Here is a 139,062-nt window from a genome sequence, read left to right as displayed (position 1 = left end):
TGGTGGCAGGCTTGTGCAAGGATTTGGTTTTGTTGTGTGGGGAAGACCAGGCTGGAGTGGAAAGTGTCCCCTCCATCCCAAGCACTCCGGGACTCTGTGGTTGTAGGAGGGGAGCTCCGGGATGAACCGACCCTTCGTGCAAGCATGTTGTCCAACTGGCCTCAATCCACCCCTGTTTCCTTTGGATCCCTGCTGTAGCCTTGCCACAGCTCCTCTTTCTCACCTTGTCACCTTTTGTTCATGAATATTTAAAAAATCATGTTAATCATAGAAAAAAGGAGCAAAAAAAAAGCAATTTGTATGTGGAAAACTGGTGTAGATACCTCTAAAATCCTTCCAGAGATCAAAAAAAAAAAGTTTTCAGAAACAGAGATTGAGATTCCTGGGTTTATCCAGGCCTGTTGCTCTCCCTGTTCCTGAATAAACACATCTTTGATGCCACGAGCTGCATTTCATGACACTCCCTTAAAAAAGAAGTGACTAAAGAGAGGACAATGTGGAAGACAGCCAATTACTCCACAGATGTAAACGACATTAAAAGTGGTGTGCAACATTACGTATTTATGGCTACAGTTTTGTTCTGCTGTCACATAACACTATGAATAATGCATCAGTCCAAGAACTCGCCATTAAGTGAATTTCTTTGTTGCCTCACTATTAAAATATAAAAATCCTTTTTGTGTGTATATGTGTGACATTAACCCCTTCTGGGAGAAAAATGTAGGGTGGGTGAAGGCACTCTTAGAGTGGCAAACTGAAGTAGATTTTATTCTTTTACAGGCGAGATGATGTTAAGGATTTGAAGACATTCAGGAAGGTTTTTTTTCTGTGGACGAGAGGTGATAAATGCACTTCACTTCTGAAAAACAAACTCCTCAGTACGTGAAGGACAGGGATGCACTGAATCCAGGGGAGAGCCATGGAAATGGTTCAAAATCCAGCTGGAAGTGGCCTTGATGGTCACTGGAGGCACCTTCCAGTCTCAACCCCACTCTAAGGGATGGGACACTGAATAATTACAAAGAGGAGGCTCTTACTCCGGTGGTTAAAGTTAAGCTGAAGAATTTGCTGAGCTGAGATCTGGAACTTCCTGACAACATCTCTGAAGTTCATGGTGTCCACCCCCAGCTCCCGTGGGTTCCAGTCTCTTTTCCATGTTGTCTTCCTTTAATCCTTGTCCTGCCGAGGAGAGAGGGGAGCATCTATTTACAGCCTGACAAGGGAGACCAGAGGGCCAATCTAACTGCTGATTAGGAGAAAATTGCCTTTATGGTTGCAGTCAGTTAAACTGGATATGGAATTTCAGGCCCCAGCTGAAATCCTCGTCCTGTCCTGAGAGTCCTGCTGAGGGAAAAAAAGGAAACCCTAATTCAGTTGAATGAGGGTGAAACAATTTTGGTGTTGTGCCTCCCAGGCTCCTCCATGTAGATGCACGTGATGAGTTTGCACCTCTCAAAAGTAAGATTAAACTTATCTGAAATACCATTTATCTCAGAATGCATTAATCTGATTTTTTTTCTATTTTCTCCTATTTCTCCCTAACGTAATTGACAGCAAAATTGAATTGGTTTCCTACCGAGTTGGACTTGAAAGGTGAACACTGAATTTTCTATTACTTGGTTAAAATGCAATGTGTACACCTCACGATTTGATAAATTCAGACCTGCTGGGGAAAAGCTGGGAACCACATTTTGGACACAAAGGATCAGATCTTGTTTTATTTCGCAGGATCTATTGGTTTAAATTTTGAAGTTATGAGAGGAAAATGGTTTCTCTGCAAAATGTGTTGAAAATTCAGGGAGTTGGTTTCTGGAGCAGGAAGTTCTCAGGTCAGGGAGGATGTTGGAGGAAAAACAAAACAGATACCACCCAAAAAATCCCAAAACAACCACCCCATAAACAAACCCAAACTAACAGAACCCCCAAAACACAGAGAAACTGAGGAAATGAAAATTTAGTGAGGACTGCTCAGGAACAGGACGGGACAACGTGAGCAGAGCGAGAGAGATAAAGTAAAGAGATGTTTCCTTCAAAAGGAGACATTTGAGAGAGCAAAGAATCATTAATTCAGGCACCGGAACAAACCAGCGACTTGCTGTCCTCTGCTCCTAATGGAGTGGGGAAAAGTCTCTGGCTAATGAGTAATTTCCTAATTGTGGAGTGCTGAAAAGCTTTGCTTAGGGAAGCAACATCAGGACAAACATCAGGTGAGCCTAGACCCGACAGCTCTTGCCTCAACAGGTTTGGTAAGCTCGAGGATTTTCCAATCCATCATTCTACAGTTTCAAGTTTATTTACGCGAAGAATTCTGCAAGTCTAGCAAACAAAGCTTTGCCTGCCAAGCCACTTGCACATCAGTGCTGGTATTAATGAATTGAAATAACGTTTCCTGTGAGGTGCTGCCTCTCTGCTGTTTTCCCCTGCCTGGTTTCCTTTCGCTCCCAAGTGACTGCTGCTGCTTCGCTCTGCTGGCGATGTGGAAGGAGGTGCTGCTGGAAGCGTGCTCCCCTTCAAAGCCCTGTGCTCCTCTGAGGTGCAGCGTTAACGATGGAAAGCTTATTCAGCAGATGTTTTAGGGTTTTTAGTGCCTTACTGAGGCATCTCTCCGTAGCCAGGAGGAGAACCTGTGCTCGAGGAAGGTGTGAGCACTTCGTAGAGCAGGTAGTGCTTCTCTCCCGTGTAACTCAGCACAAATCCCTGTGTTCATTTGCACTGCTATGGATTAGCTGGTTTCATTAGCAGCTTCAGAGGCTGGGTGATTAATATTAATAACCCCTGTTAGCCTATAGACTTAATGAGGGCGAGAAACAGCTGGATGCTGTGCGGAACCAGCCCTGGCTCCAGACGCGGTGTCTCTGCCCTGATTGCTGAGCTCTTAACTCGGCAGCTGGGACCGCCAGGTCCTCACGGTTACCTATCAATACCGCTCCTCCTTCCTGCTTCCAGGACCCTTTTAAAGGCTCCTGGCTCCTACCCCGGATCTGGCAGCCTGCTTGGAGCAGCCCTCGGAGTCGGAGGGGTTTTTTTCTGTGTGGGATAGCCGCTTTTGCTCTCCTGGGTGAGTTTTCCTCCCTGCTGCTCTCAGGGACAGAGGGTTCGTTCCTTGGGCTGTCAGCAGCAGCTTCCTCCGTTTGTCCTGGCTCTCCTTAAAAAAAGACTTGTGCGAGCCGAATGCAGCTTCTGAGCCCTTGGGGTGTTGCAAAGTGGGAAAAGCCTACAGGAATGTGAAAGGGCTCCTTAACGCGCGGAGCTGCAGCTCCGGTGGCACCCACCCAGCAGTCGATGCTGGGTCGGGTTCAGGGTCTGAAACCCCGGCAGCAGCGGAGTTATGCGGCTCAATTAGCACAGTTCATAAACTATGCAGCTCAATTAAGGAAGCCCTGTCTGTGGAAAGCCAAGCCAGTGGAAGGAGATGCCTGAAGTAATAAAATATGCGTTCAGTGGGGAAATGATGCAGGTGGTTAATGAAAATGTTACCTGAGATGTGAATGTGTGTGGGGATGTAAAAACAGGGCTGGGTGTGTTTGAGTTTGTCCAAAGGGAGGCTGAGGTGACTTTTTTGTTGCTTGTGAGTATTTTGGCGACCTCGCTGAACCAGCAGTGCTTATAAAGAAATGAGTATGCAAAGTTTCCCTATTTGTGATAAACTTCATCACCGCGGTGGCAGCAGCAGATGTTGGGTTTGTGATGCAAATGAGCCTTTGGAGCAGGGCGGCTGTTAATGAGCTCTGAGCAGTGCACCAGGCAATACCCACCTGCAAGCCCAAACAGCAGTGCCAGGGCTTGGCTCCTCCAAGACCTGGGTCACAATCCCAGAGTTTTATTCAGGAAAAACCTTTTCATTTCAGCAGGGGCTGTGACTGTGGCTGGTACATGGTACCTGGAGAATAAGGGATGTTATCCCTTATAAATAAGGAGAATAAGCAAGATGTGGGATGGAACAAGGGGAACCTCTACATGGTCCTCAAGGCTGATTCCACCAGAATCAGGGGAGCGTTGCCTGATTTTAAGAATTTGAATGGGTTAGTGGAATGTTTGTGGGTGTCCTGCTTGGAGTGCACATATTTAAAGGCCATTAGTAAGGGGTGCCCTGTCCTGGACCTGTCCCCTGCCGAGGCCACCCCAACACAGAGCAGGCTTTGAAACTCGTTATTTATCCCATTCCAGATTTCAGCCTTGAGCCCAGACAATTATTAGCCAAACTGAAACCCCCTGGAGGTGTGATCTGTGAGTCCTGCACAATTCTCCTTGGTTTTCCATGGCTGATTCCTGGCATACAACAGGATTTTGGTGTAGGGACAGGCTGCAGGGACATAAACCTGATTTTGCCATTAGCCTTTTATGTTGGGAGGGGAGTGGGTTCTTATGAATACCCAAAATTAAAGAGACTCCAGCCTGACTGTGAAATTAATAGAGCTATCAACCCCCCTCTGTCATTATACAACAATTGTTAATTATTTACAAGCAAAGTTCTGCAAGAACAGTATTGTAGCTGTCGGCATTGTCGTTATTAAAATTAAAACACTTTGTCTGGGTGGAAGATAACATGAGTCATTTTGGTGAAATGTAATTGAAATGTAATGAATATGGAATATTCTGTTGCTTTTCCCCAATTAGTCGGAGGGAGAACAATAGCCTGTCTCTTCCCTAACAAGATGTTTGTTTTTAAAAGTCTAACAAAATAAATATTTCCAGGGCTTTGCTGAAAAAGGGCGTCATTCATTGTAGCTGTTGCACTAAAAATTAAAACCAAATTTTTTTTTTCCAGGATGGCGGAAAACCCATTTTCATAAAGTAAATTCTCTTCTTTCAGCTGGTGAAAGATGGGTGTGAACCTTTTTGCTTTATTACCGCAATATCTTGGTTTGTCTTATTATTGCAGCAAAGACTTTAAAGCTCATCTTGTTCCACCCTCTGCCATGATCACCTTCCACTATCCCAGGATGCTCCCAGGCCAGTCTGGCTTTGGGCACTTCCAGGGATGGGGAATCCACAATTTCTGGGTGATCTGGGCTGCTATTAGAAGTCAAAATTAGTTCATGGTGAGCAAAGGAAGTTCTGAATTCCTGCTGTACAAGGAATAAAGCTGTTATCAGATGCAGAAATAAAATCCAACCCCTTGCCTGTGCTCTTCTAGTCAGACCACCCTGCCCTGTGAAATTTATTATGTTAAAATCTCTTATTTAGAAAATGAATTTCAGAGTGAGAATATTTCTGTCCTGCCATCATCTCACAAGCTTTTTTACACCCTCATGGAAGTGGGAGAGAAGCCAGCTGTGTTCCTGTTTTTCCTGAGCTAAAAGGAGGATGTAGAGAACACACAATTGGATTTCCCTTAAAGAACAACAATAACAATATCTTTAACATTGGTAAAAGAATGTGTTAACCCCCCATTAATTTTGTATTTGATTGCCCAGGCTGTGGTGCAGTGAACAGGAGCAAAAAAGCCATTAGGAGGAATTGCCATCAAAACTGAGGACCTGTGTGACTGAATGTGTGTTCTAGGGAGCAGATTTTTAAAAGAACTATAATTTATATACTCCTTCAGTAATACAAAAAGCCCTAACAAGAGCAGTACAAACGTTTCCCCTCATTATCTTTGGGCAAACAGGCTTTCCTTTCTCCCAGCAGCTGCCCAAGGGTGCTTGACCTTACACTTGGCTGTTCCCAGTTGATTCCTTTGATATTTCTTTGGCTGTTGTTAGAAAAATGTCCTTGCTGGGACACTCCCAGTGGGGGTTTGCTCCTGTGCTCTCCCAGGAGAGGAGGACACAGCCAGGCTCAGATCCCTAGGGTGAGTTTTAGTTAAGCTTGACTCGGTGGGAATCTGGAATTCATTTGTCAGAGGGAAGTTAAGGGGGAAAGTATGGGCATGCTTGGTGGGGAAGGATCAGGTGTGTGCCTCTGGAATGCTTTGGAGATCGTTTCTGTTGCAGCTGCCAGGCTCTGGAGGTGCTCAGGTAGGTCCTGGGCGCGGGTCCCACCTGGGCAGGTCCCTTTGGAAGGGCTGGCTGAGGTTCAGGAGCTGGTGAGATGCCACAAGTGTCAGCTGAAAGGTGCATTTCCTCAGTGTCCTGCTCTCCCCTGGCTCCTCTTTGGGCTAAAGCTCCTCCAGAGGCACTGACAGGCTCTAGCCTTCGAGAAGAGGCCCCAAAAGTAATATTAACTTCTGCAATTTCCTTGTTACTCTTAAGCAGGTTATTAATTAACTGAATGTAACCACTGGCTGTTGATAAATCCTTTTAACTAATTCAAATTCCATATCGAGCTGGGAGCACTTTCACTCGATCTGCTGCCCAAGTTAAGCTGGGTGAGGAATTATTCCTGATGTGTTTTCCAGCACCGGGGTTGGGGCAGAGGGAGAGAAGATATTTGTTTGCTTGATTCCACATGACAACTCCGGGGTAACTGAATAGACTGTACGGTCGGCTTGACAGGGCTGAGCACCCGCCAGCAGCCTGGCTCACATACCAGAGCCAGGGGGATGGAAGGGGCACTGGCAGCTGGGATGGAGCCCATCCCAGTTTCTCTAAAGAGCACCGATTTGCCATCAATTATTCACGTTCTTCCCAGGTCTTGCTTCTGAGAGGTATGAATAACTTCAGTATGTGTTCGTGTAACAGCTAGAATAGCGAATAAATTGCTGTGAGGAGGGGAGTTGAGGAGCAGGGCTGAGTGTTAAATAATGGAGGGAGTTTGGAGGGAATGTGGTCGTTAGCAGCGTGGCTGTGCCTGGCTTTCTCTGGCTGCAGGAGCTGTGGGATGTGGAAATGAATCCCAGTGATGCCCGTGGGAAATGCTGTGAGTCGGCTGGGGGTGCCAGGGAAGGAAGAAGCGGTGTCTGTGTGTGGGACGTGAACCTGCAGCACCCCTGGGCCCTCCTGGGGCTCAGCTGTCTCCTTCCCCTCGCTGTGCTTGGGGACGCTTTGTCCCTGGGCTCCAGAATTAAAGCCTTGCTTTGGGGGAACCCTGGCACGCTGGGGAGCTGCTGGTCCTATTAAATCACCTGCTGGAGAGACACTGGGGTGGATTGCCAGGTACCTGAGAGGAACTTCAGGACATTCAGTGCTTGTCTGGTGACTGCTGCTTTAGGAGACTTCGAGGTTCAGTGATTTTTGCATTTATTTACTGCTCTAGTCCAATTCTCCTGCCAGAGTGGCATTCCTCATGACAGGGTCCCTGTATTCTGACCCTGTAGTCCCTCATGGTCTGCTCCATTTCCTCCTTCACCCTCTTTAGACAGAAATACACATTATTCCCTTTGTAAAAATTTAAACCAAATTCTTTTTCTGTAACATCACTGTGGTCTTGAAAACGAGTCACAGATCTGAAAGCTCGTTAAGGAGCCTTGAAAATGAGCAGCTTTTGATGGCATCCTTGTGACAGTGATGGAATTGGTGTTTGTTGTGAAGCAATTTATTCCATTTTAGCACAGTGTTGTTCAGTTTAGCCTAATATTTTAATATCAGAGACATTTAAACATGGAATACTTACAAATCTGCCTTACTGATGTTAAAAATGCTATGTCTTATGAAGTGTTATATAAAGCATCAGTGTGTGCTGAACCAGCAGCCAAATATGATTTCTTATAGATTGAAAATCAGAGAAAACTGTCTTGACAGCACCCAGATTATCAAGTAATTTATGTATATAAAAAATTGATCAAGTTGTCTGTTTGCAGCAGTAGAAGCTGCCAAGTTCCTGAGTACATTCCTGCCCTCTGCAGCAGTGCCTCCTGCACGGGTTGTGCAGCCAAAATTGCCTCAGAACTCGGTGAGAGCTCGGGCAGACTCTGACCCATAAACCTGCTGATTAAACCAGTTCGTCACAAGGGAGAATATTCCCACATCTGGAAGGACCCTGAACTGCCTTCAGGCTGTGGTGGTGGCCCAGCCCTGGAATTCTGGTAGGAGAGATCTCTCCAAGGCTCTGGAATTGCTGGTTGTCCTGCAGGGGCCTCCACAGGGACACAGGGTCCTCGTGTTCAAGGGCTGGATGCTGAGAGCAAGCCAGCTCCCGGCACTGCAGCGAGGTGTTCCATCAGTAAAAACCACCTTTAACCCCTAAAATTAATTTTAGAGGTTAAAATTAATTAATAGACCTCATAATTTATCATTTCATTATCTGGTCCAGCTCAGCATCCATGGGGTTTCAGGGGATGTGAAGTGTGGAAACCTGTCCTGACAGAAAAAAAAGAGAGGCTCATAGAAAACAATGATTGTCTTGTGGGACGATTTTAAATATATGCAGCTGATCCCATGGGAACTGCTGAAGACTATGCACCCTGTGTGAAAATTATGCTCCCTCAATATAATCTTTAATCCTTGTCTTTCACTGAAAAATGTGAGAACTTTATTTCCAAGTTTTGAAAGAATGTTCTGTTTTAGGGAGTAAATGCTTTCCAAGCATAAAAATAAAATAAATTTTGATTGGTGCAACACAGAGGGGAAAGATTCTCTGAAATATCTTGTAATATTCTGTCCATGAATTACATATGTGGATTTCTTGGGAAATGTACCCAGGCTTTCTTTTTTTTCCCTGGGTTGGTGCAGGGGGGAAAGGAAGCATCCATCAGTCTTGGCAATATTACAAACTTCTGTAACTCTTTGAGACAGCAATTCCACAAAATTCTTTCTTGTAAGATGGGGAAGAAGACTTTCAACCAAAGGGAATTCTACCTGAAATTCAGATTTTTCTTTGAGGATGATTCTAATCTTCCTGCCATTCATGCAAAAGGAACCAACAAATAAATACGCAGTTGTTTGCAAACGTTTGTCCCCGGAGCACAGAAATCCAAACCTGCTCCGTTCACTCCATGCTCGTGTGAATAACCAGCCCAGGGCTCAGCAGAGCTGCTCCCCTGGCCTTGAAGGGCCCAGGTGCTGAGGGTTAAACCCTGTTTGGTGCGAACCAATCACTCCTGGAGCAGTCCTGGGGGCTTTTACAGTCTGGAAAGGCAGGGTCACTGACACTCTTTTCCTTCTCTTTTCCTCCAGTGCCTTTCATGCACAGCACTCTGGAATCCATGAGTTAAGCATGGCAACATGGCTGCGAGGTAAGGAAAGAGTTTTTGTTTCCTTTTTAAGGTTACTCAGTGCTCTGGGCTGTGTTGTGCCCACAATAAGACAGCTCCCAGTTCCCCAAGACGAGTCTCTCCAGGTCGAGGGAATTCCCAGATCACTTTCCTCTCCCATGGAATTTACTGGATGCTGCAAGTTACATTTTTGAACCAGATGCTCGTTCTGTACCTTTTAGATTTTGAAGACTTCAGAAAATGAGTGTGGCCTTGTGGTTAGCAAAGAGCTATGGCACCTGTAGTGGCTCAGCCCTTCCGTGGGGAGTAAGAAATTCCATTTGGGAGTTGTGCTGCAGCATCTGGGGACAACCATGGTGTGGTGCCTGTGGCAGACTGGGTTAACAGAGGATGTTCTGGTAATTAACTGGAATTCCTTGGGAGCCCTTTGGGAGCATCCCTGTCCTCACTGCAGCTCCAGCAAGGGAGAAACCAGAAAATCCTGTAAAGGTTCACTTATCATGAACTCCAGTGGCCTGAGTTCCTTAAAATTCCTTAAACACAGTGAAGGCTTTCCTGATGGTTGTTGTGTAGCACAGAACTAGACAAAAAATGTCATTGCACAATTGCTTGAAGGTTGTGGTTCTGTTTTCAGTGGGATAACACCCAGAAAATGAAGCAGCCAGATTTACATTTCAAGTCTTTTGGATGTTAAGGAAATTATTTTCTTGTAGAATTTCCTTCATTGTAAATATAAAAATTTTTATCTTCTCCCTTCCTCTTTGGTTTAAAAGATTATATATTTTTTTCTTGTCCTTCTAATGTCATTCTGCAGAAGCTGAGCTCCTGAAAAACTGTAAGGCTCAGCCTTTCAGCTCAAGTTCAAATGGCTTTTGGATGCCTGTAGGTCCAACTGCCCTTTTACATGGGATTTTTATTGTTCATCTACTATTGGGGGAATTATTTTGCAAACAGACCAATTCAGTAGCTTCAAGCTCTGAAACCTGTCAGGCTGGCTTTTATTCCGATAGCTTCTGATAAGGAGCTTTGGTAAGAATGCTGTGCCTGCAGCAAGTGGAGAGACTCACCTTGGAGGGGAGCAGCTTCAAGGTCCCAGGGAAAGGGTGGCTCTTTCAGCCTGGCATGAAAAGGGAAAGGAGGAGTTGAAAATCAGATCAAACCTTGGAATTAATGTGGGACTGCACCAGAACCAGTGCAAGTGGTTTGTGTTAGAAGCTGAGGGTTTTTTCCTGCATAACGATGACTTGAAGCTTGTTCTGAGTGCTGGAGTTCCTGCTTTGTTCCCCGTGTTTTGGCCTTGGAAAGGTGCGAATTCCTGCTGTGAATCTCCTCTGCAGTGCCAGGGGGATCCAGGCAGGATGGGCAAACTTTGGCCAAACCCTTTGCCTTTTCCGTTCCTTCTGTGCATGGGACAAACAGAGCTAGTGAGGAAACTCTGATGGGTGGTGTGGAGTCAAGCTGATGGAGACTGGAGGTGCTGAGACGCCTCAGGAGCCACACCCTGCAGGAATATTATTGCCCAACTTGACCCTTTAAAAAAAGAAAATTTAAAACCGGCATTTTATAAGACACATGATTTGTTTTCCCTCTTGCTCAGTGGCTGCTGCCTATTAATAGCAAACCTTGTAGTGAGCAAGGGAATGCTTAAGGAACAATTCTCTTTCATGCTGATGGAAGGAAAGGATTTCCAGCACTGTTACACAATGTAAGCATTAAGGGGATTTGCTGTAATTCCACTTCCAAGAGCTCACAATAAATAAATGTTTTCCTGCATTATCTGGAGTGTTGTCTATAAAACTCACATAAAATTCTCTGTTTAGGTAGAGCTCAGGAGCTCTCTGAGAAACTCCTGTGCAGGAGCACACCCAGGGGAGGATCACGTGCAAAAGGCCAGTGATATTCCCAAGGATCAGGGAATATCCTCAGCTGGAAGGGGCCCAGGAGGATGATGAAGCCCTGCAGAAAGGGCTGCTGTGTTTCAGAGCAGCTGATCCAAGGGAGGGCTCGGCAGACCTTCCTTCCTGGAGCACTTTTCTGCATTATGTGGGCACATTTTGTTGTGCTACTCCTGAGGCTCATGTTAAAAGCCAAAGCAAACCTCAGACTCTTTTGTGCTCATGTAAAGGCTGCAGAACGAGGGCATTTATTCCTTTGGCCAGGAAATCTCCTCTCCAGCTAGGCTGTTCACTTGTTGTCTTTCTTTCAAACAGTGTGAGTTTACTGAGGGCTGTTTCCCCTCCTTCCCAGGGAAGGATAGCTTTCCACTAACACAGAGAGTTCTGTTTCCTCTATTAAAAACAACTGCCCTCGAGTGGAGCAGGCTTTGTATTTTGCCCTGGAAACAGAGCAGCTCATTCAGAGATAAGGCCTCGCTGCATTTGGGTTTCTTGGTCACCTGATGGAGCCCAGGGTAACTTTTAGGCTGCTTTAGTCTGCATTCCTGGGATGCCTTCCCCGTGGCACCGCAATTCACAGCTCCGGGATGCCTGCCTGCCAGCCTGCCCCTGGGTGCTGCCAGGGGGGACAGGAGCAAAGGGGCAGGCTTTGTCTCCAGAGCACCTGTCCCCATCCCTGAGGATGGCCTGGGGGCATCCCGAGCAGGTAAAAAAAAAAAAAAAAATCTGTGTCTGTTTTATTTTTGGACTTGGGAATGGCTGAGTGTGAGCAGGTGAGTATCTGAGCTCCCACCCTCCCTGTGGTTCAGGTGGGTGACTTGTGCCTCGGGATTTGCAGCCTCAGCTCCTTTCTGCTCCTTTCTGCTTCTGCTCGCTGGGGTTGGGAGTCCTGTGGAGCAGCATTGGTAGAGCTGGGGAAATGAAATCAGCCCTGCCTTGTGGCATCAGCAAGTGCAGCGTGCTGCCTGATAAAACAGGGATTGGTCCAGGGAGCTGCTTCCAGAAGGTTCTCAGTGTTTTGCCTTGGTTTTGCCCCTTCTGTGGGTGCCCCAACCCTGGCAGTGTTCAAAGCCAGGCTGGGTAAGGCCTTGGGCAACCTGGGCTAGTGGGAGGTGGCCCTGCCCATGGCAGGGGGGTTGGGACTGGATGGGCTTTAAGGTCCCTCCCAATTCTTTAACAATCTGTGATTATATTTGACTCTTTTCTTTCCCTGAAAAAGAGACTAAAATAGGGATTAAGGGCGCTCCGTATCTCAGATAATAATTATAAGGGATGTATCTTGTGGCTTTGTCAACTCCAGAGAATCCAGAGGAATTGGCACCAGAGTGAATCCAAGTGGGACCTAAGCAGAGCTTTGGGATTGGAGTGCAGGAGTTCCCAAAGTGTGAGCCTGGCTCAGCCTCTTCCTCAGCCAAGGAGAAGAGCAGAGTTTCACCTCGGCCAAGGCTTTGTTTTACAGGAGCTTAAAAGACCCTAGGGATCATTTTGGCAACAAAAGTGACAGTTTCTTCTAAACAAAGCTCGCTATCTTCTCAGTCTTGCTAGAGATGTTTTTCTGGAGTCAAGCCACAACAAGCCAGGAAACAAAGGAAGAGGCTGCACCCTCCTCCTCCTCCTGGAGCTCTGCTGCTCAGGGAAAGGGGTGTGGAGTCCTCCGCAGCTGGTTCAGGGGCCAGCCTGCTCAGGTTCCTTTCTTCAGGAAAGGAAGAAAACTTTGGCTTCACTCAATATGTATTTTTTAATAATTTTAAGCTACTTCGTGTTTGAAGGTAAAAATTCCTGCAGTTCATGAATGTGCTTAAGGCTGTCCCCGTCTCTGGGGGTTCTGCGTGGCACTTTCACACACATTTAAAAATCTCTGCTAAACTGGAATATGCCGACCAATGCATTTGCTAACTTTCTTGTTTTGTTTTAATTGTTTTCTTTAAGACTGGGGCCAAGGGAGCCTTGAAATACAGTCCATATTTATCCTTCCTATGAAGCCGACTGCTCCTGGCCGGGATTGCTCCGGTTTCGTCCCCAGCTGAGTGCCCATGGTGCCTGCAGAGCGCTGAGCAGGGCCATGCATCACCTCTTCGGGCTGGTTTTGGCACAGAAGGACCTGTCCCGGGCAGGGGATCTCTTCTCCCTGGAGGATGCTGAGATCGAAGGAAGCCTCTCTGAAGCTCTTGAACAGATCAGAATCATTAGTTCAGCTGCAGTGAGTGAGACATTGTCCTTAATACAAATTTTAATGAGATTATGTTGTGTAAATAAGGGGGGGGGGTAAATAAAAAATTTAAATCTCTGATAAGACTTGAAGAGCAAATATTTTAAATATATTTACAAATTTAAATAAATCTATTTTATTTATATTTATGTGTATGTATAAATAAATATATATTATTTTAATAAATATTATATATTTATCTTTTATGTATATCTACTTATATAAAGATTTATGTTTTAAATGTTTAAAAATATTTTAAAACGTGCTGACAAAATCCAGTTCCCACCCAATTCGAAGATAATTCCAGTTCATCTTCATAATAATTTTTATCAAATATTTATTTAAAGCACACTAAAGATTACATGAAATTACAGGGGTCCATACCTTCCCAGTAATGAGAATTGAGACCCGTGGGATGACAAATTCCGGAGTTCTATCACGCTGAAGGTTTGTTGTAAAGGTGGGCAAGGAAAAATGGACACTGGAATGCTGCAAAATCTTAATTTGGTGGGGTCCTGGCAGGCCGGTTCATTGGCAGATGTTTTGTGCTGTGCCCCAGGACTACCAGACCAATGACAACGACCAGGCTGTGGTGGAGATCTGCATCACCCGCATCACCTCGGCCATCAGGGAGACTGCCTCCATCGAGAAGCACGGCAAGGCCCTGGTGGCTCTCTGGGAGTCCTGTCTGGAGCACAACCTGAAGCCCTCTGGCAAAGACGAGGATGCCCCCCATGCCAAAATTGCCTCTGACATCATGAGCTGCATCCTGCAGGTAGAGCTGGGCTGAGAGCAGCAGCGCTGTGCTCTCGGGGCCAATGGTTTTGGTTTTGTTGTTTAAAATGCTTTTGTAACTCTGTTTTTGGGTGCTTGTGAGTGGTGATGTTTAAAACTCGGAGCTTGGGGAATTGCATCATGGTGATTCCTCCTCTCTTGGAATCGTTGAGGTAACTCGTAGAACCATGGGATGGTTTGGGTTGGAAGGACGTCGGAGCCCATCCAGTGCCACCCCTGCCATGGCAGGGACACCCTGCACTGTCCCAGGTGCTCCCAGCCCTGTCCAGCCTGGCCTTGGGCACTGCCAGGGATCCAGGGGCAGCCACAGCTGATTTATAAAAGTACATTTGCTGCTCCCTAGAACAGAGCTTTTATTGGCAAGCTCCTTTGCATTAAAACAAAGAGGTATAAACAGAGGTTTTCCAGCAGATGTGGGGGACAATTGGAACAATAATGAATATCTGCCAGCTGGTCTGGATCTCAGGCAAGTCTCTGATATCAGCAGCAGGGAGGTCCCCAAGGTTTGCAAACATCACTGTATCACTTTATTGAAATCTGCTCTTCATTGTCACCTCCACATCTTCTAAGCGTGCCTTCCTGCCCTGATGTTTATCATGGAACAAATGAAACCTTTCTCCTTCCCTCTGAATTCAAACTTTTTCTTAACTAAGGATTTTATCTCTATTGTAAGGGGTGGGGGAAAAAAAAGAATTGTTCTTTGGAATTTTCTTAGATCTTTTAAATCCTGGTCAGAGAGCCAAGCCTTATCTTCCCATTCTTTGTGTGGAGTAGCAGAGCAATAACTTGGAGCAGCATTTGGCTCCTGCTCCGTGGTGCCTCAGCCAAACATAACAAGGCATTATGTTGATTTAAACATGCTGCTGCAGAAAGCTCCATTTATTTGAAGGGCTTTTCTCATTAAAGATGCAGCTTTTGGTCATATGGCAGCTGCCAGAATTATCTGTCTTGACACCAAGGGGTGGCTGCAGTCCCTTCTTCCTCAGGGGTCTCTGGAAGGGAGTGTCCACTGCTTGGCAAGTCTCTGCTCCAAGGGAAAATCCTCAGAGCTGCTCAAGCTCTTTGGAATAACAGATTTGGGGTTTCTCAGTCTAAATTTATTCTATTCAGAGCTGCTCCAGAATGAAAGTCCAGAAAATCTGCTTTGCCTTCCTTAGCACTGTTCTGTTGCTGTCTCAAACATCTGGGTTCCAGGTTTGCCTGGGATTTCAGCTGCTAATTAGACATAATCGCACTGCAGGATTACTTTCAGAAACAGGGGTGTGCTCCAGTTTGAAAGATCTGAGTGGAGAGGAGAGCACAGCACTGGTTAAGGAGGCTCCAGAGGGAATGTGGGTGCTCAGTGACACACTGTGTCCTGCTGCTGGGGGAATTCAGCAGGCAATGGATGTGTGTGCTTTGTACACACAATTTTCTGTATAAGTAATAGCAGACAACCTTTCCTGACCTTAATTCAAAACCCCAGTGTACACTCAGGGCCCCTAAGGTTCCAGAAGCTTGGAGCCATTTTAGGAAGAGGAGTTTGCACTCCTGAAAAATCTCAGTGTTCAGAGGCATTGGCTGGAGGTGCCCAGAGCAGCTGGGGCTGCCCCTGGATCCCTGGAATGCCCCAGGCCAGGCTGGACAGGGCTGGGAGCACCTGGGACAGTGGGAGGTGTCCCTGCCATGGCAGGGGTGGCACTGCGTGGGATTTAAGGACCTTTCCAGCCCAAACCATGCTGGAATTCTGTGAGTTTAAATAAAAAAACGAAGTCTTAATGATTACAGAATAATTAATGATCAATACTAGAGCTGTCATACTGTGAGCAAGTTTCCAGGGAGCTCCAAGGTGTTTCCTGTGCTTGGGATGATGGACGCAGCCTCTTCTTCCCAGGGAGCACCAAATACAAAATGTCTCATTAGAAATGTTAGCATGTAGTTACTGCACTTCATAGCTTCTATATTTTATTTATGCACCAGATATTTTGTTACTGTCCTTCTGCTTCCTCTAGCAGAAGACAAAGATGGGGCTGTTCTAAACTTTTCCTGCTGCAGTAGTTTTAAATTTCTGTATTTGCTCTTTCTTTGACTCCTGCCTTCAGTGGTGGTACCAAAACATGACCTTTCTTGACAAGTTTTTTTCTCTTTTCCCCTTGTTGCTTTCACTTTGGTTTCCCTAGTCTGCCCAGCACTAGGCTATTCTATAAATATTTTTTTTTTTTGCATTTTTGCAGAATTACAACCGGCCTCCAGTGATGGCCTTGGCTGTGCCAGTGGCAGTGAAATTCCTGCAGAGGGGCAACAAGGAGCTGTGCAGGAACATGTCCAGTTACCTGTCCTTGGCTGCCATTGCCAAGGCTGAGCTGCTGGCTGAGCACACAGAAACCATCGTCAGGAGTGTCCTGCAAGGTAGGCCCAGCCCAGAGTTGGGGTTTAACCCAGTGTGTGACCAGATCAGGCTGTGCTAGGCCTGTACAGAAACATTACCTTATGGAATCAATCAGTCACTGGGGTGGGAAGGACTCCAGGATCAATCCAACCATTCAAACAAATCATATGAGCAGTGTAAAGCAGACCTATGGAAATATCTATGAATGTGATCAAAGGTATTAATCACACTCTCACAACGGGCTTTCTCAAGGAACATGTGAATTTACTGTACCTCTGGAGGTTTTGGTATGGATTGGCTGACCCACAGGGCAGGAAATACATCTGTACTCGTTAATATTCCCTGCTAATGGACTCCAAATTATCGGCCCTGATATGAGGCACCAGCCATGGAGCTCTTATCCTTCCTCTTAGTGTCACTGGCAAGGCTCCAAAAGAGAAATGGGGATGAAATTAATCCCATTCTGTGGTGGAATAGTCAGATGGAAGATATAAAAGCTTTGTAGTGGTTCTTTCATTTTGCCTACGTTATTAGCTTTATATAGAACAATGTTGCTAATCTCTTTACATTTTATTTTTTGTGGTTTAAAAAGCCAAAAATATTCATTCCTCTATAAAAGGAACTCCAGTGGAAATGGAGTAATAAAGTTCACAGTGTTTGTTGCAACACAGTGCTACTTCAGTGGTAAAACCAGTGTTCTCCTTCAAGTAGGGGCAATAGCAGTAAGTAGCAATAACTATTTATTAAAAGAACATTATTATGAGGCTGTTAAGCCCTCAAATTAAACGTGCGCATCCTGTATTTATTAATTTCCAAATTAATTTATAAAATACTTTATAAATTTATTCTTTTAAGTCTTACTAATGCGCTAACATTATGCGTTGCCCCTTGTAAGTGTGGGGCAGTAGAACAGAAAGAAACAGTGACTATATCCATGGTTTTGGGAAAAGTGGTGCACAGGCACAGCGGAAGGTTTCAGCACGGCTGAGCTGTGCATTTGTGTTCTTCCACCAGCAGATGTTGCTGTGGATATCAGGTTTGGGCACTGCAGCCTGGAAGGGGCCCTCGGAACAGGCAAAACGATTTGTTTTGCGTAGTGACTTAATTACACTGCACGTAATTGGCGTTTGAGGCAGGAGAGGCTGGGAGCTGAGCTGCCCTGAGAGTGTTTGCTGAAGGGAGCAGGAGGCGAAGCTGCTGAGGATGGATTTCCAAGGCAGGTTTTGGAGACAAAGCCGTGTTGTGGGGCTGCACAGACGGGGCTCAGCCTCGTGGCACCAGCCTGAGCAAACTTTGGCCCCTTGCCTGCGAGTGTTGGAGAGGAACTGGAGCTTTTCATTACTTGGGGCAACTCTCTGGCTGCATGAGCAGGTTCTTATCTCATGAGCTAAAAAAGAGCTCTTCAGAAAGGGTTTGACTGCCCTGCCCCGGTGAGCGTGGGCTCTGAACGTGCTGTGGCTGGCACTGGCCCTCAGCACCGGGGTCACACGGATTTATTCCCATTTATTCCTAGGGACAGCAACAGCTCTGCCCTGTCACACAGATTTATTCCCATTTATTCCCCAGGGACAGCAACAGCTCTGCCCTGTCACACAGATTTATTCCCATTTGTTCCCCAGGGACAGCAACAGCTCTGCCCTGGCATCCGAGCATCCCGTGGCTGCTCCACCTGCCAGGGCAGCTCAGGCATCCTGTGGTGCTGGGCTCTGGCTCAGCCTCGCTCCTCCCTCTGTGCTGGCAGTGCAGGATTGCAGAGGCTTTTTCATAACTGGAGCCCAAAATGCTATTTCCTCCACACTGCTGACAAAGGAAAGCGCGGTCGGGCGAGGAAGGAAGGAGGGAAGTGTGCTGGTGGAGGTGGGTTGTGGGGCTGGTGCTGGGGGTGATGAAGGAAGAGCAGAGCGCTCTGGAAAAGGGAAGTGTTCCAGCTGAGTCAGTGAGGATGGAAGGCCTGGCTCTGCACTTGGTCCTCTGCCAGACCTGAGCTGAGACAGGAGAAGGCTCCTTCCAAGACAAAGCATTTCAGGTATGAGCTGCAGTGAGAGGAGCAGCCAGGAAGGATTTCTGGAGGTCTTTCTGAGGATTTTCCTTTTCCTGCTGCATTTTGTGGGCATTTGTTTTCACTTAATGGAGGGCACTGAACAGAGGGAGGATTTGAGAGTGGTTTTGCACAATGGTGGGACCCTGAGTGTTTCTGTAACTCTGAGGATCTGGGTTTGGGCTGCCAGAGATGAACAGAGCTAAGGTTATTTGCAGATATTACTTAGTGAGGGATTTTTGTCAGGTTTACTGCCAAGCATTTATAACGTAGATACATTTTTATTGCAGGGTAACAGGAAAAATTCCAGCAATCAGAGCAATTCTTTTCCCTTAAATAAGCAGAGCTGCCAGAACTTTGAAGCAGGTCATGTAACTTTAGGTATGAAGCACAACCCTCTTGAATGGCACAGGGAAGTGGAATTTACCTTTTTTTACTACTTTTGTATCCGGGCAGCAAGGATCTGTCACGGTCAGGAGGAAGTGTAGCAGCAACACGTCAAGAAATTGTCAAAGCGTGTTCTTAGGACATCTGTAGAGAATGAGAGAGACAGGGAAACATGGGAATAGAGAAGAAGGATGGGCTGCTTCCAGGGGAAGTAGGAATTGTTTGAATAAGACATTCCTCATGATGACTTCTTCAGAGGCTTCAACAGGTAGCAAGTAATGGTTCTTGTAAATGGTTACATGCCCACTGAGCAGGGTATTCATCATTCTCTGCTTGTGCTCTGTCTTCTACATGAAAATCATCAGCAGTTCCTTGGCTCTCTGCAGCTGCTGCTGTGCCTGGGTTTTTAGGGGATTTGGGATAAGTTTGTGTGAGAGAAGAGAATCACTGGCACTGAGCAGCAATTCTATCTTGTACAGCCCCCCCTGAGGACAGCAAACAAGTCCAAATGTACCTTAAAACCTGGCCCCAGAGGGCCAGGATTGTGCATGGGGTCCCTGCTCCTGTGAGATGTTGCTATTGACGTTTTCTCTATCAGCAGCTAAAACTGCAAATGTGGAAAAAGCTCCACTGGGGACATGGTTCAGAAATTTAGATCATGAGAAGAGTAGAGAGTTTTAGTCTAGTAAAGTATCTTTATTTACAAAACAACTTTACAAAAATAATTTCAATAAAATTATCACAAAGTCAATGTACAATATAATACAGCTGCATTTCCTCCCAATGTCACGTCAGATTATGATGGGGAATATTATTTTTATATCAATCCATGGCATAAATAATGCTTTAAACATGGAACTAGCTTTCTTAAGAGTCTACACATTACTAACAACGATTAATAGACAACACATTTCTTGATTTGGGTGGTTCCTCTGTAAAATTCACATTAACACTATAGAACCCAAGGATTGGAGGAGCCTGGAATGGTTTGGGTTGGAATGGACCTTCAAGCTCATCCAGTCCCAACCCCTGCCCTGGGCAGGGACACTTTTCACTGTCCCAGGTTGTTCCAAGCCCCAGTGTCCAGACTGGCCTTGGGCACTGCCAGGGATCCAGGGGCAGCCACAGCTGCTCTGTTTTGCAGAGCCAGGTCAGATTTTCCTCAGCAGGGATGTCGGGAGCTCCATTTGGCTCCTGAATGTCCATGGTGACCCTGACTTCATACATCAGAGAGCCCTGCACTGGAGAGACAGAGCTGCCTGACCCAGGAGCAGCTTGCCCAGTGCCACGCCTTGCTCTGTGGCTGTGCTTTCAGGGTTTCTCCAGGACAGCAGGCAGAGATCGATCCCATCCCCACAGTGCCTCCTTCTGTGAACTTGCAGCGCTGATGTTCCTTGGGAATTCCAGAGGCAGGGGCTCCTGCAGCTCCGGCTGTCCGACGTCGGCGTTCAGCTCCGTGCAGCCCCCGGGCTTTAGGACACGTACTGGGCCCCTCCGTAGGGCAGCACCTCGGTGACCCCCCAGCCCACCACGTTGCCCCGGGTGCCACAGGAGTCCCCTGCGCTCTGAGCCGTCACCTCGGCGGCGCTGAGCACCCGGTCCCACAGGTTAAAGCCGGTCAGCTTCCCCGAGAAGGCCAGAGCTTCGTCGAAGCCCCCTCCCACGCAGCAGCCGTTCTTCTCCTGGCCGAGCTGCAGGATGCCCCCGTCGGGGATGGTGTGAGCCCCGGCCACGTCCCAGGCGCTGGCCGCCAGCTCCCCCTGTGCCCACAGGGATGCAGATCCGTTCTCCGAGCTCCAGGTGCCGCACAGGTGGAGCCACTTCCCGGGAACAACCACGTTTGTGGCAGCCAGCTTGTGCTGGGCACTGCCCACAGCGAGCACGGCCGAGGCCCGGCTCAGGTACAGCTGGATTTCGTAGGGGTTGAACTTGGTTCCGTAGGAGAAGACGATGGTTTTGTCCAAGGCCTCGGTCACCTTGAGCCAGATGCAGGCAGTGAAGGAGCTCAGGGTCATTCCAGAGGTGGGGTGGACGCTCCCAAAGATCTTCCTCGAGCGCATGGGGAACAGAATTGCCGTTTCACAGCCTGGAAAGGTTCAGAAGATTGTCAGGTAAATCAGAGCTGGTTTATTTGTATGTTCACAGCTGGGGCCATTGTCAGGTAAATCAGAACCGGTTTATTTGTATGTGCACAGCTGGGGCCATTGTCAGGTAAATCAGAACTGGTTTATTTGGTGCACAGCTGGGGCCATTGTCAGGTAAATCAGAACTGGTTTATTTGTACGTGCACAGCTGGGGCCATTGTCAGGTAAATCAGAACTGGTTTATTTGTACGTGCACAGCTGGGGCCATTGTCAGGTAAATCAGAGCTGGTTTATTTGTATGTGCACAGCTGGGGCCATTGTCAGGTAAATCAGAACTAGTTTATTTTTACGTGCACATCTGGGGCCATTGTCAGGTAAATCAGAGCTGGTTTATTTGTATGTGCACAGCTGGGGCCATTGTCAGGTAAATCAGAACTGGTTTATTTGTATGTGCACAGCTGGGGCCATTGTCAGGTAAATCAGAGCTGGTTTATTTGTACGTGCACAGCTGGGACCTTTGGCATTGCACGGCATCATTAAGATTGGAAAAGACCCCTGTGATCACCAAGTTGTGGCTGCCCCATCTTGGCAGTGTCCAAGGCCAGGCTGGACACTGAGGCTTGGAGCAACCTGGGATAGGGAAAGGTGTCCCTGCCGTGGCAGGTGGGATTGGAACAAGATGATCTTTAAGATCCCTTCACCCCACACCATTCCATGATTCTGTGGAGTCCACTGCCAGCCCAGCACCACTGTGCTCACCACTAAACCAGGCCCTCAAGTGCCACATCCACCCATTTCCATTTTTGAGCACTTCCAGGGATGGGGACTCCACCTTTCCTCTGGACAGCCTGTCCCAATGCCTGGTCCAATGCTCACTTCCAGGCTTCCCAAAGGGAGCTGAGAGCTCAGCCCATCCAGTGGGATGCAGGAACCTACCCCAGGATGATTGGCAGGAGCTGTCAGAGCTGGTGGAGGAATTGCTGGACACTATGGCAAGGGATAATCCAGCTGCAGGAACCTCTTGGCTCTTCCCTGCCAGCACAGGGGGCACTGCACAGTCCTGGGACACCCAAAGGGTGAATGCAGCCTGTCTGCCCTGCTGCCTCCTTTGGGAAGATGGGCTTCCCAGCTCTGAATGGAGCACCACCCCTGGGAGAGGGGACTCTGTCAGCCCCTGGAATTGGGTAATTCTGCCAGGTAACTGGGTAACCCCCCCTCGTGATGTTTTATCCTCTGTTCTAAGTGAGGAGTAGTGAAAATACCAACATTGTGCTGAGGGAAGGCGTCAGGGATCCCCTCAAAGAGCAGGTTTGGACACTGTGGCATTCCCAGGACCAGGACAAGGCGGGAGGCTGTGCCTGGAGAAGGGAACTGCTGGGAGGCTGTGCCATGGAAAACAGGCATCAGGGCACAGGAGCTGCTGAAAAGCAGAAAATGTTGGCAGGCATATGCTGAGATGGGCTTGCTTCCTTAATTTACATGACTCCCTTTCCTTTAGGATTTTTGGGTCAGGAGCTTTCATGGGCACCGGTTAAATGGGGGAAATGATGAGACATCTGATACTTTTTAACCAGCTCTTCTCTCATGTCCAATTAATCAAAGTGCTGATGGTAGAAATTAGATTAGCTAAAACCACTAACAGAAATTTATGCAACTTGGGAAAGCAACTGGTGATCAGTAAAGCCAAGACATTTCTGGTGGTTTCTGTGCTGTTCCCTGGTTGCACCTAAGTTAATATCCAAGGTGACAGGAGGGAACAAGCAGCCCCTTCTCCAATTAAGCTGCTTCATTTCCTGTTTAAAGAAGCTGGAGGATCTGAAATGTCTAAAACGTGTGTGGAAATTTCTGCTCCAGGGAATGAAGGACTCTTTGTGCCCTCCAGGACTGAGCTGCTGTGGTATTTCATGGGCTGCTTCCCTCCAGCTTTGAGCAGATTTTACATATTCCGTTGACCCTTTTGAGGAGGGGCAGGGTCAGTGAGCCACTGCTGGGGATTCTCCTTAAAATGCTACTTAGGAGCACTATTGTGAAAAAGCTTTTAATTGGCAGGCTTTCAGGCTCTATTATCAAAGCCTCAACAAAATTAAAACCAGCCTCAGTGAAGAACAAAAAAGTGTGATTAGAAAATCCCTCAAGAATATGGCTGGCAGTAAGTCAAGATGTGAGAAATTAAAGTCAGTTGCTAAAAATTCCCTTGGAAAAAAAAAATCCAGAGACATACTCTGGAAGTACTTAAAATGTAGCCTTTAAATTTACAAGTATGGTTGTTTTATGTAAAATCATAAAGCTGGTGGGAACCAGTGGAAATAAACTGAATTTCCACTGATGATCCTGAATGCAGGTCGAGTTTGTTGCTCTCACCTAGTGCAGAGTAGCTGCTGAGGCTGGCTGGCGTTCAGGGAGATACGGAATGAGATCATGCTCTCCGCAAGGTTTGTGTTTGGGGAAAAGAGGAATATGCTCAGAGACCTCATCCCAAGGCACAAAGATTTCTGAGGTGTTGTTATTAAGCAGTGGAAACAATTTGCTTCTAAAGCTGAGTCTGCCCTGCATGAAGGGATGGGCTCAGGTTGGGCTGTAAAAGCTTTGATGTGAACAATTTTGTGGCTTTTGTTGCCTTTGCTGAAGCAATTACTGCTCCTCTCGGCTCCCTGGTGGGAGAGTTCCCTCTGGAGACGCTGCACCCCCTCCTTCCTACGCACCCACCCTGCGGGGGTAGATTTTGGGGGGGTTTAGGTGGCAATAATTTATATTTGTGGAAAGCGGAGCCATTAAGCAGCAGTGAGAGCTCGCTGGTGGGCAGGGTGATTTCAGTGCAGTTTATCTTGCACGTGGTGATTCCTCAACAAACTGAGGGGCTGCTCTGCCACACCCAAGCTGCTGCTGCTGCTTTTTTGGGTGTCTCCTTGCCCTGCACAGAAAACCTGAGTTGGGATTTGAGGTATGAGCCCACCTTCCTACAGCCACCCCACTGGCCAGTGCAAATGTTTTGGAAAGGGAAAAATCCCCCGAACTGCAGCAGCACGGGTTACTGATTTCTCTGTGCCATTGGGAATATTCAGGGCAGAATATTCCCCCTGGCATGCAGGGAATGTGCCCTCCCTGCCCTGGAAGTGTGCTTGGCTGGCTGGCAGCAGCGTGTCCAGCTCTTGGACACCGGAGCTGGTGAGATGTTTGTGGAGGAAGAGGAACGAGTGGGAACGTGCAGGAGAACAGGAGAGCTCCGTGACTGCTGCAAACGCACAGGAGCCACCAGCTGGGAAGGCAAAAGGTGAGAGAACACAATCTGGATGTCTAAAATACATTTGCTGCTCTCTGACAATGCCTTTGATCTGGGACAGCCTGGAGGAGGTGGGATCCTGGCTGGCTCTGCCCTGCACGAGGACTTTGATGAAACCTTTCTTTGATCCCACGTTTGAAAAGCTCAGTGCCTCTTTTTCCACGAGTTCTGGGGTTCCCCCCTTCACACACAGCCTGTTCAAAGCTGCCCTGCTGCTCCTGGGGCTGCTTTGGAGGTGCCCAGGAGGGGGTTTGTGGTTCCCTGTTAGTTTGAGTGGCCTCCCCGGAGCTCCCACCCTGCCTTACCTGCTGGCAGCAGGTGCTGAGCTGCCCATTGCTGCGACGCCCTCAGCTCAGCCCGGGTCTGCTGCAGCTCCTTCCACACCGAGCTCAGGATGAGGTTGTCCCCTCTGGCGTCCAGTTTGTCCTGCTGCAGAGCTGTTTCCTGTGCCTGCTCCTGGGCCCTGCTGCGCCAGGCGCTCTCCAGCCAGCCCAGCCTCACCGACAGGTTGTGGCTCAGCTGCAGGACGTGCTCCAGAACCTTCCCTTGCTCCGACTCCTGCAGCCTCCTGGCTTCCTCAGCCTGGTCCCTGCTCCTCACCAGCACCTGCTCCACCTGGGACACCACGTGGGAGGTGACAGTGGCAAAGGTGCCCGCCAGGGTGGTGGCCAGCTGGCTCAGCTCTGCCTTCAGGGTCTGCAGCTCCGCCCTGGGGAGCTCATCCAGAGCCTGCAGCATCATGTTCTCCTTCATCTGTGAGTTCTCCAGCATGATGAACAGCTTGTCCCACTTGCTGTGCTCCCGCTGGCAGTCGCACGAAGCAGCTGGAAGGGAAGGTACAGATGTTGCTGTTCCTTTGTACCGAGTTCTAAACGGCAGCGTTTGGCAAAATCTGGCTCTATGCAAGGCTTGTGTCCTCCAGACTGTCACAGAGCCGTGGACTCGGACTGGTTTGGGTTGGAAGGGACCTTACAGACAATCTGGTTCCAACCCCCTGCCGTGCTGGGGCCAGTGCCTTTCCCTCTGTGTCGGGACAGAACAGTGCAGGGGTGTGATTACAGAGATCCTAAACCCCTGGCACAGCAAGAGCCTTTTGCAGCAGAACTGAGAAATCGAGAGCCTAAAGCACAGCCCAAGGCACCCCATCCGAGGGCTTTACCTTTACACCCATAGTAATCCACTGCTACAAGCAGGAGCTTCTCCCTCTGGAGAACGTAAATCATGTTTGCAGTAGTAACTCTTACAAGAGCTAGGCAGCACCGAAGGCAGTTCTGCACTTAAATTCAGTTTTTTACTCACCCTCCTCAGCCGCAGGGGCCGGACCTTCGATTTCGTTGTCCAGGTTCACGTACATGAGCTCGTAGTCATCGTCCTCATCCACGGCAGAGCCAGAAGCCCTGAGAGCGCAGAGCAGCGTGAGCAGGGACAGGAGCTCTCGGGGCAGCATTCTCCCCCCGCTGCGGGCTCCGAGGAGCTGCGGCAGAGCCGGGGCTGTGCGCGGAGGCGCCGAGCCCGAATGAATGAGCGGCCGCGCTGCGAGCCCGGCGCTCCTGCTCTGCCTTTTGGCCGGCAGGGGAAGAAGGCAAGGGAAGGAAGGGGGCGGGCAGCTCGCTCAATCCCAGCCCTCCAGGTTGGCCCGGGGGATGCTCTGACTGGCCAAGGGGAGAGCCGTGCTCGCCCCGGCGAGGGTTGGGACGTGCGGCAGCGCCGGGGGCCGGGAGCGCTCGGGCTGCGCGGGCGGAGTCGTTTGGGTTGTTTTGTGTCGTTTGTGGAAAAGAAAAGTGTTCCCTGCAAGTTCGGTGTGTGCCAGGACTCTGGAGGGTAGAAAAATAAACATACCTGGAGTTGGTTTGGATACTCGTGTCTGGTTTAGCTAAATAGTGCAGCTTTTTTGGAGAGTTAGGCACTGCTGTATAATAAATTCTATTAGATACCAACAGTTTATTGCTTTAAGCAATAAAGGAGAGCTCTTAAGGAGTTCTAACAGCTTGTTAGGGTCCTGCTTTTCCAGCCCTAATTAGCACTTACACCACCATTACTCCGTGGATAATCTGTTAATGCTGTGTCCTGTTTTGGGAGCTGCAGCTGCACAATCAGAGTTGTGTCTGTTATCTTTGAAAAAGCAAAAGGTGCTTTTGGATGAAAGATAAATTTAGTCTAAGTCTTATTGGTATTAATCTGGTTTAAAATCTGTAATCTTACTGGTTCAACAGGCCATTAATCATGTCAGAGATGCTTTGCTTGGGTGAGATTAGGGGTGATCTCATACAAATTGTGTATTGCTATGAAATATCCAGAGAATAGCAAAAAAAAAAAAAAAACCAAAAAAACCCTCCTGTAATTACATCTGACTTGGAATCTGTGTTCCCTTTCCATTTGTGCCTCTGGTTTTCCTTATACAAACCTGCACTACCTGTGCCTTGGATACTGGGGAGGAATTCCTCCCTGTGGGAGGGTGGTGGGGATCGGGCACAGGTTGGACTCTGGTCCTGGAGGTCCTTTCCAACCCAAATGATTCCATGATTTCCCAGTAGGTATGTGCCAAACCCGAGTCAGGTTTCCCGAGGGAAATATTAGTCATGGTGCTTGAGTTTTGTCTTTGGAAACTCCCTTTGGAGTGAGAATCCATCTGCCCGTGGGACACTGCAGTGTGCTCCAGGTGCCTCGTTGTCCCCGAGCTCTCTGTGCTGCTGCGATGGGCAGAGCTGGAGCTCGGGGCAGCCTTTGCCAGGAACGGGTGCAGGGCTGGCACCACCCCACCACGCCCCTGGGGTCCCTCCCTGCCTCTTGTGCAGCCATGGAGTGTCCCCAGCTGTGGGACACTGTGCTGCAGTTGTGTCATTCCCAGCATGTGGTCTGCTTGGGAAGGGTGAGACAACCTAATCTGGAAAGTATTGGGGGTCAGGGTGGCAGGGAAGGAAGGCATTTAGGGAGTTGAGTGGGATGTTTTTCCCATTCTCACACAACAAACATTTGTAGGCTCTTAGTTTAGACTGAGGCAGATGAAGCAAGATTGGGAACAAGTGAATTATTCAGAATTCCCGATATCACCTCTGGCTGCCCGAGCTCTGGGAATCAGGGGGTTGGGGAGCTGGGTGTGCATAAATCCCCTCAGAGCCCATAAGGATGTGACAAACAAACAGCTCTGAGTATCCCTTGCTACCTCAAACATGAAAAGACCAGAAAGTGGCACAACTGGGTTGTGCCTGCTGACCTTTCTTGAGGTCTCTGAAGGACAGACCCAAACTGGGATATCTGGGATTATTTACATGTGTGCACACAGGTTCTTCACATAAAAGCAATTCCGTGTCAGTGAGGTCACTCTAATCTCGCTGCAGAGGGAGGGGATTGCTCTGATTGCCTTTGCTTTCCATTTATCTTGGTTAGGGAATATCAGCCCAGCAGTGTTTGCTGCAGGAAGCTGCCCAAAGCTGCTCTAGCACAAAGTATTTTTTGTTAGAGAGGTTTGGTGGCTGCAGTCCATCATCTGTGATTGCATCACTCCTCTGATACACCCCACACTCCAAACGCTCCTTTGCCAGACTAAATAATCAGTCCTTCCTTCCAGATCCCTTCCTATCCCTGACATCCCAGCTTAGGCAATAGCATGGCTCAGGTTGGTGTCTTTCCTTGCTTAAAGCTGTTATTTTTGTTACTGCCTCTTGGATTCCTTCCCATCACGCTTCTATAGCTGGGAGGAAATTTGCCTGTCCAGGAATACGGGAATTTCATCTTTTGCAATCGTTGCTGAAATTTGACTGGGGTTTTAGGGCTCTGCTCCATGTGGGCAGAAAACTCCCAGTGCAAAGAGAGACTTAGTGCTGGAAGCACGACGTCATCCAGAGAGAAAATAATTTTTGGTGCATTCAGTACAAAATGTTTCCATTTCAAACCATGTCATGAGTCTAGAAAAGTTCCTGTGAATCCACCCTCTCACCTTTTTATCTTTGAGTATCCTGAGCTGGAAGGGACCCCCAAGGGTCCTCCAGTCCAACCCCTGGCCCTGCACAGACCCCCTAGCAATCCCACCCTGGGCACCCCTGGCAGCGCTGTCCAAAGGCTGCTGGAGCTCTGGCAGCCTCGGGGCCATGCCCATTCCCTGGGGAGCCTGGGCAGTGCCAGCACCCTCTGGGGGAAGAACCTTTCCTGATCCCCAGCTTCTGCCTCTGGGGGAATTGGTGCGTGGCATCAATCCCATGGAATGTTAGTGGTGACATTTTATCCCAATCCACTGGGAACATCAGGAAGAGCCCAGGGAACGTGGTTAGAAAATGGCCAGAGTGGAGCAGTTTGCTCATCTTTTCAGGGTGATTCATCAGCAGATCTCTTTCCTTTGCCCCTGGCCTTTGTGATTGTGTAGAACAGAACAAGATAAATTTGCTGTGTCTGTGGGGTGGGAGTGGGTCTGACCTGGCCCTTGGCACTGCTGGGGCTGCACGGGGGGGGGGGGGGCTCAGAGCAGCGTCCTGGAAGCAGCCAGGGATTCTCCAAGCAGGACAAGGTGCAGAAGTGTGGCTGGCTGGAGTGGAGAGCCACTCCTGTGAAGGAGAAGGACCCTCAGGGATCATTACGAGCTGCTGGGCTCAGAGCTGTCTGAACCTGCCCTGAGTTATGTGCTCGTTTCTTGGCTCAGGGGGAGGTTGTGAGACCCAGCCGTGTCCTGGGGTCCATTTTCTCTATCTGGCAAGAGCCCCACGTGCTCCAGTCTGAACCCAAATATCCTTTTCCTACCATCCATGATCAGATCTGCTTATCTTCCAAAGTTATCCGGCTCAGATGTAAAAGGGAGGAAAAGCAGCAGGCTGTGAGGACTTCCAAGGTTTACAAAAGGGAGCCATGCTAGGTTGCAATAGGCAGATGTTTTCCATATGTTGCTCAAGTGAAACTTAAATCCATTGAGGCAGGCATGTACTGCGACGTGAAGTTATATATTTTGGTTTGAGCCTGGGCTTCAAATTGAATTATGCACAGACATCTTAAGAAAACGTGTGAGAGAGGGTTTAGCATATCTCTGTCTGTCTGCAGTTGGCTCTCTCTGGCTCCTTTCTATTCCTGGAAATGGCATCCTTAACTATTTCTGTTCAAAGGCATGTTTAGTTCTCTGTTCACCAACTATTCCTTCCATATGATGCTTATTTAATTTGAAAATCTGAATCTCAGCAAAGGAGAATTGTAGTTTTTGCCTTTTGTTGTTTCTGTTGTTTCTTTGTCATTTTTCTCCTTCTTTCTTCTCTTCTTTCTTCGTTAATTGAAATCACACGTAGTTTGGCCCAGGACTCAACGGAGCATCATCCAAAACTGAAAGCTCATTAAGCATCATTCTTATGATATTCAGAAATAAAATTATAATTAATAGGAATTAGTGTTTTTTTTTACACAGTGTTGTTATGCCTGCAATGATTTGCTCTATTTTGATAATTTATTTGGTTTCTTGGCCCAATATATAATTTTCTACAGTTCTTTGCCTCCCTGGTTTTGTACTGATGATCCTTGAAGGCCAGGTTGGAGCAGCCTGGTGGAAGGAGCCCAGGGGAGGGGTGGACTGCGATGAGCATTAATATCTCCCCAACCCAAACCGTCCTGTGGTGGTTAACCTGCTCTCTCCAGAGCTGGGCACTGACAGCTGGTCCCTGCCCGCCTGTCCAGGTTTGAACAGCCAGGTGTCTGCTAAGGAAGGCAGGAGCCTCCCCTGAAATGGAAAATGTAAACCCCCTCCCTCTGAATTATTATAAATTTGAAGTTAAGGGGCTCTCAGGCAGATATGGGGGTAGGAATAACAGTTCTTTGTTAGGAAAAATAAAAATATAAATGCAATAGTACAAAAAAAAGAAAACAAACCAGTGCCAGGGTCAGAGCAGGCCCTGGCAGCCTGTGGGTCAGGGTGGTGGCAGCAGTCCCATCCCATGGTGGCTCAGCCCTCCTGCAGTGCCAGCTGTGCTTCTGCTGGAGCAGGGATCCTGCACAAGGCTGGAGTTTTCCTCTGAAGCTCCAGGGCTGGTGGGGATGGGCCTGGGCTTCCTCTGGGAATGCAGTGGGGAAGAAAGCTGCTCCTCTGGGAATGCAGTGGGGAAGAAAGCTGCTCCTCTGGGAATGCAGTGGGGAAGAAAGCTGCTCCTCTGGGAATGCAGTGGGCAAAGGCTGCTGTGGTGTTGCAGGAGTCAGATTGTATCCAGGTAGGAATGCTTGGCTCCTCCCCTGGGCAGAGCATCATCCCATGGGTGATGGAATTTTCTCAGCCATGCAGGGACACTCACTGGCCATGAACAGAAGATAATTAATAATTAATAGCCCATTAGCAGGAGAGATCTCCTGGAGGGAGGATTGGCTGTGGGAGAGATAAAGAAAAGTGCCCCATGAACAGCAGAGAACTGCCCCAGCTCTGACAGATGGTGACAGAACACACCCCCAGGTAAATCTTCAGCCTGAGCCGCTGTCCCTGCTGTGTCCCCAGGGAACTCGATGCTGCTGCGCGTGCTGCCCGCGCTCTACGAGAAGCAGCCGCAGCCGATCCACACCCGCCTGCGGGAGCTGGTGGCACCCATGGCCCAGCTGGACCCGCCCGAGCAGCTCCACCTCCTCAGGCTCCTGCACACCGTGGCCAGGAAGAGAGAACTGGGGGTAAACCACACCGGGCACATCTCCCTGCCCCTCCTCTTGGGGGGTTTGTGTCTCACAGGCTGGGCAAGGGAGGAATCGCACCACGCAGGGTTCCTGTGCTAATTCCCTGTAGATTCTCTAATTCCATCCCAAGTTCTCCACCTAGACATAAGGAGAACAGAGCAAAGACTCTGCTGGACCAACAGGTTTGGGTTAAACCATTTGTCTGCAATGTTTTTGGCTCTTCCTCGGTCAGCTGAGCGTGAATTCCCATAACTGTGTTTCTGTCAGTGTACATGAACTGTATTAAAATCCATGTCAAGGACAATTAAAATTATTTAGGAACTGATGAGAACTGATAATTCCCAAACAAACAAACAAAAAGAACAGAAGAAGGGTATTATGGATTTTATGCCCTATGTCTGTCTGAATGTCTTTTCCACAGCTGCAGCAGTTTCCCTGAATCCAAGGTGCATTCATGAGCCTGTGTACACTGAATTAATCCCTCAGTAGGAACTTGTACACAACTGCATCCTGTTTGGCAGATGGCTCCGAGGATTGCACCCTCAGTCTCCCGAAAACTGGGTCCTTAGAGGAAATGACAACTTACCTATAGCACATTTATTATGCAGTGAAGGTCTTGCCCCCCTTTTTTCCCTCTATTCCAGCTCCTGACCTTGTCACATTGTTTAGTTTCTGGTGGAACCCAAACATTTCTACAAGTATTATTGAGGAAGGCTGAGTCTTATGTTGTTTTAATCAATAAAATATAGACTGGCCTGGAGCAGGGAAAATATTTGGTAAAATTGTGTTTTTGGTCTTTTTTAATTGGGCATTTCCTTACTTATTTATGCATAACTGCCATATTTTAAAGTAGAGGTTACCCTTATTCCATATGTTCAGTTGAACTTGGATTGACCTCAGTGATAGCTCCATGCAAAGGTTGCCAAGGGTGGAAAACTTCTATTAACTCAAAGTCTGGTGGCTTATTTTTATCACTCTGGTGGTTGTATCTCCTCTGGTTATTGGTGTTCACAATTCAAAACAGAGATCCAATTTGTTTCTGATTTTTTAACAGGTGCTGAGAGAGTGTTTGCCATTTTTATTTGGACACCTGAGGGACCCCAACCACAGCGAGGTGATTCTAAACATCCTTCTGGAAATATCCAGCTACGAACCTGCAGCCTTGGCCCCTTTCCTTCCCACGCTGAGGGAAATTGGAGACAGTTTTCCCAGTTTGATTGGGCAGACAGCAAAGATCTTCGGAGCTGTTGGACATCTCGATGAGGTAAGGTGGGAAACAAAAGATTTGCTTGGGTTTGGGCTTGGGGTTGCTTTTGTTCTTGTATAAAGTAATGCATGCGTGTATTTCTTATCTAGTACCCAACTGCCCTGCCATGGAATCATGGAATGGTTTGGGTTAGGAGGGACCTTAAAGATTATCTTATTCCAGTCCTTCCCCCTTTGGCAATTAATTTGGGTGTGTATTGGCTGGGCCTCGTGTGTCTGAGCAGCACAGGAAGACACCGTCCTTGCTGTTTCTACTGATCCGGAGTTTTATATTCATGTAAAATTAAATTTATCTCAGAAGAATCAAAACCAGATTTGGTTTGGCTTCATAAATCTTATTTCTGTTGTGTGGAAAGAGGAGCCAAAATCCCATTGATGCCTGGGAGCCAAATGAAGTTTTTTGTTCTCTCCTTGTTTACTTCCATCCCCCAGCAAGTTTTACTTTTATAAGATCTGCAGGTGACCACATTTAATTCTGTGTTTAGCATTTGAGTGTCAGCATTTTCTAGAAACTTTACGGCTGCTAACCAGCCAATCCTCAGCTGAGCACAGCTGGGCTCAGAACTGAAGGATTTCATTTGGATTCTGTGTTTTGGGGTGTTGAACCAGCTCTCCCCATCTGGGTGTCTCTGAGGCTCCATTTCCGCTGAGTTCTGCTACTTCAAAGGGGCTGAATTTATTTATTTTGCCTTTTGTTGCTGTGATTGTTTTATACCAAACCAAGAAGAAGCGAGGAACCAAGTGGCCCTGTTGGATTCCATGTAGTGCTGGAAATTACACACCAGAGTAAAGCTCACAAAGACACGATTCAAAGAATATTTTCCCCTCGTGTTTTTAACCTGTTGGTTTATGTGGCTACACCAATCTACTGAGTGGAGCACACACAGCCTGCACTGAGTAACTAATGTCCAGTCTCCCTGGAGTAAATGTTGAGAAAGCTCTCACCATGTCCCGTGCCATGGGTCTGATTTTTTAGGAAGCTGCTGACTCAGCAGCATCCCAGCCCGTGGGGAGGACACGTTTGTCATTTGTTTGCTCTGTTTGTCACTGACGTCCAGGGACCCTGTGCTCCAGACTCAAAAACAGGGATAAAGACAACACACAAAGGGTGGCAGAGGTGAATGTTCCACCAGGAGATCAACGGCTCCTCTCTTGTTTTGCTCTCCAAAAGGTTAGGAAGTGTGAAGAATTCTGAATTATGGAAGATCTTAAAATGACAGAGTAGTTTGGGTTGGAAGGGATCTCGAAGCTCATCCCATTCCCCTGCCATGGGCAGGGACACTTCCACTACCCCAGGTTGCTCCAAAGCCTGTCTAAGCTGGTCTTACAAAAAGAATCACCTCACCTAAGAGGGGAAGGAAATACCTCCATGGCTGATTCCTGAGCATAGGTGAGATCATGGACTCATAAAATCTGCCAGGCTGGAGAAGACCTCCAGGACCATTGAATCCAACCACCAGCCCACGTGTGCCTCGGATGGTCTCATCTCACAGCCCCTGTGTCAGGGCCTTCCCAAACCCTCCCTCATCCCTTGTCCCCCTCTTCCCTGTCCTGACACGAGCTGTGCCATGGGTATTCTGTCACTTCTCAGACAGGAATCGGCATCCCCTGCCCGGCCAAGCAAAACAAGCGGGCAAGGAGACATCAATGGCAGTGCTGGAACTTTATTTGTTGATGTTTTATTTCACTGGAAGGCTTGCCTGGGGAAAAGAGGTGGCAAGGATTGATGCTTGGCCCTCGATGGTCGAGACCGTGGATCTGAGCAGCCAATCCTTGCTGGCTCCTAGAAAAAGCCTCTTGTGCTTCCAGGGACCCCAGGAGAGAGGAGAGCTCTGGATTTGAAAGGTTGCCCCTTGTTTACACACACCACTTCTGCTGGTGTCAGCGACACTCTCGGGGGGCAAGCTGAAGTCAGAACTTCTCCCTTAACCATAAACTTGTGCAAATGAAAAATCATCTTGGGGCTCAGGGCAGTCGGACTTTTATTTTTTTTCCCCTATGGTTTAAACCACCTGGGAGTTGGAGTTATTTCTGAAAGCCTTGTGATCTTTTTGTAGTCTCCTGAACCTGTTTTGAAGAAAAAAGCACAACACTTTGCCACACCTCATTGCTTGTGCTGTAGCTCTTCACCTTCTGGCAGATGTAATGCCACAAATTGCAAGGGCTGCTGATGAGAAAATACACAAGTACATCAAACAGGCATTGCTGAAATAACAAGGGGTTATGTGCATCCAAATAGGCTTTGTGAAACATTTTGGATAAGAACTGTGGCAGGGATAAGGGCTGCTTTCATGTTGAGCTATTTTGCTGTAATTTTGTTTTGTATAACAGTTACATATTATATTACTCAGGCGAGTTTATTGTTCTTTTACCTCACTCCAGGCGAGTAGCAGCATTTCAGCATGGCTGGAGACTCTCCAGCTGGATCAAAGTGACAGGAAAATGGTCAAAACTGCTCCTCCATTTAGTCTGCTGCACAGTTTGTTTAGAAAACAAAAATGTGTTTTAAATGTTAATTGAGCCTCTGTTTATCTCTTGGAGGAAGGATCGGCTTTCAAATAAATGAGTAACTGTGCACCAAAAAGTCAGCCTCGTTCAAGCCATTGAGGAAAAAGCTCCTTGGTCACATCAGCCCAGCCCAGGGTGTAGCTGGAGCTTTCCCCCATATGGCTGAAGGGGTGCAATTTGTCTGACCCACTCTTCCCATTTATCTCTGTCATGGCACGACGCAGCAGAGCTGCTTTGCCTTGAATTACATTGGTTTGCTCTTCAAAAAAAGTCTCACCCGTGATGCAGGGCCATGTCCTGCCAAAGTCGCCCGGGTATTTTTATTGCCCAGCTGGATCTGGAATCAAACTTTCAGCAGATTTTGCTCTCTGGTTATGAGGTCCCAGAAGAGAGGAGGAAACGGGGCTGGGACCCTGCAGAGCCCAGAGCACGTGCATGGCACATGAGCTCCCTGCCAGCCCTTGGGAAGAAGAAAGCTGTTTGTTTTTTTGCCTTTGTTTGTGTTTCAGCACAGGCTGAAATCCAAACGTCTCCCAGTTTCTCCATCAATCTGCTGAGGACCAAGTGGGCTTCCCTGAGTAAAAGGATTCCCCCAGTGAAGGAACCGAGGGAAGTTCCCGAGTTAATTGCTGGTTTTCCACTGCTTTTCCCACTTGGGTGTTTTTAGGACCGTGGAACCCAATCTAATTAGGAGAACTCTAACAGAGGAGCCCTAAACTGGAGATGTTCAGATCCAGGCTGGATGCTCCCCATTCCTGGAGGTGTTGGTGGAGATTGGAGCAACCTGTGGAAGGTGTTCCTGCCCATGGCAGGGGTGGGACTGGGTGGTCTCTAAGGTCCCTTCCAAGCCATTCTCTGGTTTTATGAAGTAGCTGAGCCAGACTCATCAGAGGTAAAAGGGGAGCTTGGTGCTGCTTGGGGCCCTGATCGCTGAGCCAGGCTGATCTACCAACTCAGAAGGATGTAGGGCCCTTAAAGAGCCTTCAGGGATCTGGCTCTGGGTCCGAGGAGGAGACAGGATGTCCTGAGTTAGGCCGGGTTAGGTAACACCAAGAGGAACAAAAGTCACTTGAGTGTAACCACAAATAAACTGTGTTTGAGGCAGCTGCCTGTGTCACCGTGGGGCAGCCACTCTTCCCCAGGGCCGGTGACTCAGTGCCAGCACACCCAGCCCCTGACACAGCGAACAATGAATTCATGTGTTCAGCCCTGTTCTTATCTCCCCACGCTGCCCAGGAGCGAGCCAGAACCTGCCTGCTGTATCTGGTGAACCAGCTGGCCAACATGGAGCACTCCTTTCACCACCTGCTGCTGCTGGAGATCAAGAGCCTCACCGACGCCTTCTCGAGCATCCTGGGCGCCCAGAGCAGGGACATTTATCGCATGAGCAACAGCTTCTCTGCCATCGCCAAGCTGCTGGCGCGGCAGCTCGGCACCGACGGCGCGGCGGCAGCCAGGTACTGCTGCTCTGACACAGCCCCTGCCCTCCCCAGGGCTCTGCTCATGCCTTCAGTTCAGCTTTTGTGTTTTCCAGACTCTGCACTGCCTTAGTGTGTGACTCTGAACTCCACACACAGTGCCAGCAGCTCTCCTCACAGCTCAGGCACACACAACAATCCTTCTCCAGCCCCAGAACCAAGGACACCGCTGCAGCTTCAGCCCAAAAAGTGCAAACAGCAGGGAATGGAGGAGAGCAACCTGGGAGGGTGGGACTGCACAGCCTGGAGTGGGAATTGGGCAATGAACCCAAAATGGAAATGGACCAAAACTCATTAAAGTGTGAAAACTCGTGACTCAGGGTCCATCTGGGGCAGAGCCACGGCCGGGCTCCTGTACTGCCCAAGTTCTTTTGAAGGCCTTTTAACAGATCCCTACCTTATTCCTGTAACTCTGTCCAGCCTCTGTTCCAGGTAGCCTCTTTAGGCATCACTGTGAGGCACCAAAATTCCCATTAAATATACTCCCATTGCCATGCAGAAAGCCATGCCCCAGATAAGTAGACTTAAGCAAGCTAAAAAAGCCTTGATTAAAAATAAATCAGTGAAGTCAGGCCTCACAATTATCAGTGAGTTTATTCTAGAAAATGCCCACTGAGGGTGATGAGAACAATGGCTGGCGTAGCTCCCTGATGAAGATTTGACCAAAAAAAAGTCTGAAAAGAATTTCTGAAGCATCCACAGCGAGATGTTCTGCTCGCTCAGCTGCTTCTGGCTGTGCATCCTAAGGCTGAAGTGTTGTGGTGTTCATCATGCTGAGGATAGGAATGTTATTTAAATACAGGGTGGCAGTCACTTCTAATTAGTGAGACTTAGAATTAGAGTTGTGTATCCTGCAGGAGGTCAGGGGGGCACACAGGGATAGTGATTCTTTGGAAAAATGGAACACAGGTGTCAGAAAGCTCCTGACAGTGAAGGCCAGCCCTGGAGCCAGACTGGGAGCAGTGGAGCCAAAACACTGAGGTCAGTGGAGAAACAAATAATTGGTGTCCTGGAGAGAGGTGAAAACGAGAAAGGAGAGGAAGCCAGATAGAGCCCCTCATCTGACTACAGGGCTGTGAGAAATGCCCAAGCCTCACCTGGTGGCAGAACCTCAGCAGAAAGCAGCCCTTGGCATTCACAACCCATTGTGTTTCCTCCATTTAGGATTGAAAAATTACTTTGTTGTTTAAAATACCGTGATATTCCTATTCCTTATTGTATTCTGTGCTTAACATTTATCTCTAGAGCTGCTAAGAAACCCCAGTTAAAAACAAGGTTTTCATCAAAATCTGGTTGTTTCTTGCTAAAATTCTCTCTGTTAAGGACTGTCTGAAGAGTAGAAGCTTCATTGTCTGTGTGAGTGTGGTTACAGATTATTTTCTCTCTCTTCTCCTTGGTTTTATTTATTTCTTTATTTATTTTAAATTTCATTCCCTCCCCATCCCTCTGTGCCCTCATTATCTCAACATGGCTGTGAGGGACCACAGAAAAATGCTGTTTTTTCAGGTTGTAGCTATTTAGTTTTACATTTCAGGTCTGTGTCAAGCAAAGTATCAGCTAAATCAGACAAGGCTGAATGAGAGCTCTCTGCTGATTTAAGCAGAGCTGGTTTTGACTTGTGCTTGGGAAATTGGACCAGTCCAGATGGGAAGGTGGAAGTGCCCTCCTAGCTCTGGAGTGCTGCTCCTAGCTGAGCTGAGGAGCAGCAATCCAGAGTGTTTGTGCTGTGAAGGGAAAGCAGGATTTTAAACTGTGGGCCTGGATTTTAGCCATTCCCTCCAAAACTCCTGTGTTTACACAAGGAGAAGCTGAATTCTTCAGAGCCATGGCTAGCCCGGTGTTGTTTGACACAGGGAGTTTTACATGCAGGGACTGGGGAGCATAATTAGAACCAGGCCATGCCCTGCTGCTCCTTACTGTCCCAAAATTGCAAGTTATTCAGTCCCAGGGGGCTTTTAAAGAACATATGCAGGGTTTTAATGGACTGATCCAACCTAGAGGGGCAGTGTAGTCAATTAAAGGGGAAGAAATCTTCACAGCCCTCGTTCTGGGTAAGAACTGAGCTTAAGGGGCTGCACCAATGCTGCTCCTCCCAGTGCCGTGGCTGCTTGGAATTGTTTTACACTGGGACGGGAGAGATTTAGGTTGAATATGAGGAAGGTCTTTACAGGGTGCCCAGAGCAGCTGTGGCTGCCCCTGGATCTCTGGAAGTGTCCAAGGCACTGGGGCTTGGAGCAGCCTGGGACAGTGGAGAGGTCCCAGTGGAAGGGGATGGAATGGAATGATCTCTAAGGTCCCTCCAACCCAAACCAGTCTGGGATTCTGCTGACAGTTCCATGATCTTTTCTCCACCACTTGCCTTCTTCAAACTTTCTTGTCCATCCTGTTCGAGGAGGTGATTTTCTCTCCCTTAACAAACCACGAACACCTTGTGGCCTCCATGAGCACAGAGGTGAAGCCCTGGCCACAGCTCCAGGAGTATTTTCATTATCTCCCTTTGGGATGCTCTTTTCCCCACCACGAGCACCCCACTGGAGCTGTGGTAGCGGTGCTGCTGCTCTGGAGAAATGTCCTTTGTGCTAATGCATCACCTGGACACGGAGGTGCATTTGTGCAGAGGAGTCAGAGCATGAAGCCATCAGCAGCCTGGCACTGCACTATTTTTGGCATGATGGTTTCTCCATGAGCTCGTGCACCCTCCTCCTCCTCCTCCTCCTGCAAACAGCTTCGGTGTAAGCTGATCCTGCTCCAGCAGCCTCAGCAGTGCCCCTTGCCGAGGCTGCAGACAATGGCTGGTTGCTGGAAGGGGAGCCCAGCAGGAAGGGCTGCCAGGGGTCCCCGTGGGGTGGGATGGAGCCCTCACTGAGGGTTTCCTGGGGGTTTGTGCTTTTGGCCTCCCAAGGCACTGATGTGAGCACAGGGCTGGTGCACAGGAGAGCTCCTGAGCACTCGGAGCCCCTCTGCTTCCCACTTGGGAATCCTGGCACCAGCAGGGGCAACAATGGGAGGGCGGCTTGAGGAGCCCACCCTCCACACCCTAGGAGTGACTTTTTTCTGCTCTACATATGGAAAATAGGATTCATCCACGTTTCTTTTCCAACCATAACGATTTTGTGGCTCTTTGGGAGAAGCACTTCCTTGCATTCCCTTCACAAAGCCATGGGAGCTCAGCAGGAGAGTGCTGGACAAAGAGGTGCTGTTTGAAACACCATTTTTAATCCCGAACATCACCAAGGCTCCCTGGTTGGGGTCTGTCGCTCCCAAAGCCCATCAGTCCATCAATCCCCTCTCTGTGCCCCGAGGCTTTGCCCATATTTACACAGGGAACAGGAGTTTTCCTTAGAGCTCAGCTCCCACAATGGGAGCAGTGTTGGGAGCTGTGGTGGAGTGACTGCTTTCCAATAAATTAAATCTTGTCCTACATCCCCAGAAAGATTTGTTAGGAAAGGTCGCATCAAGGGTCTTTATTACAGAAGAATATTTTTTCAAGGGCTCCTCAGTGTTAATATATTATGAGATCTTGCTTGAATTAAAAACAAAGCAAGACAAAACTTGCCAGCTCCCCTGAGAAATATCCTGAGCTGCCTTTATCAAAACAAGTGAAAAAGTGCATTTTGTGATGCCACATTTCTGGCTGCTTTGTAAAAACCTGGCTTTTTACAATTGGTAATGTGCAGTTTGGGGAGTTTTTAATGGGCTCCCCCACTGTGAGTGTGACTTGTGAGACTCTGCTGCTTTGGAAGGGCTGTGTTAAACCCCTCATTTGTGGTTTTATATATCCATGTTTTACAGATTTAGCTATTCAGATGTTTGTTCATCGGGGGAAAAAAAGAAAATCAAACAAAGAAATAGAAGCATAGCAAACTTATTTTAGAGCTGTGGGTGGAGTTTAAAAAGTAAATACTGTCCAATCCCCCTTGATTCTCCAAGAGATTCCTGTTTGCTTTGTGCTGCTCCATGATTTTTGGTGGCAGCTCCTCCCTGCTTGCAGGAGTGAGAGGGGAAACCTGCACGTCATCCCAGCAGGACAGGGAGAGGGGAAGGAGCAGTGATGCTCTTGCCGTTGGTCCCTGGGAGATCCAGCCCTGCTGCTGCTGCAGTGTCTCCAAGGCAGAGTAAGGATACTCAAAATTCAGATTTCCAGCAAATGGCCAAATATTCAGAGGAGCTGAGTCTCTGTGCAGGCTCTGGGTGATGAGGGAACTCACAGAAGCCATTTTCAAAGCTGTTTGAGGGAACCCAGAATGTTTTTACCAACAGTGTCTTTTCCAGCAGATTCCTTTTTGTCCTGTAAGATCAACAGCTTCCCTTCAATTTATTTGCAAGTTACCTTTGAATTTTTGCATTAAAATGTTCCATATTGCGGCTGCCCATCCCTGGCAGTGCCCAAGGCCAGGCTGGACAGGGCTGGAGCAGCCTGGGGAAGGGGAAGGTGTCCCTGCCATGGCAGGGGTGGCACTGGGTGGGCTTTAAGGGCCCTTCCAACCCAAACCATTCCATGATTCTCTGATTCTGTAATTTTAAGACAAACACAACAAATCCAAACCAAAACTACTTGCCCTGCAGTCCTACAAGTTCATTTTAACTCTTCATTTTCTCTTTGTTAAGCTGGAGTCACATTGCTCAGAACTGTTCCTGAGTTTTAAAAGGTATTTTTCTTTCTTGAGTGCAATAATTCAGTAAGAACTGCATGTACTCTGGTCATAGCTTTAAAACCACAGACTTCTATAAAATCTGCAAATAGCTTGACTTTTGCCTTGTGAAAATAATGCAATAAGTCAGTGTTTAGCAATTTTGAGAGAATGGTTTGAGTTCAGATGAAAAACTTCTGACTATCAGGGACAGAGTTGTGATTTGCTGGTGCTTGGCAGTTTCCAGTCCAGGCTTGTCAGAGATATTCAATGCTTCTGATCCATCAGAGATGTTGATCTAGAAGATGTTCCTGAAAACAACCTCAGGGAATCGCTGTTTAAACCTAATTATTTTACCAGATCCAAACCACAAGTCCCAGGCAGAGACACAGCATCAGCACAATGAACACAGTGTGCCAGAGTTAATGCTCTGCTTTCTGCTTCCTCAGGATGGAAAACGACCCTGAGGCAGAATGTCCTGCACCGCTGGATGATTTAAAATCTGTCGTGAATGGCAGTGAAGAAGATGAAAAGCTGCAAGTTAAAATCCAGGCTTTTGAAGAGAAAATAAATGTGGACAACAGCACCCCTGGCTCAGTGAGGAGATACAGCCTGGGCCAGGTTTCTAAAGAAGAAAGGAAGGATATGAGGTTTAACAGGTATGGCTCTGGACAATGTGTGAGGGGTTCAGGAAGATCAGTTCTGTCATTAAACTTTATCCAAACGTGGAGGGTTTGGTCTGCTCATGGAATACCACAGGCAGCATAAACCTACATTTAACCAATTTTTGCATCCATGAACTTAAGGGCTGGATGAAATCTTTCGAAATCCCAGAATCCCAGAATGGTTGGGGTTGGAAGGGACCTCAGAACCCATCCAGTGTCACCATGGGCAGGGACACCTCCCACTGTCCCAGGCTGCTCCCAGCCCCAATATCCAACCTGGCCTTGGGCACTGCCAGGGATCCAGGGGCAGCCACAGCTCCCCTGGGGAACCCATTTAGTCTTTTCTGTGCCCTAAAGCAGCAGAAAGGGCAGGAAAAAAAAAACCTGCATTGAGATATCACAGACAGGAGAGTCCTGAGAGCTTTTCTGGGGTGTTATCACCAACAATATTTATCAGTGACAGCAATGTGACCCACAGGTTCCTCAGGCTGTCCCTGCCCCACAGCCCCACACAGAGCTCTGCTCTTCCAGCTCCAGGATTTGCCCTTTCGGCCACTTCTGCCCTCTTTGCTCCCCTCCTTCCCCAGCAGGGATCCGGGGCAGAGCTGGAGGCAGCTGGCTCAGTGGAACGCTGCCGTTGCCATTTTTATGGTGGGATTGGTGCAGCAGCCACGCCACCCTGGGCTCCAGGATCCTTGCAGAGGGGCTGCCTCGCTCCCCCCGCGGCAGATGCTGGGACGTTTGGACATTGTTCCATTTCATTTGCTTACTAAAGCTGAGGCTTGAGCTTGGCTTTGGAAATTCAGATTTCCCAAAGGTTCTCGGTGAGCCCTGCACTGGGCTCTCTGAGGCGGCTGCACAGGGCACGTTTTGGGGAGGGTTTTGTGCCCTGCCTCTATTCCAAACCCTTTTTCCCATCCTTCCTCCCTGCAGGTCCAAGAGCCTGGCCCTGCACGCGCTCAGGGTGAAGGGGCTGGGTTCGGAGGCAGGGCCGGACGAGGAGAGCGGGGACATCCCTGCTGGCATGTCCTTCTCCGAGCTCTGCCTCAGCCAGGAGCACCAGGAGGTGCCTTTTGGGGTGCAGCCCGAAGCAGGGAGCCGCCTGCTTTCACAGCAGAGTGCCGGGCTGCCAGACGTGACCCCGGAAAAGGGCGCGGAGGGAAGGGCGGAGGCCAGCACGGGCCCTGTGGAGCGCCAGGACAAGCTGTACCTGCACCTGAAGGAGAACCTGGGCAGAGTGAAGGCGTATGTGCTGGAGATGGGCAGGAGGATTCCCATCCCCGAGCAGTGTGTGATCGAAGGTGAGCAGGATGAGCCTCCCAAGGACTCCAGCACCCACCCAGACCCCCCTGGGGGCCCAGAGGGGAGCAAAGACCCCAGCACAGGCAGCGAGGGGCATCAGCTGTAGAAAACAACACTTCCCAAATGGAATCTTTACGAACTTTCCAGGATTCATTTCCTTAGGGACGCAGCCCATGCCACGGAGGCTCAAGTGAACTTTTCCTCCTGGATGTCACGGGCAATGAACCCTGAGGGGTGGCAGAGCCTCTGGGCACGAGGACAGGGCAGGAAGGGACATTCCCAGCTCCAGGCCGGAGCTGTGGAGCCGGCAGGGATCGATGTGTGCTGGACAGCCCACGTGCCAAGGGCCCTGTGCTGGTCCGTGAGGCTCCTGGGGCTCCTTCCTCATTCCCAAGTTATTAAATCAGCTGGATTGGGCCAACAAAGGTCAGGACCCTCAGGGCAGCACATTCCAACGCAAACCTCCCTGAGGGCACAGGGGGTGAGATCCCCACGGCTGGCATGGCTGGGATCCCATCTCACCAATCCCCGGGCTGCTTTAATGTTTGCTGCTTTCATCCCTGCCGGGTCTGTGATCTGCTCCTCTTTGAAGTGAATGCTTTGGGCTGGGCTGGGTTGGGTTTTGGTGGGAGCCTCCTGCTTTATTCCCTTGGAGGTGAATTTGGGTGCATCCAACCCCTCACTGGTGGCCATGAGCTGTTCACAGCCCAACCCTTCCATGGGCCACGTTGATCCCAAAGAGCAGCTGCCTCGATCAATTAAATTAAATTTAATAAATTAAATTTCCAGTCACTTCAAACATCACCTTCTAATACAGCATCACTTCAGCTCCAACAAGCATCAACTGAAGTTGATAAAAGATTTATTTCTTTCCTTTCTCAGTGGTGAAGAAGTGGAAAAGCAGTTTCCACTCATAAAAGGGATATAATTCTCTCTACATATATATTTTAAAAGCTTATGCTTCTGACGAATTTCCTAAATACCTTAAATTCCAGGTTTAGTATTTGAAATAGTTATTTGGTAGAATTAAGGATAAAACTTGTGTTGCATAAAATTCCAGTGAAAACATGAGAGTGAACAACGTGGCTTTTGAAGTGCTGAGTGCTCTGACCCCACATTCATGAAATCCCATATATTGAATCTTTTTTAATGTATTGCTCAGTTTCCTTTCTGCAATACCTCTTATGATACATCCTAGGCATGTGACTATTTCTAAATTCATTCAAACTAGTGTAATTTCCTGAAAATCCTCAACTAGCATTCCTAGGGAAATTCCTTGAGCAGGGACACATGTGCAGAGCGGAGATTTATGGGACTCATTCTAAATCTGTTGAAGAAATGCAGCCCTGCTCATTCCACAGGGGACAGCTCTGTTAATATTCCAGATATTGCATAAAGCTCTCCAAAAACCTGCAGTTATTGCACTTCAGAGATCCCCAAACTCTAGCAGGGCCCACTCAAAGGCGTGTTTTACATTTCACCAATGTATTTAGCAGAAAAAAAACCAACAAGATTTGAAAGCATTAATAAATATAGTTGGCTGATTTTATGTTGGCTGTGTGGGAGTCTGAACTGGAAATTTAATGTGTAAGACATGGAAGATATGAAAAGATAAGAATTCCAGAGCAGCCCCTCACGACAGAGTATTTGAAGGAGATCGTGGTAAAATGTGATGCAAGAGTGCACATTTCCCAACCTTTCCTTTCCCTGCTCAGGCCTTTCCTGGCATTTCCAGTGGCAGCTCTGGGGGGTCAGCAGGGTGTTAATAAAGAACAATTTAGAAGAATTTCCAAGGGGTGATGGGCCAAATTCTGCTCTCTTGACCAGAGTTCCACCCCTGCTGGCATTTCTGCTGCTGCTGGTGTCTGACCTGGGGCAGCCTGTCTGGGAATGGGGTGAATTCCTCATTCTTAACCCCAGACTGGGGGCTCCTCCAGAAGGGGGTGTGCTGGTGAGGACAGAACCTTGGGAATGTCCCAGTTTTCCTGCAGGACCCTCAGATCTGGGCACTACTGACACAGGGGAAGGTGTCCCTGCCCAGGAGCCGGAGGGGCTCTAAGGTCCCTTCCAGCCCAAACCATTCTGGCACTGCCTGAATTAATTGGAGCCTCAGTTTGGAGGATAAAGGATGAGAGTGGCTGCAGGAGTGTGAGGAAAATCAGAGACCTCCATGTGGAGAGAAATGGCCTCTGCAGCCTGGAAAAGAGATTTGCAGTATCACGAGTGCCTGGGAGGATTAACTGAGTGTCTGCCCCGATCCAGGTGCTGGAGAACACGCCATGAAGTTGTCAGAGGCAAGTTCAAAACACACAAAATAGGCACCTCTGCTCTGCTAAATTGTCTGTGATTTGCAAATTGGCTTTTTTGCTCTTGAGTCAGATGTTTGCTGTGTAGGTCTTACCCCTCACGGAGTATTTTTGCTTTACAGGGTGTGATTTGCAGGATCCTTGTTGCCTTCTAAGCTCATTCAATTTATATTCCGTGTCCAAATGGGTGCAATATTAACTGGAGTGTCAGATTTTACAGCTGCGAAGGGCTGCAGGTTGAGAAGTGTCAGGGTGGATCCATGAGCTGTCTGTGGCAGTTTGAAGATGCCTCATACAGACCTTGAAGAATTGCCATGTCAGCCCTGTTGTTTCATATTTACTATTTTTGGCTGGCTGTGCCTTGGGCAGGGGAGAGCTGTGAATTGGGTGATGATCCTACAGCAGGAGCAGTGCTGGCACTGGGCTCTTGGCCAGAAGGTTTTATCCTAAAGAAAAGGGCTAAGCTGGGGGTGTTTCACAGAGCAGACTAGCTGCAACACCAGACTCATGTGCATAAGGGATTTTTTTTTTGGAATTACACTGCAGTCAGAGGGGGGATTTGAGCTGAGGCAGAAAGAAGAAACCCAAACCCACAAAAATCCATTTATTGGTTCAGTTCCTGCTTAGCTTGAAGCCTTGTGCCCTGACCCACATCTCTGACATACCTGATGCAATTTGAGGCATTTTTTTTATCATGTTTATCACTTAAAGCCTCTTAATCCTGGGGATCTTTTCCTCAAAAGAAGAGAAAAACAACAAGCCACCATATTTGTCAGGCTCTTCAGCTTTCACAGAGTTCAGCAGCGTTTTCCTCAGCCCGTATTTTTTGGGATGGGTTGGGATCTTGTATTCTCCTGGTGGGGATTTCTGATCAGGATTTCTGATCTGCTCTCCTTGTTTCCCACCCCTGGCAGGGCAGTGATTCCCAGACAGGAGCCTGCACAGCTGCTGGGATTGGTTACAACAAGGACAGGCCCTTGTGTTCTGCTCGATTTTTAGGTGATTTGGATTTTAAAAGCCACCATTGATGCTCAGAGCTTTGAATGTTGAGTGAGCTGCTGGAAGGAAAGCATCTGACAATATCTGCGTGTCAAGGAGGCTGGAGGATTTGCCATCTCCAGCCTCCTTTTGCAAGGACAGAGCCCTGGGAGACCACGGAACCGTTTCCCCCTCGCTCACTGAGGCCAGTTCAGCGACACCCAAGGAAAAAACATTAGAACCACTTTCCAGCAGTCCCTGCTGGCTGCTGGTGCCATGCAGGAGGAAATCCATCCAGGAGCATTCCCTGGCATTCCTGGCAGAGGAGGAGGCAGCAGGGGGAGCAGGTTGCAGCGTGCTGGGCCCCCAGTGTGGTTGTTATTGTGTTTTATGTGGTGCTGAGGGGTAATGGGGACCAGATGACGGCGTGGATGGAAAAGCTCATTGCTCCCCTGCAGTGCTCAGCCCTGCTCCGGCCTGATGGATTCCAGCATTCCATCAGGCAGGCCCTGATTGGGAACAGATGGGTCCTGCAGGGGGATCTCGGAGCTGGGCAGGCTCAGGAGAGCATTCCCCGGGAGCAGCGCTGCCCTGCAAGCATGAGCTGGCATTCCAGCCGGCAGGACTGGCATTCCAAACACGCCGGGGGTCAGGGAGGCAGGGGGGATGGCAGTGCCACCGCTCAGGATGGCAGTACCACTGCTGGGCATGGTGGTGCCACCAGTCAGGATGGCAGTGCCAGAGCTCAGGATGGCCATCGTGCTCCTGGTGATCCACGTTGTCAGACCGAGGAGAAATTCCCGGCGCCATGGGCAGTGTTGGCAATGCCACCAGCTCTCCCCTGGCTGCCCTCACACACGTGTGGCACACCCTGGGGGTCTCACACCTGCCCTGGGAGCAGGCTGCTCTCCAGGTGGGCTTCACCTGGCAGCTGGGACACTCCTCTGGGTGGTGGCATCAACCAGAGGACTTGGACCTGGATGGGGCTTGGAGCAACCTGGTCTAGGGGAAGGAAGCAGGAGTTGAACAGGATGAGCTTTAAGGCCCTTCCAAGGCAGTCTGTGATTCTGGGATGATTTTATGGCTTCTGAGCTCCTGGATTTGCCCCTTGGATGTGGGGCCTGCGCTGAGTGCCTCGTTGTTGGTGTCCATCCCCATTACAGCCCTGCCTTCTCCAATAGTGCTGGTGTAACTCACACCTTGGGACTGAGTTATGCCCTGCACACAAAGTTAGTGGTGTTTAAAGCAATATAAAACATCACTTCTTGATGCTGCTTGCTTTAAAAATTGCCCTCTCCTCCTATAAACGTATTTATTGTTTGCATACTTTTTGTAACCCAAACTGAAGAGCTCAGGCAAAGGAAACTGAGGAAGCTGAAAAAGCTTAGACCCAAAATTTAAAATGTTGCATCCATTCCTTATTGGTTCCATGTTTCTGCATGGGTTTGATTCTATTTAAGAAATTTATGAGCATACTTTTACTCCTATTAACAGATTTCATTTAATAGTAAAGGATCACAATGTAAATCAAATAACACATTAATTGTTCCCAGAGCCAGTGACTCTGTGCCCTCCTGGTTCAGCCCAGCATGTGAAGCTGGAATAGGTAACAATGAACAGCTCTGCTGACATTCTCCTGGTTATATTCTGTTTCTTTTCCCCAGGCACAACCACTCGGTTGTGAACTTTAAAACTGCAGCACATATTCCCTTGTTTCCTGTAGGAGAAAGGAGTTGTTGCTTATTCCCTTGCTGGAAGGCAGAGATGGGCCAAGAGTTGGGCTCAGAAATGTTCCTTGGCTGAGGAACGTTTCCTTGGGGTCTTGATGAGCCTCCTGGGGCATTTGGTGACTCGGTGGGGTGGGTTTGTGTCTTGTGGTGCTCTTCACGTGTTCTTGTGTTTTCAAATCCTTTTCTTGTGGTACTTGGACTCTCCTGCCAAGGCTGAGGAAGGAGGAGAACCTGGCAGATAATGAAAGGATAGGAGAAAATGGTCTTAAACTGCCAGAGGGCAGGGTCAGGGGGGAGATTGGGAAGGAATTCCTGGCAGAGAGGGTGGGCAGGCCCTGGCACAGGTGCCCAGAGCAGCTGTGGCTGCCCCTGGATCCCTGGCAGTGCCCAAGGCCAGGCTGGATGGGGCTTGGAGCACCTGAGCCAGTGGGAGGTGTCCCTGCCATGGCAGGAGGTGGAATGAGATGATATTTCAAGTCCCTTCCAACCCAAGCCACTCCATGGTTCCATGACTCTGCTGACACTGGAATAACTGATATTCCCTGTCCGAGGTGGAACCTGCTGGTTCATCAGGAGCTGCTGAAAGCTGCACGTAGCAAACGTGGGCTGCTGCTCAGCCAGTGCCAAACCCAGCACATCAAACAGAGCAGAGCAGCCCTGAGGAGCTGCTCAGCTCGTTCCCAAGCCTGGGAGATTGTCTGGGAAGGAGCTTTCTGCAGTGCTAGTGACAAATGAGTGCTGCAGTTTTCCAGGAGCTCTGTGCTCAGCCAGCCAGGTCTCTTCTCTGGAGCTGCCGTTGATTTTGGCACGTGTCCTCAGCCCCCGTGAGCTCCTCAGTGTCACCAGCAAAACCTTGCTAAGCACTTTCTCAAGAGCTTCTCCACAGATCCTTTGCCGTTTTTTATCTGCAGGAGTCAGGAATGTCCTTCCCAGCCCATCAAACAGACCCCACCTGGGTGCCTTTTCTCACCAGGGGCTGCAGCCCTGCCCCTTCTGCTCCCAGGTCTTTTGACAGTCCTTGTGTGTGTAACTGGGAGAGTGATGGCTGTGTTCCAGGGAAGAGGAAGGACAAGCTGCCTGCTCCTCTTCACCGTGCTTTGGGGTCATTTTTAGCTAAGAGTCATTTCCCATCTTGAAACATCCAGTTTTCACACACATGGCCCAAGGCCAAGCCTGGTTTCTGCTTGAGTGCATGAGTGAAGGTTATTTTAGCATCTGTGAGGGGTCTGCAGTTTGGAATAGCATCTGTCAGCAGCCTCCTTGGAAATGTCACTGTGTGCTTTCATGTGCCCCAGGATCCAGGATGGCTCTAATTAACCCCTTTGGCTTCCCAAACTCCTCTGTTACAGTGAACACGAGCACTGGCAGCTTTGGGTGAGAACTGGCAGGTTTGGGTAATGAAACTCAAGTTTTCCCCATAGCCAGTATTCCACGTGTGTGCGTTTTATGCCATAATCCAAGAGAGGTGGATCTATGCCCCGTTTTTCCCTGCTGGGGTGTGTTACTCATGGGCCAGCCATGCAGGGATGTGACTCAGCCTCTTGCTGTCCTGGTGAGTCACCCTGGGGAGAAGGGGGAAGGAAGAAAATGCTCAAAGAAAATCTCCTAAATGGAATAATGAGCTGTGACTTTGGAGAAAACGTGAGTAAGCAGAAATGGTTTCTGCATCTCCTGACAAGGACAGGCTGAGAGCAGAGGCAGCCTGTGTGTCCAGCAACAGACAGGCTTGAAATGCTTGGTTTTAACATTTTCCAGCTAATCAAGTTGTGAAAGCATAGCAGGGAAATGTAATAAGTTCAGTATTTCATGTAAAGGTGTGACATGTGAGGAATGAGTTTACCAGAGGTACAAAAGAATGCGTTGCCAGAACAAAGTGTCAGTGACCAGATTGTCACTGAAAATGCAGAAAGTCTAGAAGTGGGATCTTGGAACCTGCCAGAAATGCTACAGAGAGGCCAGGAGGCTGTGAGGCTGGGAGCAAACCTCCAGAAGCTGGCAAGGGGAAACCGTTTTATCGTCCTTGGACAAAGATGTTTGGGTTTGCTGAGGAAATGGCTTCCCACTGCCAGAGGGCAGGGATGGATGGGATTTTGGGAAGGAATTTCTGGCTGGGAGGGTAGGGAGGGGCTGGGCTGGAATTCCCAGAGCAGCTGTGGCTGCCCCTGGATCCCTGGCAGTGCCCAAGGCCAGGTTGGACACTGGGGAGCAGCCTGGGACAGTGGGAGGTGTCCCTGCCCTGGCAGGGTGGCACTGCATGGGCTTTGAGGTCCTTCCAACCCAAACCATTCCACGATCTATAGTATTTAGCAAAAGCAGAATTGTGCATCTCAAGGGCTCCATTTCCAGTTCAAACCATCACCTCAGCAGGGATCCCACAAGTGGCAGCCCCACCTGGCTGGGGCCTGCTAGGGCAGGGGTTTTCCAAGAAACTTTTTTAATAGGATAAGGGACACACAGTTTGGATGGACCTGATGGTCTGATATCACAAATGCATCAGAAAGCACAAGGACTATGAGCAGCCTGGCTGGGCTGTGCTGCCCCTCCTGCATTTGGCAGGAAAGGGTTACTGGGTAAGATCTGAAGCACTGAACACTGGATTTCTCTCCTTCTTTAAGGATGCAGACACATCAGTGCCCTGTTGTCTGCAGGAGTGCCCCAAATCCTCAGTGGAACGTTTTCCCATGTGGCTCTGGCACCCCAGCATGGGCACTGAGTTTCCTCTCTGCTTTGTAGCTGATTTTAACATGCCATGTATGTCTTTGCAGATACTGTTCAAAGCTGTGTGGCAAAGCTGTTCTTCAGCTGTCCCCTGAAGGGCCACTACTGCCTGTACAGCAAATCCAGTTTCACCCTGGTGAGCCAGCAGCCTCCTCTCTGGATCCACATCATGTTCCTGTTCCAGCAGGTGAGGGCCACACCAGCCAGGGCCACCTCAGGGCTGCTCACGTGCCACTTGGACAAGAATGTTTCGTGGTTAAACTCATTACATGCACCTCTAACTCCCTGTGGCCGTTTGTGACCCTTGTGATCCCTCAGGAACTCCTTGCACTGGGCTGAAGTTATCCTGTGCTTTATAAGTTTTTATATTTCTGTTAAATACCCCAAATTCAAACTGGTTGGGGAGATTACATAGTCTGAGATTGAAAAAGTGGGACCAAAGCATATTGTTCTTATTCAGGCAAAACTTCCAGCAAGGCCCAGGTGCCTTGGAAGCAGCCAGGAGCTGGCAGTGGATTTTAGGGGAGCAGCACCAACCCCAAGGCTGCAGGAGGAGGTTGGAGGGGCAGAACCCACTGGGGTTTTACTGCAGAGGTTTGGACTGAGCAGAATTTGTAAATCTGCTCAGTGCTGTTCTACCAGCCTTCAAGTGATTTTCCTGTGTTTAATTTTGTTTCCAAGAACAGCCCAGTACTTGGACATGTGTGGAATTTCCTGACAGGTTACAAATAGTGTGAAACTAAGAGAGAACCCTACATTCACACTTCAAGATGAAACAGGTGGGGTTTGAGCTGAAATACAATGTTCAGTTTCTTAACACACACAGAGCCTTTCACTGCAGTTCATCCCATCCTAAGGCAGCCTTGGGAACACCCAGGATTTATCCAAAATTAACACAGTGAGGGATGCTGTGGATGGAACAGCTTGAATTGCTCTGCCCTGTGTGTTTTCCTAGAAATAAATACTTTTCAAGAACACTGGTCAATAATTTAAAAAATAATAATGGAGAGTTCTACTGTGTTTCAAAACTCTTGGATAGAAATTGGGAAACTATTAGTGCAGGACAGCAGGATTAGGCTGGGTGAGTTTGCTCAGACAGAGGAGACAGAAAGTCCATCCAGGAATCCCACGTTTGAAGGACGTTGCCCATATTGTGAAATCAAATATTTGCAGTATGGAAAATCAGATTTGTCGCGCACTCTTATCTTGGCTCCTGCGTGTAAAAGCATTCTTTAATTAAAAGATCATGGAGGAGATAGAGCAGAGGCACAAATGTTCTCAGCCCCAGTGCTGCTGTGCACTGCCTGCGTGAGCAGTGATGAGCAAAGAGCTTGGGGCTGCTGGAGTGCCAGGGTCGCTCACGGTGCTGCAAGGTTGGAGCCCCACTGTCCTTTGGCTCAGGGAGCTCTGGAGGGGACAGCACCCACCCAGCAAGGTGTCATCCTGTCCTGTGGGTGCCCAGGGGCTGAAACCTCCTGCAGTCCGTGCTGAGAATGTCCTGTGGAGTTCTCCCTCCTGTGTTTCATCCCGCTCTCTGTCCACTGCACGCACAAACTCTGCCTGTGCTGCTCAAGGACTGAGACCTGGAGGAGCTCCAAACAACCTCACACAACCCTGCAGGGGTGTGAGGCATCTCCTCCCTCTGGCTGGAAATGCCAGGTTTTCCCAGGGGGATGCAGCTCCCCCAGGTCTCCGTGTGGTTCACAGAGGCCAGTGCTGCTGACTGGTGATAAATTCACATTTCAATAGGGAATCAGGTCGTGTAGTGGCCATTGAAGGGGAATCCTCGGTGAGCCACAGACCTCAGAGATGTGGGATGTGCAATAAACTTCAAAAAGCCCAGAGGAAATGAGATGTTTGATGTTGTATCCAGTTGTAAGCCCATTGATCCATCAGAACTCCCTGGGGAGAGCTGGGCTCACCCTGGCTGTCCCACTGCGAGGACAAGATGCTCTTCGGTAACACCTGAGTGAAAAAACACCTGAAATCATTCCCAACCTTTTCTGCAGAGCCTGCTTGCAGAACCTTTGTCCATACAAAGCAGCTCTGTGCAAGTCCTCAAGGCCCTGTGGGAGAAGACACAGCTCAAGGGGACACACAGCTTTGAGACTGCCATGATCCAGTCCACCTTCCCACACCAGAAGGTAAGGGGTTACTTTCCTCACAGATTAAAAGAGCAGAAGGACTTGGCCCTGCACTTTGGAACCTTTGCTCTGTTCAGGGGTGTTTTGTGCTGTGCTTTGAAAGGTGCCCATGCTGGTTCTCCACCCCTCCACTGAACTGACCCGTGGCATCAGAAGCAGGGATGCTGCACGTGGGTTTGTTCCTGCTCACAGCCTGGAGCTCTAGACTCAGCTCAGCTGCTGCTGTGGGGTGTCGGGCAGCCCTTGGAAGTTCACCCAGCTAAACACAGCCCTGGATTTTATGGAGTTATTTGTCTGCACGTGTGCCATTAGTTACCCCCATCAGCTGAAGGGATTGCAGCCCAAAGCTCTTTTCTGTCTCCAGGATTTCAGTGAATGCTCTTTCCAAGCTATTAATCAGCTGCTTGGAAAAGGCCACTGTAGAATTGGAAAACAAATATCTGTTTATTCCTGAGCATCTCCATCCAGCTCAGTTGGATGAAATGAGTTGTCAAGCATGATTTTAAAACACTCTTTCTCAGAATATTGTGGACATGAAGATGTCTGGTGGAATAGGATTAAATTACCAAGATGATGGCTGATTTAAAACCAGAGTTTTGTTAGGAACACCTTCTGAACTCCCAGGATAATGTGGTGAAGAAGTGGGAACTCTTGCTGGGGCTCAGAGGAGTGGGGGACCCTCACATCTGAGAGCAGCTTTGGGGCCAGTTTTACTCACAGAGGAGCTGTGCTAAGGATTTGAGCTGCTGTCCCGAGGCTTTAGAGCAGCTTTGCTGCTCAGCGCAGGTTTAACTCAAGCCCCTGGCCAGCTCCACTCATCCAAAGTCAGAGCTGGTGCAGTGGGAAGGGTTTGGGGGAATGCAGAGCTCAGGGCAGAGCTGGGTGTGGGCACCTGGCACACTCAGCCTGCACGTCCCAGCTCAGGGCACCTGCAGGGCTGCACAGGCCGGGCACTGCTCGGCTGCAGGAGTCCAGCCTCTCTGGGCAGCTTTCCCCTCGCCATGGCAGTACCTCGGGGTGGAGTCTTGGTTTCTTTCTTTCCAGGGTGGGGATTAAATGTGTGAGATGGTATTTCTTGTTGGGACTCAGGTGTTTACCAGTTCTTATCTATGTCACAGTCTCACAGACCCTGAGTTCTGCAGCACTTCACTCCAACAAACTAAAAATGGAACCCATCTCTCTCTCTCCAAGGCCTTTTACAGATAAACTGTCCAATTAAGAAATGACACGTCACTTATTTTTAGTTTTAACCCAATAACCAACCACCCGTGCCCACAATGTGGACTCTTTATCCAATTACACAAAACCACCCAAACCCGTGGAGAAGGAGAAGGAGGCCCAGCCTCCACCCTAAAACCTCCATCTTGCTCTATATACATTACTGTATTCTAAACCCTTAACCTCTAAGTTTTCACCCTGTGATTTCACACACTTCTATTCAAACTCCACCCCCACAATCCCAGCTCTACCATTCCATTTCGGAAGCTTCTCCACGGCCTCAGGTCAATGCAGTGTTCTCTTGGGGGTCAGCACAGAAAGTCTGGAATTCTCAGCATCCAGGGCTCCAGCATCCCGGAGTTCCCACAGCAGCAGAGCTGGGAGGGAGATCCTGGTCTCTGCAGGCTCAGGGATCCAGCAGGGATTGGAGCAGGGAGCAGCCCTGGAGGCTGAGGGCAGAGGGAACCCTCTGAGCTGCTGTGACACTGCAGGGTCCCCTCCTGGGCTCTGCTCTTTGCTGCTGGATTCACTTTCTGGTTTGGTTTTGTTTATTAACACAGAACCAGAGTTTGTTCTGCTTTTGTTTACTACTGAGAGCCCAAGTTAGCCTCTAGCGCAATTTCCATTCCGTTTTCTGGGAATGAGGACTAGGACTGCCATAAAGAAGATTTTCTTTAGCTTTTGCAATTCCAAAAAATCTGCCTGGAACACTCCCTGCATGACCTAGTCCTTAGTTTCCTCAGCTTCTGTCATAATTGCAATTTGTCATCTCAGAAGTTCTTCTCACTGCTAACAGCACTTCAGACATTGTGAATTATTGGACAAAATTATTGTATTTGTTGGTGTTATTCCTCTGCCAGTAGTCCAGGAAGCAAAATTCTGGGGGTGTGGTTGCTTCATTAAGTACAGCACTTTTAATTTTCAATGGCTCGAAGTGTGTTGATGCACAGGCAGCATCAACATTGTCTGCCATATTTGAGACTGTTCTCTGCATTGTGTTCTAGCAGAGTCTGAAATGCTTTTTCAGGGTGGGATGGGGTATTGGGAAGGAATTCCTGGCTGAGAGGGTGGGCAAGCCCTGGCACAGGGTGCCCAGAGCAGCTGTGGCTGCCCCTGGATCCCTGGCAGTGCCCAAGGCCAGGCTGGATGGGGCTTGGAGCACCTGGGACAGTGGAAGGTGATAATTTTTTTCCAATATGGATTCTAAAGCATTTTTCAAACCTGGAGAGCAACGTGTGACATCAGTGCTTCGCTCCAGACTGAATTCTGAGAAATGCCTTCAGCTGTGGTGATCCCTGGAGCTGCACTGAGGGCCTGGCTCACACAGAGCTCGCTGTGTTCCACTGGGCAGCCTCCCCATGCCACAGAAAACATTTATTTGTTCATTCAGCACGGCTCGAGATGTGCCAGGAGCAAAGCACTTCCAGATGTGGATCCTCCCAGGTTCCCTGGGCTCTCCAGAGCTCCTTATCAAAGCCCCGTGTGTGCCCAGCACCGGGGAGCCGGGTGAGCTGTCCTGGCTCCTCTGTGCCACCTCCCCCGTGGCAGCCCCGGGATGGTGACTGCTTTTCTGCTTTGCTGGCCCCATGTGATGCCCTCGGGGATCCCTTTGTTGTTCAGCCCTGCAAGAGCAGAATTACTGGTAGAAGGAAGGGCCCTGAGCTTTTCAGGGTGATGGAGCACGGGGATGAGATACATCTCTCCTCTCAATTAGGCTTTCCCCAGGCTTCCCCTCCTGAAATAAGTGGCTCCTTGCAGGTTATTCCAAGCATGCTGAAGTGCAGAGTGGAGCAGGCAGATTTCTGCACTGATATTTCAGTGGGATTTGCTCTCTTTCAGGCTGGAGGTGCCTCATGGTAGCCACCACCAGATTTTTTCACGGGATGGGGAAGCTCCCAGGCTTTCTGTGCAGCCTTGGCCCTGTGTGCTGTCATGTCCTGCCCAGCCCATGGGCTGCAGTGCCACTGTTCTGCCCACCTTGAGTCCCCCAAGGCGCCACAGTGGGAGCTGGGGGCAGGACAAGGCACTGGCCGTGCTCTGCTCCCTCTCTTTCACTCCAGCTTGCCTGGCAAGGCTGGAATCCTGCATCCCTTCCCAGCCTGTGCAGTGTGATGGGCCGAGAGCCCTGGCAGGGGATGGGGTTTTCCCGCACTGTGTCAATCCGTGTTTTCCTGGGGCTGCAGGATGCTGCTGCAGCTCTGTGACCCCACACCAATACTGGGAGGGTTTCTAGGGGCTGGCAGTGCCCTGGCTGTTGGCAGTGAGGGACTTGGTTGCTGTTATTTAACCCCAAAGTTTGTTTAGGTGTGAGGTCAGAGTCTGGATTTAAATGAAATCACGGGGTGTAAATCACTGGCCTGTGCAGTGGCATTAATTACTCACAGTGAGTATCCTCTGCCTTTTCTGTGCCCAGGGCTGCAGTGTTCTGTCTGTCCCTTTGAGCAGGCCAGGTGTTCCTTTGTGGATGCACAGTCCCACTGCCCTGGCTCAGCGGGGGCTGCACGGACTGCAGGGAGTGCCCAGCACTGCAGAGTGTCGCCATGGAGCCTCCTGGGGCACTGAAACACCCCCGAGAAGGGGCTGGGAACCAAACCATGGAACCTTTTCAGCTGGAAAAGCTCTCAGACCTCTGAGTCCAACCCTTCCCCAGCACTGCCAAGGCCACCACTGACCCATGTCCCCAGGTGCCACATCCACGCAGCTTTTAAATCCCTCCTGTGACTCCACCACTGCCCTGGGCAGGCCTTTCCATGAAGAAATTTTCCCAGTATCCAATCTGAGCCTCCCCTGGCAGAACTGGGAGCCATTTCCCCTTGTTCTGTCATTTATTCCTTGGAAGAAGAGCCCGACCCCCCCAGCTGTTCCCTCCTGTCAGGGAGTTGTGCAGAGCCAGAAGGTCCCCCCTGATCCCCCTTTTCTCCAGGCTGGGCCCCTTCCCAGCTCCCTCAGCCTGTCCTCATCACTCTCGTGTTCCAAGGTGGTTCAGCTGTTGGGAAAAGTGCTGGGCCAGGCTGCTGACAGCAGCATGGAAGAGGAAAAACAAATCCCAGACTGTTCCCAGTCCATAATTCATGGATCAGCTGCTACTGCTGATGGAGAGACCTGTCCTGCCCAGCTCAGTGCCCTGTCCTGACCAGCTCTGTGCCCTGTCCTGCCCAGCTCTGTGCCCAGCTCAGTGCCCTGTCCTGCCCAGCTCTGTGCCCAGCACAGTGCCCAGCTCAGTGCCCTGTCCTGCCCAGCTCTGTGCCCAGCTCTGTGCCCAGCTCAGTGCCCTGTCCTGCCCAGCTCAGTGCCCAGCTCAGTGCCCTGTCCTGCCCAGCTCTGTGCCCTGTCCTGCCCAGCTCAGTGCCCAGCTCAGTGCCCAGCTCTGTGCCCTGTCCTGCCCAGCTAAGTGCCCTGTCCTGCCCAGCTCTGTGCCCAGCTAAGTGCCCTGTCCTGCCCAGCTCAGTGCCCAGCTCAGTGCCCTGTCCTGCCCAGCTCAGTGCCCAGCTCTGTGCCCAGCTCAGTGCCCTGTCCTGCCCAGCTCAGAGCCCTGTCCTGCCCAGCTCAGTGCCCAGCTCAGTGCCCAGCTCAGTGCCCTGTCCTGCCCAGCTCAGTGCCCTGGCCCTTTGTCCCTCTGCAGGAGGTGTGGGAAGGACCCCCTGTGTCCCTCTGGATTTGGGGTTCCAGTTCTTCTTCACCTCATGAGTTTGGTTTCTCTCCTTCCCTCCCAGGACCTGGAGAACGTTCAGATGCACCTGGAGGAAGTGAGGTTCTTTGATTTATTTGGCTACAGTGAGGAAGCAGGAGCCTGGCAGTGCTTCATGTGCAACAACCCTGAGAAGGCAACAGGTACAGAGGGGTCCTGCCTCTGTCACTGGGGGGCTGCAGCACGTGGAGTGAAGCTCACTGGTCGTGCTGGGTGTCTGGCCATGGTGGGGAAAGGGGAAACCAAACCTTCCAGTGGCTATTTTAATTGGAATTCTCCATTAAGCTCATCTTTGGTGAGGGAGTCAGGCCCAAACCCGATTTGGTGTGTGCTTAGAGGGACACAACCCCAAGTCTGGAGCATCACTGAGCCCTGGGGAGTGGGAGGGCTCTGCACCTGTGTCCAGATACAGGATTGCATCTCCCGGACCACATCCCAGCTCCTCTGGAGCCCACCCAGGTGCCACAAGTCACGTTGGCACGGAAACAACACCTGGTTCCTGCTTTCTTCACTCTCAGAATTATTTGCTTTAATAGAATTTGCTCCACAGTGCACATCTCCTTAGGGACATGTGATTAAGTCTTACAAAGGCATAATACTTCAGCTGTATTGGAAAAGAGGGTGAGTGGAAAATGGGAAAAAACAGCTTTTTCCCCAGGTATAACCTCCTGGTGCCCTGCTTCTGAAGCTCTCTGGCAGCCAGCAGTGCCAGATCAGTGCCCTGACAGGCAGAGGAATCTTGTTCTCAGATGCTTTCTGCCACTCCGTAAAAGTCTGACCAATCCTAGCCAAGAATTTGGACTATTTTAGCCAAGTGTTTGAATAATTGGCTGTTTCAGAGATTTATTCTAACAGTTAGTGTCTCTTCAGACTGCATCAACCCCAAATGTAGGAAGTCTTGCAGGAGTGGCCAGCTGCTGCTGCAGGCCAGGCTGCCCCTGCTCACTCCATGGGTGTTTGAGCATCTTCTCCTTCCCCAGCTCCTGCAGGAGTCCAGGACCAGGAAAGAAACCCTGCTCTGAGTTAAAACTTCATCTCCACAGAGCTCTCAGTGTGGTTTCCCCATCACGTCAGGGATGTTGAGCGATGAGGAAAACGAGACTCTTGCTTAAAATGTCAAAGCTTAATGAAGCAACTTTGGTCTGAATTTCCAAAGACATTTAACCAGTCCAGCCTTGCCTCACTCCTGCTCTCCTGGCTGTAACTGTCCTTTTCATCAGCAAGTGCTTGCTCTCTTTGTCTCAGTTTAAAAGAATTTTTGTAAGAAAGGCTCATTGTGAGTATCATGATTTGCTAGAAAACCCAGAAAATAAATTCCCCGAATGGGTCATGTGAAAGTTGAGGAAGGCAACATGGAAGAGGGAGCTCAGTGGAATAAAAATTTGCATGGAGTGATAACTCCACCTTTGTATTGGTGCTGCAGAGCTGTGGCAGCTGGGAAGGGTCGTGGCAGAGTGGGAGACACTGCAGGGTCTCTCTGGGTTTATAGGATCTGACACAAGGAAGGATTTGGAGGTCTCCTTGGATTGGTGAGGAATTTAAAGGCTGTGAAACATCTCTTATTTTCATTCCAGAGTGTGAAAGACCACTTGAAATCTGAAACACTTTTGAGAGGCAAGAAAGCAACTTCTTCCTCTCAGCAATTCTGTTTAGCAACCAAATTCCTGTTGAAGAAGGAATTCAGAGGCAAAATTGTTTTCTATTATTGTCTGCTGGCTTTGCTTCATGTGGGGTTCTGTTGCATTTTTTGGATGCCACATTGCAAGATGCCATTTATCCTCCAGACTTGGGCAAACACTGCCTTAAACCCTGGCCTTGCCTTGGGATGGAATTCCCAGAGCAGCTGTGGCTGCCCCTGGATCCCTGGAAATGTCCAAGGCCAGGTTGGACATTGGGCTTGGAGCAGCCTGGGACAGTGGAAGGTGTCCCTGCCATGGCAGGGGTGGGGTGAGATGATATTTAAGATCCTTTTCAGCCCAAACCATTCCATGTTTCTGTGATTCCTGTTTGGCTGTAGCTGGGAGGCATTTTGGGGCTGGAAGCTGATCCTGTGTGGAAAGAACCAGTTAAGCTGAAGCGAAGTGCTTGATGCACCCACAGTGACAACTGGAGAAAGTTCAACTCCTTCTCATGCATTCTTCTGGTGCCAAAGCATGTCTTGTACAACCACACTTTTCCAGCAGTGCTGTTAAATCACCCTGGATTGGCTTTTCCTGCCACTGAGGAGCAGCATTCCCACAAACCCTGCTGATCTGCCCTGGGCTCAGGGGAGGAACCCCAGCTCACAGCATCCTGTGTTCCGTTCCAGCACAGCCACCAGGCACCTGGAGTGCTGGAAAACACCAGGATTCCTCCTGTTGGGACAAGCTGGCTGCTGGGAGCTTCATTCCAACACAACCCCCTGGACTGAGGGTTTGGCTCCACGAGCTCTTGCACAAAACATTCCGCAAAACCACCGGAGAGCCGGCGAGGGAATTGAGGGAATTCCAGCTCCTTCCCCTCTCTGGAAGCTCACAAAGACAGGCAGAGATCCCTGGGGGCTGCAGAGGAGCCATGGGCAAGGATTCGGGATTGGGGAAAAACTGAGGGTGTTTGGGAATTCCTCTGGAAAACTGCAATTCCCTGGGAAAGCCAACACCACCTTAACTTGGGAATATATTTGTCCCCCTCCTGCAGTGCCAGCTATCCAGAGAAATGAAGGAGCCCAGCTCTAATCCCCACTGGAAAATCATAAAAAGTGGCATCCAGCGATCCAGGTTTTCAGCAAAACCCAATGTGGTGATTAATGGAAGGGAGCGAATCCATATTCCCCGAGGTTAATTGCATTTATCTGCCACACATTCCATTCTTTCAAGTTCATAGGGGTTTATTATCACTGAGATCATTCATGAATTCTTGTGGAGGATTTTATGTTTCATCAAATTCAAGATTTAAAGCTTTGGGTTTTATCTGTCTCAAGTTCGTCTTGGAAGAGTTTGGAGGGTTTTTAACTTTTTATTCAGTACCCAAACTACTTTGAGTTGGATGTGCTGTAGTTCTGCACAGAAAGCAAGATGGAAAGTAGGAAATTCCAACAGACCCATCAGCAGGAACTACTCAGGGTTAAATTGGAGTCAGTGTGTCTATATTAAGATGATTTAAGAAAAAAGAGGCATTTCAAGACCTTTGGACCTTTTCAGACTGAAAGGGAGAGATTTAGAGGGGATGTTGGACAGGAATTGTTCCCTGTGAGTGAAAGCTTTCCCACCATGAGGATATCAAGCACTGGCACAGCTTGCCCAGAGATGTTGTGGAGATTTTTCAAGTCCCACATGGATAAATCCATGAGCAGCCCAGTCTGACCCCGTGGGTGACCTTGCTTGGAGCTGGAGGAGAAACCCCTTGAGATCTCTTCCAGCTGAGATATTCTGAGATTCTGTGAAGTCAACCACAAGGAAAATAAGCAGAAGGACTTAGAAAAACATTGGAAAAGAGCTCTATTCTTATCTTGCTTGAATCTCTCTCTCCTAATCAGCCCCTCAGACACGCTGGCATCGGATTCATTACAGCCACTTTGGAAGCTGCCACCAGAACTCCCCTGGGCTTCCTTGTGGATACACAGGAGAAGTCCTCTGGTAGCATTGCCTAAAGCCACTGGCTCCTTAAAAAGAGATCAACATTTCTTAGCAGATCCTGGTTTTGAAAGATTTTGGCCATAAAAATTCACTTTAGGCCAAAATTGCACATTCACTTCCCTTCTCAAGTTGTGCTCCTGACCACAAACTATCTCAGTATCATCTGGTCCCTGAGCCTTTTGAGCTTTACCCCTCTTAGTTTGGTTGAAGCATGTTCCTACGGCTCTGGAATGGGACTGAAGATGTTCCTGTGGAACCAGGAGCCAGGCAGGGAACAATATTTAACAAAATTGCCAAGGTTTTAGTACAGGGGACACTAAATTGTGGTTCTGTCCCACTAAAGAGTGTGTGGGGAGAGGGTGCAGCCCCAAACCAGCCTCCTGGGAAAGGTATCCCCTTTTGCAGTGACAATATTTATACAGGGAGAAAGCCTGTAAAGCTTACAGGGAGTAAACCCTCTGCTTTACTCTGTCCCATGCCAGGCCAGGTGCTGGCACAAAAATATCCAGAAGAGCTCTGGAGTCGGGGCTGAAGTGGCTGCGTGGAGCAGAGCACGGCCTGCTCCTGCTGTGGCAATCACAGCTGCAGTTCCCCCCGGCACTGAGCCTCTGCCAACCCCCTTTTCATTCATCCATCTCCTTCCAAGCGCTCCCTGCCTGCAGAGACAGAAATATTTATGGTCTTTCCTGAGGAAATTGCACGAGTCCACACTGCACCCCCCGCCAGCCTCGCTGCCAAGGAAAACAGCGCTGGGGGAAGGACACATCCTTTATCTACAGCTGATGCCCTGTCTTGGAGTCGGTTTGCCCTCTTCCAGATGGGGGCTGGGTGCCCAGAAAGCCATAAAGCCGTTGGCACTCCCTTGGGTGGCACTTGGGCACCCTGGGCAGCTTTGGGCTCAGGAGCCGCCGATGGCAGCGAAGGCTTTCAAGGAAAAGCAGTGCTGGAAGGACGTGGGGCCTGGGAGAGCGGCCAGCCAGGGATCACTGCCCCTCTGACAGATGCTGGGATGGGCTCCAAGGCAAACATCCCATCCAAAAATATCCCCGCTCAGACTGCCTGTGCCTGCACTGCCCTCCGGTCTGACTGGTCCTTCACATCCCGGCCATCGATGTAAAGACAGAACAGAAAGGAAAAAGAGACCCCTAGGAGACATCAGGGCTTTAAACTGCCAGAGAGCAGGGTTAGGTGGGATCCTGGGAAGGAATTCCTCCTGAGAGGGTGGGCAGGCCCTGGCACAGGGTGCCCAGAGGAGCTGTGGCTGCCCCTGGGTCCCTGGCAGTGCCCAAGGCCAGAAATGGGTACAGCAGGGCTGAGGAGTTTGGGATGGCTGAGGGAGTAGGAGAAGAGATGGAAGAGGGCTGTGAGCTGTCGGCTCCATCTGCTCAGCCTCCCCAGCAGGACACGGCTGAGGGCCGAGCCGTGTGAAGTGAGAGCTGAATGCTGGAGGCTGGGAGAAGGAGGAAGGCAGAACAGCCTCCTGCAGCTGGGGAAGGGAGGGCAGGACTAACCCTGGCTGTGCTCCCCTCCCCAGGCGTGAACCAGGACGGGCAGCCCCTGATCGAGGGCAAGCTGAAGGAGAAGCAGGTCCGCTGGAAGTTCATCAAGAGGTGGAAAACGCGCTACTTCACCCTGGCTGGCAACCAGCTGCTGTTCCGCAAGGGCAAATCCGTGAGTCACGGAGCAGCCCTGCGCTGCTCCCCAGCTCCCGGGGCGGGCAGCCCTCAGCTTTCCCGGCTCTGGTATTCCCAGGGTCTATAAACCCCTCAGCTTTCCCGGCTCTGGTATTCCCAGGGTCTATAAACCCCTCAGCTTTCCTGGTTCTAGTATTCCCAGGGTCTATAAACCCCTCAGCTTTCCTGGTTCTGGTATTCCCGGAGCCTTTCACCCCTCAGCTTTGCCTGTTCTGGTATTCCCAGAGCCTTTCACCCCTCAGCTTTTCCCGTTCTGGTATTCCCAGAGCCTTTCACCCCTCAGCTTTTCCCGTTCTGGTATTCCCAGGGTCTATAAACCCCTCAGCTTTCCCGGCTCTGGTATTCCCAGGGTCTATAAACCCCTCAGCTTTGCCTGTTCTGGTATTCCCAGGGTCTATAAACCCCTCAGCTTTCCCGGCTCTGGTATTCCCAGGGTCTATAAACCCCTCAGCTTTGCCTGTTCTGGTATTCCCAGGGTCTATAAACCCCTCAGCTTTCCCGGCTCTGGTATTCCCAGGGTCTATAAACCCCTCAGCTTTGCCTGTTCTGGTATTCCCAGGGTCTATAAACCCCTCAGCTTTGCCTGTTCTGGTATTCCCAGACCCTTTCAGCCCTCAGCTTTGCCTGTTCTGGTATTCCCAGGGTCTATAAACCCCTCAGCTTTCCTGGTTCTGGTATTCCCAGACCCTTTCAGCCCTCAGCTTTGCCTGTTCTGGTATTCCCAGAGCTTTTCACCCCTCAGCTTTGCCTGTTCTGGTATTCCCGGAGCCTTTCACCCCTCAGCTTTTCCCGTGGTGGTTTTCCCACTCACAGAGTGCATGGCAGGGGACAGCAAGGGCAGTCAGAGTGCTGCCCAGGAGCTGCCACTGCTGGGTCCCCAGTTTTCAGGGGACATAAGGACTATCTCATTCCATTCCCCTCCATGGCAGGGACACCTTCCACTAGCCCAGGCTGCTCCAAGCCCCATGGCCTTGGACACTTCCAGGGACAGGGCAGCCACAAGATGTGGCAGCAGCAGCTGGTGACACCTGGCAACATCTCCACAAAGAAGGACGAGTTCATAGAATCCCAGAGTGGTTTGGGCTGGAAGGGACCTCAGAGCTCCCCCAGCGCCACCCCTGCCGTGGCAGGGACACCTCCCACTGTCCCGGGTGCTCCCAGCCCTGTCCAAGCTGGCCTGGGACGCTGCCAAGAGCCCTCAGCAGTTTGTGCGGCCGGGGCTGGTTCCTCACTGGGTGACCCCTGCCCTGTCCCCCGTGCTCCAGAAGGACGACCCCGACGAGTGCCCCATCGAGCTGGGCAAGGTGCAGAGCGTCAAAGTGGTGGCCAAGAAGCGGCGGGACCGGAGCCTGCCCCGGGCCTTCGAGATCTTCACGGACAGCAGGACCTACGTGTTCAAGGCCAAGGACGAGAAGAACGCCGAGCAGTGGCTGCAGTGCCTCAACGTGGCCGTGGCGCAGGCCCGCGAGCGCCAGAGCCGCGAGGCCACCACCTACCTGTAGCCCTGGGGCCACCAAACGCTGCCCCAGTGGCCACCCCAGACCCTGTGGGGCAGGCACAGGGAGCAGGGAGAGCTGCCTGCAGAGCCAGAGGGCCCGAGGGACAATGGCACCGCCAGTGCCACAGTGACACTGCCCGAGGAGCAGCTGCCACGTTCCCTGGGGAAATCCAGGGGTTTTTCTTCAGCCTGATGTCCTGGCAGCCAGGGAACGTGGTTAGAAACCCAGCCCTGAGGTGCACCAGGTCTCTGACACTGCCAAGAGAATGCCAGGAGTGAGGACTTTCTGCTTTCCTCAATCAGCTCGATGTAAAAAGTTAATTTTCCTTATTTAATCCCGGTGGAGTTTATCCTTTTATTGTTTATATGTGTCTGTGCTGCTGCTTTCAGGTTTAAATTGGGAAATCGAAAGATTTTGTATGGCTGGAAAATAATTGTCAATATTTAACTGGTTTGATTTTCCCTCTTTTTTCCCGCTTTTGCTCTACTTTGTAACTGAATGTAATTTTTAAATTTTCCTTTTTTGCTTTTTAATTCTCTTCTCCATTCTGTAACTTTTCAAAATTTCTGCAAATCTGGAAAATTCCCAGTTTTTTCGATTTTCTTTGTTACTTTCAAATGATTCCGAAGTGGAGGAAGTACTGTAGAAGAGACTGAAAGGAAAAGAGGGGGGCAGAAAAAGAATGAGAAGTCTGCAAGTGATGAAATGAGCTCAGAGATCATTCAAGGCTGAGTAGAAATAAAATTTGAAAACTTCCAACCCAGCAAAATGTATCTTTGGCAAAAAAAAAATGTTGCCGGAAATGTGGAAAAATGAGGAAAAACTGCTTTTTCCTGTGCCTTCCACTCAGTGGATGCAGGGCTGGAGCAGGGATGTTGCTGGCCTTAGGCGGTGAGGCTGTGCAGTGTGTGAGGAGGAGGATGGGCCCGAGGCTGAAAGGGAGTGGAGGGAGTGGGACCTGAGGGGTCTGCCAGGGTGGTTTGCTCCCTGCTCCCTTGCTGTGCTTGCTGCACAGGTTTCTGGCTCAAAGCTGGGAATGTCGTCCCAGGAAATGCCAATGTTTGTCCTTGGAGTCTGGTCCCTCACAAGCACCGAGTGTTCCTGGCGTTTGTCTCCCCGGCTGCCAGAGCTCTGTCGTTTGTTATCCTGACAGGTGAGATGCCAGTGTTTGGGAATGAGCATTTACCCAAATTAAAATGAGGAAAAAGTAATTTCTGGCAGCACGGGAGTGCCCGAGCTCTGCTGCCCGGGCCCCACAGGCCTGGCAGCTGCACAGAGGGGTTCTCAGCCTGATCCATCCAAACACCCTCAAACCTCTGGGGAGAAACCCTGGACCTTGGAGCAAGGAACTGCCACAGCCAGGGAAAGGGAAATCAGGCTGAACTGAAAAGCTGTTTGCTTTCTCCTCTTGGGCAGTCTGCACTCCTGGGGATCCCTGCGTTCCCCTGCCTGGCTTTTTTCCCCATAATTTTTAATCACTTCCCATTATGGTGGCCCAGGGGACAGTGGTGCTCCAGGGGACTTGCAGGAAGATGGTGAAGCCACAGGTGGGCTCAGCACAGGGAGTGCAGGGTGGGGAGTAAAACCAAAAATATTCAAAACTGGCTCCAGACTTCCCAATGCTCTTGGGAAAAACGTGCAATGTTCAGATTCCTGAAAATCCTTGTATCAACTACAACGTGGGGATGAGTGTCAGATCCTGAAATGTGGCAAAGTGATCAGAAGAACCTTGTTAAAGCTAAATTTAGTCCCAGAAGGTATGGAAGCCCAGCATGGAACAGCAGCAGGAGAAGGGTGAGGATGGACACATGATGGGAGATTTCCATAGAGGTCTGGGAGATGAGGAAAGGAGATTTCGCCCATTTAATCTTCAACACTGGACAACAAATCCTCACCTTGCCCCCAGGACAAACCACTGAGTGTGTGGGGAATGAAGTCAATTCATAGGTGAGAACTTGGAATTTATCACCTTGAGTTCCAGAATTGCATCCTGCAATTCACCCTGAGTCCACTGATAACGGTGAGTTGGCCATCAAAAACAACTTTTACACACCAAATATTCAGTGTTCCTACCCTCGGAGCCAAGCCTCAGCCTGCCACCTCTGAACAACGTCACTGATGTCGTGGTGTCACCAGTGTGCTGCACCTCGTGTGTGGGACCAACACAGCTCTGTGTCACCTGCTGTCCCCAGGCTTGTCACCAGGCACTCACAGCCTTCCTTCCAGCCTCAGCCTGATGGGAGCAATATGGCACGCACTGCTCTGGAGTCACACTCACCCCGAGTGCCATGCCAGGAAATAATTCCCTAAAACAGGGAGCCCGGCCACACTTCTCCTGACTTCAATTAAAACTTGGAGCAAAATAAAACAGAAGTTCAGCTGGCAGCTTCTTCCAGTCACCCTCCTAAAAGGAGAAACACAGACATCCTCAATGCAGTGTAGAATGAGAGCAGGGAACTTCTCAAGAAAATGTACGAATAGATTTTGTTGGTTCTTTTTCAAATAACATGTATCAGAATGGTTTGGATTTAAATATCCAAAACATTTTGGATTTAAATATCCGAGCCACTTTGGATTTAAGTATCCAAAACATTTTGGATTTAAATATCCGAGCCGCTTTGGATTTAAGTATCCAAAACATTTTGGATTTAAATATCTGAGACACTTTGGATTTAAGTAAATTTTGGATTTAAATATCCACTAGGAATATGTTGGTAGCTCTGATTGTGCAGTATTTTCTCTGTTGTTTTGCTCATCCTTGCAGGAAGCATCCTGGTCCTTGGCAATGAGCATTGAGATCTCATTGAGGCACCTTGGGCATATCCTGGGAAAAGGGCTGGATGCAAACAACCTCCTCAGAGCCCTCAGCTCCAGGACTGTGCCATGGAAGAGAGCTCCCAGTCCAAGCCAGCACCCCCAGTCCCTTCCACACACTGGGGGCACAGACCCAGCTTTAGGGTTTAACCTAAACCAACCTAAAATCCGGCCCTGCTCATTCCTGAACGTGAGCAATTTCCAAACCCTCCAAGTTTCACAGATCAGCTTTGCTTCTCTAGGAAACAAATCCTGCAAAATATTGGTTCCCACTTCCATGAGCGGGTTTCTGCAAGGACAACAATCCGTGTTTTCCTGAAAGAGCTGATGTCCCCAGTGACTCCGGTGCCACATCCCATGCATCCTTCAGGGATCCGAATCTGGGCGAGCATGTGGCCTCAGGAACACCCAAAACCAACTGGGCTCAGCTGGGAACGATCCCAGGGCTCTGGCAGGGAAGGGCTGGCTCACACCTCAGGCTTTGTCACCTCCCCTCGTGCAGGGGGGACAGAGCACGGGGGCAGCTGTCCTCTGGCAGGGTGGGAGCAGCTCTGGCTTCCAGCTGCCTGCAATCCACACAATCCCCAGGGATCTGCTGGGCTGGACCCTGCTGCCACTGGGACTCGGGCTGGATGGGATTTCCTGGAAATGGGAACCGTAGGCTGTGCACTGCCTTCCCCAGGCTGCTTTGTGACAACTGAGCCCAGCTCTGGGAAGCTTCCCAAGGAAATTTTACCCCACAGTTCCCCCCTCCATCCCAAACAAAGCGTTCCCCAGCGTGTCTGATGGGATGGAACAGAGCAGGCAAGGAATGCTGAGGTGTTGCACACAGGCCTCGCATGAGCACAGGGATAAATGGAATAAGCTGGACATTATTTTTCCAGCCGTTCCAATTCCGAGCTCAGCCACCCATGGGACTAACCTTGCCTGCTTCTTGTTGACAAGTCCTCTAATTCATCCTGATGCTGATGACTAATATTCCTTGGGTAAAATCCTTGACCTTGCTGAGGTCAAATGCAAAACTCCCATTAACTCTAATAGGGCCAGGATTTTCCTTGGATCCCTGCGTGTCCTGGTGGTACCTTTACAGCTTCCTGCAGTGCCCAGGCTTGGCCAGCTGCAGGAACACAATCCCTCCCTCCCCACTGACACACCTCCAGCACCCAGTTGGCAGCCAGGAGTATTTTGGTGAGAAGAGCTTCCCAAACTTTTAGCAGCATCAGGAGGCATCTGTGCCTCCAGCAGCCTGCACCGAGGCCATCCCATGGGACCTGTGGGATGGGACCACCTGGCAAGGTCACTTCTGCTGTTTGGGGGCAACGACAGAATTCCTGCAGCTTCTGTGCTCCAGTGGCAGGAGGAAACAAGAAATGGGGTTTGATCGGGGTTTTTATCCACAGAAACAATAGAGGCATGCCTGCAGCAGTTAGGAAGGGTTTACATTGCACCTGTGAAGGAGCGGGACATTGATTAATTAGATGTCAAATTACAGCTACATTGAGTTGGCTCAATTATTCCATAAATCTCCCTGTTGTCTAATTAGGCAAAGAAAGAAGCAATCAGACTTGATTCATTTGACTGCTTCACTGAAATGACCTGGAGCTCTCAAAACAGTTTGTGCTGGGGTTGGTTTTGCCAGGACATGGATGTCCCTGGCTGGCCCCACCTGGGACCCCCACCCAGTGCCCCAGCCCAGGGTCTCTGTCCCACCCCAGTGATCCCAGTCCCAGCCCCTCCAGGGGATCCCCCAGGCAGCCCTGACAGCTCTCACAGTGTCTCAGGATATCACAAGATTTAGATTTATTTGCCTCTACAGATGTGGACGCTGTAATAAAAGTGTTGTGTCCATCTTCTTTGGATATCGACTCCCCAGCCCTGGAAGTCTTCAGTGGGGCTGGCACAAACCTGGCATAATGAAAGATGGCCCTGCCCATGGAACAAGATGGTCTTTGGGTCCCTTCCAACCCAAACCCTTTTAAGATTCCACAAAAATCCTGGCATTTAAGTAACTGCAACTTTTAGGACACACCAAAATCACTTGTTTTTTTTAGGACAGAAGTAAAAATACATTTACACAATAGCTATTGTTTGAGAGCCAAGATTTGCCTCCTGATCTCTGCCCCTGCCCTTCCCTTCCGGCTCCTCCTCAGCAGGAAAATCAGCGTGGACCTGTGGTGGCTGTGTGTCCTAGAGGGGATGGATGGGGACACCGGTCCCAGGGGTCCTTCCCAGCCAGGCCGTGCCTTTGCTGGCAGTGCCACGGCAGGTGGCTCCGGGCTCAGTGGCACCACGGCCACCCCCGGGCACTGCTCAGCCACTGCCTTGGATGTGGTTCCACCACCCAGAGCGTGGGTAAAGGTCACTGAAAATCCAGGATGACACAAGCAACGCCAATGCCTCCGGGTTAGGAGCAAAAATCCCTGGTTTTCACTGGCAGCTCTTTGTGGAAAAGATGTGTCTGTGAGAGGGATTTGTTTGTAGGGATTTTGTAAAGGGTAACTTTGCGTCACCACGAGCGCTCCCGGCAAAGGTTCCAGGGCTGCCTGTGATGGAAGCAGGCTTTTCTGGGGGGTAAAAGCAGGAGAAGGCCACGTGTCCCAGAGCAGAGCCGGGCCCAGAGGGGCTGAACCAGGGGCCTCCAGCCCAAGGGAAAACATTTGTGACCAGGGTGTTGTTTTTGCTTTGAAGGACACAAGTGTGAGGATCCTTTGCTCCAGTGCAGGTGGTGTTTAGGCAACAGCAGTCTGTTTTTCCAGCTGTCCATGACTGGGCCTCAGCTCAGAGAGCCACAAATCCCAGACCAGTTTGGGTTGGACAGGACCGTAAAGACCACCTTGTCCCACCCCGTCCCACACCTTGCACTGTCCCAGGGTGCTGCAAACCCTGTCCAGCCTGGCCTGGGACGTTTCCAGGGACAGCTGCTGGTTCCAGAAGTCCCTCTGTGTCCCACTGCCCAGCCAGCAGGGAGCAGGACAACGCCAGCACCAGGGAAATCATGGAAGCACAGTGTCCACTAATACCTCTGGGCCATTGCTGATGTTTTAAAGCCACAGTTCCCACTGGGCCTGGTTATTGCAGAAGTCCAGAGTGGTGCATCTTGTTTTGATCATTACATTTTGGGTTAGGGAACACAGCTTGACATGAAATCCAAAAATGCCAGAAATGCCTTTTGTCCACCAGTGGTTTTCAGCAGCTTGTTAAACACTCACAGATTGTTTGGGCAGCCTAAACCCTGACAGGCCTGTGATGGAGACAGCTTTCCTTTATTTGGGCTGATGTGCGAGGTTAACACAGCTCTCACTCCCTGGGCCTTTGCTGCATCCCAAAATGTGGCTTGGGAAAAACAGAGTGGTCAGCTGGACTTTGCCAGAGCTGTCTGGAACATTCTCATAAATCACTGGGCACACAAGGTTTTCTGAGCTCCTGGGGAGGTGGGCATAGAAAGGAGAGTGCCTGGCTCCCTGTGCTGACAGAGCTCCAGCTGCAGGCGTTTAGGCAGTAATGTGCAGGTGGCAGAGGGATAAACAGCGCGGGCATGGAGAGGATGAGCAGGATTTGCTGATGGAAGGAGGGGATTGTGGCTCACGACTGCTGGGTGGGGAGATTTTTGGCTCACAGGCCAAAAATGTGGAGTGGGAAAAAATCCACCTTAAAGAACAACATGCTTAGCTCTGATCTATGAAACTCCTGGATGTGCTGGAAGCTGGGTGGTGACCTGGAGAAAGCCATGGTGTGGCCTGCTTGGTCTTGGACTCCTTGAGAAGAGTCCCAGGAGCAGGATGTCTGCTCATATCCTGATGTTTTGGGGTTCAGGAGGTCCCAGCTGGTCCCACCTCTGTGCAGTGCTGCTGTGCCAAGGGAAGAAGGTGAGTGTCCAGCACCTGGGCTTTGGTGTTATCCCCAAGGAGCCAAGAGCTTTAGGACAGCCTTGCTCTGCTCCAGACACAGAGGGGAGGGAGAATCAATAATTCAGGGGAGCCCAGCCTGAAATGCACCTGTCTGAAATCCTAAACTGGTTATTTTGGTGTGGTGTGGGCACGGGAGAGCCAGAACTGCTCCATGCATGGCTGAGGTTCTGGTGCTTTCAGCTGGCTGAGCCGTCCAGCTTTTCTGTTCAGCCCCAGCACAGTAAAAATGGTAATTATAGTAAATTGTGACTTTTCTCTTGATAAAGATGTATGCAAATGGGCCTTAAGGGAACAACTGAATTTTGCTGATCCCTTCTGGGGCTCCACTGTGGCACCAGAGCAGATGTCTGGCATGGTTTGAGGGCAGAACCACCACAAGTCTTGTTCTGCTGCACAACAGGGTCGGGAGGGCTTTCTTCCAGCCCTCCAGGCAATACCTGCAGGTTCAAAAGGGCCACAAAATCAGAATTAACACATTTTGAACCTGACATCATCCTGGATTAGTACAGTCCTATTTGCAACTGGTGCAGGAGAAATGTGGAATTTCCCTTCTCAAAGATGCCTGAGCTTCCCACCCTGTCCCCGGAGGGGCTGAGCCCCTCGCCTCCCTTCCCTGCTCGGGGAGGATCAGAACTGCAGGAGCCACTCCTGACTCCTGCACAGCCTCTGGCAAAGCTGCTGCACACAGGCACCAGACCGCGGGTGTTATTTTGATGTTTTTCTCCCGTTTAATTCACCTCAAATCTGAGTTTCACCTGAGGTCACACACGAAAGTGCTGAAGTTTTGGGTTGTTTTGCAGTAAAGTGCTGCCTCCTGCTGGGTGCGGGGCCCTGTAAAAGAGACTGCTCAGTCATTTATTATAGAGGACTTCTCTCGCCTGAATTTTGGAAAAGGCTTTCCAGAGATTGCTGAGCATTATTATTACATACACTTGCCAAACCCCATGTTTTTAATAATTTAGGGAAATACTAGAAAATTATATTGTGAGTCTTTCCAGAAACTAGAGAAGGCTTAAAGCATCTTTAAGAATCCCCTAGTCCAGACTCTGATCTGTTCCAAAAATGAGTGACAGAGCTACTCAATAATGTTGACTAAAAGGAGATTTATACTAAAGACAAGCCTTACTCTAATGTATGATTCTGTACACTGGGGGACAACTTTGCTCATAAAGGCAGAAATCCCTGTTTCTGTCAATCCTTGAACAAAATGTCTTCCCACATCCTCATAAATTACTTATTAACATGATTTTAAAAAATTAATTGTATTCCTATGAGCAATTCCCTTAACTAACAGGAACTGAAAATATTCTGAGTTGTGGATATCCTAGACTAAATTTACACACCAGTACACCCTGGCAATGCACACCTTCTATATGCTTAAGTGCCAATTTTCTCTGGGTGCTCTGGGGATGGAGAGCTTATTGATGACACCAATAACTAATTACTTCAAATAATCAATTTATTCTATTTACAAATGCCTCGTGGGCTGTCAGTGGCAATATCTGGGTGTGTTCAATATTGCTGCAGTTGCATCAGTAAGAAAAATCTTGCCTGTATATTCTCACTTTGACTTCCCCTCCCTTTCCTGGGGAGGCTCTTGCTGTTCGTGTCCCTTTTGCCCGTCCCGTGATGGAGGGGGTGACACAAAAATGACCATCCTGAGGCTTTTCTGCAAAATCCCAACAACCCACTAGATGGCAAACAACCCCTTGAAAAAGCGCACCAATGCTGCCGTCTTATTTAAACAAATTCACCACCGGCAAATCGTTAATGGAATTATATTTTGGCTTTTAGTTAACCCCACACTACAGCGAAGGCTGTAAAAAAAAAAATCATAAAATATAAAATTAAAAGCTGTCTCACATTCTTGAATGTTGAGGTACAATATGAGCTTTTCCATGGAATGGTTTGGGTTGGAAGGGACCTTTAAGGGGACACCTGCACTGTGCCAGGGTGCTCCAGGGCAAAGCACAGCTTCTCTGGGCACCCTGTGCCAGGGCCTCGCACCCTGCCAGGGAGGAATTCCTTCCCCACGTCCTGTCTGGGTTCACCCTCTCACTTCTGTCAGTGTAACACACACCTCAGTGAGGTTGCGCTGCTGTTCTGCTGCCCTGCTCCCCCCTCGAGGACAGGATTTCATGTTTTATTGCAGCCAGTGGGGAATTTGCCACTGACTCAGATACTGCAGGAGAAGTCAATCAGAGCCGTGGATAAAGAGGCAAGGACCTGATGGCCCTGATCTTTCTGCTGTGAATCATGCTCTGAGGAGGAAAAAATAGCATAAAAGACCTTTGAGGCTAAGGAGACACTTGAAAATGCTTTAAAAGCAGATCAAACTTACAAAGCCTTGGAAAAAAAAAAAAAAAAAAAAGAAAGGCTTGAAGAGCTCACAGACCATGACAGGAATTCATTCCTGCAGGGACAGAAGGGGCCAGCTGACATCACCCCAGCTCTAACCTCGCTCTGCTCTGTGCCCTCCTTGCTTTGCCAACTGGTATTTTAACACTTGGATGACAGAAGTAACAGCTTGTTTGATGTTAAAGCAGCTTTTTTTTTTTCATTTATACACAAAAAGAGCTCTTCCTCACGAGCAGAGCAGTGAGTTGTGGCCACAAAAACCAGCAGGAGAGGGTGTCAGAGCCCTTGCAGAGCAGATGTGAACAGCCCAAGAGCCTTCCTGGCTCCTCTGGGTGTGCACAGACAGCGCAGCTCTCCTGACCTCGCCTCAGCCTCACCCCGTGCTGATCACAGCTCGGTACATGCAAATGTGCAAATGGTGAAGTGGTGACAGATTTGCTCGCTATTTCCATGAGGTGAAGCGTCTCTGTAGCGGCTGTGTCTGTGCAGGGGAAGCACCTGTGCCGGCTCCGTGGGCTGCTGCAGCTCGACGTTTCCTCCCCCATGATCTGATAAGAGGGTTTTGGTGACAGCCCTGTCCCCCGCAGCAGGATGTGGCCTGGGTGTGCTCACACGGGGCCTCTCGGGGCTCACAGCCACGCTGTGCCCCACGAGCCTGCCTGGGACAGGCACCGGTGGGACTGGAGCATCCCTCTGGGACTGGAGCGTCCCTCGGGACTGGAGCGTCCCTCGGGACTGGAGCGTCCCTCTGGGACTGGAGCGTCCCTCTGGGACTGGAGCGTCCCTCTGGGACTGGAGCATCCCTCTGGGACTGGAGCATCCCTCGGGACTGGAGCGTCCCTCTGGGACTGGAGCATCCCTCGGGACTGGAGCGTCCCTCTGGGACTGGAGCATCCCTCGGGACTGGAGCGTCCCTCTGGGACTGGAGCGTCCCTCTGGGCCGTGCCAGGGCTGCTAACACAGCCTGGGTGGGCAGGAAACGCCCCACGGCTCCCAGTGCCCTGAGCCTGAGCAGCGAGGCAATTCCTGGGGAAAGCTATTCCATCTTCAACAGCTTCAACTCGGGAATGCTCACCTGGGCTCAGCCTGCTGGCCCGGGCGAGCACAGGTGATGCTGGGCTGTGCAGGCTGAGTGCCACAGTCATGACAGAAACAGACACTGCACTTGGTGGCTCGTCCACGTGCTCCCCAGCTCCTGGAGGTGCCTTTGTCCGTGTGCTCCTCAGCTCCCGGAGGTGCCTTTGTCCGTGTGCTCCTCAGCTCCTGGAGGTGCCTTTGTCCGTGTGCTCCTCAGCTTCTGGAGGTGCCTTTGTCCGTGTGCTCCCCAGCTCCTGGAGGTGCCTTTGTCCGTGTGCTCCTCAGCTCCCGGAGGTGCCTTTGTCCGTGTGCTCCCCAGCTCCTGGAGGTGCCTTTGTCCGTGTGCTCCCCAGCTCCTGGAGGTGGTTTGTCCCTGCTGGCACACACTCCTCAGCTCCTGCCCCGCAAGAGCTGGGTAAGCCTAGCCAGCCAAGCCACCCTCATCTTTCTTTTTCTGTCCTTCAAAGCTGCAGACTCATGAGGAAAGCTCTAAAAATAGTTCAGGGGTCTCGTCATAGTGACAAATGTGCTCCTGCCGGAGCTGGAGCTATATCTGTCCCTGACGTGAGCCATGCAGGATACAGCCTGTTCTCCTCTGTCCCCTCTGTGCCAGTGGCTCTGCTGTGACCTGCTCCAGCTGAACAGCCTGACCTGCACTTCCCTGCTCCCTCCTGCCCCGCCAGCCCGCTCAGCTGGCACAGACTTGGGACACCCACACCTGCACACAAGGACAAAGGAGGGGACCGCGCCCCGAGGACAAAGCCAGGCACGTTCCCTGCTCAGGCCTTTCCCCATCAGGAGGATCCAGCGCACAACAGCCCCTTGCTGAAGCAGAGGGGGTTTGGGAACCTGGGCCGTGCTCAGCATCATCTCTCCCAGGTGCCGTTTTCCCAGTTTTCTTACCCCAGCTGGGAACCCCAGCACACCCACAGCATTCCACTGGGCCAGATGGGATTTCAGGTGGTGCACTGGTGGGGATGTCACCCAGGCTGCTTGTGCGTTTCTCCCCGTTCCCAAAGCTGGCCAGAAGGGTTTGTCACCCGCCCAGGACGGGCTGTGCCAAGGGGACGTGGAGCAGCCTGTTTGTTCCTGTCCCACCTTCAGGGTGTCACCGGCAGTGCTGAGTCAAACCTGGGGCGCAGCAGAAACCACCTGCCCTCGGAGCCACGAGGCAGCAGAGATGTCACCACATCGCTGTCACACCGTGGGGCAATTACCTGCTGCAGTGCCAAGCTCTCCTTCCACCCCCCGGAGCTGCCCACACAGAATTCCAGCTGCTCGTGGCCAGGTCACGCACGGACACACCCTGTGGAAGAGCTGAGGCTGCTCACACCCAACCTCTGCAGACAGAGAACCCGAAGATCCATCCTTAAAGGTCGTTATTGCTGCTGATCTGCACCTCAGTGGGACTTGATAAGATCCAATAAATCAAATTCCATGTGCTTTTCCCGAAATACCAGTGTGTCTCAAGGAGAAGAGCAGGGTTGAGTTCTAAATGTGCTGGAAAATAGGTTTGAACTTCAGTGACTTCAAGCCTGATGTTCAATTTGTAAGTGCATCACACGGCTATATTTGCATATTTATTTCTGTTAATACTAGTGTTGCACATAGGTGAGCTGGTGAACATCAGTGTGTAGAAAAAAACTAATTTTAATACATGGTGGGTATTCCTTACTTCCTTGTTTGAACAATGCCTTTGATGGAAGTTCAAACAATTTGTGTGTGTTGTGATGGGAAACCTGAAGCCTCGAGTCCATAAACTCACTAACTGAGAGAAACAGGCTCATTTAGGCACTAAATCTTCTGAAAAATCTGTATAGCAATCACAAAAATGCAGATTTACTGAGAAACCAAAAGGCAACAAATGCCGCGTCTTGAGTATGAGGTTTTAAGAGCAGAAATTTTCCAGTTCTACAGTGAATTTTACGTTCTAGGTGACAGAATAATTGAAACAGACCTGCTTTCATACGTGAACAATGTTTAAATCGTTTCTTGATACTTGAAGCCAGTGGCCAGCTGTGCCTCCACTGCAGTAAATGAGAACTGAGTGAGAGGAATTCCGCTGAAACCACGGCAGGGAGGGACTGGGGGAGTGGAAGGTAAAGGCTCAGTTAAGCTGAAACACAGAAACATTTACAGCCAAGCGTATCCCGACTGCCCTGGTTTCGCAGCCGGTTATTCGCGGGGCAAACTGCAGGGTGTGACTCCACCGCTCAGTTCCTCTTTTCTCTTTCAAAACCAGTGAGTAAGAGCTTAAAAACTCGCCCTCTGGGAACGATTGCAAATAATCCTCCTTGTTCCTCTGAGCTGTTCATTCAGAGCCCGGAAATGGAGTCTCTATAAATCTTTAATAAAGGTATCTAACGAATTTATCTTCAAGTTATAATTTGGCAGAGCAAAACACTGTTTATCCAGCTGGGATAACTCCCATTGCCAAGTTTTGTTTTTTTTTTTGGCACCAAACTTTTCTATCAATGCAAAACCAGTACTTGACACATGCGGGGGCTGTGCTTGCCATCAGAAGTCCTGTTCCAGCTGATAATGCAGATTTTTATGACTGAGATGGAAGGGAATTCCACATTCTCAGTTAATTTATCACATTCAGCATGAAGAATTAAAGTCAACCTCCTAAATTACTTGATAAAAAAAAATAAAAAAAAAGAAACAACTTTCAACTGAAGTTTTACTTTGGAGGTTTTAGAATTTAATGAATAAATTCATCAATAAGTTGATCTAAGCATATTCTGCATTGTCTTAGTCTCATCTATTTGACATGACAGCAGAAACTTTTAGATATCAGCTGATGTCAAAATATTTTGCTGAGTAAATTCCTGTGACGTTTTCTTACAGCCATCACTCTTCAAGGAAATGAGGTTTTTCTATCATCACAGATTATTATTTTCCCAAAATAATCCTTTCTTTTCTGTTAAGGTAATTGCACACTGTAATTTGTAGTAATTTGCTAAGAAACGTTTTGTATTTTGTTCTGAGGAACATTTGATGCCAAGCCTGTAAATCCTGAGGGGATTTAGGCACTGCCCACCAGAAGAGAGAGTTTGGGACATCCAAAACTCGCTTTCCATGAGGTGTTTCCTTTTTCCCCTTTTTTTATCGCTCACCTTTGGTGCCTCTCGCTGCAGCCAGACACCTGGAAGAAGAAAATCCGTTTACATTTGTGCACAACTGATTTGAAGAGGAGCTTCCATGGCCAGCGCAGTTGCAGGCCAAAGGGCTCGTTAATGCCTGGTCATGACTCAAGCAGCAATTATTGATTGATGCTATTTTCCAGCAGTGTCCTGGCAACAAAGCACTGCTCCTGCTGCCGAGGGGACGAGGCACTGCTCGTCTTTGCCGAGTTCAAAAATACTCGCATAAAAACATCAAGGACTGAGCTGCGTAAGGACGGCGAGTACAAATCTCTCCAGCTTTTTGAAATATCAAAGTGTACCCTGGAAAACTGGAGAGCATTAAAAGCAATAAATGATGGGTGTGTGCATGGAAAAATTAAAAAAAAAAAAGTGGGCAAATTCCACTGTGCTGACACCTGCTGCTTCCATGACTCCTTTTTGGCTATTTTTGGTTTTTTGGGTTTTTTTTTTTCTCCTTTCCAGCCCCTTTGGCACACAGTGGTACCTGGCAGGGAAATGGAAAGTGCTGCTTGCCTTCTGCAAATACCACCTAACCCAACTCGGATTTCACTTCAGGGTAGTCCGAGGGTCAGAGTCAACTTTTCCCAGCTCTCCTTTTATTACAATTTCTTTAATCTCCAGCACATTCTGTGGGCTGTAAATTGCTTCTGCCATTGCAGAGGTGTTTAGCACCGGCATTTGGGTTCATAGGACTTTTTTTTGGCTCTGTTATCACAGCTCCAAAGACTGTTCCAGGTGGGTGGTGAGATTTTTTCATTCCGTGTGAAATTGGTTTTAAAGATCTCAGGGATTGTACAGCACATGGCTATAAGAGGGGAGGTTGTCAAAAGGCCAGGAAAATAGGGTGAGCTATTCCAAATAAGTGAACAATAAATAATGTCCTTTCCAAATAGCCAGGGTCCCTGCTGAGCCATGAACCTGCACATAGAACAGCTCCTAATTAAATGCTTTATTTCCATTAAGAAACCACTATTTTGGTGATAGCTACCGACTCTGAAGCCCCAAAGTATAACCGGAAAAGAAGGGTAAAAACCAAACGCGCTGCAGCAACCTTTCTGTTATAAATGAAAAATGACCCAGCCAAATTAAAATTTCTAAAAGACGTGTTTGTAGAACTGGGGAGGTTTGTTAATGCCTGCAACCGCGACTCAAGGCGCTGCTCCCCACCCGTGAGGGGGAAGAGCAGACCTCCAGCACCGCGGCCTCCTCCGCAGGCTGATCCCGTGGATCCTGAGGGAGCTGGGAAGGGGCTGGAGCCCCAGGAGCGGCTGAGGGAGCTGGGAAGGGGCTCGGCCTGGAGAAAATGAGCTCGGGGGGCCCTTGTGGCTCTGCAGAGCTCCGGCCAGGAGGGGACAGCCGGGGGGTCGGGCTGTGCTCCAGGGAACGGGGACAGGAGGAGAGGGAACGGCCTCGGGCTGGGCCAGGGCAGGCTCAGGGTGGAACTGCCCAGGGAGGGTTGGAGCGCCCATCCCTGGAGGTGTCCCGGGAAGAGCTTCACGTGGCACTGGGTGCTCCGAGCTGGTACCAACGTGGGGATCCGCCATTCGTGGATTCTATGCTGGAGGTTTTTCCCAACACCTGGCATTCTGCGCCCGAGGGACCCCGCGGGCCCGGGCAAGGCAGGGCCGCCGCCCGCTCCCCGCACAACATGGCGGGCACGGCCCCTCGGGCGCCGCTGCCACTCAAACCCAGCGAGCCAATCAGGAGCCGCGGCTGCCGGGGGGCGGGGCGGGGCGGGCTGTGGCGGGCGGCGCGCGCGTGCGGTCACGGGCGCGGAGGGATCCGGGGCGCGCGGCGCGGCGCGGGATGTGCTGCGGCCCTTCCCAGCAGTGACGCACCCGCCGGGGCTGTCCCCGCGGCCGCGTCCCGCGTGGTCGCGACAGCGGGGGGATGTCGCGACATGCGGGCCCTGCGGGGAGCGCGCACACACTGCCGCCGCCGCCGCCGCCGCCAGGGCGGCGTCCCGGGAGCGCGGTGTGCGGGGGCAGCGGCGTGCGCGGCCGCTGTGCTCTTCCGCGCGCGTCGCCGTGCGGGAATGTTTCCTCACGTGTGGCGAATTCATCACCTGCAACGGTTAAAGCTGCTGGAGCTGGATCATTTCTGTTTCGTTTTTCCTTAGTAAATGAAGCTGGAGGGCAGCTTTCCGCTGGACGCTTCCAGTCGGGAAAGGCGCAGCCCACCTTTGTAGCAGCAAATGCTACCCCGCAATCACGTTAGTTTTATGGAAGTTTTTGGGTCTTTTTCCCTCCGTGACACATTCCGAGCGCCAAAACCTCTAAGACGGGGCCTGCACCCAGGCCCCGAGCCCTGGCTGACCAGCTATGCGCTTTTTCTGTGTTTTTAGCTCTATTCTGCACCGTGTCTCCGCCCATGGCAGGGGCTGGACTGGAGTCACCCTGGAGGATCCTTTCCAGCCCCAGCTCCTGCGGTGACTCTGTGCTTTTCCAGCTTTATCCATGTGAAAAATGCACGTTTTATGATTGGCTTTCGCAAGTATTAAATTGAATACTATATGTGTTATGTTATATCGATTGGAAGTGCTGTATTAACATTTTAATAGTATGGTAAATGTAGTTTTGTAGTTAAAATAGAACCTATGTATATGGGTTTTTTTTTCTACTAGCTCAAGCAAGAGATGAGATAATGAAGAAACTCTTCACACAGAGATGGCAATGATGGGGGCCCATAAAGAATTACTGCCTCCTTATCGGAAAAGACAAACATTCTTCCACCTTCTCTCCGTCTTTATGGAACCACCAGGATTAAGGGGAAGAAGTTGACAAAAACCAGAAAATTTCTTAATTTGCAAGGAATTTATGCATCATGTATGAGATGTATGAATATGCAACGGGCTACTGCTTTTAAAGATTATTCCTTTTTTCACAAGGCATGCTTATCGGGCTTAAGTGCCCGAGAGCATCCGGACGTCCGTAATTCTTTGCTTTTTATTGTCTTGTAATTGTCCTAACTCTAAATTTTCATTACTCTAATTGTATTACTATTTTTATAGCCATTTTATTATTATTAAACTTTTACAATTTTCAAAACCGAGTGATTGGCGTTTATAACAACCCAGCACCATTCCCGCTCCCTGGTTATTCTGCGCTGGCCTACACCAGCTCCCGATCCCTGTCCCGTTCCCGGTTCCTCCTCCCGCTGCTGTTCCGGTTCCCGCATTCCCGCATTCCCGTTCCCGATTCCCGCTCCCGGTGCTGTTCCGGTTCCCGCATTCCCGTCCCGTTCCCGGTCCCCGCTCCCGCTGCTGTTCCGGTTCCCGCATTCCCGCATTCCCGTCCCGTTCCCAGTGCTGTTCCGGTTCCCGCATTCCCGCATTCCCGTTCCCGGTCCCCGCTCCCGGTGCTGTTCCGGTTCCCGCATTCCCGCATTCCCGTTCCCGATTCCCGTTCCCGGTGCTGTTCCGGTTCCCGCATTCCCATCCTGTTCCCGGTTCCCGCATTCCCGTTCCCGGTTCCCGCTCCCGGTGTTGTACCGGTTCCCGGATTCCCGCATTCCAGCATTCCTGTCCCGCTCCCGCTGCTGTTCCGGTTCCCGCATTCCCGCATTCCCGGTTCCCGCTCCCGCTGCTGTTCCGGTTCCCGCATTCCCGGTTCCCGTTCCCGGTGCTGTTCCGGTTCCCGGATTCCCGCATTCCCGTCCCGTTCCCGGTGCTGTTCCGATTCCCGCATTCCCGCATTCCCGGTCCCCGCTCCCGGGGCGTGTCCCGCGGACTCTTTTTTCCCGCCGCCCCCCGCGCGCGCGGCGCTGGCGCGTGCGTCACGCGCGGGGCCGCGCAGTCGGCGCGCGGCCGCCGCCGGGAGCGGAGCCGGACCCCGCGCCCGCTCCGCCGCCATGGCCGCCGCGCACCCGGGCCCCGCCGCGCCCGCCGCCCCCGCCCCGCCGCCTCCTCCTGCCGCCGCTCCGGGCATCCTCATCGGCGACCGGCTCTACTCCGAGGTGTCGCTGACCATCGACCACTCGCTGATCCCCGAGGAGCGGCTCTCGCCCACCCCCTCCATGCAGGACGGGCTGGACCTGCAGTGCGAGACCGACCTGCGCATCCTGGGCTGCGAGCTCATCCAGGCGGCAGGCATCCTGCTGCGGCTGCCGCAGGTGGGCGCTCGCCGGGGCTCCCAGGGGGGCAGGCAGGGAGGGAAGGGAAGGGAAGGGAAGGGAAGGGAAGGGAAGGGAAGGGAAGGGCGGGCGCCGCCATTGTGGCGGCGGGAAGGGCGTGAGGCGGCGCGGGGGGGGGCGGCGGTGCCTCGCACAAAATGGCGGCGGCCGGGCCAGGGCGCTGACTCGGCTCCTTCTCCCTCCTCCTGCTCTGCCCTCACAGGTGGCCATGGCGACGGGGCAGGTGCTGTTCCATCGGTTCTTCTACTCCAAGTCCTTCGTCAAGCACAGCTTCGAGGTGAGCGCGGCCCCGGGGGCACCGGGAGAGGGCGGCTGGGGCGGCCGCGCGCCACGCAGGCCGCTCTCTTCGAGCCTGGCGGATTTGCTTCTTAGTTACGTAATTCTCACTTTATCTGGGTTGAAAATTGTTTGCTTAACGGAAACGGGGCTTCTTTTCAGATTGTTGCTATGGCCTGCATCAATCTCGCGTCCAAAATCGAAGAGGCGCCTCGCCGGATAAGGGACGTGATCAACGTGTTCCATCACTTGCGGCAGTTAAGAGCAAAAAGGTAAGATCAGCTTCGTTATGAGCATAAGCACCTGTTACCACTAATGTACGCTGCAGTTCTCAATTCACAGTGTTTTTCCAGGCTAAGTTCAACGACCTAAAATTGAGAAGGGAGTGCCCTTTGGCTGCTGTGTAGGCAGTGCAGTGCAATCTCGGCTGCCTCTGCTTTTCTTCACTTGGTAGACTCGTTTTCGTTGTTGATTTAGCTACGAGTTATGATTGGCAAGTATTGGTTCCAGTTTTAGGACCGTGGTTGTAGTTTCAGGTCTGTTGATTTTTTGGTATCTCGTAGTTATTGTAAGGTAGACTTAGGTGTGTGTAGTCACTTAGTGAGTTGCCGTGTATTCGCCAGTTTTCTAACCATACTTAGCAGTCCTGATGGTTTTTTTCTCGTTAATCTGTGGCTGTCCAAGTGTGGTTGTGATGTTAAGAAAGTACCTGTTCAGAAGAAGCTGAACTTTCAGTGGTGACAAGGTTGCCTTGTAGAAAAAGCCATCTTAGGAAGTAGCTGAAAACAGGCCTGGTTTGGCCTGCAGTGCTTGCAGCTGTAGTGGTGAGGAACGTGTAATTGAGTGTGGGAGGCTGAAGGCATTCTTAGGTGCAGAAAGGGAGAGCGGCGTTGTTCTGGTGCGCTTGTGCAGGTGGAGTGGGGGCTCACCTGGCCGTGTGCACGGGGGTAGAGCTGTCCCGGTTCTGGCTGCCCGGTGCTGCTCTTTGTGTGTGAAGCAGATAACCGGTGCATTGAAAGGAAGAAGGCGTGATTGAAGGGAAAGAGTTCACTAGGCTGCTGTTAAACACAAAATCTCCTTAATTCTGTCGGGCAGCAGTGTCACAGTCTGGGATTGGAGACTTCAGCTTTGCTTCTGGTGCCTGATTGCTTGAAGTTTCAGGTACTCTGTAGTTACAAAAGGATTTTATTTTCAGCTGCAGTGTTGAATGCGCACTTTATTTCCCTTCCCTGTGTCACCAGGTGACAGCAGGAATTTAAACTCGTGTTGTGCAAGCTTTTCTGAGAGACAGAGTAGAAATTTCTTAGGGAAGCCGGCTGTTTGTTGGTGTCTTTATCCTGGTCATGCTTCTGTTGAAGCCGGAGCTTTGGCTTTGACTGCCTCCTGATGGTGCTGGCCTAGTTAGTTCTAGATCCAAGAAGGAAGAGTTGGTGTTACACTGTGGAGTTTAGCTTTGTTCTGTGTGGCCTTTAAAGCTGTTCTCCCCGATGGCCCTGAGAGGGCTGTGTGAAGATAGGCCAGGTGTGAATTCAGTGGGATTGTGTTCCCCAGTTATGAAGGCAGTCTGGTTATTGGAATTGCTGCAGCAGGCTCAGTGATTAGTAGCGTTCTGGCTTCCGTCCAGGCACTGAAGGTTAATTAATCATATGCCTTGCTTTTCTTTGCAACGAGAATACAAATTAGTTGTTTCTTTGTGCTGTGTGAAGGATCAGAGAAACTGAACTTAACCTGTGAATTTAAATCTTTCCAGCTAGCCTGTTCCAAATCCCAGCTTGTGCATGTTACGTGGTGCCTAAAGTGCATCATGTCCAGAGAAATCGTGCACTGCTACCCATTATTTTCGGGAGAAATGGGTATTGTTGCTCTGCGATTCTGAGTGAATCTGCATGAAATTAACCTTAAAAATGCTGCAGTCTGACATTCAGACTTGCACACCCCCTCCCCCCCCTTTTTTTTTTTTTTAGCAAGCAGGATGTAAACGTTTTTCTGTACTTTTTACAAGCTGACAATTCCATCACCTGTACACGTTATTAACTTCAACTCTTTTTTCCCTTGCAACCGACTATACAGCGACCAGCTACATTTACCAAAGCCTGGGTGATGTGGAGTGGTACATAAAGATGAAGCTGTCGTCATGGCAACAGTGAGTGAAGTATCGAAAATCCCCAAGGAGAAGCCAGTGCTCTGAGCATAGGTCACTGGAATCGGGGGACTAACAGGTTGGCCGCTGGTGAACCATTTGGAAGAACTCCTGTATCTTGTTATAAGCTTTTTTCTTTGCTGTCCAGGTTTTTAGAATACTAGCTTGACCTTTGTTTTTTTTTTTTATTTTTTACTGAAGCTAACACTTAGGCTGTAGTTAGTCTCTCACACACAACCCAGAACTGAAACAGGCTGCTGTACTTTCTTTTTTAGTCTAGCATTTCTGTTAACTGAAGCTCTTAACCTGCACACGAATTTGGGGTAGTTTGGGTAGGCTTTGCTTTCTTTCTTAACCAGTTTTGGGTTCTTAGTTCCACTTTCTGGCTCTGTATAATTGCAGCTTGAATTCACAGTAAAACAAGGGTACGGAAGTCTTGAATTTGTACATTTTTATCAATTATGATGTAAGCAGTCCCTTCTATGTACCTGTTTGCAGAACTGGGAATTGCATTGGAATTGTCTTTTTATGAGACATGTGGTCAACCGAGGTGGTATTTCTAATGCTGAGAAGTAAGAAAAAGCTAAATAAGTGTTTTGGACAAGCATAATCTCTTTGGGATCTTTGACGAGCATATGTGATGTAGAACTGCATGTAAAAATGTTTGTGTGCATGGAGAAAAGCTCGTACTATGGAAAAATTGCTTTTGAAATAACTGTGTGCCAAAACCTCTCTGTTCTGAGCAAAGTGCAACTGTTGTTTAACTTGTAGAATGTAGTTTGAAGCTGATTTCATTTCCTTTAACTGTGCCTGAAAGCTGCAGAAGGTCCTGAGACTGGAAATGTGACTCGTGTGGTGCTGTAATCTCACATGGTGCTTTGAGGTGCTCAGTCAGCCGTTCCTCACTCAGGGGCCCTGCAGTGGGGTGCAATAATGACACACGGCCTTAGTGCCTTCAGACTGCCTGCAAACCTGTGCTGCTTGTGGTTGTGATCCCGGGGACAAGCAGAGAACTGCTGCTCTTGTACTGACCAGCAGAGCAGATTTCTGCTCCTTGAAATGGGGTGCTGGTGCTCTGCTGTACTTGTCACGAGTGCTTTGCTCATTAGGAACAAAACTCCACGCAGGGCACTGTTCCTCCGAGTATTAGTCATGCCAAAGGCATCAGAGTTTAATATTGCACCAAATGAAACTGCAGCTGTGTGGAGAACTTAGGTCTCATTTGTCAGAGTGGTTTTTAAAAAAGGTATTTGTAATTTATTTATTGTTACAAACACATTACGGTGTGTATTAATCTTCTGGGTCGTTACACAATCTAAATCCCGATGAAGTTTTGCATTTTAAGTGTTGGATTGATTTCCCAGAGGGGCCACTGTGTGCTCTGTTCTTAAAGATGAAGTTTTGCCTGGAGCTCCAGTGCTGTTCTCTACGAGCAGATTCCAAGTAGGAACTTGTAACACTCCTTGGCTATACAGGGTTTGAAGCTTATATTTCATATATAAGCTTATAAATTCTCTTTCTCTAGTTTGTTACTTGCCCCTAAGATAATTCTTGGACTGAGAATTAAGTGCAGCAAATGCACTGGCAAAGTTCCTCTTTTTTCGTAGTAGAAAACAAAGAAGTTTTTCAAAGGGGAATCTCTGAAGTTCCTAACTTGTAAATAATTGTTTGCCAACATTGCAGAGTTTATGGCAACAGTATTAATTTGGTGAATCAATGCAGTGGACAACCTGACCTGTGCCAGTAATAAGGTGCAGTAAAACACTTAAGTCTCCTGCAGATTTTTCCATGAGTGGATAAAAGGCTGTATTTGTCTGGAAGTCCTGTCTGGATAAACTGATGGCTTTCATGGCTTCCTTAGGGCTGTAGGACTTGTGACCAAAGCAATGTGGGACAGCAGAGAAAAGCAAAGCACGCTTGGCAGGTTGGGTTTCCTGTTCCTGTGCTGTGGAACCTGGGCCAAATGTGAACTGTTGGTGCTGATCCCATGGCCCTGTGCAAGGACAGTGAAAACTTAAAATACAGTAAAGGCTCCCATCTGTGCTGCTGCACTTGGAGTCACCTTAACTTCTGCCAGAGCTCTCAGGAAACGCAGGGACATGTGGAAGGCGGGGTGGTGGATGATCTGAGCAGTCCCACTGGAGATTGTGTTAATAGACTGGAAGTCATGGCTGTCCTAAGTGTGTAGCCCGAGATCTCCCACCTGTGATGAAGCTTTCTGCTGACAAACAGCCTGGACAGCTGAACTCCTCTGGGTCCTGCTCTGCAGATCCTGTTAATGCCAGTGATCTGGAGATGAAGTAGTGGAGAGCAGCACTGAAGGAAATGTTTTCAACACCAGTAAAATTGATGGGAATGAGTTGGAAGTGAATCAGCTTCACTGACGGGAGGAGCTCAGCTTGCTTGGTCCACTGTCCCACTCCAGAGCACTGTTCAGCCTGTCTCTGTGGTGCTGAAGTGGTGGACACAGTCAGCTCCTCACTGAAGTAATTATCCTAAAGAGGCTTGAAAAGCTTTTCATTTTCAGTTAATTTATGGGGAGAAAAGAAAAGCAGCCAACCATAAGCAAAAGAAAAAAATCTCCCGATTTTGGGTTTATTTAGAGTAGCTGAAATGAAAAACTCTGTGAACTTGCCCTGATGAGTGAGAGTAACACTTAAGTAGAGAAGTTACTCTGCTGGAACATGGAAAACCTGGCATTTTATATGATGAGACAGTACTTGAATTGCAGGTGCAGCCTGGCACCAGGAAGCTGCAGTTTTCCATTCCAGAGCTGGGAGCTGCATCTGAGCCCCTTGGGAAGGGCAGGGACAGCTCATGCTTCAGGTGCATGGTGGTACAACAAGGTGCTTTCATTAGAGAAGGTTGTGGTGTCCTCTGCCCATGGCCATCGGTGCCTGTCCAGGTGACTGCAGAGGTCGTGGCATAAACTGGATTTTTCCAGCCTTGTCATTAAATCGACCCTTTCTTCCTGGGGTGGGAACCTTGGTTTTTTGAGTATTTTTTGTGTTCTGGGACCTGTCAGGGAAGAGAAGTGAGATCCACTCATGGAATTTGCAAGTTGATAGTGAAATGTTTTGTCTGATACAACAAAAGCTGTATTTTGAATCCACTTTGCATTACTTCTTTTTCTTTTGAAGGTAATGTAAAATAAATTTGTCACCAGTGCTTGGGGTGTATCGTGTACACAGACCGTGGTTTATTGGAGCATAACGAGTTGAAAAAACATTACTCTGCTTTGGAAAGCACATGGAATGTGTGAGGCATATTACAGGGAAAAAGCTGGTCTGTCTTCAGGAGGAAGTGGATTAAAATATCCCATGTGGAATGTTGAAAGGTCAAGTCTGAGCACGGACGCAGCAAATATGCAATGGAGTGTGACACTTGTGCATCAAGTGTACAGAAGGTTTTTGTGATGAAACATGCTCTGGACAGTTCAGGGGTTGGATTTGGGAGGAATTAGGATTGACAGTGCTGGAGTTTGAATCTCTCTGAAGTGAGCTGTTGTTTTGCAAATGCAGCTATCAGCAGGATCATCCCTGGTACCCCTGGAGAGGGGAGCAGGCCCAGAGTCCCAGGCAGATCCGTGCCCCTGTCCCAGGTTAATTCTGTGCTTCACTCAGCCTTTCACATGTCACAGGGCAGGGCTGGCTTCTCTGAAGGGTCAAACAGCTGCTCTTCAGTGCATAGGAAACTGCAATTTCTAGAGCACAAGGTGCTACTTTAATGCCAGTGAGAACCCTGCTCTGGCTTACTTCTGCTTTGAAATCCTGCCTGGCAAAGGACTCCTGCCACCTCTGCCACGGAGAGAAAAAGTTCTTGGGAGTGCCCCCATCAAGCCAACTCCTTCCAGCAGCTGGAGCAGTGCAGTTTGCACACACAGGAGCAGAAGGTTATTTTTTTTATCTCAGCCATCTAATCTGTAGCTAGCCAAAAGCAGTGACTAAACTAGTTTAGATAAACTTGGACAGCACAAGATTAATGCTTAAACTTGCTTGCAGGAGTTGAAAACCGGTTTCTGTTGCCATTAGTTGGTTGGAAGGGAAAACAGAGTTGCCGTTATTTTTGGATATGCAAAACAGTTTTGATTTTATTTCTTGCAAACTATAGGACTCCAAGCCCCCTGATACTTGATCAGAACTACATAAACACCAAAAATCAAGTAATCAAAGCAGAAAGAAGGGTACTGAAGGAGTTGGGATTTTGTGTTCATGTCAAGCATCCTCATAAGGTGAGTTCTCAATAATAATGTGATTGTAATGCTTACTCTGCCTTGGTGCATCACTGGGAGCTGTGGAACAAGAAACACAGGTGTCAGAGTGACCTGTATTCTTCTCTTTATTCCCCTGTAGTTATTAAAGCTTTTGCCAGAGTACTTGGGCAAACAGTCATATTGACTGTGAAAAAAGTCACTTCTCTGGGAAAGGGTAAAGGTGGCTGGTTTGAAAAATACCAGAAAAGTAGTGAAATAAAGAATTGTCTGAATGTGGTGGGCTGACATGAGAGTGTGTGCTTGGAGAGAAGGAGCTCCCATTGTTTGGGCATACTTTCTGATTGCAGTTTTACATATGTATATATGTACTTCCGTACTCCTGCTTTGCGTAGAAACTGAGTCTCTTTTTTCTTCCCCCCCCTCCTTATTCCTCAGATCATTGTTATGTATTTACAAGTCCTAGAATGTGAACGTAATCAAACCCTGGTACAGACAGCCTGGTAAGTTGCTATTTTCCATTCTTTTCCTAGCCAGGAAAATAGTAGCAGAAATAACAAGCCTGCTGATCCCTATGCAAAGCAATGAGATGTAAGTCACCACCTAAACACATTTGGACAATCTCGTGGTGCTTGTTTCTGCTTACTATTTTCATGGCTTGATTCCAGCATAGTGACGGAGAACTCAATTTAACTTTGTTCTTTTTTCTACTCTTTGATTGAAGGGTAGTCCCTGCTGGTAAGTCATAGAGCTCTGCCCTCTGCACCTCAGCCCATGACCTGGGGATGGCTGCTTTGGCTGCCCTTCTCTCCAGCCAAGCCAGTGCAAGCCTCAGCGAGTTCACTGCCGTCACCCAAAGCCAGCGGGCAGCACCTCCTAGTTCTGTCCTGGCGCCAGGATTTGTATATTTGGTTCTAGAAGTAACTGTTACAACTGTTTCTCAATGTCTTTGTTGCCTACCTGCTGTATGTTAAAGGACACATGGGGGACCATTCTGCCAGCGTTTCTTTGATTGATTTAGCATTTAAACTTGAGTTAATCAGAGGGTGACAGTGCATGCAGCATGTTCACTTAGCAGCCAGGCTGGGCATGGGGGTGTAGAGTCCTCACTGACTGACTGCTGTTCTCTCTCCCATGCTGGGAATTTAGAAACCCAAGGAGCTGTGCTGCTCACCCCATCTCTGGGCACGTGTTACTGGCAGTGCCAGCCCTGTGCAGCAGCAGCAGCTCAGGACATCAGGGCCCAGTTCTGACTCACTGATCTTTTCCAACACTCAGTGAGCAAATGGGGCGCGTCTCCCTGGATGAAGTTAAAGAGACTCAAAGCACACAGAATTTAAATGCACTCAGAGTTTTATGAACTCTGCAGGTTGCACGTAGCCTCTGGATAATGGTAGGTTGAAAATGCACCTTGCTCTCCTGATGGCTCTTGAGTTCTACATTGATCTTTAAATACAAACCCATTGGTGTTTAAGACAATCAGCTGGACGGATGCAAAGTACTTGTTAAATTGTAACTCAGTGGCCACGTCCCAGGGTAACTTCAGCTGGGAAGTGGCTGTTCCACACTGCTTGGATTTACTGCTACACGTTATTGCCTTGGGGTTTAAAACAGTGGCAGTGCTGCAGACTGTCACAGAGTGACACATGTAAACATCCAGCACAACCTGAAAGAAATCACACGTTTAATGTAACAACAGAAAAAATAATAAAGTCAATTGAGTCTCCAGTATTGTTATCCTCTAGAAGAAAAGCAAACTGGAGTTCCAACCTGTGCTGCTTTGTTTTCTCAGGAATTACATGAACGACAGCCTCCGGACGAACGTGTTTGTTCGCTTCCAGCCGGAGACCATCGCGTGTGCGTGCATTTACCTCGCTGCTAGAGCCCTGCAGGTGAGCCCTGCCTGCACTGAGCTCTGCCTTGCAGTGCTGCTGCTCTGCTTTCAAGGAAATTCATGGGAATACTTCAAAAAAACCTGCCCTGAAATCTCCACTGAGCTTCTCCTTGTTTGATTTTCAGATCCCGCTGCCTACCCGTCCCCACTGGTTCCTGCTCTTTGGCACCACGGAAGAGGAGATTCAGGAGATCTGCTTAACAACTCTGAAGCTTTATACCAGAAAGAAGGTGAGTTTGACATGTTGGGGTTTGCTGCTTGATGCTCAGTGCAGACTGAGCTGAGTTATGGTTGTCAGAAAAGTTTGGGAATGCCTAATACAGATGTACTAATGGGAAGGGCAGCTCTAAGGAGAGAACAAATTCTGGAAGTTACATTACTGGACAGACCATTAAAAGCCAACTCAGTATTTTTCAGAGATGAGATAAAATATTAATTACATTAGGTCATCTTCTTACCTGGTTGGTACCTCCACAGCCCAATTACGAATTTCTGGATAAAGAAGTAGAAAAGAGGAAAATGGCACTACAGGAGGCGAAACTGAAAGCAAAAGGTTTAAATCCAGATGGAACTCCAGCACTCTCAACACTGGGTGGCTTTTCTCCTGCATCTAAGCCATGTAAGTCTGTTTTCTGAACAGAAAAACCTTCTTCGTTTTTTTAAAAATGTAGATTTTAAAACCAGTCTCAAAGCCTTGAAACCAGATTAGAAAGGAGATGCTTTGTTCCACATTTCCCCAGGTAAGAGAGTGATCCATTAACAGTATGCACCCTTATGAGAATGACATAATGAAGCAGGAGTTGCTGTGTGTTCTGTGATCTGAAGAGAGGCTTTTTGGATTTAATTTGGGGGTGCTGCTATAGCCTTCATGGCCTGTTTTGCAGCAGGTATCTGAAAATTCCTTCCCTGGTTGTTCTAATGTGCTTGGCGACTGTTTGGTGCAGTGAGGGCAGACAGGTGGTGGGCAGGAAGGGGAGGAGGGAGAGGCCCAGCACTGCCTTGGCATCAGAGGGAATTAAATGGAACATGTATTTTTTACTGGCCAGTCTGTCTGAACTCTCATGGTTTCTCCTGAGGAGTCCTGAGTGTTCAGAGGTCTTTGGGCTGGGCAGTGTGAATTTCTGACAGAACAAGGGAAGTGTTTTCTGCAAGGAGGGAGCCGAGGTTGGAAGAGTTTGAAAGCGGGAGCTCTGGTGGGCTTAATAGCCCTTCCATGAAAGGTGAATCCATCTCTGGGCTGCACCAACTGTCTGTAGAGACAGACTGACATATTAACTGGATAATTTTATTTGTTACTCATTTATATTCGTGCCATTATTGTAAAGATGGAACCTAATTTTGCTGGGCAGGCTTAATCCTTTCTATAACATTGGAAATAAAAGCCAAGGTAACATGTTCTGTATTGTGGGGCACAAGGGCAGCTTCTCTTTTGTACCTTTTGGCCCCAGGTGAGCATGGCTGTGTGCTCTGAAGGTCCCAGTTCTGTTCCTCCTTCATGGACAGAGGGTTTCCCCACAAATATCCCATTCAGGAGTGAATATAAGTGGAGAAGATGGGATGAAATAATAGATGTAGAGTTCATATCTGCACTTAGTGCAAGTCCTGGTCAAGGTGCCTGAGTGATGTACAGTGTGTTTATGTCAAAGGATGAATAAAGAACTGATTTTGAATTGAAATCTAATTCTTAGCTTCCCCAAGAGAAGTAAAAGCAGAGGAGAAATCTCCAGCGTCTGTGAATACCAAAACCATCAAAAAAGAGCCAGAAGAGAGGCAGCAAACCTCCAAGAGCCCTTACAACGGGTAGGTAAAACTCTCCTGCTGAGAGAACACTTGAGTACAAACGCTTCAGCTGCAGTGCCGAGCTCCTGCGCTGTGTCAGTGCCTGAGCAGTTTGGTTTGTGCCCTGCAGGCTGAGGAAGGAGAGCAAGAGGAGCCGCAGCAGCCGAAGCGCCAGCCGCTCCCGCTCCCGGACAAAGTCCCGCTCGCGCTCCCACAGCCCCCGCAGGCAGTGAGTGGGGCTGGGCCCCTCGGGCTGCTGGCCTCAGGGGCGCTCCTGAGTGCCCGCCGGCAAAAGGGAGGGGGAGGCTTGGCTTCACTTGGGGCTCTCGGTGCTGGGTGTGCAGCTGCTCTTGAGAGTTCAGGCTGTAAAATTAGCCTGTCCTAACTGCGCTGTACCTGAGGGGTCTGTTCTGGGCTGGTGTTAGTCTTCACAAGGATCCCATTACAAGGGAGAGCAGTCTCTGGGAGCACAGTGCCCTTGCAAGGAGAGAGAAGTGCCCCAGGTGTGCAGAATCCTTGTGTCAGTGCTCCCTGGTGCAGTGCCTGGCTCTTCAGGGCTCTGCCCCTCTCATGGTACAGGAGGAGGGGGATGCAGGGAGAGCTGCTGGCTTTAGATAGGGGTTTCCTAAGAAGCTTCAGGCTCACGTCTAAAGTTGGAGGCTGCCAGCTTGGATCTCAGTGAAGTCACTGAAGGAAAAAGGCACCACCCAGTCTGTGATCTGGTGTTGACAGATTGCCCTTGACAAGGTGGATAAAAGATGCTGCATTCTGCTTTTAGTTTGAGCTGTTTATTTTCAAATTAGCTCAACTAAAAGACTCACAAGAGTGGTTGGGGTTGGAAGGACCTTAAATCCCACATCGCTGACCCCAGCCTTCCATGGGGCAGGTTCCAAGACATTCCTTGTCCTCCCTCACTTACCCCTGAGGGACAGAGCCTGATTTCTTGCAGTACCTTGGGAGCTCTAAGTGCTGATGCCTGCTTGCTTTTCCCAGTGTGGGGACAACGCTCTAACTGTTCTCTCTTGCAGCTACAACAACCGGCGGAGCCTGTCGGGCACCTACAGCTCCCGCTCGCGCAGCCGCTCGCGCAGCCACAGCGGGAGCCCCCGGCGGCACCACAACCACGGCTCGCCCCACGCCAAGGCCAAGCACGGCCGCGAGGAGCTCAAGGGCAGCAGCAGACACGGCCACAAGCGGAAAAAGTCCCGCTCCCGCTCGCAGAGCAAGTCCCGGGAGCACTCGGAGGCGGCCAAGAAGCACCGGCACGAGCGCGGCCACCACCGGGAGCGGCGCGAGCGCTCGCGCTCCTTCGAGCGCTCCCACAAGGGTGGTAAGCACCACGGCAGCGGCCGCTCGGGCCACGGCCGGCACCGCCGCTGAGCCCTCGGGCTGTGGGGCCGGGCCAGCCCTGGCACCGGCACCGAGCCCTCGGACTGCGGGGCTGGGCCGGCACCGAGCCCTCGGACTGCGGGGCTGGGCCGGCACGGGCACCGAGCCCTCGGACTGCGGGGCTGGGCCGGCACCGAGCCCTCGGACTGCGGGGCTGGGCCGGCACGGGCACCGAGCCCTCGGACTGCGGGGCTGGGCACGGGCACCGAGCCCTCGGACTGTGGGGCTGGGCCGGCACCGAGCCCTCGGACTGCGGGGCTGGGCCAGCACGGGCACTGAGCCCATGGACTGCCAGGCACCACCAGGGCTGCAACAGCTTCAACCCCGTCTGGTTTCCTAAAAGGTGTAGAAGACATTTTTTCTTGTGGGAAAGAAACTGTTACCAACTTTTGCACATAATACCTTAGCAGTATCCCAGAGGTGGCAAACGATCAGGTTCACTGTATGTATTAGAGTTGAGTATTGTTTATTGAGCTGAGAACTGGAGAAAGGATTTCTGTAAAAAAGCAAAACGTACATTATTTTTATACCAGTCAATTGCAGACGCTTATATTTAAGTATAGTTATTTGTTTAAACATGGTGGAGACTTTCTTACACTGGTTTTAGTCTGCATGTGTTCAAAGATTTTTACAAAAAAATAAAATATAAAGCTTTTTTTTTTTTTTTTACTGGCAGTTGGATGCCAAATGTGTGGAAACTAAAGTTGATTTTCTTACATGCCAGGGCTTTGACCCATGTGCCTGAGTGGGACGGGGGCGTGTGGATGTGCTGCTGTTGGGAGGGGAAAATTGGGAGAGCTTTGGATGTTTGTGTCCTCCTGGGGGTGCAGCTGGGAAGCCACACAGCAGTTGGAATAAATGGTCATGGACTTCTCTGAAGTTGAGTGGGGTGAGCCAGCGCTGGGCTGCTGCTGTCCCCTGTCAGAGAGCAGGAGCTGCTGGGACACTGCTGGAGCTGTGCCTGCTGTGGGAAAGGAGAGCCGCGAGGGGAGAGGAGGAATCGGATCTGATTCTTCAGCTGCTGCTCAGGTAGTACCAAGCGCTGGAGCCCGCAGGTGAGAGGTGTTTGCTGTCCTACTCTCCCCATTCCTGCTGGGGCTGAGGCTGGAACGTTCCCCTGCAGAGCCCAGGTGCTGCAGGCTGGTCCCTGTCACAGGGGCAGTGCCAGGCTCTGCTGGGCAGGCATTCCACAGCCCTCAGAAAGGAGAGGAAACCTGAGCAGGAGCTCCTGGTTGGGACATCCCTGTCCACCTGGGCCCCCTCTGCAGCTGCTCTGGAAAGGCTCAAAGGGAGAGTGTTTTTGGGGAGGAAAAGATAAAATGTCTCTGTTTCTTGGTTACCACTGTGTTTCAGTCTGTAACAACTGTGTTTGTGTGTGGTGTTCAGGAAAGTGTGGTTGTTGCTATGGAAATTGAAGGAGCTTTTTCCCGCATACACAAATGCTCGGATAGTCAGAGCAGAGAGAACACCCTGGGTTTGGAGGAGCAGCGCCTCTGCCTGCCTTGGGTTTGGGGTTTGTGTTGGAGTGACCCATGGAGGGCTCAGCGCTGGTTTGTGTGAGCACTGACAGTGCTTCCAGAGCTTCCCTTCCCTGAGCAGCAGGAGATGTGGGACAGCAGGACAGCTCCTGCTCCCCAGGCAGCCCAGCAGCAGCTCAGTGTTTGTTCTTGGTGGGGAAAACTCCTCCCCGGCAGGGCTGTGCCAGCTCTGGGACGGGCAGCAGATCCCAGGTGGGCGGCACAGCCTGGCCCTCGGGGTCTGTGGGTTCAGCAGGGGCACAAGGGCACCTGAGAGTCCTGAGGGGCCTCGAATGCCCCATGCCCTGCAGGACTTGGCATGAGGAGCTGCAGGGCGCCACAGTGCCTGTCGCCCCCGAGACTTGGAAGTACCCCTGAATTTTGACGTTTTCATGGAGCTGAGTCCCAGAAATTAATCATTTGACAGGGCTGATGGACTTCAAGCACCTGTGGTGACCTCCAGGAGTCACCTGAAGCTGCACTCTGCTCATATCTCAGCAGCGGAGACAATTTTCCTGGGAAATCTGGAGGATTCCTGTCCTGGGTGATGCTGCAGCCTCTGCCACGCTGCTGGAAATCAAGAGCTGCCACTGGGCTCTGAACATCTGAGAGCCACAGGGACAGGGAAATGTCCCAGCCGGTTCTCCTTGTGCTCACCCTCAGAGTTACATTTTCTCTGAAAAAAAAAAAAATAAAAAAAGGACTTTGTTAATTTTTTTACTGTTTTTTAACAAAAAGATGCCAAGGTTTCAAGGCATTTCATACAAACCGTTCCACCTGTCCTTCACTTTCAGGTTTGTTACAGATACTGGAAGGATGAGCGTGGACCAGGAGCTTTGGATGGTTTGGGAAGAGAAAAAATGAACAATCAGAAAATATTTTTGATGGAAATTGGCCCAACAGGTCCCTCTCAAGGCTTCAGTCACCCCCAAACCCACAGGTGAGTGGCAGCAGGTGAGGTGATAAAGGCCCCTTTTCCAGGAAATCTTTCCCTGGTTGCTGCTCCTGCCAGGAAGTGCTCATAAAATCCAGGATTTCACACCAGGCCGAGTCTGTGACTCTCCTGTCCATGCTCTTTGTTGCTTCCAAGGTCCTTGGGGCAGGAAGCAAATCCTTCTGGCCAGGCTGGCAATCACATCCCCCTTTGGAAAAAGCACTCCTAACGAAGGAAACAGCTTTCCATCCCCTCCTCTTGCTTGGTCAGAGCCCAGCAGGGCCATTTAAAAAAAAAAAAAAAGTTAGTAAAGCTGGCGTGAAGAAAAAATCTTTATATTCCAGTGGAAGGAAAAAACTTAGCAAAAGTGACCATTTTTGTCCCAGGATGTAGACTCCTTCTGGATGGGTTTGCTGGAGAGAACGAGCTTGTGCCCCCACCCTGCAGAGACATTCCAGCTCCCCAGTCCCCTGGGGCTCCGAGGGTGCTGTGCTCCTCATTCCCGTGGATTCCGTGCCCCCCTCATTCTCAGGGGTTCCATGCTCTCATCATTCCCAGGGGTTCTGTGCCCCCACCTCATTCCCATGGATTCCATGTCCCCCTCACGCCCGGGATCTCCCCTCACTCCCGAGCTTCCCCCTCACTCCCGGAATCTCTCCTCACTCCCGAGGTTCCCCCCTCACTCCCGAGGTTCCCCCCTCACTCCCGAGGTTCCCCCCTCACTCCCGAGCTTCCCCCTCACTCCCGGGATCTCCCCTCACGCCCAAAGTTCTCCCCTCACTCCCGGGATCTCCCCTCACTCCCGATGTTCCCCTCTCACTCCCGATGTTCCCCTCTCACTCCCGGGATCTCCCCTCACTCCCGATGTTCTCCCCTCACTCCCGATGTTCTCCCCTCACTCCCGGGTTCTCCCCTCACTCCCGATGTTCTCCCCTCACTCCCGGGATCTCCCCTCACTCCCGGGATCTCCCCTCACTCCCGAGGTTCTCCCCTCACTCCCGAGGTTCTCCCCTCACTCCCGGGTTCTCCCCTCACTCCCGATGTTCTCCCCTCACTCCCGGGATCCCCCCTCACTCCCGGGCTCTCCCCTCACTCCCGAGGTTCTCCCCTCACTCCCGGGATCTCCCCTCACTCCCGGGATCTCCCCTCACGCCCGGGATCTCCCCTCACTCCCGAGCTTCCCCCTCACTCCCGGAATCTCTCCTCACTCCCGAGGTTCCCCCCTCACTCCCGAGGTTCCCCCCTCACTCCCGAGGTTCCCCCCTCACTCCCGAGGTTCTCCCCTCACTCCCGAGCTTCCCCCTCACTCCCGGGATCTCCCCTCACTCCCGGGATCTCCCCTCACTCCCGAGGTTCTCCCCTCACTCCCGGGTTCTCCCCTCACTCCCGATGTTCTCCCCTCACTCCCGATGTTCTCCCCTCACTCCCGATGTTCTCCCCTCACTCCCGATGTTCTCCCCTCACTCCCGATGTTCTCCCCTCACTCCCGGGATCTCCCCTCACTCCCGGGATCTCCCCTCACTCCCGGGATCTCCCCTCACTCCCGAGGTTCTCCCCTCACTCCCGATGTTCTCCCCTCACTCCCGATGTTCTCCCCTCACTCCCGGGATCTCCCCTCACTCCCGGGATCTCCCCTCACTCCCGATGTTCTCCCCTCACTCCCGATGTTCTCCCCTCACTCCCGGGATCTCCCCTCACTCCCGGGATCTCCCCTCACTCCCGATGTTCTCCCCTCACTCCCGAGGTTCTCCCCTCACTCCCGGGTTCCCCCCTCACTCCTGGGTTCTCCCCTCACTCCCGATGTTCTCCCCTCACTCCCGGGATCTCCCCTCACTCCCGGGATCTCCCCTCACGCCCGGGATCTCCCCTCACTCCCGAGCTTCCCCCTCACTCCCGGAATCTCTCCTCACTCCCGAGGTTCCCCCCTCACTCCCGAGGTTCCCCCCTCACTCCCGAGGTTCCCCCCTCACTCCCGAGGTTCCCCCCTCACTCCCGAGGTTCTCCCCTCACTCCCGAGCTTCCCCCTCACTCCCGGGCTCTCCCCTCACTCCCGGGATCTCCCCTCACTCCCGGGATCTCCCCTCACTCCCGATGTTCTCCCCTCACTCCCGGGTTCCCCCCTCACTCCCGAGGTTCTCCCCTCACTCCCGGGTTCTCCCCTCACTCCCGATGTTCTCCCCTCACTCCCGATGTTCTCCCCTCACTCCCGATGTTCTCCCCTCACTCCCGATGTTCTCCCCTCACTCCCGATGTTCTCCCCTCACTCCCGGGATCTCCCCTCACTCCCGGGATCTCCCCTCACTCCCGGGATCTCCCCTCACTCCCGAGGTTCTCCCCTCACTCCCGAGGTTCTCCCCTCACTCCCGATGTTCTCCCCTCACTCCCGATGTTCTCCCCTCACTCCCGGGATCTCCCCTCACTCCCGGGATCTCCCCTCACTCCCGAGGTTCTCCCCTCACTCCCGGGTTCCCCCCTCACTCCCGAGGTTCTCCCCTCACTCCCGAGGTTCTCCCCTCACTCCCGAGGTTCTCCCCTCACTCCCGATGTTCTCCCCTCACTCCCGAGGTTCTCCCCTCACTCCCGGGTTCCCCCCTCACTCCTGGGTTCTCCCCTCACTCCCGATGTTCTCCCCTCACTCCCGGGATCTCCCCTCACTCCCGGGTTCCCCCCTCACTCCCGGGCTCTCCCCTCACTCCCTCACTCCGGGGATCCCCTCGCTCCCGCTGCCGTTCTGGGATCCCTCTGTCGGTGGAAGTGTTGCCGAGCCCAGCGGGGCCTGCCCGCTCTCGGCTCTGCCACACCGAGAGCCACCGAGGTGAGCTCAGATGTCCTGCCCCGGGTCACGGCCTCGGCTGGACACCCCAATTCCCGCTGACGGGAGCTGGAGGTGGATCAAAGTCTCCAGGGGTGGCACCGGCTGTGGGAGAGTCCCCAGCAGTGGGCAGGGACTGGGACAGCTCCGGGACAGCCCTGAGTGACCCCAAAGCAGAGGGAATGGGGGTTCCTCACCGCGGCCTGTGGCTGCCCCATCCCTGGAATGTTCCAGGCCAGGCTGATCCCTCTGAGGCCCTGCAGGTGCTGGCCAGCCCCAGGGCCTGTGCTCAGGAGCCAAGAGGGAAAATCCACAGCAAAACGACCTTAAACCAAGTGAATCGCCCGAAAGGCCCTCACAGATTTAATTACCCCTGCTCGGGGATTGCTGCAGCTTCCCAAAACTCCCTGTGACTTGGGAGCCCAGGTTTGTATGGAGCAGTCAGGAGCTGAGAGTCAAGAGCCTGAGGTGAGGTTTTAAAGTGATTTAGAGGGTGAGAAGCTGAGGTTTTATTCAAACCCCGAAGGCTTTTCTATGCCTCAATACCTGTTTAAAAGGTGAGAAAGGTTTTGTTCGAGGCCTGAAGGCTTCTCTATGTCTCAATACCTCTAAGAAAGGAAACACTTCCAGCATCTTTCTGCCAGGTGGAGATGGTTCCTAGTTTGCCCCCCCATGCCGAGGAGACACCTGGTCTGAGGACACAGTGGGGTGACAGTGACTGAAACGGGACAGGGTGGAGGGGAGAGGCTGGAGCTGTCACCCTGTCCCTTCCAAGGGAATAAAACACCTTCTCCAAGGGCACGGAGCACGCTCCTTCCTCCCCCTCGGCATCCCCCGGGAGCTTCTCCGGGCTGGGAGCCCTGGGCCAGCCCAGCCCCAAACCAGCCCTCCAGAATTCCTTATTTTCCCCCACCAGGATGCTCAGAACGCCGTGGCCAGGCAGGGTGAGAGCTCAGCAGTGCTTTGCCATCAAGGAAACCGCAGGAACAAGCGGAGATGTTATCTTTGACATCTGGCTCCGAGCAGGGAGCTCTGGCTGCCGTCCCTAATGGACGGGATGGCCCCGGGGCTGCTTTTTGTTTCAGGGCTCCTCGTGGCTTCCCCGGCAACAGCGGAGCCGACACAGAGATGGGTGCCAGAGCTGGGGACACCAAGGCAGCACCGCCGCCCTTCCCCTGCGCTCTGCAGGGCCAGCGGCGACCTCGGCGTGGCCGGAGAGACGTGTCCTCGGTGTCCTCAGCCGCCCTTTAAACCCAGGTGAGACTGGCGCACCCAGCCCCACCCTGCCATGGCAGGGACACCTCCCACTGTCTCGGGCTGCTCCGAGCCCAGTGGCCAACCCGGCCTTGGGCACTGCCGGCGGTCCAGGGGCAGCCGCAGCTCTGTGGACACCCCGAGCACCGTGTCCTGCTCCTGCTCTCAGGGTTGTGGTGATCATGAGGTTTAAGGCCCCAGAATCATTTTCCCTGGGTCAGGCTAAGAGGAATCCCTGGAGAGTTTTGCCTTCTGGGATCTGTGCATCTCCTCCTGCTCTGTGCCAGGAGCCTGCCCAGGTGTTTTGCTCTCCTGTTATTTCAGGCACTGGCTTTGGATTAAATGCTCATGACACGAGCCCTGAGCTGTGCTGTGATCCAGGGGAGGGGATGTCCCACAGATCCTGGGGAGGGGATCTGAGCCCTGGTTCCAGAGCCCTCCTGCATGGCCCTGCCCAGCCATGGATTCCCCAGGTCAGGCACACACACACGGATCCTCTCCCAGTGGAAGTCCTGTGGACAAGGGACTGTTTCCCTGTCAGATGGATCTTCAGCAGGTTTGGAACATCCTTACCCAGAGCCAGCCAGAGGGAAGGATTTCTGTGGATTTCTATAAACACAGAAAATCCTGAAAAATCCAGAAAATCCACAGAAAATCCTGGTCTCCAGAACCAGCCTTTCATCCAGAGATCAGAAACCTGAGTTCTCCCTGTGTCCAGCTTGAGCAGGTGAATTTGTGCCTCGTCCAACTGCAGCTACTGCTTCCATCACCCTCCAAGGAGGTGCTGGGGCTATTTTTAGAAAGAACCTACAAAAACACCCCCCCAACCCAAACACCAGCAAACAGGACGGGGTTGGCAGCCAGCGAGGCCGTGCTGCTGCTCGGCTACACCCACGGCTCGTGAATCCTGCCCTGACGCCTCCCAGCCGTTCCCGAGGATCCTTTTTTGGATACTTTTCCCCCAAAGGCACACGTGGTTCTTTGTTCAGAACGTTGTGGTGATTAAAATGACCACTCAGTCCCGGAAAGTTAAAACAAGCCCTGCAGCCAGCACAGTGCACAGGAAACAGCTGGGGAGAGGATGCTGGAACGGATTTCCATAAAAGCCAGTGATTCATGGAAATGTTCAGTGAGCGGGGCCGGCCTCGGGCTCCTGAGGAGCTTCTTCTCCGGACAGACATGATTCCCGAGCCAGCCCCACCCTGCCCGTCATTCCCGAGTTCCCAGGGCCCGCCCCCGGCACCGGCGGTGGAGCAGAGGGAAGTCCCAGAATTCAGCTACATCCCCGATTTCTGCTGCCGGTGAAATGCTGTTCAGCTGCCCTGGACTGGGGAAAGGGCTGTCAGGAGAGGGACAGGACACAGGGAATGGCTCCCACTGCCAGAGGGCAGGGATGGATGGATATTGGGAATTAGGAATTGTTCCCTGTGACGGTGGGCAGGCCCTGGCACAGGGTGCTCAGAGCAGCTGGGGCTGCCCCTGGATCCCTGGCAGTGCCCAAGGCCAGGCTGGACAGTGGGAGGGGTCCCTGCCATGGCTGGAGTGGCACTGGATGGGATTTAAGGGCCTTCCAACTCAATGCAGTCAGTGACAATGGTGATGGTGGTGGTGAAGGACATTTGGGAAGGACAGAGTGTGACCCTCCAGCAGGAAGAAGAACCTGCTGCATTCCGTGGCTCTCCAGGCTCCTTTCCTCTGTGCCCACCAGATTTCTTCCAGGACTCCTTCCCGGAGCTCCACGCACGTACTGCCAGCTGGGCATTGCTCCCTGGAGTGGTGCCAGGCCAAACCAAACCACTTTCCACATCCCATAAATCAGGAGATGGAAAATCCCCTTTGGGGGGCACTCGGTTCAGCCACTCCTGCAGCGCAGGGCTGCTCCTGCCAGGACATTTTCCATGGATTTTTCCCACCCACTTGGAATGACTCAAGCACAGGGGCTGCACCACTACCCAGGGATCCTCCCTGGCTGCACAGCTCCAGGGGAGGGCATTTTCCTCTCTCTCACGCTGAGACTTTCCTTTCCAGATGTCAGCTCTTTCCTCCCATCTGGACCCCCTGGCTTATTCCCCCTTTCCCTGACATTTCCCACCCTGAGTTCATTCCGTGCCTGGCACCAGTGCCTGAGCCCTGCTGGTCTCAGCCACATCCCACCGCAGGGAACAGAGGGGGAGGGTGGGCCCCGGAAAAGTGGCCTCAGAGACACCCTGGGCCAACCCCTTCCGTGGAAGGGTCTCCATCCTCCTGAGAGGTCTGGTGGCACCTGTGCCCATCCCTTGGCTCACTGGGCAGGAGCAGAGTCCCACAGGGCACTCCGGGTGGAGCAGGGTGGGATCACTCCAGAGCCTGGAGGGCCAAGGAGAACAATCTATGGGAGCTGGCCATGACCTGGGAGCAGCTCCCAGGGCAATGCCAGATGCTCCACACAAATCACATTCCTGGTGAAAATCCCCCCAACATTAATCTCAGGCGGTGCCCTTTTTATCATCCCACCCCAATGAATTCTGTGCTGTGCTGTGAGGATGAAACCCTGGATTAGTGTTTCACACCATCACAGCTGTTTGGGGTTTGTTCTTCCTTCAGCAGGGCACTCTCAACCACCTGTAACCACCAAGGATAAAATTCAGCATCAAATTTTCATGATGGAAATAAGGGCCTGTTTTAACTAACTAAAAATGGCAGCTGTGGGGGGTTGTCTGCAAAAGGAAATTTCCCCAATTTCATTATCCTATTCTTATTTTGGTATTGAAAATGCACAGTACAAAGAAAGACAGTCATGCTTTTATTCTGATAAATACATTTTAATGATCTATGGCATCAGTTTCTATTTCCATGCACTTTTAACACTGCTTAGGAACTAAGATGCTTTTTCCTGCAGTCCCATTTTTCCTTTTGTAGAAAAACTCCATCTGCAAGGCACAGTCGGGATCTCAGATCCTACACACACCTCAGAGCAAGGTCTAGTGATCATCCCAGCTTTGGTTTGTGATGTCCCAGTGGGAATGAAGTGATATCCATGGCAAGCTGTGCACGGCCAGTGCTGATCCCAGTTTCTGCTGGAGGAGCAGCAGGACCAGACAGGGGCTGGACTCTCCATCATATCATCTGTGGAGAACATTACATTCTGGGCAACTTCAGGTGGGAAAAGGATGAGCCACACCGAGGCACTGGCTGGGATTCCAGGGCTCCTCTTGTGCTGTCCCTTTGTGCCCTGGGAGCAGGGACGGATCCTCCCGGCCCCACCCTGCTGGCAGGGTCAGTCAGGAGGGGTTTGGCCACACCAGGGATGTGTCTGGGGCTCACACAGAGCATCAGCCCCAGCCCACCGAGCCCCATTTCCCTCCCTGGCACAGGGGATCCCTTCTGGAAAGGGTCAGGGCTGTAGGAGCTCCCTCCAGAGCAGGCACCACCCCCAGCTCTGCCAGGGGCAAACTGAAGCCTTTCCAGCAGGGAAGGACAGGACAGCCACGTGCCACGGGATGTTTTCTCCAAGGGAAGGGCTGGAGTGCTGCCCATGGCCACCAGGGCAGGATCCACAGGGACAGGTTTGTCCCTGGAGCTTTGTTTGGCTTTGCCTCGTGCCACGAGTCCTGGAGGGCAAGGTCCCTGACACCACTCCTACAAGAACTTCCTGCAGGAAGTTCGATTTCCTAAAATTTCAGGGCTGTAATGAGGTGTCCACGTCCTCCGTGGCACTTTGTGCTCTGCCTGTCATCCCGCCATGGAAAACACTTGGTAAACTTTCCTTGACACAGTGAGATTCATTAAATTGTTTTCAAAGCCAGTAAAAAAGGGTCCCTGACATTTCCATATTTTGTTTATTGCTTAGCAGCAGGAGCTCCAGGTTCTGGGAGGAAAGGGGAGGAGGGAAATATTTGTTCTGGACTTGGTTTGCCTCCAGGACCTGGCCACTCCCTCGTGCCAGAGCCGTGATCCCGTTCCTGCTCCCGTTATTTTACGTGCTGCTCCTCCCTGGCCACACTCCCCCTTTACTGCAGCTGCTGCTCCAGGACACAAACAGAGGGAGAAGAGCCCAGGTTTGAGATGACGGACTCATGGAATCACAGACTGGTTTGGGTTGGAAGGGACCTCAAAGCTCCTCCAGTTCCTGTCCCAGGCTGCTCCCAGCCCCATCCTTCCTGGATCCTGTGATGCTGGGCCATTATTCCCTACCCAGGGCCAGAGCATTGGAATGGGATGAACTTTAAGGTCCCTTCCAACCCAAACCTTCTGGGATCCAGGGGATTTCTGATTTCAATCCCACTCACTGAAGATGTGCTGCTCTTTGCACTCCTCTTGGAGAGACTCTTTTTACTTTTCTCATCTTGAAATGCGCCCGGCATTTAATTACACCATGAATAAATTAATGGACAGATAAAAGTTATTGCACCAAATATAAACAAAAATGTAACTGGATTTTAAATTGTAGGGATGGATGAGTTCGGGAGGTGTTCCATCGGAGGCTGGAACGGTTTCCCAGGCGGAGCTGTCAGAGCTGGCTCGGCCGGTGCCTCATCCCGGCGGGGACCCGGCCCCGGGGCTCGCTCAGCGGGGCCGCCCTGGCCTTGGGAGGATCCAGGGATCCGGCGCTGCTGCCGCCGTGCCGGCCCGAGCCGGGGCCCCGGGCAGCCCTGGCCGTGCCCAGGGCTCCGGAGAGGCGGAGGTCCCCGGCGGGGAGCGAGCGCGGCGAGGCCGGGAGGGTCCCGCTGAGCCTCCGCAGCTCCAGCACCTGCTCCCGGGCCCGGCCCAGCGCCGCCGTCAGCTCGAAGCGCTCCTCGCACTCCCGGCGCACCGTGTCCTGCAGCAGGGAGTTCTGCAACGAGAAACACCGGGAATGTGCCATCCCTCACACCTGGACACTCCTGGGGCACTGCCCCTGCAGCAGGGAGTTCTGCAGAGGAACACCGGGAATGTGCCATCCCTCACACCTGGACACCCCCGGGGCACTGCCCCTGCAGCAGGGAGTTCTGCAGAGGAACACCGGGAATGTGCCATCCCTCACACCTGGACACCCCCGGGGCACTGCCCCTGCAGCAGGGAGTTCTGCAACGAGAAACACCGGGAATGTGCCATCCCTCACACCTGGACACTCCCGGGGCACTGCCCCTGCAGCAGGGAGTTCTGCAGAGGAACACCGGGAATGTGCCATCCCTCACACCTGGACACTCCCGGGGCACTGCCCCTGCAGCAGGGAGTTCTGCAGAGGAACACCGGGAATGTGCCATCCCTCACACCTGGACACTCCCGGGGCACTGCCCCTGCAGCAGGGAGTTCTGCAACGAGAAACACCGGGAATGTGCCATCCCTCACACCTGGACACTCCTGGGGCACTGCCCCTGCAGCAGGGAGTTCTGCAGAGGAACACCGGGAATGTGCCATCCCTCACACCTGGACACCCCCGGGGCACTGCCCCTGCAGCAGGGAGTTCTGCAGAGGAACACCGGGAATGTGCCATCCCTCACACCTGGACACTCCCGGGGCACTGCCCCTGCAGCCGGGAGTTCTGCAGAGGAACACCGGGAATGTGCCATCCCTCACACCTGGACACTCCTGGGACAGGGACCCTCCTGCACTGTCCTGCTGTTCCCTCGGGAGCCAGTGGGACAGCCCAGGGAAGTGCTCAGAAGGTGTTCCTGCTCTCCTGCCCAGCTGGGAGAAGTGGGAATGCTGCTCTTGGGAAGGAAAGGCAATAATGGACTGAGGTGCAGTGACACCAAGGGGTTAATGCTGCTTTTCCCTGTAACCCTCTGCAGTGGGAGAGCACAGCCTGCATAGAGCCATGGAGCCAGGAATGGAACCAGGAGTGGATCCAGGTATGGAACCAGGTGTGGAACCAGGAGTGGAATCAGGAATGGAACCAGGAATGGAACCAGGTGTGGAACCAGGAGTGGAACCAGGTGTAGAACCAGGAGTGGAATCAGGAGTGGAACCAGGAATGGAACCAGGTATGGAAGCAGGTGTGGAACCAGGAGTGGAACCAGGAATGGAACCAGGTATTGGAACCAGGTGTGGAACCAGGTATGGAAGCAGGTGTGGAACCAGGAGTGGAGCCAGGAATGAACACAAGGAATCATGGAATCACTCATGGGAAGGCCATGCAGTCCCCCTGTTGTCCCAGCACTGCCAAGGCCCCTCTATCCCACGTCCCCATCCTTGGGCACAGCCTCACTGGAATTCCACTCACACCTTTCCCAGCCTTTCCAAGGAGTAAATCAGTACCAACCCCAGCACTAATCCACTTGGAAGAGTTTTATTTTCACTATTGACCAATTCTTTTTCCTGCCACTGAATTGCTTTGGACATTCCAGCCTAATCTTATCTGCAGTCCCTGACTCCACATTTCCCATGGAGCAGCTCTCTCCTCCCTTCCCATTCTATTCCAAGCATTCAGCAAATGTTTGTGGTCAGAATATCCATCAGTTGAATTTCTCTTCGCATTTAATTCATTTTTATGCATTCCTGAGTTAGGGAACGTGGTTGCACTGGTGGGAGCTGGGACATCAGTTCAAGGAATGAGAAATATCCGTGTCTTCTACTCTAAAAACTGGGAATTCATTTTTGTTTACTCATGTTTGGGCAGTGGGACATGAGGCTACAGACTAAGAAAGGCCTTGCAGGATCTGAAAAATAATCTTTAATACTATATTTTCCTATGAAGCACTAATTTAAGCATTTGCTGAATTAAAACTTCACATTTTTTGTGATGTACCATATTTAGGAAATGATGATGGATTTGTCTGAAAAATCTTTGCATTTCAATGGATTTTCTGGTCACAGACCTTTGAATGATTTTAGAAATCACATGTCTCCAAGTAAAAATAGCCAGGCATTTCCTGGGTCCTGTTCCTACCTCCTCTTGAACTTGACTCAAACTGTGAATCAGCTGTGTTTTCTCCTGGGTTAATTTTTCCAGTTCATCTGACTTGTGCTTAATTTCTTTCCTCAGTTTATCCAGGAATGATTCATTGTTGCTCTTTTCCATGGTCAGCTGGAACTCGAGCTCACTGATGAGCCTTTTAAGGCTCTGGATTTCTTTTTCCCTGTCTCCATCCTTCTCTGCCACTTTCATTTGGGCATCTTGGAGCTTCTTCTCCAGAATTTCCATCTCCATCCTCAAGCTCTTGGTGGCACTGGATATTAAACCTGGGATCTGGGTGAGATCAGACAGGAATTAATCTCCACTCAGTTCCTCTAAATATGAGAATGAATAGCAGACAAATGGTGACTTGAGGAAGAGAACAACAAATTCAAACTTGCAGGTCCTCAGAGAGGAAAAAAAAGCTCTGAATTTACATAATTCCCTCCGAGGACAGCAGAGAGATGAAAATTAATCACCACTCACTGAGAACACAAAGATTAATTAGTGTGTTCAAGATCAAAGAGAGACATTGAGGTAAAAAAGGGAAAATTTAACTTCAAGTTAAATTTACTGCAAGTCAGTGTTTCCTCAGGGTTTAAAAACCATGGTTAAATATTTGCCAAGTGAACAAAGCCAAACTTATTTTCAGCTCTAAATCACAATGTCCTAGATTTTAAATAATAATAAAACCTCATCACATTCCTTTCATTTTCCCAGATTTCTCAGATTTTCTCAGGAATTGTATCAAACCTTTTGGAAACTCAGGTTACAGGTACAATTCCTCAGTTTCTATATAAAACTTGGGGGGGATCTGGAGCTCCCAGCCCCCTGTGGTGCCAGCACCAGTCCAGCCCAGCAGGCCTTTACTGGCCCTGGAGCTGCTGGGTTCCCTTGGGAAGGAGTAAAAATATGGGTGGGATTGTGGCACCTCATCATAGCCTGAAACAGTCCCAAGCTTTTAAAAAGTGATGATGTCAGATTAAATATAATTAGCAACTCTGGGGACATAGATGGAGTTTTGGTGGTGAAAATACGACATGGGAAAGAACTTCCACACCAATTAACTTGAACTGGAATGATTATTTTCAGCTTGTTCCATTAAAAAAATTAAATATACTAAGACTGTGAAAAAGTACTGTATCATCCAGAGAGAGGATGACACACAGAGCAGGTTTTATTCCTTCACATTCCCATTTTTGACACTTTCCTGTGATCTTCTGCCACAAGTTTTCTCTCAAGCATTGCACACCTTCTGCTGGAGCTCCTCGTGTTCCCTCTGGTATTTTGTGATCAGTTCCTGCTGGCTTTTTCTCTCCAGCTCCAGCTCCACTCTGGCCTCTTCTCTGACTTTCAGAATTGCTTCTTTGTGCCGAGCCTCCCCTTTGGCCAGGTCCATTTCCAGCTGGGGGACAAGAGGGGTCAGTGGCATTGTCACACTGGGATGGGATGGGGATGGGGATGGGATGGGATGGGATGGGATGGGATGGGGATGGGATGGGATGGGATGGGATGGGGATGGGATGGGGATGGGATGGGGATGGGATGGGATGGGATGGGATGGGGATGGGATGGGGATGGGATGGGGATGGGATGGGATGGGATGGGATGGGGATGGGGATGGGATGGGATGGGATGGGATGGGATGGGATGGGATGGAATGGGGATGGGGATGGGATGGGATGGGATGGGGATGGAAAGGACCTCAAAGCCCACCCAGTGCCACCCCTGCCATGGCAGGGACACCTCCCACTGTCCCAGGTGCTCCCAGCCCAGTGTCCAACCTGGCCTTGGGCACTGCCAGGGATCCAGAGGCAGCCCCAGCTGCTCTGGAATTCCCAGCCCAGCCAGGAATTTCCAGTTCCCAATGTCCCATCCAGCCCTGCCCCTGGCAGTGGGAGCCATTCCCTGTGTCCTGTCCCCCATCCCTTGTCCCCAGTTCCTCTCCAGCTCTCCTGGAGCCCCTTCAGGCCCTGGCAGGTCACAAGGAGCTCATCCCAGTCACTTCTCCAGGTGGAATATTGGGTGAAGTTTCCCAGTCCTTACAACATCTCCAATAATCCACATTAGAAATTCAGCTATAATTTCCCCAGTAGAAAATTCTGGATTCTGGAGGAATCCCTGGAGGCTGCTTTTTGGAGAACACTTTTCCTAACCCAGGCTGTTCCTATTCCTTTGTGCAGTTGATTCTGATGGATTTAATTGCAGCAGGCCGAGAGCACAACAGCCACATTAAATGCACAACACAAACCTCATTAGTTCAATGATTAAAAGCACAAAAGCCCACAATGAGCTTAATTACAATTATCTAATTCCACACATTATTATGAGCAGAAGTATAATAAATCTCCCTGATGTCTTTAGGGGGAAAAGAGAAACTGGAAACATTTTCATTATTTTTTAAAGCGAAATATAACAAATTCAAGGTGTGGAAGAGGTGCAAATCCCCCATTAAGTTATAGCTTAAAAATTGCTGTAAGATGCTCAAAGTAGACTCTTATAATAATAGCAATATTGATAATAATTACAATTATAATAATAAATATCCTTAATTATAATTCTATTGTATTATCTAGATATAATTAAATTATATACTATCAATATTATACAATTGTAATATTATAATAATTATTACAAATATAATTATGGTGAAATTTATATTAAATATATAATTATATTAGTAATTCATGTTATATTATACAAATGTTAATGATTATAGGATAACTATGACATATAATATAATATTTTAAAAATATTTTATATTGTATATTATTTGGTATAGTTATAATTATATAATATGTAATTATTTATTAATAATATTCATATTTCTATGTTCTTAGATGGGAGTTTGGATTCTGAAGATAAATCCCCAGATTTATTAACTCTACCTATTATTCAGGATCCTGATCACTTGTTGGAGGCTCCTTGACTCCATAGACTCAACAATGAAAGGCAATCCAAAACCCTGAGCTCATTCACACGAAACATTTCACATTTGCTATTCGAAATTCATAAAGCTGAGAACCAGAAGAGGAAATAAAGGAGGTGGATGTTCCAGGAGAGCATACTGGCCACTAATCGATTTCCACGCCCCTCATGAATTAGTATTTTAGAAGTCCGGAGGATAAATGTGCGCACCCATCTGTCAGGAGGGATTTCTCCGTGGCAAGGGAAGGGCTGCACCGCACCCGGAGGAGTCGGTGGCACTCGGGGCTCTGGTGACAACGTGGGCTCCATGACCTTGGGGGGCTTTTCCAACCTCGGTAATCCTGGCATTCCATCAATATGCTGTGTTCCCATGGAGTTATTTCTGAAATTGCTTCCGGAAAGTGACTTTTCTTTTGTTCCACTGAAACAATTTCAGGTTTATATGTCTTTTAAACAGAAAACTTGACCCTCTGGTGCTCGGCAGTGGCACAAAGCAAAGGCAACGTTGTCACTTTGTCGCTTTGCTGATTTTTTTGGCTGCTGAGCCGGGTTTTGGGGCCTTGCTGTGGCTGCATTTTAATGGCTGTGACATCAAAGCTGAAATTGCTCCCTCTCCCTCCCACCAATCTTTATCTTGTTCACATGTCAGGCTGAAAACACTCTGATTATGGAGCCAGCCTGATCCCCTTCCCAAATTATATCCCGTGACAGGGAAGGGAAGGGGTTTCCAAAGAAATGTAACTGATCCTAATTGCTACAAGTCCCCAAGTTTTCCTGGGACTAAATAAAGCTTTTAGACACTGAAACAAAAAATACAGTAATTTCAGTCACCAATTATGTGAGGCTTAAATCAGACAAGTCACAGTTACTGTTCAGCTCTGCTTTTAAATTTTCCTTCACTGATATACACACTTATTTAAATTCCTTACTCTTTTTAATACATGTTTTATTCTTTTTAATACATAAATATATTTCATTTATTATTCTTTTTAATAGATGCATATATTTTTATTTCTTATTCAGTTCAGGGCTTTTTGGTGCTCATGGGAAAAAGCTGCAGATGAGAACAAGGCTGACATGGTGACAGCTGTTCGTGGGAAACAGCTTCCCAAATCCCACTGGAAAAGGCAGGAGAACTCCTTGGACAAAGGAAATTATGGACAAGCTGGGACTGCCCCTGGACCCTGGCAGTGCCCAAGGCCAGGTTGGCAGGGCTTGGAGCACCTGGCACAGAGGCAGGTGCCCCTGCCATGGCAGGGGTGGCACTGGGGGGGCTTTAAGGTCCCTCCAACCCAAACCAGGCTGGGCTCCTGTGATTCCATGAACTTCAGCAAACATTAAATGTGCTTTTGGAAACAGCAGGCTCCCCAGACAAACCCTTCCCTGTGAATTTAGGGGCTTGAGGCCCCAGCAGACCCAGAGGCCAAAGGCAAACAAGATTTTTGTGTTCCTGACCCAATTTTTGGCTGAGTCACTTCCAAACCAGGCTGTGAGTGATTCCATGACTCCACCATGGAAGAGGAGATCATTCCCAGCTTTCCTGTGCCCTTTGTGAAACTGAAACCCCCGAAGCAGAGCCCCCAGAGTCACCTTGTCCCTCCAGGAGTCCTCACTCTGCACCTTCTGCCTCAGCGCCTCCTGCAGCTGCTCCGTCCTGCTCTTCAGCAGCTCCCTAAAAACACAAGTTCCAGGTAAACCTGGGCTCTGCCCTCACTGCTGGAGTCCCCTTGCCTTGCAATGAAGTCCTGCTTGTCCTGGCCCCAGGAATCACCACCTGGAATCTCCACCACGCCCTCATTTGCCTCCTGAATTTCACGTTTTAAAGAAAATACAGTACTTATCTTCCACCTCAAATGATGTTTTAATACTTCTTTGATATTTTCAAGACAAATTTCAGAGAACACAGAGAAACTTCAAATGTTCCACCCAGAACTTGTATTTCATGAACTTGAAATATTAGGGTCATTAGTTTTAAAATTGTAATGGGTTTGGAATGAAAAGCACCGAGTGCTTTCTGTCCTTCAAGGTACTGTTTGTTACGCGGGGCTTGCAGGGCAAGACTCCTGGAGAGCTTAAATTCCTGTCACTGGTGTTGTTAACAACTTGTCCACCACAAAAATGCCTCAATTCCCTCAGCCAGGGTCTTGGACAGGATCTGGTGCTTGGGGAGGTGTGAGAGCAGCTTCCCACCAGTTCAGTCTGGCTCTGAAGGGTCTCAGCTGTGAACAAAGCTGCCATTGTCCCTGGGATTGCTTTTGAGATGTGCAAAATAAAGCACTGGGCTTCTGAGGCTGTTTTCCCTGGAATGGGATCGAGCTGGAGTGCCTTTGCTTTGGGCTCACCAACCTGAATCCATATTTTTTTAATTACCTGCAGTAGAATCTCCATCTCCGGTTTTACTCCTGACAGCCACAGGCTTGTTTTCAGCATTTAAAGGTGCCAGGAGGCACCAACTGTTCTGCATTTCAGGGGTTTGAATATTCCCTGCACCTTCAGCACAAAGAGCAGCTGAACAGCTGCAGAAATGGGGCTTTGGGGCTCAGAGGAAACTCCAGCTGAAGCCTTGCAGTCCAAGCAGAACTCCTCTCCTCCTATTTTTAATAGTACTCTTTCTTCTTTTCTCTCCATCCAAGTTTTGTCTGTCCCACAACAACTTAAAAACCCAATCCAATGACCTCCAAAATCTCCAGAATTTTCAGGAGCACCTGAGTTCTGCTCAGCTCCCTTTACCTTTCCTGTTTCAGCATCAGCACCTCCTGCTCTGTTTGGCCCAGGAGAGCTTTAAGCGTTTCCAGCTCACTCTCTGATCTCCCAGTTCTTCTTTTCAGATCTTCTTCTCTCCTTTCTTTCTCAGCCACTTCCTCCTGTAAATGTTTGCAGACTTGTTGGCAAATGAGAAGGGATTCCTCCTTTTCCTTCAGCTCTTTTGTAAGTCTACAGATGAAATAAAGAAATAGCAGCATTGGAGTTACTATATTCTCATTTATAGACAGAAATAATGATGCCTGGAAAATAAAATAATGGTCAAAACTCCATGTGTTCTTTATGAAGTTAAATCTATTGACTTGACAAAAAAAAAGTAAAATGTATTGCATAAAAACTGCATTAAAATAATAAAATGTTTGCTGTCATTTGAAAATTACAAAAATATGAAATATCATTTCAGCATTTACCTGGACTCAGCAATTCCATTCTCATATTTGATCTTTTTCAGTTCGTTTTGACAGACATCGAGTTCTGTTGACTTCACCCTAAAAAAACATTGGGAAAAAAGGGTATTATCCAAAGAAATGAGCCTTCACTCTGCAGCAGCCTGGATATCACTTCTGGGTGTATTTTCCTCCTTGCATTTTCCATTTCAGGTAGAAGGCCACGAACAGAAAGTTCTGTCAGCTCCAGCAGAGGTTGTTAATAATTGGAAGTTACACTTCCAGTGACATCTCAGCCTGACTTGGATGACAAATGTTGCAAACACGAAGTGAGATCTTGCAACACTGATGACAGTTTTGAGTAATAAATGAATAAAATGGAACAAATCCCAATTTTGTAGGCAAAAGGGCTGGAAACTTTCCAGGTTTCATGTCATTATGTCACCATTGCACCAATTAATAACCATGGTTAAGGTTCATATTTACATTTAAACAGATATAGAATATGCTGTTTTATTAAACTGTGCCCGCAGTATGCTGAAATGTTAATTTACACTTGGAAAGCCCTCAGTGTTTATTTAACTGTGTTCATCACATCTTTGTTTCCCACTCAATCCTTACATTATCACTGAAGTACTTTGTTGCTAAGCATCCCAAATATTTGCAACTTGGTCACGGTCAGACCCCCTGAATGAAGGAACTGAAACCAGAAGGTGCAGAGCAGAACAGCACAAATCCTTTGCTCAGGTTCCAGGGAAACATGGGGACAGAGAGCCTGGCAGTGCCAGTTCCTGCCTCCTGAGCCTCACAAACACAGTTTGTGCCTCTGGTGCCAGAGGACCCCTCTCACAGGGGTCCTCTGGCACCCTCCCTCTGGATTCTCCTGGAGGTGATGTCCCCGAGCTGCTCCAGTGCCCACTGAGGTTTTCAGCACTGGGCTGTGGCATTTGTCATGTTTTGTGGTGTTGGGGTGTCAGGCTCCCGCTGTGGGAGTGTTCTGAGTGGCTGGGGAGTGCTCTGGAAATGGGAGAAAACCCTGGAATGGTTTGGGTTGGAAGGGACCCCAAAGTCCCATCTTGTTCCCCCCACACTTTCCATAGACCAGGTGGTTCCAAGCCCCATCCAACCTGGCCTTGGGCACTGCCAGGGATCCAGGGGCAGCCACAAATTCCCTGGAAAACCTGTGCCAGGCGTGCCCACCCTCCCAGGGAACAATTCCTTCCCAATATCCCACGCAACCCTGCCCTCTGGCAGCACTCTATCACTATATATTCCTTCCTTCCTTCCTTCCTACATAACAATGTGTATATACACATAAAATATATGTGTATATTGCACAAAATACACACATAACAATGTGTATATACACATAAAATATATGTGTATATTACACAATATTACACAAAATACACACATAACAGTGTGTATATACACATAAAATATATGTGTATATTACACATATATTACACAAAATACACACATAACAATGTGTATATACACATTTTTAGTCCTGAAGGTTCGGGGATTTCCCAAAATGCATCCTGCACCTGTGTGTTAGGTGAGGCACTGCATCAGTCTCCTTATCCCTCCTCTGCAGTTCCAGTAATCCCTGCTGGAGGAAGGAAGCCCTGCTCCCACAGCCAGGCTGGCTCAGGCAGGTGCTCAGACATAACCATGTGAAGATAAAATAGTTCCTCTGCGGGTCAAAAACTTCTCAGAGCATTGTGACAAGCAGCACTTGCTGGAAAAAAAAAAAAAACAAAAAACAAACGTGGTTTCTGTGTTTTATGTGCAGTGGGAAGCAATGAAGGAATGGGAATCTTACAGCAGCAGCTTCTTGTAGTGGTCCATCTCTGCTGTCACCTTCTGCAGCTGCAGGCCAGCTGTCTCCACCTGATTTGTTAAATCTGAAAGCAAAAACACGAGGTTGTGTCTCTGTTCATGTTAAATGAATCCACTTCAGTGCTTTGTTTCCAGGTGGGAGCTGCAGCTCCTCGCTCCCGCCTCAGGCAGAGCAGTGCACACGAGCAGAGTGTTTTTACAGCAAAAAGCTGGGGTTTCTTCGTGTGCTTGGGGCTTTTCATCCCACCAGAAAACACCAAATTCAACTACACCGAAACATGAAATCGGATTGTTTGCTTTAAATCAGATTGTTTGTACATAAAGCTGAGAGCAAACAGATGCAGGAAGGTGGCCCCAGAACTCACCTGGAATTTACTTCATCTGAAACCCTGGCAGTAATTTAATGCTGTTGTACTTGTCTTATCCTCTACATGTTATCCTTCAGAACACATCACCTCAGCTCCAATCTGCCACTGCCTTTTTCCCAGTCCAATCCCTGATTTTTTTTATTTATCTCATCTGGTTTTGTCTGCCTTACCATCATCCTTTTCTATGCTTTTAAGTCCTGAGAACAGCCATAACTTGCAGATGTGAAGCCCTTTAAACTAAAGCAGCAGCATATGGCTTAATCTGATTTTCATCTCCAGAACATATCGCAGGATCGTGGAATGCCTTGGGCTGGGAGGGACCTTAAAGCTCATCCAGCCCCAGCTCCCTTCCACTGTCCCAGGCTGCTCCAAGCCCCATCCTGGAACCCCTCAGGGATGGGGCAGCCACAGCAACTTGGGCATCTCTAAATATCCTCATGAACAAGAGCTGCCTTTCCAGAAAGCCGAGGAATGATTTGAAATCGAAGTTTCTACCAAAAGGACAGCAGCAAAAAATACATGGGAAAAAATCCAATGAAAATTCATTGCAACAGATCTGGAAGTGAAAAAAACCAACCAAGATTATTCCACAGAAAGCAACAGCAGACAAAGTGAGGCGACTTTGTCTCTGAAGGGAACAGCTCCCAAGACAGTCCTTCAACGTTCCCTGATGTATCTTCCCAGAAGCCAAATCTGACAGTCCTGTTCTTAAATTTATCATTTCACCCCAATTCCCTGAATTTCTGTAACTTTTCCCACATGTCTCTGTCAGTCATTTCCAGCAATGATGATGATCTCAGTGTGGGATTTCCTGCCAGCCACACCTTATCTTGATAAACCCTACAACTGGAAGAGTCCCCTCTTTTCAGTAAGGGGAAAAGGAAAATAATTCATAAGACTACAACCAAAAAAAATCAGGGAGAGAATTATATAGGGTAAAACACGCAGGACCTGTCAGATCCATTCCCAAACTACCAGCATTTAGAAAGTACTTCTTGAAGAGAAAAGTAAAATTTCTTGGATTGACTGAACCCTTGGAAAAATCACGGCAGTTAACTGTAGAAGCAGCTTCTCCCCAGCTGCCGGGGGCCACAGCCAACCAAAGCCGCTCCGCTGGCACGCACCCGTGGGACAGCCCTCGGGTGCCGCCACTGCCATCGACTGAGGTGAGCAGCGCTCCAGGCTGTGACAACTGGTGGCACCTTCCCCTGTCTCTGAGCCAGCAGTGGTGGCCAAGCACCCTCTGGACACATCAGGCCACCTGCAGTCCCTGCTGGTCCCTTCACCGGCCATTCCTCAGCCGCGCACTGTCCTGCACTTTCCCAGAGCTAAGGGATCCGACTCTCGTTTCCTGGCAGTGCCTGGCACAATTCCTGCAGCAAAGGGAGAAGCTTTGGCTCCAGCTGCCCAGCAGATGTGAGGCACAGCACTGGGAACCAGCCAACCCTGACAGCAGAAACGTGACTCTGTGAAAACAGATGAAGGCCAGATTAGTGTGGATGGACACCAGACAGAGCAGGACCTTCTGCCCATCCTCACAGGCTGCTCTGGAGCAGATTTCCCCAAACAGCTCTTTCTGGCCTTTTTAAAATTGTTATTTTAAAAGATTTCTGCCAGTAATTAATAACTGTGGTGTTTTTTCTTCTCCCTCAGTGTGGGAGTGTGGACACAAGCTCTGCAATAAAGGAAAAGGAGAGGGATGATGCCTGGTTTGCTTCTGTACTTTGGGTGGTCCCTCTCAAAGCTGTTTCCTCTTTCACTCCATTTGTTCTCAGAAGTTTTCATGCTCACTGAGCATGGACAGGAGTTTTTCATGAGGGAATAGATGGATTTGATTACACAAATAGTTTCTGCAAGTCTTCTTTAGAGAGAATTCCCACCAAAGTCAATGGGAGGTGGGGAGCAGAAAGTCCCACACCCATGGAGGCAGATTTCAATGCAAACCATGGTAAAAATGAGGCAAGTAATAAGGAGAATGGCAATACAAATGGAAACTTGTGCTGCAAACCTGCTGAACAGAGGAAAATGTATTCAAAGGCTTATGTAAAAATGTTCTCTGGTAATGAAAATAAAGCCTCTTGCAAAACATGCAAAGCCAACAGAAAGAACTCACACTCTGTAATACTGATACTGGGCTCAGTGCTGCAAGAGCCACCACTTCTCAAGGACTCAGCAGGCCAAATCCATCTCAGTTTCATTCATGCTGAACTTTACTTATTTTTGTGACTCAGAATGGCTCTCAGCACAGTCACCAACCTTCCAGTAACCTCCTGTGAGCCGTGCTGTGACAGGGACAGGGACTGAGGGGCACGGCCCCAACGTGCACGAGGGCCTGACCAACCACAGAAACAGAAACAGAACAAACTGGGCACGGTTTCCTCTTCCTTGGGCAAATTGCATCACTGCAGCCCCCGGTGTGTGCAGAACACCCAGCAGAGCCTGCCCACAGCTGGCTTTCAGGAATTTAACCACCCAGTTTGCATCCAAGGGCACGGTGCCCCAGCTCCTGCCTGCAAACAGCAACAACTGGTAAAGTTTTCAGTGAAAAATAAAAATAATAGGCAGCACATTGGGTAAGCAGCCACTCTGGAAGCCATCAGCTCCACAGCTAATTCCTAACAGATTCCCAGTGAGGCTGGATCAGAGGCACACGTGGTAGAGCTGTGTAATTTTCTGCTTTTCCTGCACAACCTACAACATCCAATCCAATACAATTGCCAACAATCTGGGGGTAATCTAAACAAAAGCTCAATGTTTCATACATGTGCACAAAGAAGATTATTTCGCTGTAGTTAAGATTTCATGGGGAGGTTCATAAGCACTGCTCAAACAGATCATGGAATCCCAGAATCCCAGGATGGTTTGGGCTGGGAGGGACCTTAAAGCCCACGCAGTGCCACCCTGCCGTGGCAGGGACACCTCCCAGTGTCCCAGGTGCTCCCAGCCCTGTCCAGCCTGGCCTTGGACACTGCCAGGGATGCAGGGGCAGCCCCAGCTTGAGGCTCAAAGCCATCTGCCATCCCCCAGGAGGGCTGGGATCCTCCTCCATCCTCTCCCCTCCAGACCTTTGGGGCCCTCTCAGCCACCAGGGACCAGCCTGGAGCACATGGGGAGCTCAGAGCTGGAAGATGGTCAAGGAATTGGAACACAGAGCACACAGATCCCTGGCCAAGGCAGACTGGAACCCAGCCCCTCCTGCTGGATTTTCTCTCTGGGAAATAGGAGGTTGTAGCAATTATTTAAAACCTTCTTAATAACCAGCCCTTGTACGGGCCCTGAATCTGGCCAATCAGCTGTGTCAAAAGGGGCAAAAATATTTAATTCTTCTCAGAACGCTAATTCCAGGCAAATTCAGGTGTACACTTTACACAGATAGTTTCCAGTACATTTATTTAAAGAGCATAGCAGACAATCTGTGAGGAATATGAAATACATGCATGATAAATTACAGTGTCAGAGCGGGAAAACACTGCCTCACCACGTGTTTCTAAGGAGACCAAAAAGTGAAGTAACACCCCAAGGCCCGGCACAGAACAGAGCTAATTTTTTGTATTTATAATAGCTCATGTACTGTGTCCTCTAAGATATTTTTTTTTGACTACACAACAAAGTCCTTCTTTTAATTTGTGACTCACAGAAGTCTGGAAGGAGCCCAGGGGTGGACTCCAGATTGAGATCCTTTCTAGAGACCTCACCAGTGCCATCAGGAAGTGTCCAAATCACTCAAAGCTGCCAGGAACTGGGAGGATGTGCCAGGAGAGGAGTGACTGAGCTTTATCTCCCCCAGCACAGGCTGCTGACCACTGCCAGCCTGGGCTCTCTGGCCTCTGCTTCATTCTTTCACCCCCATACAGAAAACCAGCAGAGAAAAAGCAGAAAAAGGAACCAGATTCTAAAGAGTTTTGAGTGGCACAAATCAAGGGCAGCCTCAACAGAAGAAACCAACAACTGCAACCATGCAGACATGACAATCTCCATGACCTTAAAAATCCTTAAATAGGGGAAAAAATGTTATTTTGGCAGAGCCTGCTCCCTCCCATGCCCCCGGTGACACAGCACAAGCACGCCTGCACTCAGAAGGATTGGATTTGCTCATCCATGGCCAGAGTTCACACTCCAGCATCAAAGGCCTGGGTCTAAAGCCTGAATTTTCTGCCTGTATTCCTGCCTGTTTGAAGCCAAGCTAATTGGGATATGTCAAAATGCCTACAGACCTGCTTCTCCTACACATTAACATTGGTTTGAAATACTGTCCTTCCTTACTGGCTGGGAAAACTGAACAGGAAAAAAATGGAGATGCTGACCTTAATTTTCCTTGGGGATAATTTTTTATCCTCAGTGTTTAGGCCAAGCAGACAAAACAAAATACAATGAAGACACATCCTTTAATACAGAATTATGGGTTGGAAAGGACATCAAAGCCCACCCAGTGCCAGCCCTGCCACAGCAGGGACACCTCCCACTGTCCCAGGTGCTCCAAGCCCAGTGTCCAACCTGGCCCTGGGCACTGCCAGGGATCCAGGGGCAGCCCCAGCTGCTCTGGGAATCCCAGCCCAGCCAGGAATTTCCAGTTCCCAATCTCCCACCCATCCCTGCCCCTGGCAGTGGGAGCCATTCCCTGTGTCCTGTCCCCCATCCCTTGTCCCCAGTCCCTCTGCAGCTCTCCTGGAGCCCCTTCAGGCCCTGGCAGGGCTCTGAGCTCTCCCTGGAGCTGCTCCTCTCCTGGCTCCATAGGAGAACCTGGATTCCTGCTTTTCCTCAACAAGCAAAGTGGGGCCCTTCCCTCAGTCCCACTCCCCAGCAGCCTGGTCCCAGCCCTCTGGCAGGGAGCTGGGATTGTTTGCCACGGATTCCTGGGCCTCCTCTTGCACTCAGGCTGCTGAAAAGCTCTAATGAGCCATTGCCTCTGCTCCAACAGCAGCCCTGCACTCCCCAGCTCTCACCCTCCCCAGACTTCCTACTGCAGCTGGAATTCAGAAAAAAATACTTTCAACAGCACTTGTAGCATGAACAGGGGCTGTCTGAACTGCAGCCTACCTCAAACTGCAGGAAACTATTCCCCCTTTGCATTTTCAAAGCTCGTCAAAGTGGTTTTTAAAGTGCCTTTAAAGACACTCCAGGAGATGAAAACACCTCCTTTCCATGAGCACTGCTGGCATTCCCTGTCCTCTCCACGAGTACTGCTGGCATTCCCTCTCCTCTCCATGAGTACTGCTGGCATTCCCTGTCCTCTCCACGAGTACTGCTGGCATTCCCTGCCCTATGAGTACTGCTGGCATTCCCTGTCCTCTCCATGAGTACTTCTGGCATTCCCTGTCCTCTCCATGAGTGCTAGCATCCCTGTCCTCTCCATGAGTACTGCTGGCATTCCCTGCCCTATGAGTACTGCTGGCATTCCCTCTCCTCTCCATGAGTACTGCTGGCATTCCCTGTCCTCTCCATGAGTGCTAGCATCCCTGTCCTCTCCATGAGTACTGCTGGCATTCCCTCTCCTCTCCATGAGTACTGCTGGCATTCCCTCTCCTCTCCATGAGTACTGCTGGCATTCCCTCTCCTCTCCATGAGTACTGCTGGCATTCCCTCTCCTCTCCACGAGTACTGCTGGCATTCCCTGCCCTATGAGTACTGCTGGCATTCCCTGTCCTCTCCATGAGTACTGCTGGCATTCCCTGTGCTCTCCATGAGTACTGCTGGCATCTCCTGTCCTCTCCATGAGTACTGCTGGCATTCCCTGTCCTCTCCATGAGTACTGCTGGCATTCCCTGTCCTCTCCATGGGTACTGCTGGCATTCCCTGTCCTCTCCACGAGTACTGCTGGCATTCCCTCCCCTCTCCTCTCCACAAGGAGTGCTGGCATCCCCTCCCCAGCTGCCTGCAGTTTTCCATCATCTCTCAGCAGCCTCGTTAAGGCAGCAGACCACCAGGTGTAGATTTGGAGCTGAAGCAGCCTATGGAGCAGGAGCAGCCAAAGACTGAAAATTTGGATTTTGGGAGCATCACCAGCAATTTCAACCCATCCAGAGCCAGGCCAGAGCTGTCATGAGCTGAAGAAAAACCGCAAGGACTTTGGGGAAGAAAAATGTTGTTTTATTTGTGATTAAGGGTTTAGCTGGTAATAAAATGAAAGCAGAAGTCTTCTAGAAGCCTGTGCTACTGCAGCCCTGCTGCTGCCAGCACTAAGAACACAGACACACTATCACCATTATTGATTTTTGACTTGGGGAGTTTAATTGATTAAACAATTACCCAGCAGACCTTACCCCGTGTTGAGCATTTGTCAAGACCTGTCACCTCCCTTCAACTGGGGGATGCTCTGTGAGGCTGAAAAGTGGCTTGAAGCCAGCAAACCAACTGATCCCACAAATCCCCTACAAAGGGGATCTCCAGAAAGCATGAGAGCAAAAAACAACAGCAGAAACAACTGCTTGGTTCCTGCTCTTGCAAATGCCTGCTGTGATGTGGAATAATCACGGCTTCACAGTTCTGTGAGAAACATGCAACCAAAATATTGGTTGCAAAAAGGAAAATCCTTTAAAAACACGTAAATCGCAAATCCTGGTAGTTTTTATTATTTCTGGAGTGTCAAATTATTTCAAAGAGGGACTTTGGAGAAGTCTGTGGGAGGAAAAAAAGCAAAAATGAGGCAAAACCCCAAGCTCCCCCCAAAGCATGGACACTCAGGATGTGGCTGATTTCCACACCCCACTTTGGACAGGACAAATCCACTCCCTGGAGCTGATTTCCAGTAAGATGCTTGCCCCCACTCATTTATTTTAATACAATGGCAAACTCATTTCATATTTAATGATCGTTTCGTGAAAAATATCCTGTTTGGTGTTTCAAAGAGAACCATTTTTATCAGCAGTGCATTAACTGGGTTTATTACCTCAACCCAGCAATGTGTTCCCTAGAGCCAGACCCCTTGAAATCCTCCTGGATTTGTGTTTTACTGATCCATTCAGGAAGGGTGGAATCCAAATGCCTGAGCCAGCAGCTTTCCTGCCTTGAAACCTCCTTCTGGATACCCACATCAAACGTTTTACTGCTTCTTAATAACTCATTTATTAGCAAGTGACTGCTACATTTTATTAATGTTTTAAAATGTCTCACATAAAACATCAATCAGCTTAGATTGTATTTTTGCTCATCATTAAGATTTTGCAGGGTCCTGATATTCTGTATGAATTCCATATATGGAATTAGCTGTGTTTTTAGCTAAGTTTTCTCTATAAAATCTCAGTTGTTTTATATTTCACTGCAAATTTTCAACCTGGGATAGTGGAAGGTGTCCCTGCCCATGGCAAGGGGTGGAATGAGCAAGAAAGCAAGAGAAAAGAGATCCAAGAGATACCCACATAAATAATCCTTTTGCAGTGAGTTTTTGTCTGCACACAGCTCCCAGGGTATCATTTCAAGTGCTGTCACTGCTCCCACCCTTTTCTAGAGCATTCTCTGCTTCCTGAGATGCAGGCAAGGGCAGATCATTAGAGTCTGCTGTTTAATGACTGGAGAAAAGGGCCTGGCCTGGCCTGCTTTTCAGTCCTGCTCTGACAGCCAGAAGTCCTTGCTGCTCCTGCACTCAAAATGAGACCAATTCTTTGGATTTTACCCTCCGAGCCTGCTGTTCTACTTAAGCTGGACAATTAACAACAGGATTGTATTCCACCACCTTCATGATTTTCCTCTTTTTCTTCACTTGCCCTCCCAGCCAGATGCCTGGTGCTCCCAGCAGGGTTCCAGACTCCTTGGAATGACATTCCCTCCTTCTGACTGCACAAACTCACCTTTTATTCAGGCCTGTTGAGTCTTTTCACAGTAACAACCACAACTTTGGTGTTTTTAAAAACATTTTTAACTTTGGTGCTTTTAAAAACATTTTTCCCCCTGGGATTTTTGCTAGAAAAGATAAAAACTTCTCTTACCCAGAGTTTCCTTCTGCAGCTCACGGCACCGACTCTGGAGCTCGTTCCCCTGCTGAAGGGAAGTTTGGAGCTGCTGAGTTTTCAGCTCAACTGTGTCAGCCACCTCAGTGAGGTGTTTGACCTTCTCCTGGAGACACTCGTTCTCCCGCTGGGATTTTGCCAATCTTTGGTTCAATTTGGGTATTTCTGAGGAGGCAAAACAAACCCATGTAGACTGTTACTATTCTGTGTTAATCATGAACAAGAACATCAAAGCTTTTAAAAGGCATCAACAAAAAATATTGTGGGGCTAAATTGTTTTGATGTAGAAAGCTGGATTTGAGGATGGGTGTGATATTCCTGTGTGGCACTAGTCTGAAGTGGGAAATGTTGGATGAGGGATACAGAGCCTGTGTAAGAAAGGCTCCACTCCTGCTTCCACACAGATCCTCTGTATATTGGGAGTACTACAACAAACAGAACAAGGAACACCCCAGAAAAGGAGCCTTGAAGTGCACGAGTCCCTCTGAGCTGAGGATGTCTGCAGGGACACCATTCCCTGCAGACTGCCATTCCCTGCAGGTGCTGCCATTCCCTCCAGCCTGCAGCAGGCAGGGAATGAAAGAGCCCAGGGAGAGAGCAATCCTCAGGACCCAGGAGCCTTCCAGTGTCACATGGACACTGCAGTTCACTGCTCCCACAGGAGTGAAGATTAGGGAGGGATGTTCTGGGGTCTGCAGCAGGCCCAGGGCCCCCAGCTCCTGCTGGTGCTGGCTCAGTGTCTCAGTGGCTTCATCCTCTCCAGGCACAGCTGCCCCCGGAGCCCTTCCCAGCGGGAACAAAGCAATCACTGAGGAATTCCCTGCTCACAGCCCAGGCAGCACAGCCCACTGGGCAGCTGCTGTGCCAAACAGCTCCAGGGCTCCTGAGCTGCTCCAGGCACAAGGGTTTCACTGGAGCTGTGGATCTGCACTGGAGCTCACAGGGACAGGGCAGGTGGGACATGCACAGCCCCCAGCCTGCCCTCAAAGCCCTGGCCAAACTGACCCCCAGAGGTTCATCTGCTCAGCAGTGGGATCTTTGGGGTGTCCAGTGCACGGCCAGGAGCTGGACTCGATCCTTGTGGATCCTCCCCAACTCAGGATATTCTGTGATTCAATGAAAGAGCAGCTCATCCGCTCATCCACACTGAAAAACTCTAGGAAAGGAATATGTCTGGTTATTATTTCTGAAGGCCTCTAAAGATGTGAAGTGGGCACAGGGCCAGCTGGGAAGCTGTGGCTGTTGCAGTCTGTAATTGCACCACTGCACACCCTTTGCAGTGAAACCGATCTCAGCAGAAATGGAATCCAAGGCTCAGTCTGAGTCGGCCTGAGGCTGGGCACGGTCCCTCCTGAGCAAGCCCTGGCTTCTCCTGCTCCCAGCTCCCCTGGCCCTTGTGGGAGCAGGAAGCAGCCTGGGGCCAAGGGAATTCTGGCCAGCCCAGGGCTGCTCCATGCCCCCTGCAGGCCCAAGGACCCCTCAGAAAAGGAGGGCTGCACTTGGCAGAGTTTGTTCTCACTCGGGAACGGGAGCGGGGGGAGCTGCTGCTGGTGGGTGTGGGTTTGCTCCAGAAGTCCTTGCTGCTCCTGCACTCAAAACGAGACCAATTCTTTGGATTTTACCCTCCGAGCCTGCTGTTCTACTTAGGATGGACAATTAACAGCAGGATTGTATTCCACCACCTTCATCACTTTCCTCTTTTCCTTCACTTGCCCTCCCAGCCAGCTGGAAGGGAAGGGGTGCAGCCTGGCCAGTTTGGGGGGCAGCACTGCAGGACACTCCAGCAGCTCCCACAAGGATGCTGGGCCATCACCCTGGAGGATCCTTTTTTCTCTTGCCCAAAATGGTTGCAGGATGATTTACCTGTCAAAGCTTCTTTGCTCATGGCTTTTATTTGCCGAAAAATTTCTTCCTTCATGGCAGCAAAGTTCTCCATGTTGGTGGAGATGACCTCTTTAATACTGTCTAATTCACTCCTAATGAAAGGGAACAGTGAGACAGCCTTGTTCAGGGTGGAGCAATGGTGTTCCAAGGTAGTTCTGCAAGAAAGAAAATACACCAGATGTATATTTATAAATTATTCTGTAAGTAAAACCTGGGAATTAAACTAAGCTTGACTACTACTTTCCCATTATCTGATAATTTTATACTGCATTGGGTTATAATAATTTAGTGCATGAAATGTGCTGTGTATTGAATATATGTGTAATAAGTTTCCCCATCTAAATGTTTAGAGCTTTTATACATAAATGAAGAAAACTGGGTTTGTTTCATCATTTCAAAATCCTGTACGGGAAATTGTACAATAATTTTTAATTGAGAAATCAGAGTAATCATGTTTAAACGACTGTATGCCCAGGTTTATGGTGAATCTTTAGAAACAATATATATGTAAGAAATAGAGCGTTTTCAACATCAGCATTTCTTTTTGGGTTCTCACCTGAGCACCTGTGACTGCTTGTAGGCAGCTTCCTTCTCCTCCTGGAAATACTGCAAATCAGCTTTCACAGTTTTCATCTCCTCCTGCTTGGTTTTAAGTTCCACTGTCAGGGTTTTTATCCTACAGATGTGAATAAAATCATCAGAATTGTTTGCACCAATAATCAACCTCCAAGTTTGGTTTCAGCTTTCTCAGGGCAGGAGCCAGCTCTGTGCTGGCCTCAGGCACAGCAAACACCCCCAGAACCATTCCCCCAAGGTGTTCTTCACCTCTGACATTTACCTTGGGAACTTCTCTTTGCAGCACCAGTTTGTTTTTCAGGCACAGCTATCCCAGTGTAAATAAACACAGTTTAAACATTGCTCTTTCAACAATTCAGCATTTGCTCCCATAATTGTCAGGAAATGAATGGAACTGCACAGGAATAAAAGAGCTGAATCCAATTCCCTTCCTGTGGTACACTGAGGAACAATCCCACAGAGCACATCAGCCCAGCTGTTTTCTGTAGATAACCATCCTAAAGCAGCCTTCCAGCCCCAAAAATACCACCCCAGTGACAAGCAACTGTTAAAAACCAGCCCCCGTTTAAGCTTTCAACACCTACTGCTCACACAGAGAAAATGATCTATTTGTCTGGGGGTGACTCATTGCCACAAGTAAATAAGTAATGTTTGAATAGACAAGAATTTTACAAAACCAGAGGTTGGCAGAAGCACTACATCAGCCTTGGCTTCAATTTTAAACAGCAGAAGAGAATGAGAATGATTTATGCTGAAAATACATAAAAATTAAACCAAACTATAACAGTGCATTAGTTACTGTTATCACACAGACCAGCACCAAAATGCACATTTAAAAAAATATTAGTCCCGGTTAAGAAACCTGGATCTGCAGACAAAATCTGAACTGAACATCTGGGGGTTAAAAAGCAAGGTTTTCGGGCTCAATTGTGATCCCTGAAACAGAAAAAATAATTTTAAAAACATGAAAAATTGAAGACATTCCTAGCATTATCTTTTTAGGAAATTTTACCCATTGCTACCTGCAAATTTCCAGTAGGTGGAGAGCAGGAGGGGAGAGATAAAATCTGTTGGATTGTGGCTGGGAGCAGACCTGTTGTCACTCACAAGAAAATGTCCATTCCCTAAACAGCTACAGGAATTCAAATCTACGTTTGCAGCTGAGGAACAAAGCAGTGATTTATCACTGATCAATAACAAATCCAAACTCTGGGAGCCAGGGAGAGCCAGGTGCTCATTTTCCGTTCTTCTTCTAGAATGGGGAGTATGTGAAGATGTTTAGGATTAAAAAGAAACTGGTAAATAAGGAAAGGCACTTTTTCTTCCTCTTTCCGTTCCAGAGCTGACATTAAAGGGATGTTTCCAGCATGTCCTGGTCAGTCACACTCTAAAGAACCCGTGGAAAAGGCAAGACAGTCGCACTCCGCTGTTCCCATCACAGGGAAGCAAAAAGCCCACGTTGTCTGGGGGCTGTTAGGCACACAGGCAGAGTCCAAGGGACGGCTACAAGCTGGCATTTAGAGAAGGGAGGGAACGCGGAGGTCTCAGCCCGTGCCGCGGCGAGAGTCCCCAGGCACGCCCGCATCCCCTGGCGCTGCCGGGAGCACGGGCGCAGCGCTGGCCGGAGCGGGAGTGAGTCGGGACGTGAGGGGAGCAGAAGAGCCCCAGAAAGGCAGCGGGAGCCGCAAGCGCCCCCGCTGCCCCGCAGCAGAGAGGAGCAGCCCCTGCGCTCCAGGCACCGCAGGCGCTCCAGGCACCGCAGGCGCTCCAGGCACCGCAGGCGCTCCAGGCACCGCAGGCGCTCCAGGCTCGGGAACGACCCCCGCTCCGCTGCGCTGGAGCCGCGCCGGCACTGCCAGCCAGGGCGGCGTGCACACGGGAGCCTGGAACCCTCTGGCCCAGAAATGCCTCCACCGCAGCAGTTTCGCCTCCATGAAACTTTGGAGCTGCCCAGAGCCAGGAGCTGCTCACTTTCATTTCACAGCCGGGAGCTGCTCGCTTTCAGTTCGGAAAGTGGTGAAGTCACCCTGGAAGCGATCAAGGCGTGTGTGGATGCGGCATCTGGGGACATCTTTAGCATTTACATCTATTTTACATTTCCTTCGCTGGATGTGGCTGAATCCTGCTAATTCAGTTGGTAGTAATTCAATTAATTATCGAGACTGAAGTGATTTTAACACAGAATAAGGCTGAATAGCTGAGTGGGATCAGTGCAGTTGGTTCCCTTCTCCTGCCAGGATCCCAAAGGAAAGAGAACTGAGGACGGGCAAACTCCCAGGTGGCTTTCAAGGTTAACCACAGGTACCAGCAGGAATACCTGAACCTGGAGGGAACAGAAACCCGAAACAGTCTGCAACTGATAAGAGAGTCAATCCCTTGGTCCAGCAGAGATGAAAGTAAGAAAAAGGCATGTTTGGCTTCTGGGAGCAGTGATTTGTCAGCCTGGCCAGACCCAGGACGTTCAATAGTTTATACCACAGCACAAGGTGGTCAGAGAGGCCCTGGACAGCAAGGAGAAGATAAGGAATATTCAGCCAAGTCTCTTAACAAGGCACAATGGCTGATTTATGGCTGGAATGGAAACCTACTGCAAGTACTCCACTTGATTTCAGCAGCTTTTAAATCAAGTGGAGCCTTAGGGGGGAAAAGTGCAGAGATAAAATTTTTATAAACTGTTCCAGCTTTACTACAAAAAGTCAGCTCGATGAAAATTTAAAGTTTAGCTCTGGCAAATGATCCTCAACAAGAAGAATGTGCCCTCAGTGCATTTGCTCACACACTGCCACCCAGGGTCGTTAAGGGGACAAGGAGCAAACAAGCTTTAAAATAGATATTATACCACAGAAAATATTAAATATTGGGAAGGAGGGGTGGAAGATGTTAAATTTAAATGAAAAAGATATTGTAAGAAACATTATGAGTAATTTACAAGACAAATGCATTTTGTTCACTTTTGCAGGAAGTTGTGCTCTAAAATGAATCTTTTATTAGTAATATTAGCAAGCAAAAGCCTAAGTCCATTAATTAATTTTTTAACAGTATTTGAATGATTCTCCCAAAAAAAAGCAGGTTTCCAAAGCATTTCAGTCCAATCTCAAGAGCACCTTCAGCTCTAGATCCCTTGGTGTGAGGCAGTCACACAAAGAACACCCCTCCTGGGAATCCCAAAATCCAACTGAGCTGATAATTAAAATTAGAACCCCATCCTTACAAAAAACTTCTGTCTGAGTCAGATGAACAAAAAGTTACCCAGGAGTTTCTGTTAGCCTCAATCCATCAGTAGCAAACTCAAGCAAACTGCATTTTTATAAAGTATCTTTTATTAATTGACTAAAACCAGCAATTATTTATAATCCTACTGTAATCAATTAATGGAATATAACAATAGATTCCAAAAATAGGTGCATGGAAAAGGATATAAACCCTGTAAATATGAGCTGAAAGAACACACTTAAAGGTCCTAATTGTGCCCTGAAAATCCAAATGTGGCTCTGAGATGTATCATTAATTACTGGAGTTTTATGGTACAAAACTGCCCCTTTAACTGGGGCCTTCCCATCTCTGTAAGGATGTGAAGGCTCCTGTTTGTGAAGCAAAATGCCCCTGGCAGTTCCCAAACTGTTCTTCATTGCTTGAGGGTTCTGTACCAGCCCTGCAGAGAGGGAGTCCTGAGATTGCCAGGGAAAAACACTGGCAATTCTTTATTGTGAGACAGTCAGCCCAAATTTCAGACCTGTGGAACTCCCAGTCCTGTGGAATTTCATTTGGAATATTAGAGATTTATTCCAAGATGATGAGATATTCATCAATTCCCTTTGGGAGTGTGTGCAGGGGAAATCCCTCTGAGTGCCTTCTGGCCTTTCCTTCACCTTCCACACACTGACTGCTTCTAAAGTGCTCAGGAATTCTGGACCTGCTTCCACAGGACTCTAGGAAAGATGATTTAAATCAGGTATTACAGTGTATATGGGCCATCTGAGAAAAGAAAGACAAACGTTATTTGTACTTTAAGCTGCTTTGGGCTGAAATTCCCTGCCACACACAGGAGAGAATCACCAGAGGAGATGATGGGCTCTGACCTTTCAGTTTTGGATTCGCTCTCAGCCCGGCAGCGCTCGAGGTCGTGGTGAAGAGCCTGCAATTCTGCCTGAAGCCTCTGCTCCCGTTCTAGACTTCCCTTATAAACTTTAATCTCTTTCTCCATTGCTTTGACTTTGTCTTCCATCACCTTAAACTCGTGGAGTGTCAGGTAGCTGACCCCGCAGTATTTGCACACCGTCTGCTCCCGGGACATCTACAAAGAGAGAAAATGCTTCAGAATGTCTCAGAGAAACAGGTTCAACTAAAAAAAACCCTCAGTCACGCTAAGAAATAATAATAAATCCAAACAATTTAAACCATTTGCTGCTCTGGAACATTTAAGATCAGATGATGTTATTGCTTTAACAAATAAAGATGAAAATCTTCATTAGCAAAATGAACCCCAGCTAGAGCAGCACTTTTCCTTCCTGGCAACTTCCCAAGATACATCAATTTGATATGTGGGAACTCCCACTGAAATGCTAAAGTACTTCTGAGTTCGGTTGGAGGTGCTCATGGAAAATGAAATGCTGTGCTTTATAAAGCTATTTCATTAATGAATCTGGGATTACCAGATAAATGTTATTTCTGTGGGTTTCCGACAACTCACATCCAAGCGAAGGAGGCAAGATGAGGGAGAGTGAATAAAGTCACGCAATCCACAACCTTCAGAAAAATAATTCATGAGTGATGCTGATGTGGTGCCCATGGCACTGGGGTGCTGTGGAATCTGTAACCCCTGTGCCAGGAATGAAGGACTCAGGACTGCTTACAAAACACAGAGCATGTAGCACCCATCCAATGGAAAGGCCATTTATTAAACTGGGAAACAGACTTTTCCAGCTGATCCAGTTATTAACCTGGAAGCACGGAACACGCAAGCACCTGCTCAAACAGTTTAAGTCCAATTAAGAAACTTTGTTTTTACAGAAGAATAATAAAAAAAAGAGATGTTTAGAGACATTGGGATAAACAGAAAGAAACCCTACCCAGAGGAAAGAAAAGAGGTTTCAAAAATTATAAATTAAAGACTCATACAACAACCTTTAGGAGTTTAAATATAGCTTGATATAAGCAGTGTTTCAGGGTGCCCTGGACAAGCTTTATTTCCCCATTTCTTAATGTTGCCCCAGTTTAAACCCACCCTGGTTACAGCTGCTCTGAAGGAGCCAAAAATACAAGTTTATTTTTCCTGGCAGCTGCAGTCTGTGCTTGGAAACCTGAAACTGTTCTTGAGGATAAGTACCCCAAAGTTCCAAAGCACTGGAAAAGGACAAAACGAGCTGTGCAGGGAGCACAGGAGGGGGTTTTATCACAGAGAGGACACGGTGCTCTGTGCAGTACAGCCACTGCTGCCGCTCACACAAACAGCTGAGAACTTTCACTGCTTCTCCCACCAAAAACAAGACAGAACCTCTAGGGGTCTGAACTGAAGAGGTTTTGTGCAAGTACCAAAACTTCTTCATTTTCAAAGTCAGTTTTGTTACTGAATTTCAAAATAAATGAAGTCATAGAACAACAAATACTCCCTGTCTGGGCTCAGCTGGAAGTGCTCTCCTTCCCATCCATTCCTCAGGTGAAATGAAAATCTGTGAGGATTTCTGATCAGGTTGGACTTTTACAGTATTTGCTACAGAGTCAAAAAATCAAAGTATAGGAAAGGCTGTGTCAATCAGGACCTTGCTCTGCACATTAATAATTACCCTGCAAGCACTGCAATAAGTGTACAGATTGAACAGCTTCCAAATATCCACCTTAATCCATGGAACAGTTCCCTGACACCAGGAATGGATTTGGCACACGTTGAGTGATGCCAGCCACAGTCAGTTTAAACCCAGCACATCTGTCCAGGGTACCTGGAAAATTAACAGGACCCAGATCAAAGTGAATAGAGCAAGGAAGGCACTGACCTGATTTCTCATCCTAAATCCAAGGTTCCTCTCTCATGGAATCACAGAAGGATTTGGGCTGGAAGGACCTTAAAGCTCATCTGGTCCCACCCCTGCCAGGGCAGGGACACCTCCCACTGTCCAGCCTGGCCTTGGGCACTGCCAGGGATCCAGGGGCAGCCCCAGCTGCTCTGGGCACCCTGTGCCAGGGCCTGCCCACCCTGCCAGGGAACAATTCCTTCCCAGTATCCAATCTGACCCAGGAATTCCAATATCCCACCTATCCCTGGCCCCTGGCAGCCTTATAAACAGATGGTCTTTCCATTCCATTTATCTAGCTCCACTAGACCTTGTCTCTGAGACACCAAAGTTGACCAACCATTTCACAAAATCTGTAGGAAACAAACTCATCCGTTTTTATGCTTACAAATTACCTCTTCTGGAGCAGTGAGACTGCTGAGTAACCACTAAGGATGTGTACTAAATACAAATTCATGGTTTCAGATTCCATATTTCACTGTTTCCATTTGATAAAAACACTGTTGCCATTTTAACTTCAAAGCAGGAAAAAAAAACAGAGGAAAAACAGTCTGGAAGGAGTAGAAAAGGAAACTGTCAGAGCTCTGAGTAGAAAGGGGACTTGCATATCCTGAGTGAGCACTGAAGACAAGCAGTGAACAGAAAAAATCAACCAGGATTTTAAAAAACAGTTTTGCTGAGGACAAAGTGCTTAATCTGGGAAGATATTTATCCATAAGACTTTAAGCTACAGTTGTGAGTGATGCACAGATGCTGTAAAGCATCTGGGGGAAGAGTTTCCACTCTGCAGTTGGTTTTGGAAGGAAATATTATCCCCTGGTTACAAAGATTTCTTTAGCTACCAAGGCAAGGGGAGGACTGAGCCAAGAGGGATAATCACTCAAATTACATCTGTCTGACTCAGTTTCATCTGTAGAGCATAAGCTGTAAGGAAAAAAATAAAAGAAATTGGTGGTCTGGACCATTTTTAGCCTTTTGAATGATGAGACAGGAATTTGTACCACTTGAACTTGACCAAATAACTCCAGGGTGTGTCAGCTCATGCACCACCACCCCTCTCCTCTGGAATTTCACATTCCACCCACAAACACCCCACGATGGAGAGCTGGATTCCTGTTCAGAAGAGTGAGCTCCTCTCTCATTTGGCAGGGTTTGACATCACAGCACCCAGCACACGGATCACTCATCACAGAACCCTAGAAAAGCCCTCCAAGACCATCGAGTGGCACCGTCCCACAGCACCCACGCCCCCACGTGCCACATCCACAGGGCTGATAAATCCCTGCAGGGATGAGGACCCTAGCACTGCCCTGGGCAGCTGGGCCAGGCTGGACAGCCCTTTCCATGGAGAAATTCCTCACAACGCCCTGTGCTCCTGGGTCCACAGCTCTTGGTGGATCTGTCAGGACCGAGACTGCTTCAGCAAGGACTGGTCAAAACCAAAAAACTCTCTATTTGTCCGAATTAAACTTGTAGCTGAAAACATAAAAGTCAAGAAAAAAGAAATCCTTATGTTGCACCTGGGTGGTCTTAAAGTATTTCTGTATGTTGATTTATTCTACCTTATTACCCAATTTTACTTTCTTTTTTGCTTCACTCCTCTCTCACATTATTTTCATGTCTCTCATCCTGTGTGTCCCTCTTCTGACACACCAGTCAATCCTCATTGCACAAAAAGAAAGGATGACTCAAACCACACCACTGATTTTTGAGGAAGAAAGGGGAGTCTTTTTGATGTATATGCAAAATGAGGAGGTAGCAGATTGAAATTTATATTTGCCTTAGTCAAAGAAAGATTTTTAAAAGGTCTCAGTGGAAACTTCACTTCTTTCAAAAGAAACAACGTGCATTACGAGCCAAGTTTTCAATCAGCATCTACCCCAAAGCAATACAGATGGTACTGCTGAGCCCCACTGTTCACATCATTATTTGCTCCCTGCCCATAAAATCACAGTTGCAAAATAAAAATCCCTGTGCTTGCTTTGAACACACGAACAGTGGAGAAGCAGGCAGGCAGAAAAACCAGAAGGTTGCTTCATTCAAACACGCCCTGGGATAATCGCTGTGTCACGACAGGAAATACCTCCGGGAGCTCGGGTAGCCGGGCGGCTGCAGCCGCAGAAGAGAGCAGTGAATGCTAAGGCATTCTCACTCTCACACGAGCCTGCGAACACCTGCCCAGCGCCCCGTCCTGAGCTGCCCAGCTCCCTGGGGATGCGCCAGGGCACGTTCCAGCGAGAACGCAGCCCGAGGGCTGCCACAAGGCAGCTGATGACAAAGCACAGCGCACGAAGGATGGTCCAGCCCGCTGTTAGGCACACCTTTGCCCGAGTGACTCTGCAGCCGTAGGTGTGACTGTCAGGAGGCCCCTCCTGGCTGCACCCCGCGGGTGGGAGGTGAGCAGATTCCAGTCCCTCCAGTTCCCAGCAGCCGCTTGGACACCGGCTGCACTAAGGGTGGAAAACCTTGGCGGAGTGAATACAGCCCTGGGGTTGTGAGAAAGCCTTGGCTATAGAGAACACAGCCCTGGGCTGATGAGAAAAGCTTGGCTGCACTGCCTAGGGAGGGTGTGGAGTGTCCCTCCGCGAAGAGACGGAACCATCTGGATACGGTCCCTGGCAGCGCCCACGGCCAGGCTGGACCCTGGGGCTTGGAGCCACCTGGGATGGTGGAAGGTGTCCCTGCCCATGGGATTTCGGGGTCCCTTCCAACCCAAACCATTCCAGGGTTTTCTCCCATTTCCAGACCACTCCCCAGCCACTCAGAACACTCCCACAGCGGGAGCCTGACACCCCAACACCACAAAACATGACAAATGCCACAGCCCAGTGCTGAAAACCTCAGTGGGTACTGGAGCAGCTCGGGGACATCACCTCCAGGAGAATCCAGAAGGTGGGGGCCAGCAGGATGCTGAAAAGGGCCCTGCCATTCTACCACGCTTATCTGGAGGCCACAAATTGGAAATTTATCTGCTTTTAAATCCCTGCTGGTGCCAATGCAGCCCATCCCAAACACAGAGCTGTGCTGTCCTGGAGGACAGGACAGGCTCATGGGCTCCCAACCACAGCTGGAACTCTGTGTTCCAGAAGCTTTCACAAGAAAACCCCAAGGCTGGGTTCACAGAGAGCAGGAGAAGGGAAAGCTGACGTGATGTGCTCACACAGGGCCCATACTGTGCCCAATCTATAGCACACGTGGGAGAGGCACCGAGTACCCGTTTGCTGCTTGTGGTGTACCCGATACTCCGGGGACACCACAGGACGTTCTGTCCTCATGGGGAACAGCCTCGGACTTCCTGCCCGGCCTGAGCTCCTCAGCTCCTGGGCTGAGAGAACTCTCCATCTCTAATGTCTTGGCCCTATTCATTTTATGATTTACGGTAACAAAGCTTAATTTTTTTTTCTGCCAAATAAAATATGAAATTAAATATAACTGTGTTTGCTGCTGTGAGGATCTGGATCATTCTGTTGTTGCTCTGTTTCCTGTTTCAGGCAGATCCTCAGTGCAAAGCCGCATCTTCCCTTCTATTTCCCTGCCACAAAGTCCAAAGGCACAAAAAAAGATGCATCTACCACTGGCAACAAACAACTTTTATATTTCACAAGGTGAAATAGAAAAGCTTTGAGGAAAAATTAAACCAAAATAAAACATTAACCAAGCAACAAAACCAGAAGTCCCCAGAAATACACATCCATGACACTGGAATCAAGGAAACACTAACTCCCTTCTGTACCCTGCTGGCCTCTGTGACACCTCTCAGGCTGAGTTTGCTTGCAGAAACTCTATGTAAATACATTAAAAATAGGCATTAAAAGCCACTGATTTCCATCTTTACTAACAATTAGTTTCCAAGAAGTACACAACTATAAATACAAAAGAATACTATAAACTTTAGTAACGGACATGTGGATGTTTTATTCCCTTATTGATTTTTTTCATTTAGCACCCATCTTGCAATGAATGAGAAAAGCAATGTTGTGAAAGTGGTGTGAGAGCAGAAGAAGAAACGAAAGACAGAAGAAAGCAGGGACTTGCAAAAGTTTTTACACAGTTCTCTGAGGCAAAATTGATCAGAACACGAAGAACCAAAGTCCCTTCACATCTATCATTCCCTTAACAAAATGCCGAGAAATGTCCTTCCCTCTAGACTAAAACTTCCTTTAAAATAAAATCGTGATAAGCAGCTTGTGCAGCTCTGAGGAGAGGAACAATGAGAGCTCTGCAGCCTGCCCTGTGAGGCAGCTCCTGGATCCCGTGTGGGTGCCACAACTCAGCGTCCAGCATGCATCCATCCATTCCTCCATCCATCCATGCATCCATCCCTCCATCCATCCATCCATCCATCCATCCATCCATGCATCCAGCCACCCATCCAGCCATCCCTCCAGCCATGCATCCAGCCATGCATCCAGCCATCCCTCCACCCATCCAGCCATCCCTCCACCCATCCAGCCATCCCTCCACCCATCCAGCCACCCATCCAGCCATCCCTCCATCCATCCAGCCATCCATCCATCCCTCCATCCATGCATCCAGCCACCCATCCAGCCATCCCTCCACCCATCCAGCCATCCCTCCATCCATCCAGCCACCCATCCAGCCCAGCACCCAGCCAGGGAACTCCCCTCGCCCTGGGCAGCACTCACAGGGCCTGACAGGCTCCCTCCAGCCACACGTGCTCCCTCGGCCTGCACACCCATCTTGGGAGCACGTGCTCCGTCTGGCACGGCAAACCACAGCTGGCACGCGCTGGGCTGTGTCGGGAGCCAGCTGAAAGGGAGATTCCAAAGGAGAGGCTATAAAATCTGGGCAGCAGAGAACGGGAAGGGAATGAGGACATGTGTGCAAAAGGACGGGAGATACAAGGGCAGGAAATGGTGAGAATGTAGTGCCTTGTAACGATGCTGCAGCTACAACACGAGACGGCTGAGGGGGAGATGAGCAACAGCTCAGGATGCGTAAAACCCCGACACTTTCTCATCCCAAATCCCGGGCTGTCGCTGCCTTGGAGCTCACACGTGGCACAAGGAGGATGGGACAGGAGCAGAAGTCTATCCGCATCTGGAAATCCTGCGTCTTCTGCACAGGATTTTTTGTTAAAGGTGTACCCAGCACTGGTGGGATCTCCAGAGATTGCCTGCCCCATCCTCTACTTCGAGGGACAAGTTGAAGTGACAATCCCACTGGGAGAATTCTGCAACGGCCTGGGAGAGCTGCTTCAGAGTTTCCGAGCAGTCAACCTAAGCACATCCAGAAATGTGAGGAAAAGACTCATTTGCACCTGGAAATTAACCACCACCTCCTGTGAGCAGTAACTGTGCCCTCAGGTATTTTCCAGAATGAGGAAACCCAGCTCTATTATCCTTTCTTAGAAGATTGTAAAGCTCTTCACTATTTTTGCTCTTTTCTAAATTCCCATCAGTCACGTCATTATTTTTAAAGCCTGCAGCTCAGAACTGAAACCTCAACAGCCCTGGACAGAGGGACAACAAAGACCCAAGTTTCACATGTGATTCCTATTACAGTTACTGAGATGTTAAAACTATTAATACATTAACAGATTCTTTCTGTCTAACATCCCTTTGTTCATATTATTCTGCTTATGACCTGATTACAGCCTTCACTGTTAAGTCTGACAAGGAGGCTATTATGGATTTTGTATTGATGCATTGGATTAATTCTAAATTACTTATTTTTCCTGAGAATATGGAGTTTAGTGCTGTTCCCAGAGGGCTCACACCCCTTCCCGACTGGCACCAGCATACTCCTTATTGTAATCCAAGCTCCTGGCTCAATAGTAACCAGCAGCCACTGACACTGCTGCTGACAGAATTCATGTCACTGCGTTTCTGTGCCTGCCCTGGCTGCTGCTCCCTCCTTGTGCCAGCATACGCCTAGCACATGGAGCAGGAACTGATCCCAACATAAAACAGGCTCAAGTGCCACCAAACTGCAGCTTGAAGTCATTAAAGGAAATATTAAGCAGTAACCAGCTCCAGGAGGATTCCCTCATCCCGCAGTTTGGTACAACTGTTTCTGTGAGAAGCTTACACAGATTTTTGCTCAGCACTGTACCCCGTTGGGGCTAAAAAACTAACTGCTAAATAAACAAACTTAGTGGGATCCTTCCTGCTACCAAAACAGCCGCTCATGAGTCTGAAAGTGCTCCACAGTTTCTTCCCTTCATTTTTTTAAGGCTAAGTATTCCTTTCCCCTTTCTTTGTCTGTCTTACCCATCCTTGATTTCTCAGAAATCATCTCAGAAATTGTCTGAACAGCTTCCTGGACTAAGCCAGGGAGAATTTCTCCAGGCTGAGTACACAAAGCTTTTACATGACTTGTCAATTATGAGCTGCAGAGTGAAGAATGAGGACAACTGGGTGTTGTACTGCCAGAGTGAAAACCTGATAGTGTTACAGAAAGTGACTCGTGTTCCACTTGAGTGCAGGCTCCTCCTAAATTGAGCCATATAAACAACAGCGCTGTTACACCGGCAATCATCTGTCTCGCAAACAAAAGAGCACACAGAGACACGAGGGGACAGGAAGGGGAATGTTCCGTCCCTGTGTGTGTTGATACTCCTCTGGAACATGTCATGCTCTGCAGTCCTTCCGAACTCCCGGCAGCAAAACACGCCAGAAAGGGGAAACCCGAGACTCACCTGCAGTGACAGCCCCGGCGCAGACTCAGGTGTTCTCTGAGACTCACCTGCAGTGACAGCCCCGGCACAGACTCAGGTGTTCTCCAGACTCACCTGCAGGGACAGCCCCGGCACAGACTCAGGTGTTCTCCAGACTCACCTGCAGTGACAGCCCCGGCACAGACTCAGGTGTTCTCCAGACTCACCTGCAGTGACAGCCCCGGCACAGACTCAGGTGTTCTCCAGACTCACCTGCAGGGACAGCCCCGGCACAGACTCAGGTGTTCTCCAGACTCACCTGCAGTGACAGCCCCGGCACAGACTCAGGTTTTCTCCAGACTCACCTGCAGTGACAGCCCCGGCACAGACTCAGGTGTTCCTCTGCAGGGTTCCTATAGAATTACTGTAATTACACCGCACAAAGAGCGAGGAAACCCAACACCCCACCTAACCCAGGACCAAAATGTACAGCTAATGCACCGGTGCCCGCAGGCCTGTGCAACGCCCCTGAACTGCTGCAGGAGCCCCGAGTGCTGGGGTCTGGCATTTCCACAGCTCGTACCTTGCGGATCTCCTCGGGCAGCGCGTGGACGGGGCCGCGCCGCTCCATGGCCTCCCGCAGGCTCGGCGGCGGGCTCCGGCAGCGGCGGGGGCTCGGGGCCCCGGGAGCGGCGGGGGCTCGGGGGTCAGGGCCCGCCGGGGTCCCGGCAGGGGGGACCCGTGAGGAGCGGGGGGGGCGCGGCGGCCGCCGCCATTTTGTGGCCGCGGCGTCCGCCGTAACCGCGGCAACGGCGCATGCGCGTCAGAGCGGCTGAGGTGAGGCGCGGCCCCCGGGGAGCGCGGCCCCGGGGAGCGCGGCCCCCGGGGAGCGCGGCCCCCGGGGAGCGCGGCCCCCGGGGAGCGCGGCCCCGGGGAGCGCGGCCCCCGGGGAGCGCGGCCCCGGGGAGCGCGGCCCCGGGGAGCGCGGCCCCGGCTGGCCGCAGGGTCGGGGTTAAATGCGCCCCAAAGAGCCCCCTGACACCCCAAAGCCAGCCCCGACATGCCAAAGCCCCCCTGGCTCCCCAGAGCCGCTCCTG

General features: G+C 49.8%; 4 protein-coding genes and 3 long non-coding RNA genes across 15 annotated transcripts; 5 read left to right on the top strand and 2 right to left on the bottom strand.

Annotated features, from left to right (window-relative positions):
* Positions 1–2,994: 2,994 nt before the first annotated feature.
* On the top strand, positions 2,995–7,915 carry LOC137479683 (uncharacterized). The gene is made up of 3 exons (XR_011002432.1): positions 2,995–3,058; positions 4,168–6,589; positions 7,682–7,915. It is a non-coding gene; the product is annotated as an uncharacterized lncRNA (long non-coding RNA).
* Positions 7,916–8,998: 1,083 nt separating this feature from the next.
* VEPH1 (ventricular zone expressed PH domain containing 1) lies at positions 8,999–64,169 on the top strand. 6 transcript variants are annotated; one of them, XM_068200153.1, is made up of 14 exons: positions 9,001–9,055; positions 12,859–13,129; positions 13,698–13,913; positions 16,147–16,321; positions 30,542–30,708; positions 31,766–31,975; positions 35,722–35,942; positions 41,044–41,253; positions 42,193–42,560; positions 50,341–50,480; positions 52,303–52,437; positions 57,369–57,486; positions 62,492–62,628; positions 63,917–64,169. In XM_068200153.1, the coding sequence occupies exons 2-14, from the start codon at positions 12,992–12,994 to the stop codon at positions 64,151–64,153; spliced, it is 2,472 nt and encodes an 823-aa protein (XP_068056254.1). In that variant the 5' UTR covers positions 9,001–9,055; positions 12,859–12,991; the 3' UTR covers positions 64,154–64,169. The 6 variants fall into 6 exon arrangements, with proteins under 6 accessions (XP_068056258.1, XP_068056259.1, XP_068056256.1 ...); XM_068200154.1 differs by lacking the exon at positions 9,001–9,055 and adding an exon at positions 11,612–11,635; XM_068200155.1 differs by lacking the exons at positions 35,722–35,942; positions 42,193–42,560; positions 50,341–50,480; ... (2 more) ...; positions 62,492–62,628; positions 63,917–64,169 and having other exon boundaries at positions 9,000–9,055; positions 41,044–41,206.
* On the bottom strand, positions 20,187–25,537 carry PTX3 (pentraxin 3). Its single transcript, XM_068200152.1, has 3 exons — positions 25,390–25,537; positions 24,396–24,914; positions 20,187–20,812 (listed from the first exon to the last, which is right to left on the bottom strand). Exons 1-3 carry the CDS (start codon positions 25,535–25,537, stop codon positions 20,199–20,201), a joined length of 1,281 nt encoding a protein of 426 aa, XP_068056253.1. The 3' UTR covers positions 20,187–20,198.
* Positions 64,170–81,251: 17,082 nt separating the features above from the next.
* CCNL1 (cyclin L1) lies at positions 81,252–93,301 on the top strand. Its single transcript, XM_068200150.1, has 11 exons — positions 81,252–81,566; positions 81,790–81,864; positions 82,026–82,135; positions 88,114–88,234; positions 88,652–88,716; positions 90,006–90,105; positions 90,233–90,337; positions 90,585–90,726; positions 91,796–91,907; positions 92,017–92,115; positions 92,915–93,301. The coding sequence occupies exons 1-11, from the start codon at positions 81,306–81,308 to the stop codon at positions 93,264–93,266; spliced, it is 1,542 nt and encodes a 513-aa protein (XP_068056251.1). The 5' UTR covers positions 81,252–81,305; the 3' UTR covers positions 93,267–93,301.
* A 2,289-nt stretch (positions 93,302–95,590) lies between these two features.
* LOC137479678 (uncharacterized) lies at positions 95,591–104,178 on the top strand. 3 transcript variants are annotated; one of them, XR_011002430.1, is made up of 3 exons: positions 95,603–95,732; positions 99,169–100,519; positions 100,782–104,178. It is a non-coding gene; the product is annotated as an uncharacterized lncRNA (long non-coding RNA). The 3 variants fall into 3 exon arrangements; XR_011002429.1 differs by having other exon boundaries at positions 95,591–95,732; positions 99,455–104,178; XR_011002428.1 differs by having other exon boundaries at positions 99,169–104,178.
* On the bottom strand, positions 102,562–138,726 carry LEKR1 (leucine, glutamate and lysine rich 1). 2 transcript variants are annotated; one of them, XM_068200148.1, is made up of 12 exons: positions 138,549–138,726; positions 129,418–129,632; positions 125,319–125,438; positions 124,742–124,917; positions 122,858–123,043; positions 114,551–114,632; positions 112,750–112,827; positions 112,307–112,510; positions 111,167–111,248; positions 107,901–108,053; positions 106,643–106,942; positions 102,562–104,605 (listed from the first exon to the last, which is right to left on the bottom strand). In XM_068200148.1, exons 1-12 carry the CDS (start codon positions 138,594–138,596, stop codon positions 104,282–104,284), a joined length of 1,968 nt encoding a protein of 655 aa, XP_068056249.1. In that variant the 5' UTR covers positions 138,597–138,726; the 3' UTR covers positions 102,562–104,281. The 2 variants fall into 2 exon arrangements, with proteins under 2 accessions (XP_068056249.1, XP_068056250.1); XM_068200149.1 differs by lacking the exon at positions 102,562–104,605 and adding an exon at positions 105,160–105,219 and having other exon boundaries at positions 138,549–138,723.
* LOC137479679 (uncharacterized) lies at positions 105,231–106,026 on the top strand. The gene is made up of 2 exons (XR_011002431.1): positions 105,231–105,785; positions 105,823–106,026. It is a non-coding gene; the product is annotated as an uncharacterized lncRNA (long non-coding RNA).
* Positions 138,727–139,062: the final 336 nt, after the last annotated feature.

The sequence above is a fragment of the Anomalospiza imberbis genome, chromosome 10 (assembly GCF_031753505.1).
Source record: "Anomalospiza imberbis isolate Cuckoo-Finch-1a 21T00152 chromosome 10, ASM3175350v1, whole genome shotgun sequence".
Taxonomy (NCBI): domain Eukaryota; kingdom Metazoa; phylum Chordata; class Aves; order Passeriformes; family Viduidae; genus Anomalospiza; species Anomalospiza imberbis.
Note: the sequence above shows the minus strand (reverse complement) of the source record. Positions and strands in the feature narration are given on the sequence as shown.

What these genes read in the sequence shown, in the direction of transcription:
- VEPH1 (XM_068200153.1), top strand. Translation starts at nt 12,992, where the DNA reads ATGCATCACCTCTTCGGGCTGGTTTTGGCACAGAAGGACCTGTCCCGG. An exon ending in CGTCAGGAGTGTCCTGCAAG is followed by an intron (nt 16,322 to 30,541) that starts GTAGGCCCAGCC and finishes CTGTGTCCCCAG; the next exon opens with GGAACTCGATGCTGCTGCGC. An exon ending in GACGGCGCGGCGGCAGCCAG is followed by an intron (nt 35,943 to 41,043) that starts GTACTGCTGCTC and finishes CTGCTTCCTCAG; the next exon opens with GATGGAAAACGACCCTGAGG.
- PTX3 (XM_068200152.1), bottom strand. Translation starts at nt 25,537, where the DNA reads ATGCTGCCCCGAGAGCTCCTGTCCCTGCTCACGCTGCTCTGCGCTCTC. An exon ending in GGCCCCTGCGGCTGAGGAGG is followed by an intron (nt 24,915 to 25,389) that starts GTGAGTAAAAAA and finishes CTTCCCTTCCAG; the next exon opens with CTGCTTCGTGCGACTGCCAG. An exon ending in TCAGCACCTGCTGCCAGCAG is followed by an intron (nt 20,813 to 24,395) that starts GTAAGGCAGGGT and finishes GAACCTTTCCAG; the next exon opens with GCTGTGAAACGGCAATTCTG.
- CCNL1 (XM_068200150.1), top strand. Translation starts at nt 81,306, where the DNA reads ATGGCCGCCGCGCACCCGGGCCCCGCCGCGCCCGCCGCCCCCGCCCCG. An exon ending in TCGTCAAGCACAGCTTCGAG is followed by an intron (nt 81,865 to 82,025) that starts GTGAGCGCGGCC and finishes GCTTCTTTTCAG; the next exon opens with ATTGTTGCTATGGCCTGCAT. An exon ending in CGGCAGTTAAGAGCAAAAAG is followed by an intron (nt 82,136 to 88,113) that starts GTAAGATCAGCT and finishes TGCAAACTATAG; the next exon opens with GACTCCAAGCCCCCTGATAC.
- LEKR1 (XM_068200148.1), bottom strand. Translation starts at nt 138,596, where the DNA reads ATGGAGCGGCGCGGCCCCGTCCACGCGCTGCCCGAGGAGATCCGCAAG. An exon ending in AATGGAATTGCTGAGTCCAG is followed by an intron (nt 112,511 to 112,749) that starts GTAAATGCTGAA and finishes TTTCATCTGTAG; the next exon opens with ACTTACAAAAGAGCTGAAGG. An exon ending in AGGACTCCTGGAGGGACAAG is followed by an intron (nt 108,054 to 111,166) that starts GTGACTCTGGGG and finishes CTTGTCCCCCAG; the next exon opens with CTGGAAATGGACCTGGCCAA.